Genomic DNA, 144179 nt, shown 5'->3' with positions numbered 1-144179 from the left:
AGAATTAAGCTATATAGAAAGAAAAAAAGATACCTTTAAGTGGGTTGATGTCTAACCCTAACCCTAGCGTATGTATTTATAAGGCTTAGTAGGAGGATATACAAAGGAGCCATCAGCAATCTTATGTTACCATTATTTTATTGTCCTTTGGTTTAGTAAGAAAGAAAAGATCACTTGCCAAAAAAAATAGGAAAGAAAAGATCCACCGCGGGCTATTCATTCTGTCAACCAATCACAACAAGCCACGTCAGTATCAGATTATACAGACACAGAAATATACATATGAGATTATAAGTCAATAGATCGATCAGACATTAATTAATTTTTTTGGTTATTTTAATTAATATTTGGGGAGTATATTTAAAGCAATGTCATTCACACTGTACTGTGATCAATAACATGACAAGATTACAATGGAGCTATATAGAGAAAATCTTTGTCCTTGCATAAAACCACAAAAACCCTAGCTAGAATATGATCTTTAGAATTGATATTTCAACTGCCATTAAAGATATTATAGGTAAATGTTTGCAAAATTTGGTTTAATCGATAATACTTTTATGGCCCAGAACACAGAGATTAATTATAAAGGGAAGAAAGAGTAATGGAAACTGGTTTGTTATTATTTATTTCCGTGGGTCCAAAGTGACACTTAAAAGGAAGGTGGCCATGGCCCTGTAGAACTGTGACAACAACTCCTGTCTAATTACCTCAGATTCTAATAATTTGGAGCATTAATGCCCACCATGTATGAATATGAACCAACTTCTTCTCCTTGCATCTAATCAAATCAACGACAATAATAAATTTATAAAATTTCAACGTCAATTAGATGCTATTTAAATCCTTCAGCTTAGTGTTAGGAAATTAGTCTCACTCAAAGGAAAAAAACAGATAAAGGAACGACTCATCACTAAATTATTTTGATTTTGCCCACAGTTTTGATTAATTTCCCAGAATTATATTATCAGAAAACATCAGTGCAGAAACTATGCTGGAAAGAAGCGAAGTATTAAATTTGTTGAGCTCTTCAGCTGAGTAGTGATGCTAATGAACAGTGATAATCAGAAATTTTACCATATCAATTAAGTGAGAAGAAAGGCGAAGGGACAATGGGGTGGTCAATCAAAATCATTTGCATAGTTTGGCCAAATTAAAAAGTGACTGAGGGACAAAGACACGTGTAATTATCAATCAAGAACGTGCACATAAATTTGATTAACTAATTAATATATATATATATGGGGTTAATGTTAATCTTTGAAAAGGTCCTTATTGGTTCATAACATGGCAGAAACTCATTCAATAATCAGTTTATGCACTTGAAGACATCTCGGACCCTGTTCCAGTTGCCAATGCAAATAGTATTTCAGAATGTTGGCTAGAGTCAACCGCAGCTTATATTCAGTTAGCCGCAAGAAGTAATTGTGATTACTATTACCGCATATTCGAACACAGGAAATAGTCATTATCATATACATATTGGTCATCTGGATTCACAGAGATTTATGATAATGACCATAGTGGAGATGGAATGTTGTGATTCTTCAATTAGTTTGTTTAAACATATTGGGGTTGCTATTAGGATATTGAATCACAAAAAGTAAGTCTTATCAACATTATTTGGCTTATAGCTTTACATAATTCTATAATCAATAATGACAATGCCCATTATCATGATGCTTAATTAGTTTGGTCAAGATATTATTTTAATTTACTCATGGAATATTAATGGGATGGTCAAACCTATGAATTACTCTCATAAAGTCTGAGATTTGAGTTATCTGTGTGACCAACAAAACCATATAGTGATGACAGGTTAGTTGGGACTCCAGTTTTGAACTCGAACTTCGTGCCGAACCTTATATACACAAAAATTAGTGTTCTTTCAATTCTTGTCCGCCTCAAAAACTGGCTCATTGATCCTGAGTTTCGTACAAGTAGATGATTGATAAACCCCCTTCAATATTTTTACAAGTTCAATTAATATCTTCAATGTACTAATCTCATAAAAAAAAAAAAAAATTAATGCATTTAAGATCACTAGAAAGCACAGTGGTTAGAGAAAGACCATAGCTAATAATGGGAAGTTGAATATGATGTGAATGATTTATATTGGGGAAGGGATTATGATGAGACCGTTTGTTTCTCAACAACCGTACCCAACTTGTGAAGCAAACAGTAGTCGAACCTATGGGAGATCCTATGCTTCCAAGCCATCTTGACTCGGGAGATAATAAAAGTCCAACCTGAAAAGATAGACTTGATTGATGCAACTTAATTAATTAGTGGCCATATCAAAATGTACAATAGACACTCACCCAATCAAATTTTTACAATAGACACAGACCTACTAATTAATTTTCCATGTGTGGTCAACTTTAACATCATCTCACCATCTCAATTATCTCTCATTAGCTAACTCACTCTTCTCCAAGTCTCTGGCTAGTTTGAGTTGGAGATCTAAAGCAAAAGTTTGGTTTTTTGCTTGCACAATTTGATCAAAGCATTAAATATGAGCTACAACATTTTCATTTGGTTAAGATAGAAGTGGGGTCTTCGTCAATCATTCTGTGTTTTACTGGAAAAACATTTTGGCGTGAGGATATGTGAATTGAAGCTATATCTCTTACTAATGTTTTTGTAACGTATTAAGCTTTATCTTATGGTTTGGGTCATCTATTTAATCATAGGACCCCGGCCCCAATCCTGATGCATTTTGTAGCAAATTCCTGTAAAGCATATGACCCCTTCACGTCAATAGTATTAATTTAGCTTGTTCATTTCTTACAATTCAGAGATCGGAAAACTAATTTCCGAAGGAGACTCTAAAAGAGATTAGAAGTTTGTAACATTTTTGCTAAATTAGGTGATCCAAGTATGGAGTATAAATGTATATGCTGAAGCATTACATTTCCCCTTAATTTTAACTATTATTAGGTGAACTATAGAAAAACCCACCTTTGAGGAAGAAAGCCTAGTTATATGACATTACATGAATCTTATTCTAACTTAAGAGTATGTATGTCCAGATCTTACCAAATTATGAATATTTGGGATTCATATCTTCACAATAATTACAAAGAAAAAGATCAAATCGATAGAAAGAGAGGGGGCCATCAGGAGTTAACGGAAGCTGAACAACAACAACAACAATAATAATAATAATAATAATGTCATTTACAACTGTATGATAAAGCCATATATATGTTTACAACAAAAAGAATATTCCATCAAGATTTAACACTACAAAAACGAAATAATAAATAAATTAAGTAGCTAGCAGCAGGGTCCAACACCAAAGTAAACTAAAATTGAAACGTGTGGAGAGCAAACTGCAAAGCATGCAAAGTTGGCCATGCTTTTGTCGTCTTCATTCTTTGAGATACATGTAGAATTATATGGAGGGATAATAATAAAGTGAAGAGTACACTGGTTTTTGCTTTATTCTGTAAGCTACTACTTTCTCCTTCCACAATTTTTAATTTGATGAAAAGCACTTTGTGCAGCGAGGGAAGTGTAGACATAAAGCATCTCTCCCTTAAATGAATTGGGTGGTGGCAGGCCCGAATGCCCATCAATCAATCCAAAATGCCCACCACTTCAACTCTGTCTTTTAGCTCTATATAATTTATATTATGTGACAGTTGGGATTTTTCTGATGCCTTCAGCTTTTCGACTGTGGGTCCTAGTTGCAGATTTGCCTAAAATTTCTTTTTTTTCCCTTCTTTTTTTCTTTTTATTTTTTCCCATATTAGCACGACCATATTCACTTACCCCACCAATCATAACCTTTTTTTTTTTCTTTTTCTTTTGCTTTTGTTTGTGTGGCCTCTTAAGAGTGAGCTTCAGGCTTTTGTGTATTTGGATTTTTCTTTCATTATCAAGCAGTTGGCTAGCCCAATTTTAATCTATCTTTTTTGTTTAAGGATTCCAGCTGGAGGAACGAAAGAGAAGAACATACATTCAATACTGTTTATGTATGAATATGATCGAATTATCATCTTCTTTTAGGCTCTTGACAAATCATATTTATCTTACCAAAAGTTACTAATAGTATTACATGTTTCGAAATTCTTATATAAAAAGTGAACCATATAATTCATATACTTTAATAATATGGTTTCAAACAGTAACATTTAAGCTAAATCTATTAAAAAATGCTTTTCTTTTTTATTTTATCAGCCAACTATATTTAAGCACATTTTTTTTTTTTATGAACTTTGATTCATATTGAGGGAGGAACGGGAACCCCACCCAGCCTCCCATGAGCTGGGAAAAATAATGGGTTCACCACCATAGGTGGGGGTCGGGTGGTGGGTTTGGGATCTGAGACCCATTGTGGGTTCATTTATATTAGGTTAACTAAGCTGGCTGGAATTTGGTTTTACTTCCATGATGGATCCACTTTGCCAAACCCAACCCATTTTATCTTTGAATAGACTTCGGCCTTTTGTCCCCTTCACTTTTTATATTTCCCACCTTTTCATTCTCCAAACCCATCATAATTCTTTCAATTAGGAGAAACAATCAATTTTATCAACAAATTCTGTCCATTTCTGTAAGCTTACAAATTGGTGTGCGCATACATATCTAAACCCAAAAAACCTAATCGAACTTAGTGGTGTGGTTTCATTTTGAAAATTCTAACCAATCCATATGATATAATGTGTAATTTATAAAGCCAATGAACTATACAATTAGGATTTGTAATAACAGTTACACTAAAAAATTTGAATGAGCATAACACTAGAATAAGAGAGGCTATTTTGATGGAAAGTTTTGAAGGGATCAATTGCATGGAAGAAAGAAAAAAATTATAAAGGTAGGATGTGAAGGGCAGAAAAGGGTCTGGAGGCTAATTGTTTAGTACTGTAATGATGAAGAAGATGAGGGAATTTGATGTGGACCTAGCCCAGGTGATTTAGCACATGGAAGCATGTGATGCCTGCCTTCGCTACTAGCTATGGAGAAGACCCCCAGCCTATACATTTTGATGTTGATGTTTTCAAGAAAAATATAGCGACTTATCTTTTGATTTTGTTGAGATTGTGACAAGGGTGGCTCCTGATTAACCCAATTTTGTCAGGGATAACAATGGCCTAAATAGGCAATCCTTCTTCACCTATAAATGGGCCAATCAAGAACTCATTAGACGTCTACAATTCATACAAACAAACCCAATTAGTTTAACAGTATGCTTCCATGTGGGTGTTCTCATGATTTTCTGTCTTTCCCTTCGATATGTAAAAAGGGATACTTTCAAGAAATCTTAAGTGTTTCAACTATTGCGTCGGTTTTGAAAATACCAGTAGTTTTGACAGTCCATCTGTTTAACATGTCACTATTATAGATGTAAAAATCTACCTGTACGGAAGGAGAGACAGATCCCATGAGGTTGAGGCCACTAGCGATCTGTTGTACCTGCACACGTAGAGAAAAAAACGTGAAGCAACGGAAAACACCGGGGTGATGTTTGTCGTAGGCACTCCGACGCTCAAGTCAGCAAGGCTGAAAGAGGCTGATTTAGTGAGGGCTAGGGAGTAGAGAGGTTACCAGAAGTCTAGTCGGGGACTGTGACTACGGCTGTAATGTGAAGTTCTCAAGCGAGAACTCCAGGGTCTGAAGGTGTAATGTCATCCCCTTGTGAGAGGGCTAGCCTTTGCTTAAATAGTGACTGTTTGGTCTCCCAATCCTGGTGGGATTGGGAGTTCTCATAGTAATCTGTTTCCTCTGGGGATATATCCTTTGGCCCCATTATCCTGGCATGAAAGGGAGTCCAAGTATGACTCTGACACGGACCTTGGAGGAATTGGGATGGTAGTGGACTACCTTATCAGTGTTCGAGTAGGAATGTGATCTGTAAGTGACTGTGGGCTCTGAATTCGACCATAGACCCAGGAAGTGTATTGGGATTAGGAGGCCTAGGTCCAGATGGTGTGGACCGATTGTACTTCGTACTGGATGGGCCTTATCCGGGGAGTTCTGGCTCAGGTTGCATCGGGACTGGGCCTAAGCTTTCCTCTTTGTCAGAAGTGTTATCCTATTTGGGCCGAGGACATTTTTTGGCCCTAATAGTTTGTCCCCCACTCTCTGAGTTAAGGAGTGCTTAACTTAGAGAGTAGGCGTCACCTAAGGTGTATCCGGTCGGCCATCATGGTCAACCGAATAGCCGCGTGACTGTGCCAGTAGTTGGTCAGTTCTTTGGTACGACTGGTCGATCGGATGTAGATGATGTGTGGTCGAGAGTCATTCGGTGTCCTTCGCCGAGTCGAATGGTGCAACCAGCTCAAGAGGGTGTAGCCGATCGGTGTGCGGGGCCGAGCGGACTGTGTGCAAGGCAAAAAATCTAGTGTACGTGTATCCGCTCAGTGTGTCCGGCCGAGTATGGACAAGCTACCTATCACAGGTGTCTTCGATCGGTATGCCGGGTCGAGTGAGTAAACAAGTCACCAACCGAAGGTGCGTTCGCTCGATGTGTAAGGCCAAATGAGGGGATGACATCGACTCGACCGACTTGCTTGACTGAATGGAGGATACTCGGGTGATCTCTCAAGGCCGTCCTTACTAGGCCCTTGGGCCGAATGGGTTACACTGGGCCCAACGTTCGCATAGAAGCTCGGGCTAAGCAGTCTGATCTAAGCCATGGGTTGTGCGAATGCTAACAAACCCTTAATAAACCTTCTCGCCTGATATGGAGGACCGAATAGCCGAGACCTCTCTTTTCTCGCTCATCTCGAGGCAGAAAGTAGGGTAGACCTTTCCAAACTAGTCGCCCCGATTGGGAGGATCTCCTGGACATGTGAAGCATGGAAGTGTGTCGGCTTCGTTGTGAGAGCCGGTGTATTGCAATGTGCTGGCTCGGTCGGGTAGGAAGGATGGTTCAACGTAGCTCGTACGGTTTTGAAATTTCTAGGTGGCGCAGATCTCTTCCACGTATACGGTGATGATTTGGTTTTTACTTTGGGCGGGAAAATGAAAACTCACTCTGTCCCCTACCCAATGGAGGGTCACCACGTGTCCTACCCTGTCAGGATTCGTCCTTAAAAAGGAAAGCGCGATTGTTCATCTTCATTTTGGGTTTGTCTCTGGTCTAGTTTGTTTTCTTCTTCGTTTCGAGTTTTCTTCAGTGATGGTGGGTTTTTTCTGTAGATTTCGGCCTTTTTCACGGTAAACACGCTATTTTCGCTCGGTCTTTTTGTTTCTTTTGTGCTTGTATACGTTTATGTAGAGTTTTTGGGAGATTTGGAGTAGGATTTGGTTTGGTTTGGTTTGGCAAGGGTTAAAGCAGAAAGATTTGGAAAAGTGTGTTTTGTTTTTAAAAGGGTTCAATTCCACATTTGGCAAGGGTTAAAACAAAAGATTTGGGAGTTGTGTGTTTTGTTTTTTAAAAGGGTTCGATTCCACAGTTGAAGAAGAACGTAACAATGTCTATTGCAAACGATAGAGTTCTCTGGGAGGTTTGGGTTGGGTGGAGGATGAGTCCAGGTTACATACCCTTTCCACTCGGCTCATCTCGGTCAACCTAACCGAGTCGAACAAGGTTTAGCTGGGGAGTAAATTTGGTATTACAAGGTCAGTCAGGTATCTTGATTGGGTGCTCGAAATTTAAGTCGGTGCCTTGTTACCGCTAACTGAGTCGACCGTAGAAGTTGGGGTAAGTATTCTAAGGCAGGCGGTCGGTTGGTCAGTGTGAACGATGATCTTGGATCAGCAGGTAGGTTGTAGACTATAATAGCTCAATCGGTGGCTGAGGGTGAGTAGTGATTAGAGTGTTGGGTTGGTCGGTGGGGAAGGTCGAGCAGTGATTAGAGTGTTTACTTCAGGTAATTGGGTCGATCGGTGGCAAGGGTCGAGTAGTGATCTCAGATTTAGAAATTAAGCTTGTGGGCTCGAACAGGTCAGTCAGTTAGAAAGAGCGGATAAGCTATAATGTCTGGATCTGAGTCGAGTGGTTCGAGTGGGCCTAGAGCAGATGTTGGGAATGAGTACGAATGTGCCCCGACCATGGTGATAATGCCCGAAGGGGCCGTTCCAACGGGCATACCGATCGGTCTAAACGTGGCTGCCCCAGGGACAAGTGTTGCTAATCCGAGTGGTTCGGGCAGGCAAGGGGGAAGTGGGGAAGACTCCGAAGGAGTTGGTAGTCCATCCTCGTCCAGTAGTGGCTCTGAGGACGAGCCGAGTCAACAGGGCAGTGAGATTCTGAACAGGGATTATCCGCCCGTGCTAAAAGATGATGACGTGTGGCGGCTTCGGACAATGTATCACATTCCAAATTCGATTGAGATCAAGGCAACACGGTTGTACGAACGGGTCGACCGGGAAGCAAAAGGCTAGGTGAGGTTTCCCATTCCTCACCTCGTTTGGGAGGTGCTGAACCACTTCATGATTGCCCCATCTCAGATCATGTTGAACGGTTGGAGGTTGCTGATGGCATTGGGGGAGCTTTGTGTGCGGAACCAAGTGATGTTTGAGCTGCATGAGCTGTTGTACTCGTATTTCCTGAAGGAAAACGACAAGGAGAAGGGTCGATATCTTATCAATGTCAGGCATGATCGGTCTTACCTGGTAACCGACCTTCGGTCAAGTGATAAGAACTGGAGCGATCGGTACTTCTTTATGAGAGGTGAGACGGTCTTTAGGGAGAGAGGCCGAGGTGATATTCCGAGCACTTGGTGAGCCACTAGTGAGAAAGCTTGTCTTTTTTTTGTATTTTGATTACTAAATTATTGTGTTTCTTCTTTGCAGAGCTTGAGTTCAATCGGGTCGGGCAGAGCGGAGACGGCTTGGACGTGTAGACCCAGAAGGTTCTAGCCATTCCCAAGGTGTAGAGGGATTGGCTAATGGTGTTGGAGGAGGCCAACCTCAGGACCAGCTATCTCTGGGCTAGAATAGAAGCGATTCAGCGAGGTATCCCTTTCCCTCATTGAAGCAGACTTGGGATGTGCTTCTGACTCGCTACTGTAATCATACCACTTATGGTAAGTCCAGGCTGAACCCACTAACCGTTGGAGAGTTTGCGCTTGCAGAAAGATTGATGAAGAAGCTGACTGTCCCTAGTACGAGCGAGTCTATTGCCAGGCGTCGGGAAAAGAGGAAGAGGGAATCCTCGACTAGATAGGATAGAAGAGCGGAAGATGTGGTAGCGACTCCCTCGAGCCGTCAACCTGCAACCAAAGCCGAGTCATCCCAGACAGCAGTCTTGGATGGAGAGACTGAGATAATCACCTTCAAGATTCTGGCTTCCGCGTCGACATATTCTAACATGGCTTCCATGAGCAAATTGGCTAACTCTTTCCTATTCCTGGTAGACAAGGCCTGTTTGAACCAGATAGGCGCGATCGCGGCCGCCAACTAGGGGGTATCCCGTGCTTTCCAAGTAGGGTAGGAGTTTTTGTTTATTGTGTTCATGGTGGTTGTATACTGATGAAATCGTTTTGTTGTGCAGACATTCACGAGCAGTCTTCATCTAAGGAAGTCTGTAGTGGCGCAGGAGAAGAGGATACAAGATATGTTCAAGGCGAATACCAGTTTGCGCCAAAGAGAGGCGGCAGCCTAGAAGGCTAAGTAGGAGAGCCAACAGCGTCTGAAGGAAGTCGAGGGTGAGTTGGAGAGGCTGAGGGAAGAGTTGGCCAAGAAGACTGTAGAGGTTGAGTCCTTCAAGGAGCAGTGCCTCACCATTGTTGATGATGCCATTATTAGGTCCTGGGGAGAGCTCATGCTTGAGTACACCTCTCATTGGAACCCGGATGAGGACATCCAACTCATGTAGGAGATGCTAGAGGAGGGAGCTGGTCATACAGAGGAGCAGATTGATAAGCAGGTGCTCGATTTTGCTAGCCAGCCGAGGCTATCTGTTATTGAGGATATCAGCGACCAAGTTGCAAGGGCGGGCGCTGGTGCTAGCGACAGGGTGATTTGGTGGAAGATGGGTGAGACAACTCACAGCGATGCGACTTAGCTTTATTTTTCTTTTGCACATGTATTTTGGGGCCTGCAATGCCCTTTCCTGGCATATGTGCCTTTCATTGTACTTTGAACTTAGCCGTTTAAGGCTTCTTCTATATGGTATTTGCGATTCTGTTTTTGATGCTTTTCTTTATGGGTGAATGATTTGTTGATTGCTTCTTTGGTCGTAGATGCGCTAGAGGTTGAACCGTATCCTTGTGTTATGACTTTGGTGCAGCCCAGTGGCTGAGTCATGTAGACTCTCTATTGAGTTGGGTCGATGACTTGTTGATTTTGAAGTGTAAGAAACCTTCAATCAGTCTGGCCGACTGAATGTGTAGCTCCATGGACCGGGCAAGGTGATCGAAGGAGTAGATCCGTGAATCGGGCAGGGCCAATCCCAAGGTGTAAATCCGTGGATCGAGCAGGGTTGATTCAAAGGTGTAAATTCGTGAATCGAGTAGGGTCGATCTAAAGGTATAAATCCGTGGATCGGGCAGGGCCTATCTGAAGGTGTAAATATGTGGATCAAGCAGGGTCGGTCCAAAGGTGCAAATCCGTGAATCGAGCAAGGTCAATCCTAAGGTGTAAATTCGTGGATCGGGCAGAGCCGATCGGAAGGTGTAAATCCATGGATTAAGCAGGGTCAATCTAAAGGTGTAAATCCGTGAATCGAGCAGGGTCGATCCGAAGGTGTAAATCCGTGGATCAAGTAGGGTCGATCCGAAGGTGTAAAAATCATTTGATGGAGCAGGGTCGATCCGAATATAGAAATTTCTGAATAATACTTCATTAAATTCGGGCCATAAGGCCGGCTGTTTATGGGGAGGTGGATAGGCCCACTCACCCCTTTTAAATAAAACAAAAAGAAAAAACGAACATGTAGATGAATGAGTTCACCTAAAAGTAGTAGCGTTTGAGGTGGATTGCATTTCAACTGTTGCTGATGTCTTTGCCTTTGGAAGTCTGGAGTCAGTAGGCACCCTTCCCCACTTCTTTAGTGATCTTGTAGAGACCTTCCCAGGTGGGGCCGAGTTTGCCAGAGTTGATCTCCTTAGTGTTTTGAAAGACCTTACGGAGGACCCAATCGCCTGTTTTGAAAGTTATGATCCTGATATTGTGGTGTTAGTGTCGGGTGGCCTGTTGCTGATAGACTGCGTTGCGGATGCTCGCCCGCTCGCGTATCTCATCGACCGTGTCTAAGGTCTGGCAGAGGTTCTGGTTGTTGGTTTTCTCGTCCGCCCATTGGAGTCTGGTGGACGAAACTGATACTTCGACCGAGATGACTGCTTCAGAACCATATGTGAGGGAGAAGGGAGTCTCGCTCGTTGATGAGCGAGCTTTAGTTTGGTAGGACCAAAAGACTCCGGGTAGCTCATCTGCCCATGCATCATTCGCTTTCTACAATCGCTTTTTTAAGGTCTGCATAATGGTTTTATTCGATGACTCGATTGGGCCATTGGGCCGGGGATTGCAGGAGGTAGAGAAGCTCAGCTTGATTCCTCACATGTCATAGAAATCCCTGAAGCCTGAACTGATAAATTGGGATCTGCTTTTGGTGACGATTTCCTTCAGTATCTCGAACCTACAAATGACATGTTTCCAGATAAAAGCTTTTACCTCTTGGTCTCTGACTTGTGCGAAAGCTTCGGCTTCGATCCACTTAATGAAGTAATCTGTCACAGCCAATAGGAAGACTCATTGCCTGAGCGCGGTCGGTAGCTTTCCCACTATGTCCATTCCCCACTTCATGAAGGGTCAAGGTGTGAGGATGGAATAGAGTCGCTCAGGTGGGAGGTGTGAGACATGAGCAAACCTTTGACAACTGTCGCACTTCTTAACATAAGTAGCTGAATCAGTGCATATGGTTGGCCAATAGTATCCAGCGGTGATCACCTGGTGTGCAAGGCTACGTCCCCCTACATGGTTTCCACATTCGCCTTCACGGAGTTTTGCGAGAATGCGTTTGGCTTCTTCTGGGCATGTGCACTTTAGGTAGGGACCAGAGAATAATTTCCTAAGAAGTTGGCCCTCACATATGGTGAACCTGGCAACTCTTGCTCTCAGGTGACGCGCTTCGTTTTTATCAATCGGGAGCTCGTTGTGTTCCAAGTACTTCACAATCGGGGTCATCCAGCAGTTGGCCAGTTCGATGTCCATTGCTTCCTCTGGCGACTTGTTTGTTGGTTGTTCCTTCCAGTTGGCTAGTCATTGCAGGAATAATAAAGGGATGAATGACTAGGAAGAATATTGAAGCGCTGAGCCGAGGTTAGTAAGGGCATCAACATAAGAGTTCTCCGCTCTTGGTACTTGAGCGATGGAGAATTCTTCTAATTGGGTCTGCAATTCTTTGACCAGGTTCAAGTAGGCCGTCATCTTCGAGTCACGTGCTTGGTAAGTGCCTTGCAGTTGGTTGACCACGAGCTGGGAGTCGGACTTCACCTCTAGTCTCCTTGCTCCGATTTCTTTGGCTAGGGAAAGTCCAGCGATGAGAGCCTCATATTCAGCTTCGTTGTTCTGCACTTGAAACCACATCGAATGGCCCACTGGATGACATCTCCCTCTAGTGTAGTTAGTACTAGCCCGAGCCTGTTTCCGTTCACATTGCTTGAGCCATCTACTGAGAGAGTCCACTTAGATGGCGACCCACTGTTCATACATAACAACTCTCTTTCTGCTTGGATGGTGGTGCTCAAGGTGAAATCAACGATGAAGTCTGCCAGTGCTTGAGACTTGACGGCAGTACGTGGCTGGAAAAATATGTCGTACTCATTAAGCTCTACCGTCCATTGCGTGAGTCGGCTTGATAGCTCTGGTTTGTACAGTATCTTCTTGAGTGAAAAAGAGGTGAGTACAACTATGGAGTGGCACTAAAAGTATGGTCTGAGCTTCCTGGATGCATGGATGATGGTGAGGGCCAGTTTCTCCAGCTGACTGTATCGTGTTTCCACATCAATGAGTGACTTGCTTACATAGTAAATCGGTAGTTGCTTCGTATCATCTTCCCGAACTAATACTACTGAGATTGTTGTCTCTAAGACCGCTACATAGGTGTAAAGCTTCTCCCCATCTACAAGTTTGGAAAGGAGCGGAAGGGAGGTCAAGTATCTCTTCAATTATTGCAAGGCTTCCTCGCAGGAAGGGGTCTACTCAAACTTCTTGGATTTCTTAAGTGCGTGGAAAAAGAGGTTACACTTGTTAGCGGATCTAGAGATGAAGCGGCTCAAGGCGGCTACTCGTCCTACGAGGCACTGGATGTCTTTGATGCAAATTGGAGATGGTATATTGAAGATCGCTTTGATCTGGTCGAGGTTGGCTTCTATCCCTCGCTGAGTCACCATGTATCCCAAGAATTTACCTGACGAGACACCGAACGAGCATTTGGCTGGATTCAGCTTCATGTTATACTTCCTTAGGATGGCAAACGTCTGGCTAAGGTGGTCAAGGTGCTGCTCGGCTATCAAGGACTTGACAAGCATGTCGTCGATGTAAACCTCCATGGTATCCCCTTGGTGTTCGACAAACATTCTGTTAACTAGCCGCTGATAGGTAGCCCCGACGTTCTTGAGACCGAATGGCATCACCTTGTAGTAGTATGTTCCCCCTTCTGTGATGAAGGCTGTCTTCTTTTAGTCATCGGGGTGCATCAAGATTTGGTTGTACCCTGAGAAAGGATCCATGAAGCTTAGGAGCTCGTGGCCTATGGTCGCATCGACCATCATGTCGATATGTCGGAGCGAGAAGGAGTCCTTAGGGCATGCTTTGTTTAAGTCCGTGAAGTCAATGCAGACCCTCCACTTGCCATTCTTTTTCTTTACGACCATGACGTTTGCTAGCCATTCGGGGTAGTGGACTTCTCTGATCATACCATTACTCAATAACTTTTCAACCTCTTCATTGATGATCCAGTTGCACTTTCGTGCGAATTTCCTTCTCTTTTGCTTCACTGGCGAGTGATTCGGATTTACTTTGAGGTGGTGGACCATTGCCTCTGGGTTGATTCCTGTCATGTCAGCGTGGGACCAGGCAAAGCAGTCTTGGTTTTGTCTAAGGAATTCTATCAGTTTCTGTCTTGTCTCAGGCCTGAGGCGAGAATCTATCTGGGTCTTTCTTTCGGGGTCTTTCGGGTGTATCTGTACTTCATCCAACTCTTCCATAGATTATTGATCTGGCTCGGTCGGAGGGATTGGATGAGACTATAATTGCTATGAAGCATTACCTTTGCTCTTGAAGGCGTTCTTGTAGCAATCTCTAGAAGCCTTAGGGTCGCCCTTGATTTCCCATACTCCCCATTTGGTAGGAAACCTGATCGTTTGGTAGAAACTGGATGGAACCGCGTGCATGTCGTGGATCCAAGGTCAGCCTAAGATGACGTTGTATGGTGAGGGACGGTCGATCACTAGAAAAATGGTCTACTTGTTTACTCCACTAGCGTAAATAGGAAGGACGATTTCTCCGATAGTGTATTTCTGCTCGGAACTGAACCCGACCAGTAGGGTCGGCCGTTTGTTGATGTTTGTTTCTTCCAGACCCATAGCCTTCACTACTTCAAGTAAAAGGATGTTTGTTGAGGATCCCCCGTCTATGAATACCCTCTTGACCAGGTGTTGGCGATCTGGAGGGAGATAACCAGAGCATCGTGATAGGGGGCAGCCAAGGTGACCGGCTCGTCATCTTCGAACTGAATTACCTAGTGGGAGTGTGACCGAGAAAGCGGATTGATGGATTGGATTTCATGATAGCTGTTGGCTCTGGCGTAGCGTTTGGCTGAGGAGTAACTGACCCTACTGATCTCTGACCCTCCGAAGATGAGCGAGCAGAATCCTTTCGGCGTAGGTTCCCGTAAAGGTGGAGATGTTTCTTTAGTGCTCTTCTGGCTGATGGTGTTCTTCCCTTTATCTGTCAATAGGTCTCAGAGATGTCCCCTCTTCAATAGTGCGACGACCTCCAACTGTAGGGCAATGTAGTCCCCGGTGTTATGTCCATGGTCATCATGGAACTCGTACCACTTGGTTGTATCTCTCCTTGCTTCGGCATTAAACTTTCCTGGCCACTTAACGCTAGACCTCATTCCTTTCATGATTGCCACGACCTGGGCTGGTTCGACGTTGAGGTTGTATTCTAGGATTTTTTATCGGATCGGGCCGGTTGGTCTGTTGTCGGTTCTAGGTGGTTGGCGGTCATGTGGTTTCCTGACTTTGTTTTGGTTAAGTGGAGGGGGTTGGTAACGGGGTTCCATCGATCTAAGCTCTGGCCTCCTATCATTCTGCCTTGGGTCGTACCTGGCGTGAACTGCCCGATTCATCTCATCTTCTTCCCACCTTATCTGAATCACTGCTCTAGCCAAGGCGTCCTCCATCGTGGTACAGCCAAGCTTCGTCAGTTCTTTGTATAATTCTCCATCTGGGAGGAGACCTTTCATGAAGGAGTTTACGGTTGTCTCAGGGTTGCAGGAAGGAATGGAAATTTTTTCTTTGTTGAATCTGCTGACGTACTCTCTCAGCGGCTCCCTCCTTCTCTGGTATACTCTATACAGGTCGGCCGATAGTTTCTTGAGTTTTTTGCTACTGGTGCAGTGCTCCACGAAGGTGTCGGTGAGCTGTGCGAATGAGTCAATGGAACCGTTCAGGAGATTGGTGTACCATTGAAGAGCTGCACCAGATAAGCTTGAACCAAAACTCTTACACACGCAGGCCTCCCTCAGTGCTCGGGGTATCGAGACAATGAACATTTGTTGCTTGTACGAGGCTATGTGATCGTCTAGGTTGGTTGTTCCGTCATAGGGCTTCATGCCAAGAATAGTGAATTTGTGGGGCATGTCGGCTAACGCAATCGCATCCACGAAGGGCGAATCGGCGTAGTAGTGAGGCTTGCTCTTTTTGGTAAGGATCGACATTCCTGGTATGCGCCTCATCACTACCTCTACGTCGGCCAGTCTCTTGGCCAATATCTGTTCTATGGGAGAGGGGGATACCAGTAGGTCATCCCGCTTGACTTGGTCGGCCATAGGATTCGCACTCGGCACGTTTTCTTGGGTCATTCCGCGTGGTGTAGCCTGGTGGATCATTCCTTCATGTATCGCTTGGTAGTTTGGATCACCGTTCATTCCCTTCGGTTGGGTGACTCCCATTGTAACTGATTGTAACGCCCCACTTGAGGTACGTAGTTAAGATTTGATGAATGGCTTGAATGTTTGTTGATTTATCCTCATTTGGGTCTGTATGTTGTTAATATGGTTTGGTTGACCCTTGGTTGAAAGGGTGTATTGGTTTGGTTGAGTGGTTGCCTTGAAAATTTGTAAGACTTGGCAAAATCTTGATGTTACAGTCTTCACCGGGGCGAAGAAGAAGCTTCGCCGCGGCGATGAAGTGGTACATCCCCGTGTAGCTGCTGTGAGTTTTCGCCGGGGCGAAGAAATAACTTCGCCGCGGCAAAGACTCGGCTGAATTTTTCCCTTAAGTTTTAGAGAATTCTTCCTTTTGAGACTCAATGACCATTCTACCCCTAATTAGCAAGAAAAGTGGGGAGTGAAATGCAAGGAAATTGCACAAAGAATAGTTTGAATGGGGATGTTTTTGCAAAGAATGAAAGGTCATAGGTGGAATTTCAAAGAAGGAGCAAGGGTATATTGGGAAAGAGTGGAGAAAATATAAGATATTAAGGGTTTAGCTTTAGAAACCCTTTGATGAGAGTGTTTACTTCAGGTAATTGGGTCGATCGGTGGCAAGGGTCGAGTAGTGATCTCAGATTTAGAAATTAAGCTTGTGGGCTCGAACAGGTCAGTCAGTTAGAAAGAGGGATAAGCTATAATGTTGGATCTGAGTCGAGTGGTTCGAGTGGGCCTAGAGCAATGTTGGGAATGAGTACGAATGTGCCCCGACCATGGGTGATAATGCCCGAAGGGGCGTTCCAACGGGCATACCGATCGGTTAACGTGGGCGCCCAGGACAAGTGTTGCTAATCCGAGTGGTTCGGGCAGGCAAGGGGGAAGTGGGGAAGACTCCGAAGGAGTTGGTAGTCCATCTCTTCCAGTGTGGCTCTGAGGACGAGCGAGTCAACAGGGCAGTGAGATTCTGAACAGGGATATTCCGCCCGTGCTAAAAGATGATGAGGTGGCGGCTTCGGACAATGATCACATTCCAAATTCGATTGAGATCAAGGCAACACGGTTGTACGAACGGGTCGACGGGGAAGCAAAAGGCTAGGTGAGGTTTCCCATTTCACCTCGTTGGGAGGTGCTGAACCACTTCATGATTGCCCCATTCAGATCATGTTGAACGGTTGGAGGTTGCTGATGGCATGGGGAGCTTTGTGTGCGGAACAAGTGATGTTTGAGCTGCATGAGCTGTTGTACTCGTATTTCCTGAAGGAAAACGACAGGAGAAGGGTCGATATCTTATCAATGTCAGGCATGATCGGTCTACCTGGTACCGACCTTCGTCAAGTGATAAGAACTGGAGCGATCGGTACTTCTTTATGAGGGTGAGCGGTCTTTGGGAGAGAGGCCGAGGTGATATTCGAGCACTTGGGAGCCACTAGTGAGAAAGCTTGTCTTTTTTTTGTATTTTGTTACTAAATTATTGTGTTTCTTCTTTGCAGAGCTTGAGTTCAATCGGGTCGGGCAGAGCGGAGACGGCTTGACGTGTAGACCAGAAGGTTCTAGCCATTCCCAAGGTGTAGAGGATGGCTAGGTGTTGAGGAGGCCAACCTCAGGACCAGCTATCTCTGGGCTAGAATAGAAGCGATTCAGCGAGGTATCCCTTTCCCTCATTGAAGCAGACTTGGGATGTGCTTCTGACTCGCTAGTAATCCTACCACTTATGGTAAGTCCAGGCTGAACCACTAACCGTTGGAGAGTTTGCGCTTGCAGAAAGATTGATGAAGAAGCTGAGTCTTAGTACGAGCGAGTCTTTGCCAGGCGTCGGGAAAAGAGGAAGAGGGAATCCTCGACTAGATAGGATAGAAGAGCGGAAGATGTGGTGAGCGAATCCCTCGAGCCGTAACCTGAACAAAGCCGGTCATCCACGACAGCAGTCTTGGATGAGAGAACTGAGATATCACCTTCAAGATTCTGGCTTCCGCGTCGACACTAACATGGCTTCCATGAGCAAATTGGCTAACTCTTTCCTATTCCTGGTAGACAAGGCCTGTTTGAACCAGATAGGCGCCGAGTCGCGGGCCAACTAGGGGTATCCCGTGCTTTCCAAGTAGGGTAGGAGTTTTTGTTTTGTTTCAGGTGGTGATAATGTGAAATCGTTTTGTTGTGCAGACATTCACGAGCAGTTCATCTAAGGAAGTCGTAGTGGCGCAGGAGAAGAGGATACAAGATTGTCAAGGCGAATACCAGTTTGCGCCAAAGAAGGCGGCAGCCTAGAAGGCTAAGTAGGGAGCCAACAGCGTCGAAGGAAGTCGAGGTGAGTTGGAGAGGCTGAGGGAAGAGTTGGCCAGAAGACTGTAGAGGTTGAGTCCTTCAAGGAGCATGCCTCACCTTGTTGATGATGCCATTATTAGGTCCTGGGGAGAGCTCATGCTTGAGTACACCTCTCATTGGAAACCGGATGAGGACATCCAACTATGTAGGAGATGCTAGAGGAGGGAGCTGGTCATACAGAGGAGCAGATTGATAGCAGGTGCTCGATTTTGCTAGCCAGCCGAGGCTATCCTGTTATTGGGATATCAGCGACAAGTTGCAAGGGGGGCGCTGGTGTAGCGACAGGGTGATTTGGTGGAAGATGGGTGAGACAACTCACGCGATGACTTAGCTTTATTTTCTTTTGCACATGTATTTGGGGCCTGCAATGCCCTTTCCTGGCATAGTGCCTTTCATTGTACTTTGAACTTAGCCGTTTTAAGCGTCTTCTATATGGTATTTGCGATTCTGTTTTTGATGCTTTTCTTATGGGTGAATGATTGTTGATTGCTTCTGGTCGTAGGTGCGCTAGAGGTTGAACGTATCTTGTGTTATGACTTTGGTGCAGCCCAGTGGCTGAGTCATGTAGACTCTATTGGTTGGGTCGATGACTTGTGATTTTGAAGTGTAAGAAACCTTCAATCAGTCTGGCCGACTGAATGTGTAGCTCCATGGACCGGGCAAGGTGATCGAAGGAGTAGATCCGTGAATCGGGCAGGGCATCCCAAGGTGTAATAGGGATCGAGCAGGGTTGATTCAAGGTGTAAATTCGTGAATCGAGTAGGGTCGATCTAAAGGTATAATCCGTGGATGGGCCGGGCCTATCTGAAGGTGTAAATATGTGGATCAAGCAGGTCGGTCCAAGGTGCAAATCCGTGATCGAGCAAGGTCATCTAGGTGTAAATTCGTGGATCGGCAGAGCGATCGGAAGAGTGTAAATCCATGGATTAAGCAGGGTCAATCTAAAGGTGTAAATCCGTGAATCGAGCAGGGCGATCCGAAGGTGTAATCCGTGGATCAAGTAGGGTCGATCCGAAGGTGTAAAAATCATTTGTGGAGCAGGGTCGCGAAATAGAAATTTCTGAATAATACTTCATTAAATTCGGGCCATAAGGCCGGCTGTTTATGGGAGGTGGAAGGCCACTCACCCCTTTTAAATAACAAAAAGAAAAAACGAACATGTAGATGAATGAGTTCACTAAAAGTAGTAGCGTTTGAGGTGGATTGCATTTCAACTGTTGCTGATGTCTTTGCCTTTGGAAGTTGAGTCAGTAGGCACCCTTCCCACTTCTTTAGTGATCTTGTAGAGGATCTCCCAGTGGGCCGAGTTTGCCAGAGTTGATCTCCTTGTGTTTTGAAAGACCTTACGGAGGACCCATGTTTTGAAAGTTATGATCCTGATATTGTGGTGTTAGTGGGGGTGGTGTGCTGATAGACTGCGTGTGGTGCTCGCCCGCTCGCGTATCTCATCGACCGTGTTAAGGTCTGCAGAGGTTCTGGTTGGTGGTTTCCTCCCGCCCATTGGAGTCTGGTGGACGAAACTGATACTTCGACGATGATGGCTTCAGAACCATATGTGAGGGAGAAGGGAGTCTGCTCGTTAGAGCGAGCTTTAGTTTGGTAGGACAAAGACTCCGGGTAGCTCATTGCCCATGCATCATTCGCTTTCTACAATGCTTTTTTAAGGTCTGCATAATGGTTTTATTCGATGACGATTGGGCCATTGGGCCGGGGATTGCAGGAGGAGTAGAGAGCTCAGCTTGATTCCTCACATGTCATAGAAATCCCTGAAGCCTGAACTGATAATTGGGATCTGCTTTGGTGACGATTTCCTTCAGTATCTCGAACCTACAAATGACATGTTAGATAAAAGCTTTTACTTGTCTCTGACTTGTGCGAAAGCTTCGGCTTCGATCACTTAATGAAGTAATCTGTCACAGCCAATAGGAAGACTCATTGCCTGAGCGCGGTCGGTAGCTTTCCACTATGTCCATTCCCCACTTCATGAAGGTCAAGGTGTGAGGATGGAATAGAGTCGCTCAGGTGGGAGGTGTGGACATGAGCAAACCTTTGACAACTGTCGCACTTCTTAACATAAGTAGCTGAATCAGTGCATATGGTTGGCCAATAGTATCCAGCGGGTATCACCTGGTGTGCAAGGCTGTCCCCTACATGGTTTCCACATTCGCCTTCACGGAGTTTTGCGAGAATGGTTTGGCTTCTTCTGGGCATGTGACTCATTTGGTAGGGACCAGAGATAATTCCTAAGAAGTTGGCCCTCACATATGGTGAACTGGCAACTCTTGCTCTCAGGTGCGGCTTCGTTTTATCAATCGGGAGGCTCGTTGTGTTCCAAGTACTTCACAATCGGGGTCATCCAGCAGTTGGAGTTCGATGTCCATTGCTTCCCTGGCGACTTGTTTGTTGGTTGTTCCTTCCAGTGGCTAGTCATTGCAGGAATAATAAAGGGATGATGACTAGGAAGAATATTGAAGCGCTGAGCCGAGGTTAGTAAGGGCATAACATAAGAGTTCTCCGCTCTTGGTACTTGAGCGATGGAGAATTCTTCTAATTGGGTCGCAATTCTTGACCCGTTCAAGTAGGCCGTCATCTTCGAGTCACGTGCTTGGTAAGTGCCTTGCAGTTGGTTGACCACGAGCTGGGAGTCGGACTTCACCTCTAGTCTCTTGCTCCGATTTCTTGGCTAGGGAAAGTCCAGCGATGAGAGCCTCATATTCAGCTTCGTTGTCTGCACTTGAAACCAGAATGGCCCACTGGATGACATCTCCCTCTAGTGTAGTTAGTACTAGCCCGAGCCTGTTTCCGTCACATTGTTGAGCCATCTACTGAGAGAGTCCACTTAGATGGCGACCCATGTTTCATAACAACACTCCTTTCTGCTTGGATGGTGGTGCTCAAGGTGAAATCAACGATGAAGTCTGCCAGTGCTTGAGACTTGACGGCACATGTGGCTGGAAAAATATGTCGTACTCATTAAGCTCTACCGTCCATTGCGTGAGTCGGCTTGATAGCTCTGGTTTGTACGTATCTTCTGAGTGAAAAGAGGTGAGTACAACTAGGAGTGGCACTAAAAGTATGGTCTGAGCTTCCGGATGCATGGATGAGGTGAGGGCCAGTTCTCCAGCTGACTGTATCGTGTTTCCACATCAATGAGTGACTTGCTACATAGTAAATCGGAGTTGCTTCGTATCATCTTCCCGAACTAATACTACTGAGATGTTGTCTCAAGACCGCTACATAGGTGTAAAGCTTCTCCCCATCTACAAGTTTGGAAGGAGCGGAAGGGGGTCAAGTATCTCTTCAAATTGCAGGTTCCTCGCAGGAAGGGGTCTACTCAAACTTCTTGGATTTCTTAAGTGCGTGGAAAAAGAGGTTACACTTGTTAGGATCTAGAGATGAAGCGGCTCAAGGCGGCTACTGTTCGACGGACTGGATGTCTTTGATGCAAATGGAGATGGATATTGAGATCGCTTTGATTGGTCGAGGTTGGCTTCTATCCCTCGCTGAGTCACCATGTATCCCAAGAATTTACCTGACGAGACACCAACGAGCATGGCTGGATTCAGCTTCAGTTATACTTCTAGGATGGCAAACGTCTGAAGGTGGTCAAGGTGCTGCTGGCTATCAAGGACTTGACAAGCATGTCGTCGATTGAAACCTCCATGGTATTCCTTGGTGTTCGACAACATTCTGTTAACTAGCCGCTGATAGGTAGCCCGACGTTCTTGAGACCGAATGGCATCACCTTGTAGTAGTATGTTCCCCTTCTGTGATGAAGGTCTTCTTTTAGTCATCGGGGTGCATCAAGATTTGGTTGTCCCTGAGAAAGGATCCATGAAGCTTAGGAGCTCGGGCCTATGGTGCACGACCATCATGCGGATATGTCGGAGCGGAAGGAGTCCTTAGGGCATGCTTTGTTTAAGTCCGTGAAGTCAATGCGACCCTCCACTTGCCATCTTTTTTCTTACGACCATACGTTTGCTAGCCATTCGGGAGGGTGGACTTCTTGATCATACCATTAACAATAACTTTTCAACCTTCATTGATGATCCAGTTGCACTTTCGTGCGAATTTCTTCTCTTTTGCTTCACTGGCGAGTGATTCGGATTTACTTTGAGGTGGTGGACCATTGCCTCTGGGTTGATTCCTGTCAGTAGCGTGGGACCAGGCAAAGCAGTCTTGGTTTGTCTAAGGAATTCTATCAGTTTTCTTTTGTCTCAGGCCTGAGGCGAGAATCTATTGGGTCTTTCTTTCGGGGTCTTTCGGGTGTATTCGTACTTCATCCAACTCTTCCATAGATATTGATCTGGCTCGGTCGGAGGGATTTAGTTTTGACAGTCCATCTGTTTAACATGTCACTATTGTAGATGTAAAAATCTACCTGTACAGAAGGAGAGACAGATCTCATGAGGTTGAGGCCACTAGCGATCTGCTGTACCTGCACACGTAGAGAAAAAAAAGTGAAGCGATGGAAAACACCGGGGTGGTGTTTGCCGTAGGCACTCCGATGCTCAAGTCAGCAAGGCTGAAAGAGGCTGATTTAGTGAGGGCTAGGGAGTAGAGAGGTTACCAGAAGTCTAGTCGGGGACAGTGACTACGGTTGTAATGTGAAGTTCTCAAACGAGAACTCCAGGGTCTGAAGGTGTAATGTCATCCCCTTGTAAGAGGGCTAGCCTCTGCTTAAATAGTGACTGTCTGGTCTCCCAATCCTGGTGGGATTGGGAGTTCTCATAGTAATCTGTTTCCTCTAGGGATATATCCTTTGGCCCCATTATCCTGGCATGAAAGGGAGTCCAAGTACGACTCTGACACGGACCTTGGAGGAATTGGGATGGTAGTGGACTACCTTATCAGTGTTCGAGTAGGAATGTGATCTGTAATGATTGTGGGCTTTGAATTCGACCATAGGCCCAGGAAGTGTATTGGGATTAGGAGGCCTGGGTCCAGATGGTGTGGACCGATTGTAATTCGTACCAGATGGGCCTTATCCGGGGAGATCTAGCTCGGGCCGCATCGGGGCTGGGCCTAAGCTTTCCTCTTTGTCAGAAGTGTTATCCTATTTGGGTCGAGGACATTTTTTGGCCCTAACAGTTTGTCCCCCACTCTCTGAGTTAAGGAGTGCTTAACTTAGAGAGTAGGCGTCGCTTGAGGTGTATCCGGTTGGCCGTCGTGGTTGACCGAATAGCAGCGTGACCGTGCCAGTAGTTGGTCAGTTCTTTGGTACGACTGGTCGATCGGATGTAGATGACGTGTGGTCGAGAGTCATTCGGTGTCCTTCGCCGAGTCGGATGGTGCAACCAGCTCAAGAGGGTATAGCCGATCGGTGTGCGGGGCCGAGCGGACTGAGTTCAAGGTGAAAAATCTAGTGTACGTGTATCCGCTCAGTGTGTCCGGCCGAGTGAAGAAATGGACAAGCTACCTATCACAGGTGTCTTAGATCGGTATGTCGGGTCGAGTGAGTAAACAAGTCACCAACCAAAGGTGCGTTCGCTTGATGTGTAAGGCTAAATGAGGGGATGACATCGACTCGACCGACTTGCTTGACTGAATGGAGGATACTCGGGTGATCCCTCGGGGCTATCCTTACTAGGTGCCCTTGGGCCGAATGGGTTACATTGGGCCCAACGTTCGCGTAGAAGCTCGGGTTGAGCAATCTGATCCAAGCCATGGGTTGTGCGAATGCTAACAAACCCTTAAAAAACCCGCTCGCCCGATACGGAGGACCGAATAGCCTGGACCTCTCTTTTCTCACTCATCTCGAGGCAGAAAGTAGGGTAGACTGTTCCAGACTAGTCGCCCCGGCTGGGAGGATCTCCTGGACATGTGAAGCATGGAAGTGTGTCAGCTTCGTTGCAAGAGCCGCCGTGTTGCAATGTGCTGGCTCGGTCAGGTAGGAAGGATGGTTCAACGTAGCTCGTACGGTTTTGAAATTTCTAGGTGGCACGGATCTCTTCCACATGTACGGTGGTGATTTCGTTTTCGCTTTGGGCAGGAAAATGAAAAGTCGCTCTGTCCCCTACCCAATGGAGGGCCGCCATGTGTCCTACCCTGTCAGGATTCGTCCTTAAAAAGGAAAGCGCGACTGTTCATCTTCATTTTGGGTTTGTCTCCGGTCCAGTTTGTTTTCTTCTTCGTTTCGAGTTTTCTTCAGCGATGGTGGGTTTTCTCTGCAGATTTCGGTCTTTTTCACGGTGAACACGCTATTTTCGCGCGGTCTTTTTGTTTCTTTTGTGCTTGTATACGTTTATGTAGAGTTTTTGGGAGATTTGGAGTAGGATTTGATTTGGTTTGGCAAGGGTTAAAGCAGAAAGATTTGGAAAAGTGTGTTTTGTTTTTAAAAGGGGCTCAATTCCACGTTTGGCAAGAGTTAAAACAAAAGATTTGGGAGTTGTGTGTTTTGTTTTTGAAAAGGGTTCGATTCCACGGTTGATGGAGAACGTAACAGCGTCTTTTGCCGACAATCGAGTTCTCTAGGAGGTTTGGGTAGGGTGGAGGATGAGTCCAGGTTACATACCTTTTCCACTCGGCTCGTCTTGGTCAACCTGACCGAGTCGAGTGCAAGGTTTAGCTGGGGAGTAGATTTCGTATTACAAGGTCGGTCGGGTATCCAGATTGGGTGGTCGGAATTTAAGTTGGTGTCTGGTTACCGCTAACTGAGTCGACCGTAGAAGTTGGGGTAAGTATTCTAGGGCAGGCGGTCGGTTGGTCAATGCGAACGGTGATCTTGGATCAACAGGTAGGTTGTAGACTATAATAGGTCAATTGGTGGCTGAGTGTGAGTAATGATTAGAGTGTTGGGTCGGTCGGTGGGGAAGGTCGAGCAGTGATTAGAGTGTTTACTTCAGGTAATTGGGTCGGTCGGTGGCAAGGGTCGAGTAGTGATCTCAGTTTTAGAAACTAAGCTTGTGGGCTCGAACAGGTCAGTCGGTTGAGAGGAGTGGATAAGCTGTAATGTATGGATCTAAGTCGAGTGGTTCGAGTGGGGCTAGAGCAAATGTTGGGAATGAGTACGAACGTGCCCCGACCATGGTGATGATGCCCGAAGGGGGCGTTCTGACGGGTATATCAACCGGTGTGAACGTGGCTGCCCCAAGGACGAGTGCTACTAATCCGAGTGGTTCGGGTAGGCAAGGGGGGAGTGGGGAAGACTCCGAAGGAGTTGGTAGTCAATCCTCTTCCAGTAGTGGCTCTGAGGACGAGCCGAGTCAACAGGGCAGTGGGATTCTAAACAGGGATTATCCGCCCGTGCTAAAAGATAATGACGTGTGGCGGCTCCGGACAATGTATCACATTCTGAATTTGATCGAGATCAGGGCAGCACGCTCGTACGAACGGGTCGATTGGGAAGCAAAAGGCTGGGTGAGTGTTTACGAGAAGTGGTTTCACAACGGGCTGAGGTTTCCCATTCCTCGCCTCGTCTGGGAGGTGCTGAACCACTTCATGATTGCCCCGTCTCAGATCATGCCGAACGGTTGGAGGTTACTGATGGCACTGGATGAGCTTTGTGTGCGGAACCAAATGATGTTTGAGCTGCATGAGCTGCTGTACTCGTATTTCCTGAAGGAAAATGACAAGGAGAAGGGTCGATATCTTATCAACCTCAGGCATGATCGGTCTCACCTGGTGACCGACCTTCAGTCAAGTGATAAGAACTGGAATGATCGGTACTTCTTTGTGAGGGGTGAGGCGGTCTTTGGGGAGAGAGGCCAAGGTGATATTTCGAGCACTTGGTGAGAAACCTTGTCTTTTTTTGTATTTTGATTACTAAATCTTATTGTGTTTCTTCTTTGCAGAGCTTGAGTTCAATCGGGCCGGGCAGAGCGGAGACGGCTTGGACGTGTAGACTTAGAAGGTTCTAGCTATTCCCAAGGCGCAAAGAGATTGGCGAGTGGTGTTGAAGGAGGCCAACCTCAAGACCAGCCATCTCTGGGCCGGAGTAGAAGCGATTCAGCGAGGTATCCCCTTCCCTTCATTGAAGCAGACTTGGGATGTGCTTCTGACTCGTTACTGCAATCATACCACTTATGGTAAGTCCAGGCTGAACCCACTAACCGTTGGAGAGTTTGCGCTTGTAGAAAGATTGATGAAGAAGTTGATTGTCCCTAGTGCGAGCGAGTCTATCGCCAGGCGTAGGGAAAAGAGGAAGAGGGAATCCTCAACCAGAGAGGATAGAAGAGCGAAAGATGTGGTGGCGACTCCCCCGAGCCGTCAACCTGTAGCCAGAGCCGGGTAATCCCAGACAGCAGTCTTGGATAGAGAGACTGAGATGATCACCTTCAAGATTCCGGCTTCCGCATCGACATATTCTGACATGGCTTCCATGAGCAAATTGGCTGACTCTTTCCTGTTCCCGGCAGACGAGACCTGTTTGAACCAGATAGGCCGGTCGCGGCCGTCGACTATGGGGTATCCCATGCTTTCCAGGTAGGGTAGGAGTTTTTGTTTATTGTGTTCATGGTGGTTGTATACTGATGAAATCGTTTTGTTGTGCAGGCATTCACGAGCAATCTTCATCTAAGGAAGTCCGTAGTGGCGCAGGAGAAGAGGATACAGGATGTGTCCAAGGTGAATACCAGTTTGTGCCAAAGAAAGGCGGCAGTCTAGAAGGTTATGCAGGAAAGCCAACAGCGTCTGAAGGAAGTCTAGGGTGAGTTGGAGAGGCTGAGGGGAGAGTTGGCCGAGAAGACTATAGAGGTTGAGTCCCTCAAGGAGCAGTGCCTCACCATTGCTGATGATGCCATTATTAAGGCCTGGGGAGAGCTCATGCTTGAGTACACCTCTCACTAGAACCCGGATGAGGACATCCAGTTCATGCAGGAGATGCTAGAGGAGGGAGTTGGTCATACGGAGGAGCAGATTGATGAGCAGGTGCTTGATTTTGCTAGCCAGCCGGGGCTATCCGTTACTGAGGATGTGAGCGACCAAGTTGCAAGGGTGGGCGCTGGTGCTGGCGATAGGGTGATCAGGTCGGAGATGGGTGAGACAGCTCGCAGCGATGAGACTTAGCTTTATTTTTCTTTTGCTCATGTATTTTGGGGCCTGCGATGCCCTTTCCTGGCATGTGTGCGTTTCATTGTACTTTGAACTTAGCCGTTTAAGGCTTCTTCTATATGGTATTTGTGATTCTGTTTTTGATGCTTTTCCTTATGGGTGAATGATTTGTTGATTGCTTCTTTGTTCGTAGATGCGTTAGAGGTTGGACCGTATGCTTGTGTTATGACTTTAGTGCAGCCCAGTGGCTGAGTCGTGTAGACTTTCTATTGAGTTGGGTCGATGACTTGTCGATTTTGAGGTGTAAGAAACCTTCAATCAATCTGGCCGACTGAATTGTAGCTTCATGGACCGGGTAGGGCCGATCGAAGGAGTAGATCCATGAATCGGGCAAGGCCGATCCGAAGGTGTAAATCCGTAGATCAAGCAGGGTTGATCTGAAGGTGTAAATCCGTGAATCGAGTAGGGTCGATCCGAAGGTGTAAATCCATGGATTGGGCAGGGCCTATCCAAAGGTGTAAATACATGGATCGAGCAGGGTCGATCCGAAGGTATAAATCCGTGAATTGAGTAGGGTCGATCCGAAGGTGTAAATCCGTGGATCAGGCAGGGCCGATCTAAAGGTGTAAATCCATGGATCGAGCAGGGTCAATCCGAAGGTGTAAATCCGTGGATCGAGCAGGGTCGATCCGAAGGTGTAAATCCGTGAATCGGCCAAGCCGATCCGAATGTGTATATCTGTGGATCGAGTAGGGTCGATCCAAAGGTGTAAAAATCATTTGATCGAGCAGGGTCGATCCGAAGATGTAAATTTCTGAATAATACTTCATTAAATTCGGGCCATAAGGCCGGCTGTCTATGGGGAGGTGGATAGGCCTACTCATCCCCTTTTAAATAAAAACAAAAAGAAAAAACGAACATGTAGATGAATGAGTTCACCTAAAAGTAATAGCGTTTGAGGTGGACTACATTCCAATTGTTGCTGATGTCTTTGCCTTCAGGAGTCTAGAGTCGGTAGGCACCCTTCCCCGCTTCTTTAGTGATCTTGTAGGGACCTTCCCAAGTGGGACCGAGTTTGCCAGAGTTGATCTCCTTAGTGTTTTGAAAGACCTTGCAGAGAACCCAGTCGCCTGTTTTGAAAGTTATGATCCTGATATTGTGGTTGTAGTGTCGGGCGGCCTATTGCTGATAGACTGCGTTATGGATGCTCGCCCGCTCGCGTATCTCATCGATGGTGTCCAAGGTCTGGCAGAGGTTTTGGTTGTTGGTTTCCTCATCCGCCCATTGGAGTCTGGTGGACGAAATTGATACTTCGGCTAGGATGACTGCTTCAGAACCGTATGTGAGGGAGAAGGGAGTCTCACTCGTTGATGAGCGAGCTATAGTTTGGTAGGACCAAAGGACTCCGGGTAGCTCATCTGCCCATGTACCATTCGCTTTCTACAATCATTTTTTTAAGGTCTGCATAATGGTTTTATTCGATGACTCGGCTTGGCCGTTAGACTGGGGGTTGCAGGGAGTAGAGAAGCTCAGCTTGATTTCCCACATGTCGCAGAAATCCCTAAAGCCTGAACTGATAAATTGGGATCCGTTGTCGGTGACGATTTCCTTCGGTATCCCAAACCTGCAGATGACATGTTTCCAGATAAAAGCTTTTACCTCTTGGTCTCTGACTTGTGCGAAAGCTTCGGCTTCGATCCATTTAGTGAAGTAATCTGTCATAGCCAATAGGAAGACTCGTTGCTCGGGCGCGGTTGGTAGCTTTCCTACTATGTCCATTCCCTACTTCATGAAGGGCCAAGGTGTGAGGATGGAATAGAGTCGCTCGAGTGGGAGGTGTGAGACATGAGTGAACCTTTGACAACTGTCGCACTTCTTAACATAAGCAGCTGAATCAGTGCATATGGTTGGCCAATAGTATCCAGCGGTGATCACCCGGTGTGTAAGGCTGCGTCCCCTTGCATGGTTTCCACATTCACCTTCATGGAGTTCTGCGAGAATGCGTTTAGCTTCTTCTGGGCATGTGCACTTTAGGTAGGGACCAAAGAATGATTTCCTAAGAAGTTAGCCCTCATATATGGTGAACCTGGCAGCTCTTGCTCTCAGGCGGCGCGCTTTGTTTTTGTCAGCCGGGAGCTCGTTGTTAGCTCGTTGTGTTCCAAGTACTTCACTATCGGGGTCATCCAGCAGTCAGCTAGTTCGATGTCCATTGCTTCTCAGGCGACTTGTTTGCTGGTTGTTCCTTCCAGTTGGCTAGCCATTGCAGGAATAACAGAGGGATGGATGACTGGGAAGAACATTGAAGCGCTGAGCCGAGGTTAGTAAGGGTGTCAGCATGAGAGTTCTCCACTCTTGGTACTTGAGCGATGGAGAATTCTTCTAATTGGTTCTGTAATTCTTTGACCAGGTTCAAGTAGGCCGTCATCTTCGAGTCGCGTGCTTGGTAAGTGCCTTGCAGTTGGTTGACCACGAGCTGGGAGTCGGACTTTACCTCCAGTCTCTTTGCTCCAATTTCCTTGGCTAGGGAAAGTCCAGCGATGAGAACCTCATATTCAGCTTCGTTGTTCGTGCACTTGAAACCACATCGGATGGCCCGCTGGATGACATCTCCCTCTGGTGTAGTTAGTACTAGCCCAAGCCTGTTTCCATTCACATTGCTTGAGCCATCTACTGAGAGAGTCCACTTAGAAGGTGACCCACTGTTAATACATAACAACTCTCTTTCTACTTGGATGGTGGTGCTCAGGGTGAAATCAACGATGAAGTCTGCCAGTGCTTGGGACTTGACGGCAGTACGTGGCTGGAAAAATATGTTGTACTCATTAAGCTCTACCGTCCATTACGTGAGTCGGCCTGATAGCTCTGGTTTGTACAGTATATTCTTGAGTGGAAAAGAGGTGAGTACGACTATGGAGTGGCACTGAAAGTATGGTGTGAGCTTCCTGGATGAATGGATGAGGGTAAGGGCCAGTTTCTCCAGCTGACTGTATCGTGTTTCCGCGTCGATGGGTGACTTGCTTACATAGTAAACCAATAGCTACTTCGTATCATCTTCCCAAACTAATACTGCTGAGATTGTTGTCTCTAAGACTGTTAGATAGGTGTAAAGCTTCTCCCCATCTACAGGTTTGGAAATGAGTGGAATGGAGGTCCGGTATCTCTTCAATTGTTGCAAGGCTTCCTCGCAGGAAGGGGTCCACTCAAACTTCTTGGATTTCTTAAGTGCGTGGAAAAAGAGGTTGCACTTGTCAGCGGATCTAGAAATGAAGCTGCTCAAGGCGGCTACTCGTCCTGCGAGGCACTGGATGTCTTTGATGCAAGTTGGAGATGGTATATTGAGGATCGCTTTGATCTGGTCGGGGTTGGCTTCTATCCCTCGCTGAGTCACCATGTATCCCAAGAATTTACCTGACAAGACACCAAACGAGCATTTGGCTGGATTCAGCTTCATGTTATACTTCTTTAGGATGGCGAACGCCTGGCTGAGATGGTCAAGGTGCTGCTCGGCTATCAGGGACTTGACGAGCATGTCGTTGATGTAAACCTCCATGGTATCCCCGAGGTGTTCGACAAACATTCTATTAACTAGCCACTGATAGGTAGCCCCGGCGTTCTTGAGAACGAATGGCACACCTTGTAGCAGTATGTTCCCCTTTCTGTGATGAATGTCATCTTCTCTTGGTCGTCGGGGTGCATCAAGATTTGGTTGTACCTTGAGAAAGCATCCATGAAGCTTAGGAGCTCGTGGCCTGCGGTCGCATCGACTATCATGTCGATATATGGGAGCGAGAAGGAGTCCTTAGGGCATGCTTTGTTTAAGTCTGTGAAGTCAATGCAGACCCTCCACTTGCCGTTCTTTTTCTTTACGACCACGATGTTTGCCAGCCATTCGGGGTAGTGGACTTCTCTGATCATACCATTACTCAGTAACTTTTCAACCTCTTCATTGACGATCCGGTTGCACTCTAGTGTGAATTTCCTTCTCTTCTGCTTCACTAGCGGGTGATTCGGATTTACTTTGAGGTGGTGGACCATTGCCTCTGGGTTGATTCCTGTCATGTCAGCGTGGGACCAAGCGAAGCAGTCCTGGTTTTGTCTGAGGAATTCTATCAGTTTCTCCCTTGTCTCGGGTCTAAGGCGAGAATTTATCTAGGTCTTTCTTTCGAGGTCTTCCGGGTGTATCTGTACTTCATCCAACTCTTCCATAGATAGTTGATCTGGCTCGGTCGGAGGGGTTGGATGAGACTGTAATTGCTATAAAGCATTACCTTTGCTCTTAAAGGCGTTCTTGTAGCAATCTCTGGAAGCCTTAGGGTCACCCTTGATTTCCCATACTCCCCATTTGGTAGGAAACCTGATCGTTTGGTGGAAGCTGGATAGAACCGCGTGCATATCGTGGATCCAAGGTCGGCCCAAGATGACGTTGTATGGTGAGGGACGGTCGATCACTAGAAAAATGGTCTACTTGTTTACTCCGTTGGTGTAAATAGGAAGGACGATCTCTCCAATGGTGTATTTCTGCTTAGAACTGAACCCTACCAGTAGGGTCGACGTCTGTTGATGTTTGTTTCTTCCAGACCCATAGCCTTCACTACTCTAAGTAAAAGGATGTTTGCTGAGGATCCCTCGTCTATGAATACCCTCTTGACCAAGTGTTGCCGATCTGGAGGGAGATGACTAGAGCATCGTGATGGGGGGCGGCCAGGGTGACCAGCTCGTCATCTTCGAACTGAATTACCTAATGGGAGTGTGACCAAGAAGGCGGATGGATGGATTGGATTTCATGATAGCTGTTGGCTCTGGCATAGCATTTGGCTGAGGAGTAACTGACCCCACTGATCTCTGACCCTCTGGAGATGAGCGACCAGAATCCTTTCGGTGTAAGTTCCCGTGGAGGTGGAGATATTCCTTTAGTGCTCTTCTGGCTGATAGTGTTCTTCCATTTATCTGTTAATAGGTCTCAGAGATGTCCCCTCTTCAATAGTGCGGCGACCTCCAACCCTAGGGCAATGCAGTCCCCGGTGTTATGTCCATGGTCGTCGTGGAACTCACACCACTTGGTCGTATCTCTCCTTGCTTCGGCATTGAACTTGCCTGGCCACTTAACGCTAGACCCCATTCCTTTCATGATCGCCACGACTTGGGCTGGTTCGACGTTAAGGTTGTATTCTGGGATTTTGTATCGGATCGGGCCGGTTGGTCTGTTGTCAGTTTTAGGTGATTGGCAGTCATATGGTTTCCTGACTTTGTTCTGGTTAAGTGGAGGGGGTTGGTAACGAGGTTCCATCGATCTAAGCTATAGCCTCTTATCATTCCGCCTTGGGTCATACCTAGCGTGAACTGCCCGATTCATCTCATCTTCTTCCCACCTTATCTGAATCACAGCTCTGGCCAAGGCGTCCTCCATCGTGGTGTAGCCAAGCTTCGTCACTTCTTTGTAAAATTCTCCATCCGAGAGGAGAACCTTCCTGAAGGCGTCTACGGTTGTCTCGGGGTTGTAGAAAGGAATGGAAATTTTTTCTTTGTTGAATCTGCTGACGTACTCTCTCAGCAGCTCCCCCCTTCTCTGGTATACTTTGTACAGGTCGACCGATAGTTTCTTGAGTTTTTTGCTGCTGGCAAATTGCTCCACGAAGGTGTTGGTGAGCTGTTCGAATGAGTCGATGGAACCGTTCGGGAGATTGGTGTACCACTAAAGAGCTGGACCAGATAAGCTTGAACCAAAACTCTTACACATGCAGGCTTCCCTCAATGCTCGGGGTATCGAGACAGTGAACATTCGTTGCTTGTACGAGGCTATGTGATCGTCTGGGTCGGTTGTTCCGTCATAGAGCTTCATGCCGAGAATAGTAAATTTGTGGGGCATGTCAGCTAACGCGATCGCATCCACGAAGGGCAAATTGGCGTAGCAGTGAGGCTTGCTCTTTTTGGTGGGGATCGGCATTCTTGGTATGCACCTCATCACTGCCTCTACGTCGGCCAGTCTCTTGGCCAATATCTATTCCATGGGAAAGGGGGATACCATAGGCCATCCCGCTCGACTTGGTCGGCCATAGGATTCGCACTCGGCATGTTTTGTTGGGTCATTCCGTGTGGTGTAGCCTGGTGGATCATTCCTTCATGTATCGCTTGGTAGCTTGGATCACCGTTCATTCCCTTCGGTTGGGTGACTCCCATTGTAACTGATCGGGGGTTTCGCTCGACATGAATGGTTAGGGGGGTTGTTTGGTACTCGCTCGGTCTGTTAGGATGGATGGACTTCAGCGGGATGTTTTGGTATGGGTGACCACTCGACCCGCGAGGGTGAACCGAGCCGAATGGAGTTTGTGTAGGGATGGTTGATTGACGGTGAGGTGGGATGGCGAGAATGGATGGTTCTTGTTGTAGTGGGCTTTCTGTCACTTGGACGCCTTGATCCTGTGCCTGAGGTGGATCGACCGAGTAGGGTTCCATTGGCAAATTCCTTTCTCCAGGAGTCAAGACAGAATCGTCGACCACCGACGAACATAATTGACGCGACCTTTTATCTGAGGCCACGGGTCTGTGCTCTGGGGTGTGGAGAGGTTGCATAGATGGAACCGAGGCGCGGAACCGATTGGGTGGTACTTGACAAGGCAGAAGCTCAAGATCATAAAACTGACTTACCTTCTCTTTCAGAGACTGGTTTTCGGCCCTGATGGAGGCATTTTCGGTCCGGATAGCAGTGTTCTCAGCTTCCAGTGCGGCCACTTTATTTGAGTTCTGTTGCATGAGGGTGATCAGAGCTTCCAATTTGGCCTCAAGGCCGGGGTTAGCATTGTCAGAATTGTTAGCTATGGAAAGTTTCTTCACGTAGCAGGGTTCGTTGAGCCAAATGATTGCTAGAGGCCCCACGGTGGGCGCCAAACTGTAGATGTAAAAATCTACCAGTACGGAAGGAGGGACTAATCCCATGAGGTTGAGGCCACTAGCGATCTATTGTACCTGCACACGTAGAGAAACAAACGTGAAGCGACGGAAAACACTGGGGTGGTGTTTGCCATAGGCACTCTGACGTTCAAGTCAGCAAGGCTGAAAGAGGCTGATTTAGTGAGGGCTAGGGAGTAGAGAGGTTACCAGAAGTCTAGTCGCGGACTGTGACTACGGCTGTAATGTGAAGTTCTTAAGCGGGAACTCCGGGGTCTGAAGGTGTAATGTCATCCCCTTGTGAGAGGGCTAGCCTCTGCTTAAATAGTGACTATCTGGTCTCCCAATCCTGGTGGGATTGGGAGTTCTCATAGTAATCTGTTTCCTTCAGGGATATATCCTTTGGCCCCATTATCCTGGCGTGAAAGGGAGTCCAAGTACAACTCTGACACGGACCTAGGAGGAATTGGGATGGTAGTGGACTACCTTATCAGCGTCCGAGTAGGAATGTGATCCGTAAGTGACCGTGGGCTCTGAATTCGACCATAGGCCCAGGAAGTGTACTGGGATTAGGAGGCCTGGGTCCAGATGGTGTGGACCGATTGTACTTCGTACCGGATGGGCCTTATCTAGGGAGTTCTGGCTCGGGCCGCATCGGGACTGGGCCTAGGCTTTCCTCTTTGTCAGAAGTGTTATCCTATTTGGGCCGAGGACATTTTTTGGCCCTAACAACTATCAAGGACAAATTAGTGATTGAGCTGGGTATACAAATAATAATAATCTTGATTGCCAGTAGTTTTAACAGTCCATCGGTTTTGGAATGAATCACTAACTGGTTTATGCATGGATGTATTATGTGCTTCCTTCCATATATATATCTTCAAAAAAGACCATTTTATTTGTTTTGTTGACCCTTGTGCACTTACTATCACAAGCTAAGTTGTTGACCACGAATGCTCCTAGTTCCCTTCCATTTGTGGTTGCATATTTTCAAAAAAGACCTTTTCATTTGGTTTTGTTAGCCTGTGCACTTGTTAAACGCAAATGCATGCTCTTATCATCGTGATAAGAAGAAGTTAAAGATGTGGGTATATTTATTATGTTCTGATCACTGATATCACTTAAGTCCAATGAGGGCTTCACTTATGCATCGCATATGCGATCAACCTAAGGTTTTTCTTTTTTTTTTTTTTTTTTTTTTTTCCATGTTCAGCTGAGTTGGTAATCCTCTAGTCCCTCACAATCACCCTCACTACATCTTCCATGGATTAATGTATCTGGACCAATGAGCATGAACATTTTATGTTTTCCTCATTTAATTTTTATTATTGTTTTTAAGTTTTCCCATATCTATAAAATGCCATAATTTATCATGTTATTATCTCTTGCTATTTATACATTTTATATCTCCCCTCCTAAATTGTCAATATATATATCTATAATAATATATATATATATATATATATATATATATATGGTTAATTAAATCAAACTAATGCCATTTATAAGGTAATCAATTATGTATCAATTATCATACACTTAATAATTTTAATTGTTTGAAATGCATCGATCTAATGACTAATTAAAGTTTTTGTTATAATCTATGTAAAAGAAAATAGTGCAATAGATCTTTCCCTATTCATATAAAAAAGGTACATATTTTGTTACTTAATTACTATAATATTATATATAAAATTTATAATAAATGGCTCGTAAAACATTTTATATGCTAACATGTATAGAAGACAATATTATATGGTAAAAACACAAAAAATATGGGGCTGAAATTGAGTGCGAGGGCAAGATTTAATTTAGAGAGAATGGGGAGTAACTCTGAAAGGCTTCCATTTTCATTTTTTGTTAGCAGGTTATGGGACTTTATTTATCTATTATTCTATTATTTTTTCTGTTTATAGATTTTTGCTCATATTGATAGTTTTTTATTTGAAAATGTTGTTTGTGTTGGTGATGGTATGTGGTGGATTGACTGAAAGTTGCTTACGAATTTTCAGTTTTGTTGGAAAGATCGGTCAAATTGATTGCGTGGCATGGTTAGATTTGCAGAGAATACATTATATTTTCTATAAATTCATTTGTAGAGGTATTTTAGGCTTTACCTTAATAAATCTGTATTAAAGAACAATTTAGAATCTGATTCCAATCGAAAATTACTAAACACAATTTTATTATAAAAAGTAAAATATTAATAGAATTTGTGTAAAAATATATTTTTTTAATGATTTTAAGCAAATAAAAGTCAAACTAAATAATCGCACTGGAATTCTCATGAAAATAAGAAAATGAACATTATTTTAAAACCCAATCCGTTGTGAGACTTGGTAAGGTGATCGAGTCACCGGTCAACCGGTTTAATCGGTTGGACCAGTGACGTCAACAATAATTTTATTTTAAAAAAAATATAAATTAATCCCTTAAATTTTTATATATTACAAAAATACCTCCAAAAATTTTCCAATTAGTCCCTAAAATTTTTATTTATTTAAAAATAACCCAAATATTACCAATTAATTCCTAAACTTTTGCATAGATCCAAAACACCCCTAGAAAATTACAAGTTAGTCCTCATAAATTTAAAATATTACAATACCCCCTGAAGCCTGAACTAGATAGGAAAAGTTGTCAAGTCCTAGTCCGGTCCGGGTTTTAAAACAGAGAAAATGAATGAATTAAAAAGAATTTTAATGAAAACAAAAGGTTGTACATGTAGATGTAGCTTGAAAAGAATTTTGGCCTTGTTTGGATTGAGGGATTTTAAAATCCATGGATTTTGTACAATCCATGGATTCAAAATTCATGCATTTGATAAATTCCATTGTTTGGTTTAAATATAAAATCCATAGATTGTTTATTCAAATTTCCATAGGATCTTCTAACACTCTCCCTCAACTTAGAGCATGGACATCACATATGCCTAACTTGTCTAAAGCATTATCAAACGTGTTGTTGGCTACAACTTTGGTAAGAATGTCGGCTAGTTGGTCTTTAGACTTTACAAAAGGAAATATAAAATGAGTAGAATAGAAGAGAGGAAAAGCAAATATAAGTCCTTTGTAAAGAAAAATATATTAAAAACTTATACGAAAGTCATCTTTAAATATCGTTAATATTAAGATTTCATTTATTGGACTAATTTCCTTTATTAGGTTATTCTAGAAAGAGAAAGTAAGATCTAGTGTTTGTGGGGGTTTAATTGCACCTTGTAAAGCAATTGTGTGCAAATGTTTAATGACACGTGGAGGAAAGCTATTTGTATCGGATTTACTTTTTAGGTGATCAACCAAGATAGATATTGGAATACTTGAAGGAGGATGACTAGGAGTGGACGTAGGCCTCGTTGGGACAAACCACTATTGATGCAAAGTACTATGCTTATTTGGATTACATTGATGAGTTGGCTTTTAACTATTTAGATAAATTTAATTTTGTTTATGATTTTTTTATTTTAGGATTAAGATTTTATTTTATGCCAAATTATTGTTATCTAGTTTAAGTAGGTTTAGTTCTTACATGTTTACTCTTATTAGTACTCTAGGTTTACTTATGTGAAGAAATGGATTTTGGAATGTAAAAATGAAATCGTTACATTGACAGTGAGAAAAATACAGCTTATATACAGGAGCTTCATGAGTTTGTTTTGTAACTAACTGCAACTAATTCCTAACTAATTAACAAACTAATAACTGACTAATCAAGCTTAATATAACAGTAAAGCAACTAACTCCTAACTGATTAAACAAACTAATAACTGACTTAACAAATTAATTATCAAGTATTAGGATCAGCTGAGAGCCCCCCGCAAGTTGGAGAATGGATAGACAACATTCCCAGCTTGAGAATTAATGCTTGAAATGGAGCACGAGTGAGAGACTTTGTAAAGAGATTAGCTAATTGGTTTGAAAAAGAACAAGGCATGAGATGTATCAGACCTGCTTTAACCTTCTCACACACAATATAGCAGTCTATTTCTATGTGTTTGGTGCATTCATGGAAGGTTGGATTGGCAGCAATTTGAAGTGTAGATCGATTGTCACAAAAAATCAGTGCAGGATGAGGATGAGACACATGAAGATCTAGGAGCAAATAAGAAAGCCACCGAAGTTCACAAGTGATAGAAGCTAAAGCACGATACTCTGCTTTTGACAAAGAGCGGGACACCGTGGGCTGCTTCTTAGCACGCTAACTAATTGAAGATGAACCAAGAAAGACGCAGAAACTCGTGACTGACCTCCTGGTATTTGAACAACCAGCCCAATCGAAATCACTAAAAGCTTTCAGTGTTAATGAAAAGGAGGCAGGAAAAAATATACCAGAAGCAGGGTAGTTCTTGAGGTAACGCAGGACGCGATGCGTAGCTTGAAGATGCAAAGAAGTGGGCTTGTCCATAAACTGACTAAGCTATTGTACAGCAAAAGATAAGTCAGGGCGTGAAAAGGTGAGATACAACGAACGACCAACTAACCTCCTATACATGGAATTGTCTTCCAGAGGAACACTAGCATCCTTTAGTAGCTTTAAAGAAGTGTAAAGGGGTGTCGTAGCAGGTTTGGATTCTAGAAAACCAGTATCAGCTAAGATATCAAGGGCATATTTACGCTGACATAACATAATTCCCTTAGTTGTGCGAGCCACCTCGAGGCCAAGAAAATACTTAAGATCACCAAGATCATTTTGAACCTGGCATTTAAATAAGTCTTAAAATCATCAATTTCATGCAAATCATCACCAGCCAAAATAACATCATCAACATAAACAAGCAAGACAGTAATGGTAGTGGAACAATGCTTGACAAACAAGGAGTGATCAGAAGGAGATGGAGAACAACCTAATGCAAGCAAAGCAGAAGTAAGCTTTGCAAACCACTAACAACTAGTTTGTTTGAGGCCATAGAGCGATTTTTGGAGTTTGCAGACTTGAGTGGGATTAGCTGATTTAAAGCCTAGAGTAAGAACATATAAACATATTCATGAAGATCACCATGAAAGAAGGCGTTATTGACGTCAAGTTGCTTAAGATGCCAGTTTGGAGAAGCCGCCAATGCAAGAAGTAAACAGACAGTAGTTAACTTGGCAACATGCGAAAATGTATCTAAATAGTCCACTCCTTCAGTTTGTGTGTAGCCTTTGGCTACCAAACGCACCTTATAGTGCTCAATCGTACCATCAGCTCTATGTTTGATGCGATAAACCCATTTGCAACCTATTTGAGACTTATTCGAGGATAGATCAGTGAGTACCCAGGTGTTATTATGCTCAAGAGCTTGAATTTCAGCCTGCATGACGTCTTGCCAACACTTGTGTTTGATAGCTTGACTGTAGGATTTTGGTTCGGAGACAGCAGGAAGTGCAAGAGTTAAATTCAGGTGTGAAAAAGAAAGTTTAGAATAAGAGAGAACAGCAGATAAGGGATAATGAGAGGTACCTCATGGAGCGATACTGGTAGTAGATGCAGCAACCATGTTACAATGATAATCCTGCAGGTATGATGATGGTTTTCTATGTCTTTCAAAGTGACGCAAAAGAGGTTGGGAAGAGGCATCAGCATGTGGCAAAGAAGGAACATCAGTAAAAAGAGGTTGGAGGTGTAAGATCAGAAGATGGCACAGAATTAGCCTGAAGTAAAGGAGCAGATTTCTCTGCATGTGCAAAAGGAAAAATGTGTTCATGAAAAGACACATTTCGAGAGACAAACATTTACTTAGAATGAATATCTAAAAGGATAAAACCTTTAGTGTTACTTTTGTAACCAAGAAAGACACATTTGCGAGCCCTTGGATCAAATTTGGTGCGATTAGCAAGCAAAGTTGAAGCAAAACAAAGACAACCAAACACACATAAGGATTCATAATCTGGAATGGTGTTGTATAGTAAGTGAAAGGGAGACTACTTTTGCAAAAAAGGAGAAAGGACTTAATTCATTAAGTACACGGCATGAAGGACAACATAACTCCAATAGAGTTTTGGCAAAGAAGACTGAAAAAGTAATGAGCGAGCAATGTTAATATATGTTGGTGTCTGTGCGCTACCAAACCATTCTGCTGAGGAGTTTCTACGCATGAAGTCTGGTGAATGACTCCCTGATGCATAGAATTGGGACAAATTAAATTCACCACCATTGTCTGTGCAAATGCATTTTATTTTAACACCAAACTGAGTTTCAATCAGATTAAAAAAAGGAAGGAATTAAATGTTTGACTAAGGATTTATTTTACAACAAATACACCCAAATATAACGTGTACAATCATCAACAATTGTGAGAAAGTAATGATAGCCATGAATAGAATAAGTAGAAAAGGGTCCCCATATATCAGCATGAATGAGATCAAAGTTTTTATTGGTTTTTGAATGACTTACAGGAAAAGGTAAACGCTTATGTTTTGCAAAATGACACACGCTACAAGTTGAGTTATCATTCAATTTATGACTTGGAATAAGAGAAGATAAATGCTTAATCCTAGAATTTGATAAGTGACCAAGTCGGTAGTGCCAGAGATCATGAAACTTAGTTGTAGATGCCAGAGAAACAAGAGAAAATGAAGTAAACAAATTTTCAGGTTTATGCATTGCATACAGGCCGTCAACCACCTTAGCTGAACCAATTGTCTTTCACGAGTTCACATCCTAAATTAGACAACAAGAGCTTTGAAAAATCAAGCAACAAGGAGTGGAAGATGTAAGCTTAGTAACAGATATCAAATTAAATAAGAATTCAGGAACATAAAAGACATCAATAAGAATCAATTTGTCAGAAAAACAAACTGTGCCTAAGGTATTTGGTGGTGATTTTAGCACCATTTGGTAAAGTTATGGTGATGGGTTTGATATGTTTGTAAAAGGCAAAAGATGACAAGGAATGGGTAATGTGGTCAGTGGCACCAATGTCCACTATCCATAGATGAGTATTCGAGGAACAAGACAGTAGAAAATGATTACCTTGTGAAGCAGAGAAATTAGCAGGAAGATGATGTTGGGATGAGATAATACTTGGTTTGTAGTGTGAGAAGATATTTCAAGATTGGTAGATTAGAGTAAGGCAACTAGCTGATGATATTGTTCTTGAGTGAGAGTAACACCTGAATGCTTAAGAGTACCCTTCGACATGTCGGTTTGTAAATCAGCACCTTCAATGCCTTCGGCATCATCACCAATTACCACATTATGAGTAGTAGAATTAGCATTTTGAAGCTTGTATCCTGGAGGTTGTCCATGTTTCTTGTAACAAGTCTCAATTGTATGGCGTGGCTTGCCATAGAAAGTGCAAAATATGTTATCACTATTACCAAATTGCTGTGACTTGAAATTTTGTTAATTATTAGTCTTGTGGACGAACACCTTTGATGCCCCTAGATTCATCTGTCTTTCAAGTTGAATGGCCAAAGAAAAAACTTTATTAATTGAAGGCAGTGGATCCATAAGCATGATTTGGGATCTTACTATTGCAAATTGATCATCAAGTCCCTTGAGGAACTGAGTTACATAATCATTGTGTTGGTAAATTTTGACCTTGCTCAAAGCGCCACATAAACATGGACTAGTACAAGTACATGAAGGTAATGGCCTTAGATTTAACAGCTCAACCCAAAGAATTTTTAATTCAGTAAAATATTCTGTCACTTTTTTTTTTTTTTTTTCCTTGCTTAAAGGCTAGATTTCCTCTTATAATTCAGAAATTCTGAAAACATCCCGTTGAGAAAATCTTTCCCGCAAATCATCCCACGCATTACATGCTTTATCAATCCACAAAATAGACTTTGCTATTGAGGGAGAAAGAGAATAAGTTAACCAGGACAATACCATGGTGTTACATCTTTCCCAAGCAGAGTATAAAGGATCATTACTTGAAGGAATTTTAATGGTGCCATCTACAAACTTCAATTTTTTCTTTGAGAGTAAAGTCATCTTCATTTATCTGCCCAACCATGGTAGTTGATCCCATGAAGAACTGGAGACACTAAAACTATAGCGGGGTTTTCATTGGGATTAAGATAATATGGACTAGTTGGATCTTGAAAAGGAACTGTTGATGAAGAGGCAGCCATTGATGCAGCGAAGACAAGAGGTTTGAGCTCAAGAAAAATAGAGAGAACACTGCTCTGATACCATGTGAAGAAATGGATTTTGGAATGTAAAAATGAATTCGTTACATTGAAAGTGAGAAAAATACAGCTTATATACATGAGCTTCATGAGTTTGTTTTGTAACTAACTGCAACTAATTCTAACCAACTGCAACTAATTCCTAACTAATTAACAAACTAATAACTGACTAATCAAGCTTAATATAACAGTAAAGCAACTAACTCCTAACTGATTAAACAAACTAATAACTGACTTAACAAATTAATTATCAAGTATTAGGATCAGCTGAGAACTTATTATAAATAAGTGGCTTCTTGGCTCGTGTGTGAGATTTCGCAATCCTAGATATTCTTTTGAGAATCAACTTGTTTTATCTTTTCATTTTACTGTGTATTCAAAGAATCAACAAGTATTGAATCTATCCTTTATTTTATGCTAGATCAGTTCATATCAAAGTTGAAACCAAGCTTGTAATTGTTTCTTTCACTCCTATACTTTTCTCAAAATTTAGCTTCCTTACTCGTTCAGTTTTCCTAAGGAAGAAAAAACATTAAAAAAATTCAGGATAAAAAATTGCTTGAAACGTGAGCATATTGAGTTTCAGTTTGGTCTTACCTAAACAAATATTAGTTTAGTATATCAAGTTTAATTATTTTCAGTTCAGTCCCAATTTGGTCCTCATATGCACTTGGGTCCTTTAGTTCTTTAGCTTTTTAGTTTCATCCTTATTTGTGTTTTTTGGGAAACCTAGAGAAGAAAAAATGTTGTGTGAAAGAAAATCATATAAAAAGCTGGTATTTCCTCGAAGACAATCACGCAACCAACCATAAAGTCGAGATGAGACTACAACTAGGTTGACTCAACAAGTGGAGACGTTAAGTCAACAAATGACCGTTCTAGGGGATAGACAACGGTCTCAATCACCTTCTAACCAACAATTGGAAGAGGAAGACTAAGAGGACTTTGAAGATATTGTTGATGATAAAATTGAGCATAGCGACAATGATCACTATGATTAGTTTGATGATGATGAGCTGCCACAATTTGATGATGAATTCCTTGAAAACGAATCAATGCCTAAAGGAGATTGTCCTGAAGAACAAATCGATGCCTTCAAAAAAAGTTCCTTTGTTATAAATTATTCCAAGGACGTGCATGACTCTTATGACACAATAAAGTTGAAGGAATTTTCGCTTCATGACTTTGTTTCAAATAATTGGACAAATTGGATGGATGTTATCACTTCTCACAAATATTGGGAAATTTAAAGTTCTTCAAGCATATCAGTTTGAGATGAATCTGAAAGAATTTCAGTTGAAGCAAGTTGACAATGGAGTTGTTCGTGACAAAAATTTGAGGGCGAATTTCCTCCATCCTGGGGGGATGATGTAAAGCTTATAGTTTTAGAATTCTTTAATGAAAAGGGATTTTATTACTGTATTTCCTTATATTTAGGTTTTCATGTTTAAATTTTGTTATCTTTGTTTTAATAGTCCTACTTAAATTAGATTTATGTTTTAGGAGTTCAATTTAATTAGAATTCTTGTTTTAGTTATTTTCCATATTAGAATAAGATTTGTTTCAATTAATAGGTTTATTGATTTCCTAGTTAGTTAAGGATAATTCTAGTATAAATATAGGTCTTTGTAACCTTAAAATATAGTTTTTGGTTGAATAATAATGAGGTGGGAATTGGGGACTAGAGCCAAACAAACCCATCCAAAAACTCGGGTTTAGGACCGGTCCCATAACCGGACCAACACCATGGAGGAGGGCATGGGCCCAAACCCTTATTCCCTTTTCTAAATTGACCCTTGAAAAATATAAAAAAAAAACCCCTTATTTTTTGGGAGTTTTTTTATTTTTCACTTTCCCCCCAAAGCCTGAACTATAAAAACTCCCTAAACCTCCATTTTCTTCACAACTCAACTCTCAATCTATTCTCTCAATCTCACAATCTCTCTATTCCAATTCTCAAATTCTCTTCAATTCAATTTATATTTACATTTATCCATATTATTATTTATATTATTCAATTTTTTCCATTTTTCAGTTTCATTTATTATTCAATTTCTTTCATTTTAATTATTTATTATTTTATTATAAATTCATAATGGATTCTCGAAACTATGCATTCAAAGGATAATCCCCAATTGCGTTTTACGTTCCATCCACTGAAGAAATGGAAGGGTTCAATCCATTTTCACCCTTTCAAGAGGCAACAACTCCAATTTCATATCCACAAATGGTCGGCATTGGGTCTGACCAAACACAAGCGAGCTGTGACTCCACAGCCCGACCGTCAAAGATGGTCGTGTTCGGGGTATGGCAATTTTTCACCCAATCAAAACGGCAAAAGCCAAATGGGTTGGGGGAAAAGATGTACGGGGAATGTAATTTTTGTCCAACCGTTATCGATGCTGAGAACAGGACTTCGACGATGGGGCGGCACTTGGAGAAGAAGCACCCCTAGTATATGCAACTGTCCCGCCAGTTCAATTCAAGTTCAACCGCACCAGGTAAGCAAATTCAAACTCAACTTAATTTTAATCCACAATCCCCAACTCTCTCAACATGGAAATATAATGCACTCAGAGCATGAGAGTGCATAGCAAAATTCATATGCGCTACGGACTCTCCTATTTCTTTATCTGAAAATCCTTATTTTATTGAAATAATTAACAATGCTTTTTTTCCAGCATTTACCCTTTTTAGTAGAGGTACAATTAGAAGGGACATAATAAAACTTTATGATAAAATAAAATATCAACTTAAAAAAGAATTTCAAAATTTTAGGAATATATCTATTGCACTTACTTCAGCTATATGGGATGCTAAATCAAAAACAGATTTTTGAGTGTCACAATACATTATCTAGATCATGGTTGACATTTACAACAAAAATTGATAGGTTTTAAAGCATTATATGAAAAATATAATACTGTTGACACTATTTATTTTACAATTATTGAAGTTTTGCAAGAATATTTATTATCTGAGAGAGTTGTGCACCTCTGCAATTTCTTTATTTGAAAAGAGATTATATCTGCATAGTGAAAGCAAATTTTTTCACCAGAGATGTGCTTGCCACATCATCAATTTGATTGTTAAAGCAATTTTAAAAGCTATATATTTGAGGATTGAAAGGGTTCATCACCGATAGCAATTCAAGATGGGNCTAAATGTGAACGCAGTAGTGGACACAGCCCAATAGAAGGATTCTTCATTCATGACCTGATCTTTTATATGCCCCATCTTGATCTTTAGGAGGATTTTACCTCTTCATCTACTGTTACTTCTTTGTGGGACAGCCACCAACCTTTTTTAATTTATTGAGGATTGAGAAGGAACTGTATATCAACCATTTCTCCCCCGCTAAACATTTCATATTCACCTAAAAATAAAATAAAAAATGGTCCCTTAAGGAAAAGCAACAGACATGGCAACCTGGCTTCTTTGATTCATCTATTTGTGGTTGATGGACCACCTTTAAAAATTTTTCATTTTTCTTCTAGATAAATGATAAATCAGTGGTGAGGTTTGTTTCCTTTACAATATTCTTTAAAGAGCTAAAGAGGCTAAAATCCTCGCCTTCTTCTCTACGTATTCCAATACTGTTGCTCCCCAGGTGCTCATTATTGTTTGATAAAAACAGTTCTTTAATTTTCCAAATGCAAATACATCAGCATCGCCCAATAAGAAGTTTTGCTTCAATTAAATATATATCATCTTAACTTATTATAACTGTATATAGTTAAGGCTCGATAAATTAATATTTTATAAATTAATAATCTTGACTAAATAATATTTTTGACTGATCCCAACGTGGGATCAATCGCTAAATTTATAATATAATACATTTAAAAAAAAACTCATAGGTACTGCTTGATATATAAATTAATAATCTCCTTATACTTCAAAATTATAAATATAAATGACTCAATTAGAAGGCGTTTGTAAAGTATGACTTTAATATTATTTGTTTTCTCTTAAAATTGATGCTTTCTTGGACCTCATCCTTAACTTTTCTTAGTGCATTAAGAAACTCTGATGTATTATTCTCGTATTATAAGAGAAAATTATGCAATGTGATTATTGCGTTGAGTGCATGTTTGCGTGAGACAGACTCCAACACAGGACTATCGTCTTCAACTTCATCTTCTTTGTCATGTCCCAAGACATTCTCAATAATTTGCTCCTGGGTAGTTCAAAAAGTAGTCAACATCCATTGTATCACGATACTTCAACTCTTTGATTAGCACCTACAATTGTTGAACGCCTCCACCCTCTGAGTGTTGATCCAAATTTCATAACCCTCCAAAAGATTTCGATAAAATCGACGACGATAATGCATCTTGAAAGCTCGTACGATCCCGCATCACAAGGCTGGATCTTTGATGTTGTGTTGAGTGCCAAGAAAAACAATTCAATATTTTTCAAACCTTCAATAGTTGTTGGATTAGCGAGACAATTATCAACAAGCAAGAGAACTTTTCTACCATCCATTTTTCTGTCAAGTGCTCGAACATATTCTTGGAATAAAATCCCAGTCATCCATGCTCATCTGTTGGCATGATACTCACAGTTCGTACTGCTCAAGTTCACATTTTCTAAACACCATGGTTTAGCATACTTGCCAATGAAACATAAAGGAATTTTCTCAGAACCATCCTCATTACAGCAAACAACAATTATAAGTCTTTCCTTATCTTGTTTCTTACCTTCAAGTTGCTTTGTTGCAAGATAATGATCCGGTTGTTGCCTGTAAAACAATCTTGTTTCATCCATATTGAAAACATCTTTCATGAGAAATTGATTTATTTTCTCTCTTATGGACTGCAAATTATTCTTCACAAGTTCTATATCAACTGATGCACTTTCTCTAAAACGACAATGTGTCTTGATGCCATGTCTTGATTTAAAGCGCTCAAGCCAACCTCAATAAATTAGTAATTTATTAATTTATACGATTAAATAATATATCAATTAATTAATAATCCCAAAGATATTAATTTATTAAGATTAATTATATATATATAACATAAAATTGGAACGTATGGATATCTATATTTTCTTTAATCTATACCCATTTATTACCACTGATTATCGTTAAAAGATGCAAATTTTGGCCTATCATAATGATTATAAATTTTTTGTAAAATAATATAAATCGAATTTAAAGACGAAATATATAGGTATATATTTATATATTGATAAGACTTCGGAAACTTGATAGCAGTAATTGATTAGATGTGAGTTGATAGTGGTTTAAAAGCTTTATGATATATAACATATTAACCACTAACTCTTAAAAATCAATGAAAAGTTCTAGGTCCCGCTGTTATTATAAGAACAGCATCTCTGTTCACTCCTGAATTTCAGTGAAATGTGCCACCCCACCCACTTCATTGTGGCCATGGTTGCAGAATGATGCATGCTTCAGTTCCAACATCTCTTGTAATTTTATGGGGACAATCAAGACCCAATTTCAATGCATGTTCCCATCCCGCAAGTAACTCCGTTTTTAGAAATATAATCCATCTTTTGTGTTAATATATATATATATATNGGTTTACCTTTCATGGGTATGAGAATTGATTTTCTACTAGCTTATGTTATTGAAAGTTGCTGCCTTTGAAGGGTTCTTAACTTAATCTTATGAGTTGCTAAAATTAGGAGATGATTGGAATATGTGACACGCTGTGTTACTTTTGAAATCCAATTAAAAACAAACGTGAGCTCATATATTAACCTGTTATGCAACAGATGGTAAAGATTTGTTCTTTCTTCTTTAACGGCATTATTGTTAAGTTTGGAGATTGTTTGTGGACTGCATCTGATATTTTAATTTTGGCTTGGAGTGGCAGATTTCTCCTTATGAAGCATTAGTATCCAAGAATTCATGACCCCTCACCAGCAGAGGTAGGGCTTGATTTGAGCCGAGTCGAGCTGTGTATCTAGTTACCCAAGCTTGATCGAGTATGACATTCCTTGTTCGAGCTCAAACTCAAGTATAGGAAGGCATGCTCGGAATCGAGCTGTAGCTTGTGTTATCGAGCTTGAGCTAATCGAGTTCGAGTATTGTTCGATTAGCTTCAAAATCCCGGTTCTAAATTATACTCAACTCTCATTCTCTCCATCCATTTCTCACTCACAAAATCCAAACCTGCATTACAAAAAGCCGTTAAAACAGCCAAAAAACTATATTCATCTAGGACAAACCTTCTCTCATCCAATAAACGAAAAAGCTCAAGTACTGAATTTTTATCTCCTTGTTGTGCATAACCAGCTATCATAGCATTCGACACAACAATATTTAATTCACTCAAATTCTCATAAAAAAACCCTTCTTGCATCAAACACAAGCCCAGCTTTTCCGTATCCATCAATCAAAGTAGTTCCCACAATCAGATTCTTGTCTAAACCCACAACAACGGCATGCCCATGAACCACCCTGCACTGCTTCATCACCAGTAGCTCGGCCGTTGTGCAAAGCTCTAGACACGCTATACATCGTGGACCCTACATCACAGCTTCTCATTCCAGCAAACACTAATAAGGAATCCAACAACGAGAGTTCTGCGTGAAACACACGATCATTGCCGTGTAATAGACCTCGTCTCTTTTTTTAATTTTGTCGAACACCTACTGGCATTGTCCGAGGAGCGAAAGCGAGAGTAGAAGTTAACGACAACAGAGAAGCAAAAGGGCTTGTTTTGGAGGGAGAGTTTGAGAGAGAGAGAGTGGAGGGAAAGGAGAAAGCGTAAGAGAGAGGCGCAAGTTTTGAACAACGAGGCTAAGGTGCGCTGGTTGGGGAGAGTGGAGGAGCTTTTAGATGTTAGGGTTTTTTCAATTTGATTTTTACAGTTTTCTAGTTGGGGTGGATTTGTGAATTTCAATACGTAAAATTTTGAACCCCCACTTTACTTTCCAAAATATCGCAGAGACCACCAAGCTCTTTAAAGTTCGCGAGATTCATGAGCCGCCCAATGGCATGTTCAAACTCGGCTCGCTCCAATGTCGAGGCGGGCTCGAGCTCGGCTCGGCTTGACAAAAAGCGAGCCGAGCCCAAGCCACTTGGCTCACCTGCCAACCCTAAGCAAAGGTCCTTTCAGCATAGTGGAGATGAGTTACCTCAAAGCATTCTAATTGTCAATTAGGAGGTCAAGTTCAATGGTTTGGTGAAGCTACTCAAAATCAAAAGTCAAAAAAGAGTGTAAGTGTGCATACTGTTTGCTTCTAACTTTATAAAAAGGTGGAGAAAGATTAGACATTGAAATAGTGATGTTAACAGTCCTAATTTGTATTATTAGTATGATGTTATAGGTAGCATTGGATATCCAGATTGCACTGTCTGGATTTGGATTTTGGATTTATTGTATTTGTTATAGTGTTCTTTGGATTTCAGATTTTATTTTGTTATAGGGTTTATAATTTCCAATTTTTTCAGGTCTGATCAGCATGATGTCATCATGCTGAGGTCAACATGATGATCTCACCGGTCTGACCCACCAGTCGGATGGTTCAACCGCTCGACCTGGGACTCGGCCCGCTGGCTGGGTTACACCCAGGGTCGGGTTTTAGAACATTGATAAAGTGTTACAATTGTATCAATTATAAAGAATATTAAAAATGAATATAAATATTTTAGTGCATGTTATAACTAATATACTGTTGTGATAATTATATTGTCCTTTATAACTTGAACCCCTGTATTAAATTCCTGGATTTGTTCCTTTATTTAGGGCTTGACAGAATGAAAAAAAAAATTGACTGAACCATGGCTATGTCCCTAAATTTAGTCCACATACTTTGTAAAAACTTTATATTTTTGGAAGCTTCTAACTTATGATTTTGCATTCCTGTGCAGGTGATGTTATTGAATCACTTGGTTTGAAATTACTAAGTGATGTATGCAAGAAATGTGGAGGTTTGCCCATTGCCATTGCTACTGTAGCAAAAGCATTGAAGAACAAGGCAAATCAGTTTGAATGAGAAGATGCTTTGCAAGAATTGAGAATGCCTTCCCCAACAAAGTTCATACATGGCTGGAAAATGGATATTCAAATATTTAGTTGAGTTACAATTATTTAACAGGTGATGAACTCAAGAAAACTTTTTAAATTTCTAGTCTAATGGAAAATGATAGTTCCATGTTGCACTTGGTCAAACATATCGTGGGCCTGGATATACTTGAATGAGTTAACCTTACAATGGAATAAAGCATAAAATAGAGTAGATAATATGGTTGGTGGACTTAAAGACTCTTGTTTGTTACTTGACAAAATAGACTAGATAAAGTGGTTGGTGAACTCAAAGACTCTTGTTTGTTACTTGACGAAATAGATAGATTAAGTGGTTCATGGACTTGAAGCTTCTTGTTTGTTACTTGACAAAATAAACTAGATGAAGTGAGATAAAGTGGTTCGTGAGCTAAGACTCTTGTTTGTTACTTTATGGTTCTACCAGTAAATGATTGTGATGTTGCCTCAACGATTAGCTTTTGGCCTAATGGGTTAGACTGTTTGGACCTTGAATTTTTCTGAGTGTGGAGGTTCTTTAAAAATCCCGGATAATTTTTTCAAGGTGTGGCTACCATTGTTGCAGTCCTCGATTGGTCTCTTGATAAACCTTCAAACATTGTGTTAATGTTTGGATTGTAGCAGATTTAAAATGTTTCTATTATCGGAGAACTGAAGATACTCAAAGTCCTTGTCCTTAGCCAGCGAGATTCTTGTTATATAAGGAGTTGAGTATTAGGCCAATTGATTCCACTAATCTTGTTAGATTCAAGCAATTGGGAGCAACTAGAAGTAATTGCAGAGAATGTAATATCAAGCTTATTTCGAGTTCAGTGTATAAGGGGATCCTCTGTTGAATGGAAATGTAGTATCAAATGTTGAATGCGTTGTTAGATTTACATTTTTGTTTATGCACATTCTCAATTTTTAACATGTAGAAGTGTTATTGATTTTGTTCCTCTTTTTGCATCTATTGTTTTCTTGACTTCTATCTGTTTGATTGAAAGAGGGATTGGATTTGATTAGGTCTGTGTTAAATCAGTTTGACAAAATGAATTGAAAGAAGTGCAACTAAGAATAGTTTCTTCAAAGTTTCATTCAATTGATTAGTAAAAGAGAGTAGTAAAATTGATTTAAGTGTTATTCATCTGTTTGTGTTTTATTTGTATGTGGAGTTTTATACCATGTTAAGTTACCATAACTTTTAGGTGGGACGACAACTTAACATATTATCAAAGTCAACGGTCTCAAGATCGAATCCTTGAATAAAGAAAATGAAAAAAAATAAAAAAAAAATCTAAAGTTTCATGTGAGAGGTCTATTGGTCTAATATATGTGGAGTTCTCACATATCACTTAAACCTTTTAAGTGGGAGTGACAACATAACACTTATTATCTTTGAAAGGTTTCACTAGAGGGTTCAAACCCTAAACTTTCTCTAGGAGTAAATCATAGATTTAACCATTCATATATGCCCTCATGAGTTCAACCAAAACATCATATCGTTGTGTGCCTTCCCTAACTTTCATGGAAAATTTTCGAATCTGAAAAGTTGCGTGATGGTCTAAGATGAGTTCTTATATTTACAAATTTGATGTTATGAGTCTACAAATTTTACGATGATATAATGATACCGCGCTAAATTATAAGTAAATCATGTGATAGCGACGGTAAGATAAAATCACATGTAGGGTTAAAGTGTAACGTTTAACTAATGAGGGATTAATAATACATTAGCGAATAAGAGGTTGAAGCATAAAAGATGAAGTTTTAAGGGATGAAATATATTTATGCATAAATTTAAAAGACGTAAAAAGTATCTTGGTCATCTTAAAGAAACAAGGGAAAATCAAACTACGGCCCTTCGATCATTGATCTGAGGGCTCCCATTCTTTTAATAGAAAAAAACTATAAAGAAAACCAAGGCTAAAAGAGAGCCCCGGTTTTACAGCACTCTTGCCTGAAAAATCAAAGGAGTAAGATAATGGTAGACTAGAGTAATCATAAAGTTTATGTAATAGTATATGACAATTTGGGGATATTAATTAAATTCATAATGTTTTGGGGTGAAAATAACCACATTTTGAAGCACTAAGCAAAAATAACACCGTAGCTATATTTCCTTTTACCCTAATATTTTTTCATTGCTCTCTTCCAAACACAAGTGATCTTAACTCAAATCTGAAATCTAAGAATCCATTATGTAGGAGAAACGCCGATTCAATGTTCGCGACGACGTTAAAATCTATGTTAATCTTCATGATTTATACTTGTTTAGACTAAGATTTGAAATCTAATAATCTATTCTATAGAATTAGATTATTTTTTTTTGATAAAATTTGTGATGATGATATTAGATTATAATGAGCATTAAGAAAAAGGCAGGATAAAATTGAGTTGTAGAGTAATTGTTGTTTCAATATTTCTCATATAAATTAATAATAGTTATGGATTTATTTATGAAACACAATTACTTAATCAAATTTGTCTTAATATTTCTAGTATTTTATGTAATACTTGTTACAATTACTCCAAAGTTCAATGGCATTGAGATGCATTATTCAAATAAACCCAATGTCTTTGTTTTTTTAACTTTGGTCCCTCTACCATCCGTAAGAGCTTACTTATGCATAACGTCACATGTACACTCTCAACGGCTATTATAAAACCCCAATGTCTTTGTAGTTTACTTTGGTCCCTCTACTATCCGTAAGAGCTTACTTAAGCATATCATCACCCTGCATGTACACTCAACCACTGTTAAAAAAACCCAATGTCTTTGTTGTTTTCACTTTTTGGTCCCTCTTCTATCTATAAGAGATTACTTAAGCATAACATCACCCTGCATGTAGACTCAACCACTATATAAAGTGATAAACATACGAAGAGTTGAAGACAAAGCAATTAGTGATGGCAATGGGCCAGGCCGGGACTAAGTACCCCTTGGCCCAAGCCCAAGCTCGACCTCATGACAAAGGCTTAAGCCCAGCCCAGGCCCATCACAGGTATGACAGGTAACGCCCAAACCCGGTCCGACAAGCTTTTTGTAACCTCAGACCCAGCCCAAGCCCACCCATTTTTATAATGTGAATTTTTAAATATTAATAAATTTTAATTTTTAATTTTTTTAATTCTAAAAACAATTTTTAAATATTAATTTATTTTTGAATACTCACCAAATATATAAATAACTTTTCACAAATTGCATCCATCCATATATGTAGAGTTTGGGAAAAATAAGTATATATATGTAAGATAATCTTGTAATTAAATATATTGTATAAGGGTAATTTAGTATAATTAATATTAAAATTGTCGGGTCGGGCCTAAAAAACACACCCAAGCCCGACCGGTATCCGGAGGTCAGATCTTAAAATCAGGCCCAAGCCCGTGAACATCGGATAAAGCCCAACCTTTTTCAAAACGGGACAGGCCGGGTACTCAGAAATATCAGGCCCATTGCCATCTCTAAAAGCAGTCCACAACACCGCTAATCAACACAACTCTCAAGCTCACAATCACTTTAATTACCATCAAAATCCAATCCAGAAACCCGAAAAAAATAATGGCAACAGTGAAGAGAATCAAGCTTGGCTCACAAGGGCTGGAGATTCCAGCTCAAGGCTTAGGCTGCATGGGCATGTCGGCCTTCTATGGCCATCCAAAACCTCAACCTGAAATGATCTCTTATGTGAGGGCTGCCTGTGAGGGGAGCTTGAAGCGACTAGATGTTGATTGTATTGATCTATACTATATACATCACATTGACATTCAAGTTCCTATTGAAATCACGGTATGCCCTTTCTTATGTATAAACTTTCAATTATTCTGCTTGTTGATTAGTATTGAATGTCTAAAATCATGTTTACAATAACAACCTGATGTGGTAATGCATTATGAGGCACCTTTAGAATACTGGCTTACTCCGACAATACAAATCGGCACCAAAAAAGATTAATTTTGTATCCTAACCAGCCTTCTTGCTCTGACGTGCACTTTGCCATCCATGTCCGCATCTGAGCAGGCCAATATTCTGGTGATAAGGGGAGGATTAATAAACTACTCATTAATCCCAAAATAAATGTTGGATCCTAAAATTCTTGCATTCCAATTGTTTATTCGTTCTTTGTATGGATCACTTGTTCTGAAAAAGCTTGTTGTCAAACATACATCTAATTTTTGTTCTTTTCTTGTGTGTCTTGAAATATGGGAGAACTGAAAAAACTAGTTAAAGAGGGCAAAATAAAGCATATAGTTTTATCCAAGGCATGTGCTTCAACAATTAAACGAGCTCATGTTGTTCATCCGATTACAGCTATGTAGTTGGAATGGTCTTTATGGGCAAGAGATGTGGAGGAAGAGATTGTTCCTACTAATTGCAGGTAAGGCATATGCATATATTAATGGGGCTAATTGAATTGATAATAGACAAATAGAGAAGACAGATTATAGAAAATAACCAAATTGATAAACTCTAATGCAATTCGGCTGAATAACTTCTTAGGGAACTTGGCATTGGTTTTGTTGCATACAATCCTCTAGGACGAGGATTCCTTTCAGCAGGGCCTAAGTTGCTTGAAAACATTTCAAAGGATGATTTCAGACAGGTTTGTAAACAACAATTCGATTCGTAGTCTTTGTAATGTATTACATATCACTATAGGAAATACAGTCTTCCTCGCCATGGAAAACTTGTTAGAATAGACTCTAATTGTGTTGGAATAATACATGTAGTCCAACACAAATGGCATTAGGAAAACGTTGCAAGGGCACCTTGGGTTACATGTTTCCCAGTGTTGCGTCGTTTAACTTTATTTTTTATTTCAATATGGTACATAATAACGTCCGAATGAGCGTTTTACACTGACACTTGTGATCAGGAACAGACTCACATTGGACTGAGTGGGAGCTGATGCCCTCACTAAGCCCAATTTAGCCATAAATTTTTTATTTATTATAAAATATTTTTAAATGTGTTATCTATGTTTGACCCCTTCAATTATTTAATTAGTAAATGTCAATTAATCAATATTTATATTCCAAATTTTGCAGAAGTTACCCAGGTTGCAATCTGAAAATCTTGATCATAACAAGAAGTTGTTTGAGCGTGTTAATGAAATATCAGAAAAGAAAGGATGCACCACATCATAGCTTGCCTTGGCCTGGGTTCATCACCGAAGAGATGATATATGTCCAATTCCTGGAACCACGAAGATGGAGAACTTCAATCAAAATATTAAAGCGTTGTCTGTGAAACTGACTCCAGAAGAAATGGCTGAACTTGAATCCATTGCTTCGGTGGATGCCAAAAAGTGTGATAGAGATATGTATAGCTACGCTAGTTATAAGAACTCTGAAATTCCATCGCTGTCTTCATGCAAAGCTGCTTAAAGCCATGTATATTTAGACATGAAGAAAGAAGAATTTATTTTGCTGTTAGGATAAGTATATATTTTACGTTAAATTACTATGTTTTATATGGAAAAGAAGAAGAGTGTAATGTTTTGTTTCAAACTAAATAAAGTAAGATGCAAGTTATAATAATTGTTTTGGTCATCTCTCAATGATGTTTTCGTTGAGTTCTCAATGGTTAACACCTTTGATTTTATCTAAAGAGGCCAAGTTTTTTATTTAGGAGAGAGTTTCTTGAATCCATAAAAAAACACATCGAATCCATAATAAAAACTTCTCTACTATTATATTACTAGAAAAAGAATAAGAATTAGAAAAATTCGAAAGATTTTTGGGTATTTTAAAAGAGTTAATCAATCTTGAATTTTTTATAAGACTTTTGCTCGTTGATTAAAATTTAAAAATGAACCAAATGATAGCTAGTATAGCAAACATTAACCAAACGCCTTTATGATAAACTTTGTAGTAATCTACTAAAACGAAGAAATAACCAAGTTAATTTAAAATTCAATGGAATCTAAATCAAAATCTAAATAAAGGTTGGACCGGTGGGTCACTATATATAGTGGCGTCAATCAAACCGTAAGTCATACCAGGTTAACTGCAATTATTGGTTTTCACCCCTGATCGACCCGGCTTAGTCCTTGGTTCCCGATTCGATCGATTGAATCAGTTGGGCTGGACTTGTTTCCAAAACATTGGTTGGGATATTATTATAATTTCCATAATTGATCAAATAGTTATATTCCATGAATCTAGCCACCAAGCACACCCTTCCTTTCACTTCTGTTTTTTTTTTTTTTTTTTTTCCCCCTTAAATTCTTTTTATATTTTTAAGGCACCATCACCAAAACCACTCCACTCACAAAAAAGCAACACATGCATAGGACTGTTTTGGAAGCTATTTAGAATAATGATATGTTTAGTGAATTTTTAATTTATTTAATTTTCTTATTTGTTTAAGGTTATTATAAATACGGTTATTATATTTAAATTATTTGAACTTTTGATTAATAAAATCTATAAAATATCTCTTTTGAGAATTTCTTATTGTGGATTCAAACTACAACACCAAAGCGTATCTAGTGCTTGTCTAAATTCCATTACGTTATTGTGGATCCTCTTTAATTTGAGACGATAGCTTAAGTAAGCACTTACTAGTAGTAAAGGGAGTTGCATAAATGAACAAACAATTTGTGGGTTTTAAGAGATAAACTCATCATGCTTCTTCTATTATCTAGTCAACTTTGAGTTATGGTAAGAATAGTTTATATATAAAACCCATTCTTGTAGATTGACCCTTGGAAAAAGAACATATAAAAAATAAGAATAAAAATAGGTTGACAAACACTTCTTACAACTTTCTTTCACAAACGTTGACGTAACAGCTCGCAATTGGTCAATTCGTATTTGGTCAAACAAGACTTATTGTGAACTGACCAATTATGAGTTGACTAATTATGAGCTGACACGTCGCGTTTATAAGAGAAAGTTAATAAAAAGGGTTTGTGAGTATAGTATTAGTGAATAAATAAATGATGGTTGAATTTGTTTGGAGAATGATGCTATGCTCAAGTAAGCTCTTACCACATCCATACTAACAAATAATAATAATAATAATTTGATATTTTAGAAAAAAAAATCTCATTTATATTTTTTATATGTGTGGTTTGAATATGTGTTCTAGAAATCATGTTAATTTCATTGAAAAAAAATTATAATATATCGTGGACTCTATCTATGAGACAAAAAAGTACATGCCTTTTGATGTGCTAATACCATTACTATTTCATAAATTTGTAATCTCCCAATTTTGAGCGTGTTAATGAAATATCAGAAAAGAAAGGATGCACCACATCATAGCTTGCCTTGGCCTGGGTTCATCACCTAAGAGATAATATATGTCCAATTCCTGGAACCACGAAGATGGAGAACTTCAATCAAAATATTAAAGCGTTGTCTGTGAAACTGACTCCGGAAGAAATGGCTGAACTTGAATCCATTGCTTCGGTGGATGCCAAAAAGGGTGATAGAGATATGTATAGCTACGCTAGTTATAAGAACTCTGAAACTCCATCGCTGTCTTCATGGAAAGCTGCTTAAAGCCATGTATTTAGACATGAAAAAAGAAGAATTTATTTTGCTGTTAGGATAAGTATATATTTTACGTTAAATTACTATGTTTTATATGGATAAGAAGAAGAGTGTAATGTTTTGTTTCAAACTGTCAAGTTTCAAGTAGAAAGCAGAGAAAGAAACGAAAAACAGAGAAAGAGACGAAGAAGAAACTGATTCTGGGAACTGCGTTTTTTTGCTTATTTTCTTAAAAGAGAATACACTGTAGAAGCACTTTTAGTGCTTGGTTTAACCAGAGTTGTAACTGACTAACCATACATCTTAACTCCAGTAACAAACTAACTTTAAGTACTAGCAACTTAATTATACGGATTTTATTTAACACTTGGTCTCAACCGAGACTGCAACTTGCTGGAGTCTGCACACTTTCTGCACTTTACCAACTTGCTGAAGTCTGCACACTTTCTGCACTTTACCAACATCTTCCCTCAAACAAGACTGCAAACAAGACTGCAGCTTGTTTGACATTCTGGATTGTTTGACATTCTGCATTTTACCAACATCTTCCCTCAAACAAGACTGCTCCTTGCTAAGGTTGGAATTCTGCTATTTACCAACATCTTCCCTCAAACGAGACTGCACTTTTCTTGCTGAAGTCTGGACCACTTTTCTTACTGAAGTCTGGACTGCATTTTTTTTTTTTTTTTTTTTTTTTGCTGAAACTAGAATCCTGAAAAAAAAAAACTGGACTTGCTGGACTGCATTTTTCTTACTGAAAACTGGACTACATTTTCCCTGCTGGACTACATGTTTCTTGCTGAAAACTGAACTACATTTTCCTTGCTGAAAACTGAACTGCATTTTCCTTGCTGAAAACTGAACTGCACTAAAGTCTGACTTTTATCAATAAACTGGACTACATTTTCCTTGCTGGACTACATTTTTCTTGCTAAAAACTGAACTGCACTAAAGTCTAACTTTTATCAATATCTGTCCTCAAACGAGACTGCAGCTACTTTTAGACTGAAGCAGGCTGAGAGGAACCAGAAGCAGAACTAGTAAGAGCAGTGAGTGCAGTAACAACTGAAGCATTCTGAGAGGAACCAGAAGCAGAATCAGTGAGAGCAGTGGGTGTAGTAACATTGAGTTTATTTCTGAGCAGCTCAAATCTTGAAGTGGAGAGGGATTTGGTGAAGATGTCAGCTGTTTGACGCTCAGTGGGAATATATTGAACTTTTACAAAGTTGGAGGCAACTTGCTCTCTAATATAATGTGCATCTAGTTCAATGTGCTTAGTACGAGCATGGAAAACAGGGTTGGATTCAAGAGAGCCTGCACTCTAATTATCACACTAGATTACTGGAATTTCAGAGAGAGTGATACCCATTTCAGAGAACAAGCTTCGAAACCATGATAGCTCAGTTGCACCTTGGGCAAGTGCCCTGTATTCTGCCTCGGTAGAGGACAGTGAAACAACCCTTTGTTTGCATGAACTCCATTGCAACAAATTGGAGCCAAGGAACACACAACACCCACTTGTGGATCTGCAATCTTGAATGTCTCCTGCCCAATCAGCATCAGTAAAACATTCTAAATGAAATCTGGATATTTTGCTGAACTAAATGCCAAAGTTGATAATGCCTTTAAGGTATCGTAGTAGTCTCTTGCAAACTTGCCAATGTAGCTGAGTTGGGGCTTTAAGAAATTGGCTGAGTTTGTTGATTGAGTAGGCTATTTCAGGTCTTGATAATGTGAGGTATTGGAGAGATCCAATGGTACTCCGATAAAGGGCTGGTTTTTCAAACAAGGCACTATCCTCAAAGGTGAGTTTGCTACCTACGGCCATTGGTGTTGAACATGGATTTGAATCCATCATCCCAGTCTTGACAAGAAGATCATGAACATACTTAGCCTGACTCATATGCAAACCTGATGCATTTCGATGAACCTCAAAACCTAGGAAGTATTTGAGAGATCCCAAGTTTTTCAAAGCAAAATCAACATTCAGCTTGTGAACAATCTCATGAACAAAAGTAGCATCAAGACCTGTCAAAAGTATATCATCTACGTAGACAATAACATACATGACTTGACCATTTTTCCTGTATATAAAGAGACTCGAATCTGCCACAGAAGTCACAAAACCCCATTTCAGAAAGGCATGTTTAAGCTTATCAAACCAGGCCCGGGGAGCCTGTTTGAGGCCATAAAGAGCTTTGACCAGTTTTCATACATGAAGAGGAGCTTTAGGATCAACAAAACCTTGAGGCTGAGACATATAGACTGTTTCACTAAGTTCCCCATTCAAGAATGCATTATTGACGTCCACTTATTGTATATCCCATCCATAAGAGACAACCAAGCTTAAAACAACTCTGATGGTTGATGATTTAATAACCGGACTGAAGCTTTCAATGTAGTCAATACCAGGAGTTTGTTGGAAGCCCTTAGCAACTAACCTCGCTTTGTATCTCTGAATAGACCCATCTGAGTTATGTTTAATCCTGAACACCCACTTGCAGCCAACAATATTCATGTCAGGCTCAGCTGATACAAGTTCCCAGGTGTTGTTGGATAAGAGAGCAGTGAACTCATCTTCCATGGTAGCCTTCCAAGAAGGATGGGAGAGAGCTTCAGTGGTACTGGTGGGTTCTGTGGTGTCAAGGTGGGAGATTGTTGAGGTAGAGGTTACTAACATAGAATAGGGAGACTTGGTTTTAGATCTTGTAAGCATATGATGAATGTTAGGAGGGTGAGATAGAGTTTTAAGTGGAAGATCAACATAAAGATTGATACCTTTAGAGGATGAGTTTGAGCATGTAGCAGGCTGGTTATCAAAGGGCAGGTCGATAGTAAGGTGAATAGGACCAGGAGACTGATCTATGAGAGTAGGTGAGTAAGTGGTGGTGTTTGTGGAGGTTGAAGGATTTGAATCTGCAGTATTTGTGGAGTTTGTAAGCTGGTGATTTGGATTGGGATTTAAATCAAGTTGGGAGGCAAATGACTGATCTATAAGAGTAGGTGAGTAGGTTATGGTGTTTGTGGAGGTTGAAGGATTTAGATCTGCAGTATTTGTGGAGTTTGTAAGCTGGTGATTTTGATTAGAATGTGAATCAGGCTGGGGTGCAGAAGACACACGAAGTTCATGGGGCAAATCAAATGAAGTTGAACTTGTTGGTAAAGTGGACTGGGGTAATGTAGCTATAGTTGAATTATGTTGTTGACCTGTTGGTAAGGGTATCACAGAACCATGAGACTGACCATCACAGTGAACATGAGATTGACCATGTGACTTACTTTGTGGTTGAGTGGTTGAGTGAGGCAAAGAAGAAAAAGTAGGCAGATGTGAGGATGATAAAGGAAATGGAAACTGATCAGCAACCAAAGTAGACATGTCATTAGAAACTTGAGAAAAGGAATTATCATTGTAAGAAGGACAAGGATTTTGAGCAAAAGGAAAACAATTTTCATCAAATTTGACACTAGAACAAATATAAATCTTGCCATTTGAATCCAAACATTTGTATCCTTTGTGATGAAGACTATATCCAACAAAAGTGCACTTAATAGTATGAAAATCAAACTTGTGAGCATTATAGGGTATAGTAAAGGGAAAGGCTACACAACCAAAGACTCTAATTACTGAATAATCTGGAATTTTGTTAAACAACACTTGGAATGGTGACTGATTGGCCAGAATTGGTGTAGGTAATATATTAGTGAGAAAGGATGCTGTTTGAAAAGCCAACCACTAGTGTTTTAAGGGCATACTAGCTTGGGCTAACAATGTGAGACCTTGTTCAACTATTTGACGATGTTTCCTTACCAATCATCCATTTTGTTGGTGAGTGTAAGGACATGGATGACGAAAAAGAATACCATGAGCAAGGAAGTAAGGGACTAGGCTCCGGTACTCACCACCCCAATCAGTTTGGACACACTTTAGAGGAGTACTGAACTGTCTTTCAGCCAACTTATGGAACTGTTTAAAGATACTTTGGGTTTCAAATTTAACTTTCAAAGGAAAAACCCAAGTGAACCTACTATAATCATCTAAATATTGGATTTAATACTTGAATCCTTCAGGGGATGGAACAGGGGAGGGAGCCCAAAGGTCTTAATGGACTAATTCCAAAGGTTTGGTAGCTCTAGAGCTAGATCTGGGAAAGGTGGACTGATGCAGTTTGCCGAATTGGCATGTTGTGCAAAAATCAAGATTAGTCTTAACTTTGGGATTTATTTGCAGAGAAAGTAAAATTTTTGCAAGAATTGTGGCATTGGGGTGACCTAATCTTCTGTGCCATAATAGTCCACTAGTTTTTTTAGCAGGTAAAGCTTGAAACAATGCACTTTTATTATCAATAGTAGGCTCATTACATGTGGATACAAAAGTAGGAACAGTATGAGCAACATTGTGATTATCAAAAGCTTTAAGACAACCAGCTACATTATTGTCAGAATTGAAACAATACATTGAATGAGAGGATGATAAGGGTTGTTCAAAGACAGTAATAGAAGAGTGCAAAGCTGAGCTTGAAGACTTTGAAGAAGCAACAGGCAGATTTGATGTTGAATAAGAGGAGACATCTAGAATTTGAAGTTGGTATAGGCCAGCTTTAAGCTATCCTTGGAGTAGAACAGTTTTGGATTATTTGTCCTTTACCATACAATAGTCAGCAAAAAATTCAACTATAACATTATTATCCCTAGTAAATTTAGATATGCTTAACAAATTCTTAGTAATATGTGGCACACACAACACATTTTTGAGATAAAGTGATCTGGAAAATTTAGGATGGCAAGGTAATAAAGCAAGACCAATATGAGATATAGGAAAAGTTCACCATTTCCAACCTTGAGCTGCTCATTGCCGGTATAACTGGAGTTCAGAGTTAGCTGAGACAGGTTTGGTGTAACAGGGTCTGTGGCACCATAATCCATGTATCAAGAGGAGTCTTGAATTGTGGATGGTGTGGGAATATAGTTGGCTCCATGATCTTGATAATTTTGAGGCTGTGTTTGAGATAGAAACACCTGATTATTAGTACCAGGTGTACCACCTTGAGTTCCTGGATGTGATTGAGGCAGTCCTGAAGTGGAAGCAGATGCTGTGAAGAAAATGTTCTGAGAAGAATGCTGCGGTCCAGTATTAGAATAGGACGAAGTTGGGAAACCAGGTGCATTATTTGGAGCATTCATATGTCCAGCAGCAGTCTGTGGGAAATATTGAAACGGGAAATTTGTTCCTTGAAACGATGCTTAAGGCTGAAACAATGCTGGAGGTCTAGGATAATTCTGCACAAAGTTGGTTCTGCCCAAAGAAGCACTTCCTCCAATAAAATTAACATCGAATCTGTGATAGCAGTTCAGTGCCAAGTGTCCAGTCTTACCATAGACTTGACAAATAAACTTTGCTATACCTACTCCTCTGCCTCTGCCTCTGCCACCAGTAAATTGAGTTGGATAAAAATGATTTTGTGGAGCAAATTGAGGTGGTTCATGAACATACTGTGGAGAAGGATACATTGATACTGAAAATGTAAGGGATTGAACAGCAAATGAAGAGTGTCCAGTGGGAGTCTGTCCAGATTTGAGTTGAGTTATGTCATGCTGATGACTTTTGTTGTTCAGATCAAGTGATACATTTGCAAGATAAACTGAACTTCCATGAAACTCATTGTTGATGACTGAGTTCATCATGAGATTTGCTTTCTCTAACCTAAGCTCAAACTTCTGTAAGATTATTTGAGTTTCTTGTACTGTTAGTGGATCAAGCTTAGACTCTAGACGTGTGGTAATATTGACAACTATTTCGAATTGAGACCATCCATAATGCAGTTTATCAACTCTTCATCAGTAATTGTTATCCCATTTGTTGTCAAATTCTCAGCAAAGCTTTTCATTTTGACAAAATATTCATGGATACTGCGGTTGTCTTTTTTAGTGTTTTCTAGTAAAGTTTTAACATGCAACATTCTTGTTCTTGATTCTATGATAAACTCTTTTTCCAGAGTCAACCAAATATCCGCAAAAAACTGACATTTTGAGATTACACTGAACATAGACTCTGAAATTGAGCTCAAAAGCCAGCTTACCAAAAGCTTGTCGGTCTTCTTCCACTAACTGTATTCTGGATTAGGTTTCTTTTCCGTTGAACCATCAGCTCCTTCAGCTTGAACTTTGACAAAAAGAGCTGGACATGCAATCAATCCGGTGAGTTGTTCCTCTAAATCGTGAGATCCAATCGCAAAGAGGATTTGAGATTTCCAAAACCTATAGTTATCCCTAGTTAATTTGGGGGAAATAGCAGGGAGGGATGAAGATGACATTGAATGTGGATTTAAGAAATTGATTGACTCGGTAATCACTTTGGTGTTTGAGTTGTTTTGTGATGAAGAAAATTGTGTCAGATCAACCATACTAGACGCTAGTCAATGGCTCTGATACCATGCGAAGTTTCAAGTAGAAAGCAGAGAAAGAAACGAAAAACAGAGAAAGAGACGAAGAAGAAGCTAATTCTGGGAACTGCGTTTTTTTGCTTATTTTCTTAAAAGAGAATACACTGTAGAAGCACTTTTATAGTGCTTGGTTTAACCAGAGTTGTAACTGACTAACCATACATCTTAACTCTAGTAACAAACTAACTTTAAGTACTAGCAACTTAGTTATACGGATTTTATTTAACACTTGGTCTCAACCGAGACTGCAACTTGCTGGACTCTGCACACTTTCTGCACTTTACCAACTTGCTGAAGTCTGCACACTTTCTGCACTTTACCAACACAAACTAAATATAGTAAGATGCAAGTTATAATAATTGTTTTGATCATCTCTCAATGATGTTTTCGTTGAGTTCTCAATGGTTAACACCTTTGATTTTATTTAAAGAGGCCAAGTTTTTTTATTTAGGAGAGAGTTTCTTGAATCCATAAAAAAAACACATAGAATCCATAATAAAAACTTTTCTAGAAAAATTCGAAAGATTTTTGGGTATTTTAAAAGAGTTAATCGATCTTGAATTTTTCATAAGACTTTTGCTCATTGAATAAAAATGAACCAAATGATAGCTAGTATAGCAAACATTAAACTTGCCTTTATGATAAACTTTGTAGCAATCTACTAAAATGAAGAAATAACCAAGTTAATTTAAAATTCGATGGAATCCAAATGAAAATCGAAATAAAGGTTGGATCGGTGGATTGCTATATATAGTGACGTCGGTCCAACCGTAGGTCATACCAGGGTAATTGCAATTATCGGTTTTCACCCCTGATTGACCCAGCCCAACCCCTGGTTCCCGATTCGACCGATTGAATCAGTCGGGCCGGACTTGGTTTCAAAACATTGGTTGGGATATTATTATAATTTCCATAATTGATCAAATAGTTATATTCCATGAATCTAGCCACCAAGTACACCCTTCCTTTCACTTCTTTTTTTGTTTTTAAGGCACCATCACCAAAACCACTCCACTCACAAAAAAACAACATATGCATAGGACTGTTTTGGAAGTTATATAGAATAATGATATGTTTAGTGAATTTTTAATTTATTTAATTTTCTTATTTGTTTAAGGTTATTATAAATACGGTTATTATATTTAAATTATTCGAACTTTTGATTAATAAAATCTATAAAATATTTCTTTTGAGAATTTCTTATTGTGGATTCAAACTACTACACCAACACCAAAGCGTATCTAATGCTTGTCTAAATTCCATTACGTTATTGTGGATCCTCTTTAATTTGAGACGATAGCTTAAGTAAGCACTTACTAGTAGTAAAAGGGAGGTAAGTAACGAGCAAACAATTTGTGGGTTTTAAGAGATAAACTCATCATGCTTCTTCCATTATCTAGTCAGCTTTGAGTTATGGTAAGAATAGTTTATACGTAAAACCCATTCTTGTAAATTGACCTTTGGAAAATGAACATATAAAAAATAAGAATAAAAATAGGTTAATAAACACTTCTCACAATTTTTTCTCACAAACGCTGACGTAATAGTTCGTAATTAGTCAATTCGTATTTGGTCAGGCAAGACCTATTATAAGTTGTCAAATTATAAATTGACACGTCGCGTTTGTAAGAGAAAGTTTGTGAAAAGGGTTTATGAGTCTAGTATTTCTGAATAAATAAATGATGGTTGAATTTGATTGGAGAATGATGCTATGCTCAAGTAAGCTCTTACCACATCCATACTAACAAATAAAAATAATAAACCCTCTTTTAGTCAATCCTATTTTTCCATAATTAACTTGTTACATGAGTCCAAAATTGGACGGACAATACTAGAAATATTGACACCAAAAAACCCCAAACTCTTTTGTTTCTCTTACTTTCGTCCCTTTACTATCCGTAAGAGCTTACCTAAGCATGTCGTCACCCAGCTCACTCACTCAAACACTATAAAAAGTGGCCGGCCATACAAAGGCAAAGCAATCCACACAACACAACCCCACTTCACAGTCTCGAACTCATTTACTTTACCATCAAAATTCAACCAGAAATACAGAGAAATTAATGGCGACAGTGAAGAGAATAAAGCTTGGCTCACAAGGCCTGGAAGTTTCAGCTCAAGGCTTAGGCTGCATGGGCATGTCAGCCTTCTATGGCCCTCCAAAACCTGAGCCTGAAATGATCGCCTTGATCCACCATGCCATCAACAGTGGTGTCAGTTTTCTTGACACTTCTGATGTGTATGGACCTCACACCAATGAAATTCTTCTCGGCAAGGTTCACTCTTTTTCTCTCTTTCTTTACTTTCTTGTGTGTTTTGTTGAGTTTCTTCAGGCCTGACTTGATCATACACCGACTGGGTTTGGATAATGAACAGAGAATTTTTTTAAAAGATTGTGTATTTTATTTTGCTCTAATTGCATATGTGTCATGCATCCATATGGTTGGGAAATGAAGGAGAAAAGATGGATGAGATGATGATTTCATAATTTAGACGAGGTTTTTGATGATTTTTTGAAGCCAATATGTTACATTTTTTGGGAAGTTAGTAAAACTTTGTCATGTTGTTTTAGGCTATGTTTTTGGCTTATTTTTTAGCTGTGGATTTGTATAGGGTTTTAAACTTGATTGTAGGTTTTTTTTTTAACGTGAATTTGGGCAGGCTTTGAAGGGAGGGATGAGAGAAAGAGTTGAATTGGCCTCTAAATTTGGTATCAGCTTTGCGGACGGCAAAAGGGAAATACGTGGGGATCCGGCCTATGTGAGGGCTGCCTGTGAGGCGAGCTTGAAGCGGCTAGATGTTGATTGTATTGATCTTTACTACCAACATCGGATTGACACTCGAGTTCCCATTGAAGTCACGGTTTGCCCCTTGTTAAAATTTTACTCTGCTTGTTAATTAGTACTATTAATCAAAATCACATTTAGATTGTTATTTGTGCACATTATTATGCGGCTAAATCAGTTTAACCAATTGAACGGCCTGCAGCTAACAAGGTTTCTTTTAAGTTTCTTTCAAATTGAATGAATGAGAGTAGTTACATTGATCAGAGGTTCTTCCTGTTTCTCTTGTTCTTTATTGAAAATGTGTGGCATTATCCATGCCTTATTGATGTGTACTGGAGACTACAAGCACTCTGTTTAGGGGAGTGTCAATACGGTAGAGATCTGGCCTGCATGGAGAATGCATTTATGTCTGTTTGCTGGTAAGACAAGGGAGATGTTTATATCATTTAGTTCAGTTTGAGGTATATTACTGATGCTATAATTGAAAGGCAGTCTCACATGTGGGTTATAGTTCATTGAAGGGAGATGAAATATAGTTATAAATGAGGCAGTCGTTAGGAGTATCTCTCTTAACTCAGACCCTCTCCTAATCTAAGCTTACTGAAACATGTCCATTCTTCTGATACTTTAATTCGCAGTCGAGATACTTTTAATTGACATTTTTTTCTATTGACTACCGATCACAGGTATTGTTTATAAAATAAAAGCTCATATCAAGAAATTATCCTTGTTTGTTTTCTATTGTCCTCTAGGGAAATATTTGTGGGGAAATTCAAATCATCATTGGATCATTATTGATAGCATCTGAACTCAAACAGTGTAATATTTGTTGGGTTGTGAGCATCAATCCTTGTTGACTTCAGCCATATTTTTACACTTAACAATCTGAACTCACAGAGTTCAACACTTTGCCTTTTTTGTACATTTGGCTTTGTTCCTTATGTTGATCATATCTTCTGAACAAGCTTCCTATGAGGCATACACTAATTTTTGTTTCTTTTCTTTTGTGTTTTGAAAGATTGGGGAACTCAAAAAACTAGTTGAAGAAGGCAAAATAAAGTATATTGGTCTATCTGAAGCATCTTCTTCAACAATTAGACGAGCTCATGCTGTTCATCCAATAACAGCTGTGCAATTGGAATGGTCCTTATGGTCACGGGATGTAGAGGAAGATATTGTTCCTACTTGCAGGTAAGGCATTAATGGGACTAACTAATTGCGTTGGGTCGAATAAAAAAGAGATTACGAAAAATAAAACACTAACACAATCTTGTTGATTTCTCAGGGAACTTGGCATTGGGATTGTTGCATACAGTCCTCTAGGACGAGGATTCTTTTCATCGGGGCCTAAGTTGCTTGAAAATATGTCAAAAGATGATTTTAGACAGGTCTGTAAACCACAATTTAATTGTTAGTATTTGTAATGTATTACATTTACATTCAACACATGTTTTCTAGCACAACGCTTTGTGCAGTGCGGGGCAAGCAGGCTAAGTCTTGTGGGGAAAGGGGTGGTAATACTGTTGTTGTTCTCATGTGACCTCTCCTCTAACGTAACAAACTTTATATTCCAAATTTTGCAGTCTTTACCCAGGTTGCAACCTGAAAATCTGGAGCATAACAAGAAGTTATTTGAGCATGTTAATGAGATAGCAGCAAAGAAAGGATGCACCACATCACAGCTTGCACTAGCCTGGGTTCATCACCAAGGAGATGATGTTTGTCCAATTCCTGGAACCACCAAAATCGAAAACTTCAACCAAAATATTAAAGCGTTGTCTGTGAAACTAACTCCAGAAGAAATGGCTGAACTTGAATCCATTGCTGCAGCAGATGCTGTAAAGGGTGAAAGATATATGAGTGACTTTGCTACTTACAAGGACTCCGAAACTCCACCACTGTCTTCATGGAAAGCTTCTTAAAGGCATGCAGACATGGATATCACGCCTTCTCCACACTTTTATCTACTTTATGCAAGCCTATAAGTGCGCTGCATCTCTTCATTTTGTTGTGAGATAAGTATTTTGTGTGAACTTACTATGTTTGATATGGATAAGAGCAGAACTGTGCAATGTTTTCGTTAGAAACTAAATAAAGATGCAAGGGCAACTATTATATAGCACTGTAGTGCATATTATAAGTTTTACATTATAAGGTTGCATATTTTACTGTCGATGTATTGATACTTTATTATACTCCCAGATGCAAGTTATAATAATTAGTTTGGGTTTATTTCATTTACCTCATGTAAGATCGCTTTATACAAATACATCCGATGTTATTGAAAAGTATTATATACTTTGGTTGAGTCTGCAATGGTTAACACCTTTGGTTTTAGCTAAGAGGCTTAAGTGTTCAACTCCATTAGGTTAGCATATTGAATATTTGAATCTCACAGATTTCTTGACTACTAAGACTGTAGAGTTTCTGAGTATTTTTACAAAATGTATCCTTTGAAAGAATTCTTGATGTGAATTCTTGATAGCAGTCCTTCCATGGATCAAGGAAAACATTCCATTTTATGACTCATTTTTCTTATAGAAATTTGAATATTAAGGTAATATACCTTGAGCTCATTTTTGTTTGCTTTCACGGCACCTCATTTGTTAGCATATTTGTGCTTAGAAGTTGCTCATGAATAGCAATATTATCCTGTATGTTATGGAGAATTTGTGTTTGTTCTGTCACACCCTTTCAAAGTTTGGATTTATAATCAGGTCAGAAAAGATCTACCAATTATGAATTTATCAGTCTGATTAAAAGCTAATAAGATTGTTCTTTGTTATTCAATCAATCCATTGAAGAAACAGTTACACATTCTATGATAAGATAACTTCCCAAAACATCTCTACTAAATACATGTTAACATATTTACTGTTCTGGAAATATTCTACTAAACATGTTTTTACTGCTTTCATTTTCAAAATATAGTTTTCAAAAGGCGTTATCGAATGCGTTCACATCATACAGTTTTGGGAAAATGCTAACGAATGCATTCTAACATTGTGAACACCAACAAAATCCACTTTCCTGCAACTATTTTTCGACATTCAGAAAAGAGTTCGAAAAATAGTTAATACTATTCTTCCCCAATGAAAACCTGAATTTCCTACCCAAGTGATCAGTCGTTTGATGTGGCATTGACATATCATTTACCACATCAAATTATTCATTTACAGATCAACACCACATAAGACGGACATATCACTTTGGATGGAAAATGGGGGATTTCACTTGGAAAGTTTAGTATTACTCGTTGAAAAAATTATACCCCGAGAAAAAAAATTTGCTGAGACAAAATGATAAGTGGGATTAAATATGCAACAATAACTATATTTGGACTGAAACCGGAATCATAAACATATCAGGTTTCTGTTATTTAGACCTCATGGCATTCAAGATACTAAGAATCTGTCTCACAATGTTAAGTCGCTAGTACATACAAACAAAGCAGAAAGTCATTTCATAAGCTCCTTTATCTTTAAATTAATCGAGAAAAAAAAAAGTTTGAAATATAAATAGGCTTTTTATGGGAAACTAAAATATACAATCATCTATATGGTTTCAGAACTATCTAATTTTAACCACTATAGTTTCTAATTACTCTGTTTCTGCCTAATTAAAGCTGCTTTTCTTCTCCCATCCAACAAATGTTGCTACAAACAATAAAAGTCTAAACAGCGTCATCATCCAACATATTCAGTATATAGTAGTTTCTTCCACATTACCTGCTTTATCTGATTATTCATGACGGCGGAATCTACACACCGTGTTGCCGACAATGTATACAGCGATGCTTTTGTCAGAAAGAGGAAATCAGCAAGAAATGCTGTGTTGGATGTATTAGTGTGTTCCCATATAACAATGTACATGTAATCTATGATGGATTCCTCTCTGCACCGCTACTTGACTGAACCACTTTACTAGATACTCTTGAAGGCGGCCTATTGATCTTCTCGAGTAACCTACTGAATACTAATTTCACCGGTATGCAAGCTACTGTTGTTGGCCCAGATGACGCTGGTTTGATCAACCCATTCATTTGACTACTTTTGGTATCATATAAGGTCCTAGAACTGAGACTATGGTCAATGGCAATTGATGACAGGGTTCTTGTTTTTTGGCTAGTGGATAAGCTTACTTTCTTTGGCTGCTTTTTTGGAAACTTTTTATCCATGGCAGACCGGGGACCATGTGACTGGTTTTTCTTAACCACACTTTCCTTGTGATTGAAATTTCCCATATTTTGTTTCTTGAACAGTCTTCTGTCATCATCTAAAAAAGAATGACTTTCAGCAGCCATGTCACCATTCGGTGATGATGATAAATGAGATCGTGGAACCCGAAGATTAGTCCTCCTTGCAGTCCTCCAAGCTGGAGAAAGCGTTCTATCATGATCAATTGCTTCATTGCCAAAATATTCATTTGCAGGTATAAGACAATCAGATGAACCATCTTCTACTTTTTCAATTTGGAGTGGGTGCCCTATTATTGCCTTCCCATTTAACTTGCTCATCAGAGAAACTATGGGAACACGCTCTTTTGGATAGCTTGCTTGGACCTTCAGGTCTACATCCACCATCATAGTTCGTGGCCTGCCACCAAAACTATAGTGGCCGAAAAATCTTGGACTAAAACGCTCCAATTGGTGGCCCCAGTGCCCTCTGGAGCTTGGCTGATTTTCCCATGCCATGTCGTCCCAATCAAGGATATTACGGTTGAAACTATTATGACCTCTTGATGGAGCCCTAGGCATATATGGATATCCTCCATCCAACCCAACCATAGGGGAAAAGAAATCCTTATCATCAAAATCCACCTCATCAAGGGCGTCATTGAAATAATCCTTTCTCCGGGAATTCATACTTCTCCCTGATGCTCTGGGGGTGAAAGCAGCTCCCTTTTCTTCCCGATAAGTTCTGTGAATGGATCCATTAAAATCTCTTCTGTCAGATGCCTCTGCAGAACTTTTAGTAATATTGCGAATATTTCTTTTGCCTTTCAATTGCCATTTAGAAACTGCTTCATTAGCAGAAAAAGGATCATGAGGATGGACATGAGATATATCACCAGATAGTGCCGAGTGATCATGCTCTTCACTGCTCATACTTCCATGTTCTCCTAGAGTTTGCGATCTATATTCTGCTTCTCGAGGTTCAGCAGCACCTGAAAAGAAATTGGAGCAAATGAGCAGAAATTGGTCAAGCAACCCAGTACACAACAGCAAAAAGTAGATTGAATTGATCAAATTCTGAGATCTTTGTTAAAGTACCTAAAGTAAAATACAATCTAAAGTAAAACACTTCATTTAAGAAGACCAAGGCAAACAAAAAACATCAAAAGGATTAATTAGGAGAAAAAAAATATTGTTAACAAAAAATTTTATTTTTAAACAATTGATACATTCCAAAATGTCAACAACTTGTAACCCATTTTCCATCTAAAATACTAACCGTTTCAAAAACCATACAAAAATTTTGATCATATTACATGAAGCATAAAACCTATATCTACTAATACACACCTCAAGCATAATTTATGGAACCAAAAAAGGTGCAGAGAACCTTAAAGTGGTTTATCACTAATCGATTCCTCCCCACAATTCATGTGCTATGACTGGAGGAAAAAGAGATGAGAGGGGAAAGAGAATGCCAAAGTTCTTGCAAAAAGAAAGAGAAGGGTGATAGAGATAAGATTACTTTTCTATTAGAAGAAAATGGAGAACACCAAAACCTACCGTTCTGGATTAACTGGTCACCAACTTAAAAATAATAGTGCATGTTGCATGTATTATATATGAAAATGACACTAGCAGAACATGACAAACCAAGGGAACACAGCCAAGTGGAACATTTCTCAAAGCAACTATAAGCATACCTAGATCTCATATAAGCTCCAAAAAAATACATTAATCTCAATGGTTGAACAGAAAACACCAAGTAGTATATGAGCAACTAATCTTTGATTGTGACTCTAAACTACAAAAAATAATCAACTTCTTTCTCAATGGAGAAAAACATATATTGACAGGGGATAGAATTAGTAAAACTCAACCTGAAAGTATAGTCATCTGTTGATCAATATCTGGTTCAGTCTCAGATGAATCAGCCTCCGACTCAGACTCAGACTCGGACTCGGACTCAGAAGAATCAGATTCATCATCTTCCATAAACCCTGACGAGTTTTCTTCAACGTGAATACGAGGACCACAGTAACTATCTTCAACTGGCAAAGCTGACATGTCAGTCTGGCTAGGAGTAATTTCTTTACAATCCAAATTCTCATTAGATTCAGCTGGTAAGTAAATATATCTACTCCTCTTTGCCCGGAAAGTACCTCCCATTTGCTCCCCTCCTGAAAAATAAGTACCAACAGTATCAGAGTCATGTGTAAGAAATGAAAGATAACTCTGAACCAGTCTTCAATAATTAAACAAGAGAGTCACTCCTATCATGTGCATTGAACAAAATTTTCATCAGTCAACCCCTCATATGATGCCTTTTTTTTTTTCTCTAAAGAATTTTACCATTTGCAAGGCTAGTTCTTCCCATGCCAGGATCACCACTGGAAGGAGTCTGCAAATTGTTGTCAACAGTAGGTTTCTCAGGACCATCTGAAGCACTAGGAGAAGAAAGCTTCCGCTTTGGAGTGGCAGTTCTAAGCCCTAAGTCCTGCAAGCCTCTCATCCTAGGTATGACTTCAGAATGCCCATCTTCAAAGCCCGGTTGACTTTCATCTTTGGCTTTTTGCAAATTTAAAGAAGCATCAGTAACCTCATCCTTGGGAGATGTTTCAATTATCTTGGAACTTTGATTTGATTTGGAATTCCCAGATTTTCCACCATTACTATCTGAAGCTCCTGAAGGTGTAACTATATCCTTTTTCACAGAAACCAATGATTTACTTCTTGCATCCGAGGTTGAATCTAATTTTCCTTGTTTCCTCAGCAACTCCTTCTCCAGTTCAAGTGCATGAAGAATAGCATCTTCTCGACGTGCATATTTTTCTCTTTTCCGGGCAGGCATGCCTTGGGAGGCTTCAGCCCTTTCAATACAATCATCAAACTCACCACATCGAAATGCCTTCACACGTTTAGATTTTTCCAAATTGTACCAATCCCTGAGAAGAAATGACAAAAACTATGTCTTACAAGTGAAAACAAATAGAAAATGTAACAGCTTGTAGATAGAGAAAATATAATAAAAAAATTTTGCTCCACACTGCACCTAAGGAAAACAAACCAATACAACAGTGTGTAAGATGAACGATTATATTTCCATCAAACACTTGCTTAGATTCTTGTAATGGTACAGTTTTGCAAATTTTGGGAATGGAAAGGGGATTATTGCATTGGTATGGCAATATTGACCTGGGAAAAAAGATTATAAATTTAGAGAGGTAGCAAAAAGTAACAGATGAAATAGGTGAGATTGCTTAGTCCTAGTTTGATTTGCAATCTGTATAAATTTCTTCATTTTTAAAACAACGGACACAAAAGCTCTGAAGAAAATGCATTTGGCTTTCGATTATTTTCATAAATCAGTTCAAAATCTAAAAAGATTCTAAGTTGTTTCTGTTAGATGTATCGAAATTGTATCCAAAAATCCCATATATGTTATCCTAAATTTTGAACTTTGTTCTCCAATCACACTCAATTAATCTGTTCTTGCTCAGTCTCATAGAATGCCATATTTGGCCAGAAACCATAAAGGACACAAGCAAATTACAGCTAGAAAGAGTTTGTAGAGCTGCCCAATAATAAGAACTTGGAACCAAGAACCAACAAACCAGCACAGCTAGAGGCTAGCAATGCTTTCAAAATGCCACCATCCCACAGCTCTGATTCTAATAGCAGTATGCTTTTCTAAATATTTATAAAAACATGAGACTTATCTTGACCAGTAAGGACTGTTACTTATGAGCCCTTCACATAAAAAAAATGGTGATCAATTTAGCACCACTAGAACAGACCTTCTTGAGTTGGCTAGAAGGTAAGAGTTGAAGTAATCCCACAAACCCAAACTAATTATATTTTACATAGAGATCAGAAAGAGGTCCAGATCATGAGATTAAGAATGATTTAATAGACCCCAGATTGCTTCCCTAATTTTAGTGCTGAAACTGATGTCTGCTTCTAAGCTTTGAGTGGTCCACAGACCATATTTATTGAACTGCTCCTAAATGAAAAGTTTGGCATAAGGTGATAGGCACCATAGAGAAAGTTCGACATCAACTCCCTTTTCTCATTCAAGCACATGAAAAGTTAGAAAGAAACTGATGATCATCAATTGTTCTATGCTATCCAAAACTGTATTGAAATTATCCCTATTTTTAAAGCAATTGATCAATTATAACATATACACTTCTTGATTCAATACAACCAATAAGCACAGCAAGCCCAATAGGTTGATATGCTAGCTAGGTGCATAACCAATTAATAACTAGAATCATTAGTGTATTAACCTTTACTTACTACCATTCCGTATTAATCAGATCAAGCAACCAATATCATGTATGCAATATCAACTTGGAATTAACATAGTACCAGCCTTTAAAAACTTTATGCCACTAACATCAACTATTAAGATTATAAGTCGTTAACCTCCCAAACTTAGAGAAAATTTTCTCATTCCAGCTTCAATCAATATCCGCTACAAATTAACAATAACATACAATCCAGGGGAAAAAAACAATTATTTTCTTTCCCCCAACTAACCAAGACATCCTCAAACCCACCTAGCAAATTCAAACTTCAAACTGGGAGCCCTAAAATATCAAATCCCAAACCTTCATGAAGCAAACCACATTGACCCTTCAAATTTTACAACCAAACAACTCTATACACAATGCAACAGGTAACAAGTATACCAAAACTAAACTCTCAACAGAAAACAAAATATCATTCTAAACTAAAATTTAATTCCAAAATAAATACACAAACACAATCATATACTGAACTACAAATTCAGAAAAACCACACTTACACACTAGCATCATCTCGTCCAAGCAGCTTAACCGGGGTGCCCGATCGCGGTGAAGTGAGATGAGTGGTGTTGAGCTCTTCGGGTCCGAGAATCTTCCCCGGCCACCAAGACCCGTTTCTCCGTCGGACCCACACAATTGACCCGACTCCACACTCCCCTCCGCCTCCTCCTTCACCTCCCGATCCCCCCGAACTCCCCATCTTTACAAACACGCACGCTCTCTGGCCCTAAAAACGCTACTTTCTCTAAACGAAAACTACCAACCAAAAAAAAAAAACACAGAAACGAGAAGGGCTGGCTCGATTCGGGTCGGGTTCCGGTTCAGATTCAGCCGCCGGCGAAGAAAAGGGAGAAACAGAAGATCCGGTAACGGAAACGAATGGAGGATCCGAAGGGGAGGAATCGGGTTAGGGATAGAGATTCCATTCAGATTTGGGGATTTTTCATTTCTAGGGTTTGTGAAATTTTTTTCGGATTTTGATTTTGATTTTGGGATTGTTTTTATTTATTTTCTCTAGAAGGTTCGGTTTTTTTTTTATTTTTTAATTTTTTCTTTGGTCATCAATTCCCCCGAGGTATCATACAATTACAACCATTTCCCTAAGGTCTTGAAAATAATAGGAATTCCCTTAGCGTTAAGTTTTAAGGGTTAAAATAAACGATATAAAGATAATTTGGTAACTATATGAAACTTTTAACAGTATAAAAGTTTAACGGTTCACTGACAGATCTCTAACAGTAGGGAGGTTTTTGTTATTCAAGAATATTACTGAAATTTTGTATTTGTTTATGCCTCAGGGGGGAGGTCTATTATTTAAACTTTTTTTCTATTAATGGTGTGTTTCTTACACGACGCGTTTTTTTGATGTTGTGGCTATGATAAGCATTTGTTCAAGTTCTACGTGGTGGGCCGAGTCAACCCACGGGTTGTTGGATTTTAGGCCCAACCAAATATATTTTTTGTTTTATTTGTTTTTTTGAGTACCTCATACTATATCGTGGTAACGTTACCCAATTCACGTGGAATCTTGAATCGTGATCTAGATTCTGGCAGCAACGATGATGGCCAACATGTTGTAAGACAAAAGATTTGAATATTGATTTCATCATATCTCTAATCTCATTAATATTATACCAAATCTTATCAATGAATAGTGATACGAGACGTCTGGGCTGTACGAGTAAATAGATTCATAAATAATAAAAGAGAAAAAAAAAAAAATGGTGAACAAAGAAAGATAAAATAGAGTCAAGTCATGAATAGTAATTGAATTGACAACAAAGAAAGATAATTTTTTGTTTTAGTTATCTTCAATGACCGAAAAAATGATTTTCTAAAGAACGATTTTGGTTATCAAATGACAAAACATAATCATGGTATTTAAAATGGAAAAATGTATCATTATCATACTTTGAGATTTTCAATGTAACTGGATCAATTTAATGTCATTTGATGATTTAAGATAAGCAAATATGTATACTATATACTATAGGGTAATATTATGTAGAATATATTATGTTAGATCATCCAATATATGTACATTCGACTAATTAATTAACCAATGACATTTTTTTTTTTTTTTTCATTTCATAGAAGAATATGTAACAGTTAAAATTAGGGATGGCAACTACCTCCATCGATTATGTAGGTTTCTGAAACCACCCCTATTGTAATAGAGATTGGGTTGTAAATTTGGGGAATAAGGTGGGTTTGAAGGGTAAATTAAATCCCCTATATTGAAATGATATAAATTACGATGAACTCATTCTCTCATAGGGAAATCTCTTTTTTTTTTTTTTTTTTTAAATTGAAATCAGCATTTCCGATGGGTGAAATTTACTTAAATGAAAAATATTTAGGATCTTGATACGAGAAAATTGATTGAAATTATGCTTTTCAAAATCAACTAATAGATAAATTTGCAAAATTAAAGCCTAAATTGAATATCCTTGTATTCTTAATATGGGAAATTTTAAATCATCATGCAACTCATTCTTAATTCAGAAATTGCCTCCAATTTCAAGCAATGAAAATGAAGGATAAGCTAAAGAGGTTTATCAAAATTTAATAAGATTAAGACAATTCACCATTTTTATCCAAAGTTGCTTTGTCCTTATTTAATGATAGACTTGGATTTGGTCCCCTCTTACCTAATCTTGGATTGGCTTAAAGCAAAATTTAATTAATGAAGCTTTTTCATGCCAAATCTAATAATGGTAAAGTAGTTGTGGTGGTTTAAGACCTTAAAAATTAGGTGTCAATTGCAAGTTAAATTGGTTGCCAGCTCAAATAGTTGTCAATCTAATTGCGAATCCAATTTTTATCATATTCTTTTTTTTTTTTTCTGATAACTGGGGTGTTTGGTTCAACTTATACGCACCTTAGCAAATCACCCAAGTCCATTGAACACCCTACAAGTCTAATGGACTAGGTAAGTCACAAATATGGTAAATGACCACTTTATAGGACTCGAACATAAGACCTTTAGGTAATCCACCCAAATTTGTTACCTATTTATAATATTAAAATTAGATTCGAAATGGCATTAAGATATAGCAATTGTCTTAATGTCGTGGAGGTGGACTTACCGGGTCACTCCCCCTAAAGTCTAACACCATCTTAAATCTCGATCCTATAGTGTCTATTCGCAATCCTAAGACTATATTTTTTTCCCCTAAGTTTCAACATATCAAAATAACACTGATGAGTATCGAATTGAGGTTGAAGTAACAAAATAATTATAAACTTTTTTCTTACTAATAAACTTACTCACCCAATAATAATTCTCCATTAATTCATTTTAATATCATGTTTACTTAATGATATCTTCGTCTTAATATTAGCATCCCTAAAAAATTGATTTATCTCTTTGAAATATTCTGTAAAAGGATACAACGAAATCTTTACTTTAGTTTTAAATAAATAAATGCATTTATTTTAAAAGAAATTTAAAAAAAATTTCCAAATTAATTTTTTTAATAAATAAAAATAAAGTAAATAATCATTTATATTTTCGATACAAACAAATATTTATATCAAAATTATAAAAGAATTTTGAAATAAGAAAAATGAATTAATATTGCCCAAGTGAAAAAAAAAAAATTACAAAAGAAAAAGAGACAAAATTAGATTAAAAAAAATTAATGAAAATATTTGAGTGTGCTATGGTATTTATAAAATTTCAAATAATAAATCTCATATTAATATATAAAGGGAAAAAAAATATTTTTATAATTAAATTTATATTTTCGAAAATTAATTTTCCAAATTATTTATATTTTATATTATTATTTCTTTTCAAATAAAATAAAATAAAATAAATTCACCAAAAATTACCATAACAAATCCGAAAATATCTCACACTCTAAAATTATAGGTTTAAAAAAAAAAACAGTGGGACCCACATTTCAAATTTGAAATCGCGCCCCAACGGTTCTATTTTTCTAGGTTTTTCTTCGACGAAAGCTGTATATAAACCCCAAGCTCTTGATCTTCTCCGCAGCTAAAACTAGAACCAAAACCTAACGGAAAACAATCTTTTTTCAAAACCCAAAACCCTTTTTGTGTTTTTTGTTTTCAAAATTCATCAATGGATTTCCATAGCCTTGCAAGGAAAGAGCTCCAGACTCTATGCAAGAAGAACAAGATCCCAGCCAACATGACCAACGTCGCCATGGCTGATGCTCTCGCCGATCTTGAATTCGTAAGCTTTGTATTCGTTTGGTCAATACACAGTTCTTGTTTCTGGTTGTTATCTTGAAATCTTATGAAAAAAATGTTTTTTTTTAATTGGTGGAAATGAAAATGGATTTTCAATGCCCACTTCTTGTTAAATTTTGAAAATGATTTTTTTTTTTCTGGGTTTAATCTTAAAATTAGTAGGAGAATGGAATAAATTTTTCTGTTTGGCATCTTGAAATCTTGTGGAAAGAATATATTTATAATTTTTTATTAAACTGGTGGGCATGAAAATGGAGTGTTATTGCCACGACTTCTTAAATCTTGAAATTAGTTGGAGAATGGAAGAAATCTTTGGTAATCTTTAAATGAATCCCGGTAAAAATAGTAATGTCTCAATTTGTGGCAACCAAGAAGTTCAGATTTAAGTTTATTTTAATCTTGAAGGGTTTAAATATTGGGATGAGATACCCAGTTCTTGTGTTTGGTTGAGAAGAAATTGTGAGAAAATAGAAGATGTTTTGGGGCATGATAGTTTATTGATCTTGTGACAATCTAAGAGTTCCGATTTAAGTTTAATATCCTGATTGTTTGCAAATTTTCTTTAAGATTCTGATTGATTGCCGAGAAACTGTTTGTGGAAAGTGCTTTTTTTTTCTTGGATATTTAAGAGACATTTACTTATTGTATGATTCCCTAGTTAGGACTTTGAAGTGTTATTGTAAAAAGCCCTTTTGAAAAAAAAGCTGTCTTGATTGTAACTTTATTCTCATGAATCAAACAGAAGTCTTTATTTTCATTTTCATCAATTTAATTGACATTCTTGCTTAACTATGTCTTCTCAGGTTGAAGGACTAGATGAGTTAATGAACCAATCCCAGTCACCAGAGAAAACAACCGTGACTGAATCACCACTGATTCCTCGGACTGCCAACAGAACCTCAACTCAACGAAAAGCCATCAAGGAGGATCCTGAAACCGTGCAACCAATGACCAGAACTCGCCGCACAACAAGAAAAACATTAGACAAAGATTTGGAGCAGGAAAACCAGAATGTGAACGTGGGCGAGACTCCTGCAGTGCCAGCAAGCAGGGGGAGGAAACCAGCAGCCTCAGCTAGCAAGAAAACGGGCACTCAAGTGAAGGACAACGTGGTGCAGGAAATGAGTTGTGGGGTTGAGACTGAGACCCCTATGGTGCAGACTGGTAGGAGGAGAGCGGTTCAAGTGGGTTCAACTAGCAGAAAGTTGGAGGAGGAACCGGTACAGCGCGTGTACAGCACAAGGCGGTCTGTGAGATTGGTTGAGAAGTCCTTGGCTGATTTGAGTTTGAAGGATGAAGAGAAGGAAGAGTCCGTGAAAATGGATGTCTTGGATGAAACTGAAGAGAAGGATGTCTCTGGTAAGTTTCCAATTTGTGTTAGTTTTTTTTTTCAGTTTAAGCCAATTATTAAAGTTTGTTATGTCGTGCTAAATTGTCAAGAGATTTTGAACATTGTAAATGGTGTGTGATGCAGAAGTGAGTTTGGAAAAGAACAATGATTCAGAAGTTTCTTCGGGTGTAAGTTTTCTCCAGTCATTGGAGAATGAACGGGAATCGGAAGATGAAGTTCACGAGGACAAGAGTAATGAGCATGGAGAGGAAGATTGCAATGTGGGCACTCAGAATTATGTCAATTCAGATAATGTTTCAGTTTTAGATGCAAAGGATGACAACCATGATGAGACTCGTGATGCATCAGATGAGCTTTTGCTCAAACACTCAAATGAAATCGGTATGTGATATTCAGTATTTCTGTTTTATTTTATGCTGTTTTAAGTCTACTATTTATGTGAATTTCTCCAAAAATATGTCGATTGCCTTGCAGGACCTGTTGATATTTCAGAAACTCAGTCCTTATCCGAAACTGAGAATGCATCTATTAAGGTGATGGAACCTGAACAGCAGCCCCTTGCTGCTGAGGAGTCTGATGAAATTTCTGCTCAGGTGGTGGAAGATATTGTTCCTAAAGACCAGATTATAACCTCTGGAAAGAATTCAGAGGCTGATTCCGATCAATTTGTTGCCAATTCCATTGCTTCTCCATTGAACAAGCAGGTTGCAGTAGAATGTCTTGAAGAGGAGAGTGTTCATCTGGACAAAGTTGTTGCAACCTACAGTTCTGATGGTCCAAATGTTGAGACAGACGATGAGTTTGAGTCAGACATTGTTGTGGCAACCAACAGTTCTGATCAATATATTACCAATTCCAATGCTACTCCATTGAACATGCAGGTTGCAGTTGAATGTGTAATGAACATGCAGGTTGCAGTTGAGACACATGATGAGTTCGAGTCTGACAATGCAACCGACAGTTCTGATGATCCAAATGTTGAGACAGACGACGAATTTGATTCAGATAATGGTCAGACAGATGACGAGTTTGATTCAGATAATGGTGAGGCAACCTACAGTTCTGATGATCCAAATGCTGCTGAGACAGACGATGAGTTTGATTCAGATGATGAACTTGTTGATGTTCAATTGACTGAAGCAGAAGCTCCCATATCTTCTTCAGAAGGATCAGTTGATGTTAATTTGATTGAAGCAGAAGTCCCTACTTCTGATGGTATCAAGGAAGAATTTGATACAGAAGAGATTAAAGAAGCAGAAGTTTCTTATGAGAACAAGACTCCAAAATCTGTGAAGCAAATTGATTCAATCTCTGTTGACAAGACTCCAGATTATCGTCCAATGTCACCGTTGAGAGCTGATTCAATTTCAGGCCAGTTTCCGCGACCAACTCAGTCGACCCAAAAGCATTCTTCCAGCAAGAAACAGGACACAGCTCAGAAACTAACACTGCCTGCATACAATAAGGAGAACATTGACAGCAGTGGGATGCAATTGGAGTCTAAAAAGGAAAAAACAAAGGACAAGAACACAACTGATGAGGACATGTCGCAATCATTGAATGAGAAAAGTTTAAGGGAGCTAACCAAGATGTTGAAAAACCAGCTCCAAATAACCAACAAGAAGAAGAACAATGAAGGACAAAATGGTGTTAAAACGAGACCAGCCTTGCAGGCTCTTCCAGAGAATGTTATGGCTGGTGAGCCAAATAAGGAAAACTGAACATAAAACTGAGTAGGGAGACCACTTTTTGATTGTGGTCATTTCACATTTTGCTCATCACAGAGGAGGGGGTTTAAACTTTAAACCTGGGTTTGCCTCCACTCTTTTTGCTTCTTTACAAGTTATTAGAATCTTGATGTTCTTTTGCAATAATGTTGGCTCACTGAAAACTGTCGCTGCCACAGAGTTTGGTTTCAAAAAGAAGTTTATATTTGCTTACATGGATATACAGTTTTTGTGTGTGTGTGTGTTCAACAATTAATTAATCTCTTCATATCTTTAATCTCTGTCACTTGCAATGACAGAACTTTTGGTGTTATATATTTCATAAAACGATTTAAACTCTATCCAATTGGACTTTGATCACTTTGGTGCTAGAGGTGTTGTCTCATTTGTTAGAAATTTCTTTTCCAATGTTTCTGGCAATTGCTGGTGAAAAGATTTAAATTTATCAAGTTAAAATTAAATTATTAAATTTAAAATAGAAATTAGTTTTAAAATCTAGTTAAAAAAAGTAACTATAAATTAGTGTAGGTAATAATGCCTCAAAGATCATATACTGTAATATTATTATAATACGAGCTTATATAATATTATGACTTTTTATTAGAAATACTTTTTAAAACTAACTTTGGTAATTAAATTTCAGATTTTTTATTTAAATTTGATTTATATAATCAAGCATGTATGTTAGAAAATTTGGTAGTGTAATTGCAAGAAAATAAAATAAGAAGGATTGAACGGCAGAAGATGGAATAAAGAGGGTTGAAATGAGAGAGATGAATGAATTCTATAATACTGTATACTATATTATTAATGAAAGATGAATTCTATATTATTAAGGAAAAAAGAAAGAAATGTATATAAAATTTTTTAAAGGTGGAGACTGACAAAGGACTAGCCCTAGTCCCCACCTTCAAAAAAATATCTTTCTCCTTCATCTTCTACTTCTAGCTTTTGCCATTAGTTTTCCAGATCTTCTCTTCCACACTCTTAGGAAACGGGTCTGTGTTTATTTAGCTCAAAGACTTCTCATGGAGGTTGATTTAGATCACCCTAAACACGATCCGGGGACTTTCACTTTGAATGATGATACCACTACTGAGTCGCCCTTAGCTTTTCCAAAGTATTGTTATGGCTGTTCCTTGGAGCTCTCTGGCCTCTCGCTAAATGTAAGCATTTCTTTTCTTGTTGTTGAAGTTGCATAATGTTTCTGCCTATAGATTTAGTGAGTTTTTTTATTTTATTTTAGGTAGGGTAATTGGCCACCAAGGAGACCTGGAGGTGCTTTCAACCATGCGCCCATCTATCCATCCGGCCACAAGTGGGTGGTTCTAGTGAGTTTCATCTTAGGGAGGGACTAATTTTGCAATGTTATATATGTTTGAGAAGAATCGTAATATCTTTATAAGGTAAACTTATAAGAATATTTGATTTTTATGGTGTCAATTTTCCCTTGTTTAACAGTAAATAATTTGAGTCTGGGTGCTTTTACCATTAAATTTTATTAGATATGACAAAAATTTTGATTGACAATGAAGAGAGAGTACAACTAGGTCTGTCCAATTCTCTCTTTTTACCATCAATTTATTAAAGGTTCAAATGGGTGGTAGTTTAGCAAATCCATTTTTTCATATTGAAGATTTTACTCGTAATCGAACAGGGAATTGGTATAGTGATTTTACTGGTACAATGCTTGGTACCTACAACGAATGATGAATATTGTGTTAATAAAATATTATTTCTTGTTATTGGAACATCTTTACTTGTTACTAGAATATTGTGTTGGTACTAATACCATAGTACAGGACGAGGAAACTTGGTATCAAAGAATTTGCAATCATCATTCATCCATATGTATCTCGATATTGGTTTCTATTTTGTTAGCTAAACTGAAGACTCTTTTAAAAGATTCTGTGCGCATCAGATATGCTGATGCGAAATCATGGTATCAAAGAATTTGCAGGGCTCCTATATGTAGATTTTTCAACATCCCAATGCAAATACAGATGTTATTTTTATTGCTTATTCTAAGTTAGTATAGATTAACTTTTCTCTGTTCCTTCTTGTCTCTCTGTGCTGAATAATTTCTTAATGTGCTCGGTTTTTCACAATCAAACTTTAGCTATTTGTGCTTAATAATCTTCTTGGATTTGGTTCATTTAGTTTGTCTTGGATAGTGAATGTACTCTTTGTAGGATACTTGAGCGTGAGGTTCAAGAGTTATGATTAGTTGAATGATTCAAGTAGTTTCTCTATTTAGTGTAGTTTCATATTGTAAACTTTTCCTGAACAAAATTTATTGTAAATTTTAGGGAATCGTTTCAAACTTCATGCTCTAGCTTCTATCAGTCATGATTTTGGCTCTCTAGTGTTGGGCTGGGACGGTCTCTTAACACCTTTTTTCTTCTCATCAGAGAAACTACTGTTAATAGTGATTTTCATCTTAAATAGAGCTTGGTTTTACTTCGCTAACGTATACTTTTTTTGTAATATTATAGTTGTTTTATAAGAACTTGAATATCAATTATTTTGAATATCTCTCACTCGCAATAATATGTTTTGTTTTGCTGCAAATCAATGGTAAACTTAATAAATATTTTCTGTATTCTCATTTTCCCCCTGTCTGATAGTAAAGCAATTTTAGATGTTTTTAATAGAAACCTGAAGTAGCTCTTCATTTTGAAGGGTGCAAAATATTCCAGAAAAAGAAAAGAAAGAAAAGCCGGGCCCTGTCGGATTTTCTCTTCTAAGTTTACTAATCAATCTAGGCTGGCTCGTAGCCATTTGTGGTAGCAAAGACTGTTTTCAAATAAAATTTTTCTTTGTAGCCAAACTAAGAATTGGTACATTAATGCTACTGGCATGATGTTTTATTGGCAAAGACAAGACTTTGTTAAACAAAAGTAATGTTTTAGTAACCTTAGACACTTGTTGTAAAAGCTATTTTTCATTACTACAACATTGTTACATGTTACTAGAATCTTATTAGTATCAATATTATGGTGGGAGCTTACTAAATTTGCGAGGCATGTAATGAAAGATCTCATAAACCTCTATCTTCTTTATGGTTTTATATCCAGAGTTTTAACTTCTTTGTCAATTATAATCATGGACAGGGCTCGAACTGAATGCTTGTCATGATCACAGAACATCTCTCTTCACCAAATGACATCCTTCTTAATTGGGGTTTGATAAATCAATGAATGAAGGTGGAAGCAGTTCTACGGACTACGGAGTAGGAGTTAAGTGAATCGATGAATGAGGAAGTTTTCAACTTGAGCGAGTAAGATTTGAGTGAATTAATGAATGGAGAAGTTGAACCTGAGTGAATCAATGAAGCAGAGGTTGAGCATGCTTGGTACAAAGAGTTACCTTCTTTTATATCTAACCAGTCACTTTCTGAAAAAGTTCTCTATTTATTTACAGCGGGTAGATTATGATTTCCTCGAAAGGGATATCATTTACCTTAAATGGCGATACTATTAAGTCAGTTCTTAACTTTTCCTGTGGTTTTCACCACTTTATTAAGCTATTACCTAAATGTAATTGATATGTATTCCTCTTGTGCTATTGCAGTTGTATATTACACTTGTGGCTTATCATAAATATTATTTTGCTACAACAAATTCTGAAACCTGATATAATTATAATGATAAACAAAAGAAACATAGATCCTTCACAGGAAATCAAAGTTTGTCTTTTGAACCTGAAAATCTGATCACAGGAAACAGAGTCGAGACTGGCCTTGCGGGCATGGCAGGAAAAGTGATACAAGATAAGATAACTGAATGTGAGAATTTTCCTTTGCTTTTAATGAAAAACCTGAAAAATCCAATGCGAGGAAGGTGGGGCAGATACACATAATCATTTTTGGGGAGTTTTACATGGACATCATTAAGGTATGGTGAAAGTAAATATGAGACGACACTGGTAGTGAAATCTGATGGTTGAAAGGGTAGAAATGACTATTTCAAACAATGATCATATTTCAAAATGGATTATTTCTATCACAGCACAAAGTCTCTTTTGGAATGGATACTGAAACCTGAGGCGTGTTAATGATCTGATTAGAGATTTAGATTAAAGAAATTCTCAATCTCATGAGGTGTTGAATACATAACTGCGCAATGACATCATTACCCACTTGGTAATCTTTCTCTAATCACAAATCAAAGAATACAATGAACAGGAAGAATTTTGAGACAAAAAATAATAACAAAAACGAAAAATCAAAACATAGAACATAGAGCATTTGCAAACAATAAATAAATTTAATAACTAGTTGGAGCCGACCTACGACCAAAGTCAGTATTTGTTGGCTTAGAGTCATAACCTTTAGGGGCCATTTGGTTGAAGGTAATTTAAAATTACTGGAGTTATGTCATCTTATATTACTTTATTACCATATTTAGTTGTCAAATAATATAAGATTACGATAATCTTGTATTACTAATAGCTGTTACTGTTGGTAATAGTGGAGGTAATCTGATTACCTCCATTTTCTTAAGTATTGTAAGATTACTAAGGTAATCTTATTTTTGTTACAATTCTATCCTTTATTAATAAAAATTTTGGACAATAATGCCTCTGTTTTAAAATCAATTTACATTAATATATCATTTCAATTTTACCCTTGTTTAATTAAGTTTTTGGACAATAATGCCCTTATATTTAAAACAAATTACAGACCACCACTACCACCGAGCCACCACCGTCAACAGCAGGCCAACCACCACGGACCGCCACCGATAAGTCGTCGGAGTCCCTAAAAATGACCGAGAGTCGCTGGGAGGCTCCAAGAGGCTTCGATATGGTCGTTTCTAGCCATATTAATGGTCGAAAACAGCCATTTCAGGCCAGATCCTTGGCCATTAGCAGTCAAATCTGGGCGAGATCTACCTGTTAACAGCCAACGACCAGGTTTATGGCTATTAACAAGTAGATCTCGCCCAGATCTGGTCGATAATGGCCAAGGATCTAACCGTTAACGACCAGATCTATCGATCTGGCTTGAAATGGCCAAAATAGATTTGGCCATTTCTGGCCATATCGGAGCCTCGCGGTCACGGTGAGCTACTCACGGGGACTTTCGGCAACTTCCGACGGTGGTTTACGGTGGCAGCAAGTGGTGGCAGGGGGTGATTTTGTCATAAATTAAAGTTTTATATAAGCGGAGGTGTTTTAGCTAAATCTGAAATATTGGGGGTTAAAAAAATTATTCAACAATTAATAATAAAAATAATATTATATTAATATTTAAAAAGAGGGTAATTTAGTAATTTAAATAACATACACACCAATTTATTCCCTTAACCAAACATATTAATATAAAATACCCACCAACTAACTAAACATATTTTTCTAAAGATTTCCAATAATCTCCAAGATAATATAAGATTCTGATAATCTAACATAACCAGTAATCCAATATTCCTCGAACAAAACGCACCTTTATTGTGATTCGGTTTTGAGTCTTCACTGTGATATTATGCGGATTTTGATTTTTGAAAATCCATCTTAGGGCCATAGCTATTACCACTTGGCTTTGAATTATAACTATTATCTTTTGGCTTAGATCTATAGCCATTACCTTCTGACTTTGAAGTTTGAACCGTAACTCTTATCTTCAGGCTTTGACTTCTCAACCTATGGTTTAGAGCCATAACCATTTTCTTCTGGCCTAGAAATTAGAATAACTCTTATACTCATACTTCTTTTCAACGTATGGTTTAAAGCCATAACCATTACCTTCTGGCTTGGAACCATAACTATTAATTACCATTAGGCTTTGACTTTTCGACATATGGTTTGGCACCATAACCATTACCCTTAGGCTTTGACTTTTCAACATATGGTTTGGCACCATAACCATCACCTTTTGGCTTGGAACCATAATCACTACCCTCAAGCTTTGACTTTTTAATATATAACTTGGAGCCATAACCATTATGTTTTGGCTTAGAACCATAACCCTTTTCCTTAGGCTTTGCATTCTCAACCTATAGTAAGGAGCCATAACCATTATCATGTGATCACTTGGAACCATAGCCATTGCCCTCGGGCTTTGACTTTTCACCGTATGACTTGGAGCCATAACCACTGCCTTCTGGCTTGGAATTGTAACCCTTTTCCTCGGGCTTTGACTTCTCAACATATGGTTTGGGGCTATAACCATTAGCTTCTGGCTTGGAATCGTAACCCTTTACTAGAGGCTTTGACTTCTTAACATATGGTTTGTAGCCATAATTATTGCCCTTTGGCTTAGATCCATAACCATTATCCTGAGGCTTTAACTTCTCCACATATGGTTTAGAGTCATAACCATTGCTTTCTGGCTTGGAATTGTAACCCTGAGACTTTGGTTTGTCACCCTCCGGGTTGGTGCTATAACCATAATCACCTGCAGAAGCAAGGATAAGCAACGAGAAGAGAAGCAAAGAGCTTGTGAAGAAGATACGACTAAGAGCCATCGAAATATTGTATGAAAAAAGAAATGATGTATTGGTTAATTGCTCAAGGAAGTGGCCTTTTATAGATCAGAGGATGGTCCATTTCTCTTATAAATTATCAACTGAATTAAATATACAAGTAAAACTACACTGCTGCACGATTTGAGAAGAAACTTATCTCTTTGCCAATCAATTAAACGAACGTGATTGCCTGAAAAAGCAAGAGGTTTAATTTAGTCGCCGCCCATGAATAAATATGTAGTTGCCATGGTGTCGTGAAACATTGATTTCAAAACGTGTTGAAATTTTGTATGATAAATAGGATGTCGATAGTTTAGGAACCAATTATATAGTTGGTCAAAAGTCACAGATATATACAATTTCATCATATATATTATCATCAGTAATAATAACTTGGCCCCTAATTGGTTAATGAAATGAAATGTTAAAAAGATGTATGGTTTTTATGTAAAAAACTTATTTAGCTTAGAATACCATTATTTATTAATGTTTTGTAGTCTTGATTGTCAGTTGTACATTCAAATTTTCATGCGCACTTCTCACACAGATTCAAATGAACAGACGTTACTAGGCATATTTAGGGAAGACAGAGATATCGATGCATGATCCCCCTGCTCGGGTGACATTGTGGATTAGAGAAATCCCAGTTAAAAACAGAAAATAATGTGAGTTCTTTAGAGGTAAGACGTGAATTACTAAGTGTGGATCGGTATTAATTATTGACAAAATTCATAAATGTTGTACACTAGATCTAGAGTTTTTTTTTTTTTTTTTTTTTTAAGCATGAAAATTGATTTCAAGTTCGATCCTGGCTCGGATGAATGCTGGGGCATGCTTAACACATGCAAGTCAGATGGAAAGTGGTGTTTCCAGAGACGGAGGAGAGTAATGCGTAAGAACCTGCCATTGGGAGGGGAACAACAGCTAGAAACGGTTGCTAATGCCGTGCTGATGAGTAAAAGAAGGAATACGTCCGAGGAGGGGCTCGCATTTGATTAGCTAGTTGGTGAGGCAATATATATAACCTATTGTTACTAGTTTTATTGTTTAACATTATATGTGATATATGGTTTATTAAGTTTACATTTTATCACTTGCCAGTAGCATTTAGAGACCTTTAGACCTTTGTGTAGTTTACAAGGATTATTAATTAAAAGAAGAAGAAAATTGTCTTCAAATCAGGTTTCATGAAAAACTTGATTAGAGAATTTTTCGGATGTACCATTAATTAAAAAAGAAAAAAGAAAACCATAAACACAGAAGATATTATTGAAATAAGAGAATTCAGATTTAATAATTAATTTGGTGGGATGATTGAATAAATTGTTGACCAAAGAAAGAAGAAAGGGCAAAAAGGTCAAGACAATAGTTTTGTTTACTAACTCATGCGGTGTCGTTTTTCATTATCATTGTCATCTCTCTCATTTAATATAAAAGAGAGGTCAACTGCAGTTTGTAATATTCTGAAATAAGAAATCAGATCTACGAATTTCAGTTCTCAATTTTCTTTCAATTTTGTTCCAAATCTCATATGGTATCAGAGCCTGTGACTAGCGTCCATGGCTAAGGTTTCTGGTTTTCAGTCCGATTGTAACATGGAGAAAACAACTCTCGGTTCAACTCAGTCTTCACTGTTCAACTCTTCTCAATCTTCAATCTTCTCATCTAGCTTACAAGTAGTGAATCCGAAGCTTACAAGGGATAATTACAAAGACAATTACCGCTTCTGGAGGTTGCAAGTCTTATCAGCCGTAGGAGCGCACGAATTGGAGGAACATTTGACAGGTTTTGTTCCTTGTCCTGAACCCTTGATTGCTTCAGAAATTGACTGTTCTACTGAATCAATTGAAAATAACCTAACTAAAGGGAAGATTAATCCAGCTTATATAGCTTGGAAAAAGACTGATAAGCTTCTTGTAACTTGGCTTTTGGCTTCTATTTCAGAATGTATGTTTAGTCATATATCCAAATGTCAGTTTGCCTCTGAAATTTGGTATAGTCTTGAAAATGAATTTCTTAGCGATTCCAAAGCAAGAACACTTCACTTGAAAAATTTACTTCAAAACACTCAAAAAGGAAGTATGAGTGTAAATGAATTCATTAAGAAAATGAAAGGGATTGCAGAGAGTTTGTCCGCCAGTGGTCAGGTGATAAATGATGAAGATCTTCTTCAGTATGTATTAGATGGACTAGGGCCAGAGTTTGATGCTGCTGTGGTTAATTTGACATCTCGAATTGAATCTAAGTTTGATTCAGTAACATTACAGGAAGCTCAATTCCTGCTTCAAAAGTATGAGATGAGACTNAAATTTGGTATAGTCTTGAAAATGAATTTCTTACCGATTCCAAAGCAAGAGCACTTCACTTGAAGAATTTACTTCAAAACACTCAAAAAGGAAGTATGAGTGTAAATGAATTCATTAAGAAAATGAAAGGGATTGCAGAGAGTTTGTTCGCCAGTGGTCAGGTGATAACTGATGAAGATCTTCTTCAGTATGTATTGGATGGACTAGGGCCAGAGTTTGATGCTGCTGTGGTTAATTTGACATCTCGAATTGAATATAAGTTTGATTCAGTAACATTGCAGGAAGCTCAACTCCTGCTTCAAAAGTATGAGATGAGACTTGAGAAGTTTAATACTGGTGATTTTTATAATAGCTTAGTCAATTTAGCTTCTCTCAATAATTCTGGTAGCAAATCTGTACACTCTGCTGATGCGAAAGGATCTACCAATACAAGTGGTGATGCAACTGGAACTCCAAACGCACTCAACAATATGATGACCTTGAGTCATAATCCGCCTCTTGCACCAATGTATCAGGCTTATGCACCGTCTATTCATGGTGATCCATATTTCCCTACTGGACATCAAAATCAGTTTGGTGGATCTTTTAGTGCTTCTTTTCCATCCTTTAGAGCACCTGGTTACAACACTTTTGGAAGAGGAAAAGGCCGAGGTAATGGTTGAGGTAAACGAATCTACCAAGTCTGCAGTAAAATTGTCATACAGCAATCCAGTGCTACCATAGATACAATTCGAACTATAATGGAGCTCCTCCACAGTTCAATGTTGGTTCTTCACAGTTCAATGCTAGTTCTCTGTCTCAGTATGGTGTGAATTCTGCTGCTCAGTTTGGGGTTTCATCAACACAGTTTGGTTCTAGTATTCGGCCAAATTCTAGTTCTGTTGGTGGCTCTTCACAAGCATCTTATCCTGGCATTTCTCATTTAGGAACCAATTTGCAACAAGAAGACACCAATGCTTCTTTCTCTACTCAGCAGCAAGGCTCACAGCAACATAGCTTTCTAGTTCCCAGTCAACAAATGCAGTCACCCAGCCAAGCCTACTTTGTGTCTCATCAAACTCCCTTACACCATCCACACTCCATAGCACCTATGATTATTCCTCCATATCAATCACCAAATCAGAACTATTTTGTAACTCATCAAAATCCATCTCACCCTCCTAATACCATAATACCTATAACTATCCCTACTGTCAACACACCTGATCCAGCCTGGTACATGGATTCAGGTGCTACTGACCATGTCACTTCTGATCCTAACCAACTAGCAACCAGCAGGAATTATGAGGGGGTCGATCAACTACAAGTAGGCAATGGTGAGTCTGTCAACATTTCACATATTGGCTTTACCTTGTTACCTAGTTCTCTACAGTCTAAGTGTTTATATTTGAAAAATGTTTTGTGTGTGCCAAAAATAACTAAGAATCTTCTTAGTATTTCAAAATTTACACAAGATAATAATGTAGTTGTGGAATTTAATTCTGATTGCTGCCTTGTTAAGGACAAGGATACCAGAACAGTGCTATTGCAGGGAGGAATTAAAGCTGGCTTGTATCAGTTGCACATTCCCTCTAGTCTGCCATCACCTTCCCTGACTGTTAACACTTCATCTAGTTTTCCTGTGAAGAGTATTCCTATCAGTTTGAACTCAAAAGCTTTTGTTTCTTCAGTTGGTCATAATTCGTTAGGTAGTAATAAAACATTTCAGAATGAGCTAAATAACTCTACTGACAAATATACAGCTAGCAATGCTGCTTTGAATTTCAATAAATGTACTCTGCATACTGATCATAATTGTAATATTTGTTTTGGTAATACAAATTCTTGCTCAGTGAATGAAACTTCTTCCAATTCTAGTTATACTCCTGTGTCCTCTTTGATGACTGATCATTTAAGTACAGATAATGGACATAATCCTGTAATTTTGTTGAATTCTGCAAATACTGATAATAATAAAATTGTGAATTCTGCTAATTTATTGCATTCTGAAAATACTGATATTGGACAGTTTAAGAAGTCTGAAAATTTAAGTTCTGATTGTACTTCTGCAACTTTTCTGGTTAATGCTAATTTAAGTACAGATATAATTCCCAGTTCTGAAACTGGTTTGAACACTGCAAATGCTGATCATAAACACTCCATGTTGACTACTACATCATCAGCATTTCATGTCAGTCACACTAATGCTAATACATTCCTCTGGCACAATAGGTTAGGACATCCCCATTCTGATGTGCTTACTAAAATTTTGTCTCATCTTCATCCTAATCATACACAGTCTGTTTCCTCTTCTTTCTTTTGTGATGCCTGCAAACTAGGAAAGCTCCATAGGAACAGTTTTCTAGTTTCTCATTCTAGAGCTTCTCAACCTCTTGAACTTGTTCATAGTGATGTTTGGGGGCCAGCTCCAATATCATCTTTTGATGGATTTAAGTACTATATTCATTTCATTGATGATTTCAGTAGATTCACCTGGATTTTTCCATTAAGAACTAAAGCTGAGGTTAATTCCGTGTTCATTAAATTTCATCACTTAGTTGAGAGACAATTTAATTACAAACTCAAGTGCTTACAATCTGACCAAGGAGGTGAATATAAAGGGTTAGTTTCTTACCTTACTAATGCTGGAATTCAGTTTAGACATTCCTGTGCGTATGTCCATCAACAAAATGGACGAAGTGAGAGAAAACATAGACATATTGCTGAAACTGGTTTGACCTTACTTGCACAAGCATCCATGCCTTTGCATTTTTGGTGGTTGGCTTTTGAAACTGCTGTTTTTCTAATAAATAGGATGCCTAGCTCAGTTTTGAATTTTATATCACCTTATCAAGTTTTATTTGGTAGACCACCTCTTTACTCATCCTTAAAGGTTTTTGGTTGTGCTTGTTTTCTTTACTTGAGAGATTTTAGTAAACATAAACTCAACTTTTCTTCTAAATGTGTCTTTGTTGGTTATAGTCTCATCCATAAGGGATATAAATGTATCACTGCTGAAGGAAAACTCTTTGTCACACCTAGTGTTCAATTTAATGAAACACAATTTCCCTTTGCTACTGGTTTTCAGTCCTCAAAATCTAAACCTGTTTCTTCATCATCTGTTCCCATTACATTCAGTTTTCCTTTTGTCTCGGTACCCATTGCAACTGATTCAACCAGCAATGATTCTCTAGCAATGATTCTCCAGCAGTGCCTTGGTTCTCAACTTGTCACACGACAACAACTGGTAAGCAAATTCCACTCTCCATTAGTTCTGGTTGTCCTAATCCTTCTTCTTCATGTCATCCTGTGTTTTTACCTCAATCACCAAGTCCTTCATCTCCTCAATCCTCTTCATCAATTACAGTAACAGATTCTAAATTAGTGTCTACTGCACCTTTTACTACCAAGACAAATTCAGCCACTCACACACCAACATCCTCTACCTTCACACCAGTTTTACCAGATAATTCTTGTCTAGTTATGTCTTCACAGCCTACATTACCCATAGAAACAGCCACCACTTCCTTTTTAGCATCACCGAAGACTACTTCTTGTCCACTTGTAGTTGATCTGTCCTCATATAAGTTTTCTGATACATTTTCTCATCCTTACTCACATTCATCCAAACCTGAATCATCTATCAACACACATCCTATGCTTACTTTAGCCAAACTTGCTGATTAGTCTAGAACAGTCTTTGTAGTGTCAAAGCCATTAACTGTCCAACCTGAACCTGCTTCAGTAAGTGAAGCCCTTGCTAGTGCTGAGTGGAGAACAGCTATGCATGATGAGTTTACAGCCTTACTAAAGAATGAGACATGGACCCTTGTACCAAAAACACATGATATGAATATTGTTGGAAATAAATGGGTGTTTAGAGTCAAGTTTCATGCTGATGGGTCATTACAAAAATATAAAGCCAGGTTGGTTGCAAAGGATTTTCAGCAAACCCCTGGTTTGGACTATTTTGAAACATTTAGTCCAGTTATCAAACCTGCCACTATTATAATTATATTTACCCTTGCTATCTCAAAAGGCTGGGACATCCAACAAGTTGATGTTAATAATGCCTTTCTCAATGGCACCCTAAGTGAAACTGTTTACATGCGTCAACCTGAAGGTTTTGAACATCCTCAGCTTTCATCCCATGTGTGCAAACTCAATAAGGCATTATATGGTCTTAAACAAGCTCCGAGGGCTTGGTTTGAAAAGCTGAAGCAAGCCCTAATGAATAGAGGATTCAAAAATTATGTATCAGATTCAAGCCTGTTTATTTTTCAGAATGCAACTCAGGTTCTATACATTCTCATCTATGTTGATGACATCCTGGTTACTAGATCAGACAAATCTGCTATTTTACAGCTTGTGACAGAATTAAACAGTGAATTTGCTCTGAAAACTCTTGGCTATGTCACCTACTTTCTTGGTTTAGAAGCTCATCGAAATGCTGAAGGTCTTCATTTATGACAAACTAAGTACATTGTTGATCTATTGGCTAAAACAAAGATGCAAGATGCTCATGCTTGTCCTACTCCTATGGCTGCTGGAACAAAACTTTTTAGTTCTGACAGTGAGCTATTCAAGGATCCTAGTTTATATAAAAGCACCATAGGAGCCTTGCAATATCTAACTTTGACCAGGCCTAATATAAGCTTCACTGTTAACAAGCTCAGTCAATTTCTTCAAGCCCCAACTGAACTTCAATGGCAAGCCTGCAAGAGAGTCTTAAGGTATATCAAAGGCACTCAGTTTCATGGGCTGCAATTTAGGCCAGCAACTATTTTTGGTGTTGAGTGTTATACAGATGCAGATTGGGGAAGTAATCTTGATGACCGAAGGTCTACAAGTGGTTATTGTATTTACTTGGGGCCTAATCTTATTCAATGGAGCTCTCGTAAGCAAAAGGTTGTTGCATTATCTTCCACAGAGGCTGAATACAAGGCACTTGCACATACAGCCACTGAATTGGCTTGGTTAGATAGTGTATTTTTTGAATTGGGTATAAGCTTGAGTGCCACTCATGTAATATGGTGTGATAACCTTAGTGCAGGAGCTTTGGCATCTAATCCTATTTATCATGCAAGAACCAAACACATTGAGATTGACACACATTATATAAGAGATCAAGTTCTTGCTAAGAAGGTGATAGTCCAATATGTTCCTTCGAAGTTGCAAATTGCTGATGTTCTGACTAAGTCCTTATCAGTAGCTCAATTTCAAGAGCTGAAACAAAAACTCAATGTAGTTGCAGTTAATATTTCCAGTGAACAAGAAGTTGGTGTGCCAACTTCAAGAAACTGAAGGAGTGTGTATGGAGTGTGTCATTTTTGATTTGAGAAGATGTTTTTTTTTTTTTTTGCAAATTGGTACAAATGGAGTAAGAAGTTCTGCAGATTATTGAGTATGTTGAGTCTCTCTGCAGTGTATTGACATTTTTTGGTTTTGTTTCGATGGTACAAATGGAGTAAGGAGTACTGCATATTATTGACATTTTTGTTTATCTACAGTGCATTGACATTTTTTGGTTCTGTTTCGATGGTACAAATGGAGTAAGGAGTACTGTAGATTATTGATTTTTTGTTTCTGTTTTGATGGTACAAATGGAGTAAGGAGTTCTACAGATTATTGATTTTTTTGTTTCTGTTTCGATGGTACAAATGGAGTAAGGAGTTCTGCAGATTATGGACATTTTTGTTTCTGTTTTGATGATACAAATGGAGTAAGGAGTTCTGCAGATTATTGACAGTTCCTGTGTCAAAATGTTTCTATTTGCTGGAGTTCTCTTGTTTCCTAGCTGTTATATTGCTTGGGGAACTTGGCAGTTGCTGAAGTTGGAGCTGTCATATTGCTTGGGGAACTTGGCAGCTGCTGAAGTTGGAGCTGTTGTATTGCTTACTTGGGGAACTTGGCAGTTGTTGAAGTTGGAACAACTTGGAGCTGCTCAAGTTAAAAGACCAGGCATAATCCCGGTTTAATTCTGAAGGGAAGTGTTGAATAGAATAACCCCTGTTGAGTTTGAGGGGAGATGCTGACCAAAGAAAGAAAAAGGGTAAAAAGGTCAAGACTGTAGTTTTGTTTACTAACTCATGCGGTGTCGTTTTTTTTTATTATCATTGTCATCTCTCTCATTTCATATAAAAGAGAGGTCAACTGCAGTTTGTAATGTACTGTAAAATAAAAAACAGATCTACGAATTTCAGCTCTCAGTTTTCTTTCAATTTTGTTCCAAATCCCATAGGAGGTAAGTTGAGTTTGGTACATCTTTTGTTCTTGAGCAAAAACAGTAGGAAAAAGAAAATAGAGAGAAATAAGTGATTGTAGGAAGTGGCTTGCCAGAATTGCTCGCACAAGGATTGCAGATGCATTTTCTTTTGTTCTTAAAATTCACTCATTTTCCTTCACTCTTATAGCACATTATCTACTGTGCAGATTTTACCTAATTTGTTTTGTAATTTGGACTTGCACATGGTTTAAGAAACAGTAAATTGGAGCAATAATGCATGGTGGGATCACATGAAAAGCTTCTAAACATCAATGCAATTGGTTACATTTCCCTTGTCACCGATTTTGTTGAAGATTTAATCTGGATCCATTTGTACGTCTCCAAAAATACCGACTATAGCATACTAACAAGCAGGTTACACGACTGAATTTTAAACTGCATTCTATTGCGGATAGAATTTATGCTATGAAAGTGAAGTGAGAACACTTTGACTATGCTTTTTAATGTCTGAACCAATGTATACTATACAAGCAGATTACACGATTGAATATATATATATATATATATGTGTGTGTGTGTGTGTGTGTGTGTGTGTGTGTGTGTGAAGTGAGAACACTTTGACTATGCTTTTTAATGTCTGAACCAATGTATACTATACAAGCAGATTACACAATTGAATATTATATATATATATATATATATATATGTGTGTGTGTGTGTGTGTGTGTGTGTGTGTGTGTGTGTTCCATCTTTGATAGTCTTAAAACCATCAAGGAATTTTTTTGTATAAATATTTTTATTTTGTAATTTATTTATTTTCCTAATTATTACCAATTAAATAATGAAATAATACAATAAAATTCTTCATAATATTCCTCAACCAACAACAATGATCACAATTCATAAATAAATTTTAACATTCAACGATCTTTCAATTAATTTAGTAAACGAAATTCAATAATAGTAGCATATCATTCACCAAAAGTTTGATACATATTTTTTCCCTCATTGACACTTTGACATCAATAAAAAATCAATAACTAAAAAAAGTTTGATACGCACATCGTCCATTCTCCTCTAACTTCATCGATCTTTGCATCTGTGTATATTTTTTTTTCCCATGAACTATAAAAGATTAAAAGTAGATAAATTCAATATATATACAACTACAGAACATATATGATTAAAACACATAGTAGAAGATTAACATGACGCAGCCAGCTTCATCAAAAAAACAAAATATTAGTACTTTTAGGTAGGGAAAACTTTTCTACGCATAGTTACAAATAATGAAGAGTAAAAGGATAAAAACCAGAAACTATTGGAACCTTACAAAGAACTTACTCACCCATGGTAGATAAGCTGCGGTAAATGCAAACAAACCCAAAAAACTCATATGGATGAAAGGATTTTGTTAGCTCCACACATACACCTGTATGGTTTAAGAAAATTAGATGGCCTCCAGGTGATTATCAACAACAACAGCACCAATAAAACAATGTTGCAAATTGGAAAAATGAAAACCAACCATCATGAGTGTCAATGAATTGCTAAGGAATATGAAGTTTGCAAATGATTCTGACAAATAAGGTATCATTCCCCCAATAAGAACAGTGCCTGTTAAACATGTTGCTCCAACAAAAGCATGTAAAAGAAATCTGTAGTCCTTCCCCTGAAAGAGTTCTCCTCAAGAAGCTTGCAGTATCGAGCAAGAAAGAACATATGGAACAAATAGTCCAAATCTGGCATTACAAAGAAACAAACATGTCAATAAATGCTCTGCTCTTTTGAATGCTAAATTTAAACATCTTCCACTGTACATACAACATACGTTTTTACTTGTTCCTTCATTGTCATAGTTGAAAACAACAATCATTTGTAGGCGGCTTCTCTATTGCTCTTGACTGAATAATTTCATCAGCGTAAATTTGTGAATGAGGCAAAAAATACAGGGCCAAGTAAATATAGTCAATTATCCAGGAGCCCAGGGCTAAAGAATATTCACATAATCGTATTAAGTTTGGGCTCTGTGAGAAACTTTGATTTTGGGTCAAGGCTCATCCGGAACTAAATCTTTATTTTTAATACATAATAAGCCCACTAGTTTAGTTTACAGTGTTTACGTGATTGTGGAAGAATGAACGTGAAACCCGTCCTTGAAAGTATTTGTATTTGAAACAAAACACTGCCTCCGGAACAAATAAGCTCGTAATTTATAAGTTTTTCCAGTTCCCACACCACACCCCCTTAATTACACTCATACGGCTATCAGAAAATGAGGACCAAGTAATTCACAAAAATCAGTATGAACTTATTACGATTCTATCTGAAACATAAACAAATAATTAATATTACTTTTGCATATTAAACGTCGGAAGTAAATACATTTTGATCCTAGGCTCAAAATTTTCCAAAATAAAACTTAGTTGTCTGAGCTCGAAAAAATTAAAAATAGATGGAACCATTCATTGCAAAAGCAAGATGTCAGATGTCACTAAGCATTGAATTTATCAAAATTAAAATCATTGTCACCACATTGTAACCAAATATACCATATATCTCAGTACGAACCTCTTCTGCTCCCATCTCTCTCTACATTATAATATTATATTGAAGCATGAACTGTCGAAATAGGGGGTATGTGAGAAGAAAGAAATTAAGCAAAAATTATTCTCACTTCGATGTCAATAAGTACACTTCATACTGCAGCATGAAAGTCATGTCAAGTTATTGAATATAAATAGTTTTTTTTTGTTGGGAGGGGGATGAGAGTGACAAATATAGACTTCAGACTCCCCATAGTTATTTGAATTAATAAGATCTAACCTCGGGACTATGTTAAAAATGTCAGGCAGGACAAGAAGGTTAATTAATAGTGAAAAAGCTATAGGTCAGCACGTCTTAACCACAAACTTGACTATCTACACTTTTATAGATAAACAAAACCTACATTACCATCATGTATTAACCATAAACTTGCGAAATTGGTAATGTAGCTATTTGTGAACGCAAAAATTTTATGCAGAGATGCTCATAAAAATTAATGCAGAGATGCTCATATAGTCATACTCAGACATCACAGGTATGAAGAAAATCCGCAAATCATTTCCAAGCCTAGTAACTTCATTTGATCAACAATTCACATGTTTTGACAAACAAGAACATTGCTGTTACTGTGGAGCATTTGTATAAATGTAGAGGTATACTTGATGTGCCTTCCTCTACATGCTAAAGAACCCATGTTTCGATAGTAAATCTCAAGCAATATAATTGAGATACAAAAGGGACACTAGAAGGTGTGAAGCTGAAAAATAGAGACTGAAAGAGTTCTGGAAACATTCAGAACTCATGAACTTTTCTTATTGATTTCAGTTGATACAAGCTGAAAGTACACTTTCGTTTATATACAAAGAGAAAGATAGTGCTAAAGAGTAAACCCAGCTTAGTGATAAAGAGGAAAGTGTCTCTTTACAAAACGACACCGTTAGCTCATTTGTGAAGCTACAGTTTTACAAAACTGCCCTCCTTACAGTCTGGCTAACATTCCCCCTCAGACTGGACTACAATTGCTGAATTTTCTTCAAGACTTTAGCAGGATTTTCTTCTAGACTTTAGCTTGTTGTCTTTAGCCATTTCCTTCATATGCATACTCTGCACTTTCTCAAAAAGCAGCTAATTTCTACTAACATAAATGGAATGCTTCTGCACTTTCTTAACTAATTCCTACTCAAAGCTAGCTGATCTCAACAATACACTTTCTCAACATAACTACAGTTCTGCCATGCCATGCTTTTGCACTTTCTTAACTAATTCCTACTCAAAGCTAGCTGATCTCAACAATGCTTATACTCAGCATTCTTATCATGGCACAAATAGTAGCACTCACACCATCATATCATTGATAGGAACCCACTCCAATAACTCAACAATTTGGGCTGGGTCATGGGTCTTTCATGAGCTTGGACAAAACTCTCCTTAGAAAATCGGCTTGCCACGGGAGGGTGCCCAAGCCTTTATAACCCACATGCCCACCCTTTTCCCTTTCAATGCGGGATCCTAACATTCCACCACGCTTCCGCAATCGACATCCACGTCGGCCTCTTTACCCCCGTCGGCCTCTTTACCCCTTGGGTGACTACGCAGATCCTCTTTCCCTCGGGCCTCCATGCCTTTTCTCAAGGTAGCAGCTCAGGCCCAAGGTCAGTCTGCCACGGGGCAGCCTGCCATGCATGCGCTGCCACATAGGCGCAAGATCATTCTCTGATACCAATTGATAGGAACCCACTCCAATAACTCAACAATTTGGGCTGGGCCATGTGTCTTTCATGGACTTGGATAGAACTCTCCTTAGAAAACCGGCTTGCCAAGGGAGGGTGCCCAAGCTTTTATAACCCACATGCCCACCCTTTTCCCTTTCAATGCGGGATCCTAACAACCACAAACAGCATAACTACAGTTCTGCCATGCCATGCTTCTGCACTTTCTTAACTAATTCCTACTCAAAGCTAGATGATCTCAACAATGCTTATACTCAGCATTCTTCTCATGCCACAAACAGCAACACACACACCATTATACCATTACACCATTACACATACTGGAATCTTTTCCACTCAGCATTCAAACCATATCACAAACGCATTACCTTTCATTATTATGTTTATAAACAGCAACACAATACCTCAACATAATGCAAATTTTTACACTGCTTTAGAGATTAAGATGACTCTTGGCTATTGTCAACTTTAGCATCTGTATGTGGTACCTCAACAACACAGAGTTTGTGTTTCAATTCCTGGAACTGACTAATGGAAAGTGCTTTTGTTAGAACATCAGCAATTTGAAGTTTAGTGGGAACATATTGCACAATAACCTTTTTTGCAAGAACTTGGTCTCAAATATAGTGAGTGTCAATCTCAATATGTTTTGTTCTTGCGTGAAAAACTAGATTTGATGCCAATGCTCCAGCACTCACATTGTCACAACAAATGACAGGACAAGAGTTTAGAGACACACTTATTTCAGTAAACAAACTGTCCAACCAGGCCAATTCAGTTGTTGTTTGGGCTAGTGCTTTGTACTTAGCCTCTATAGATGATAAAGCAACCACTTTTTGTTTGCGAGAACTCCATTGAACTAGATTAGGACCTAGGTACACACAATATCCACTAGTAGACCATCGATCATCTAAATTACCTCCATAATCTGCATCTATATAACATTCAACATTGAGAGAGGCTGTTGGTCTAAAAAGCAAGCCATGGAATTGAGTACCTTTAAGGTACCTTAAAACTCTCTTACAAGCCTGCCATTGTAACTCAGTAGGAGCCTGAAAATATTGGCTAAGCTTGTTCACTGTAAAACTAATATCAGGCCTGGTTAAGGTGACATATTGAAGAGCTCCAATAGTGCTTCTATAGAGGCTAAGGTCTTTAAACAACTTCATATCTGTTGCAAAAAGTTTTATGCCTGTTGCCATAGGAGTGGGACAACCATGTGCCTCTTGCATCTTAGTTTTAACAAGTAAATCATGGACATATTTGGTTTGTTTTAGGTGCAGACCCGCAGCTGATCTGGTTGCCTCTAAGCCCAAAAAATATGTGATAACCCCAAGAGTTTTCAAGGAAAATTGGCTATTTAAATCATGAACAAGCTGCTGAATACTAGAGGAACTGGAACCAGTTATTAAGCTATCATCCACATATATAAGAACATATAAAACTTGAGAGTTGTCCTTGAGAATGAACAAACTTGAATCAGATATTGAATTCTGAAATCCTTTGCGCACCAAGGCTTGTTTAAGTTTGTCAAACCAAGCTCGTGAGGCTTGTTTAAGACCATAGAGAGCCTTGTTAAGTTTACAAACATGTGAGGATAAATGAGAAACCTCAAACCCCTCCAGTTGTCGCATGTAAACTATTTCATTCAAATGACCATTAAGGAATGCATTGTTCACATCCACTTGTTGAATATCCCAACCATAAGTGACAGCCAATGTGAAAATAATTCTAATAGTTGTTGGTTTAACAATAGGGCTGAAAGTTTCAAAATAATCTAGGCTAGGAGTTTGTTGAAATCTTTTAGCAACTAATCTGGCCTTGTATTTCTGGAGAGACCCATCAACATGAAATTTGGTTCGAAACACCCATTTATTACCAACTAATTTCATATCAGAAGTTCAAGGAACAAGACTCCAAGTTTCATTCCTAATAAGAGCATCAAACTCATCTTGCATGGCCTTTTTCCACTCATCACAAGCAAGAGCTTCAGTCACTGTAATAGGTTCTAGTTGAACAGGTAAGGAATTGGTCAAAGTAAGTGTAGTTGAGGTTAGGTTGCTGGTTTTAGACCTGGTCAGTGTGGTGTGTGTATTAGTTGTCAGGAGTTGGTTTTTAGGTTGGTTATAAGTAACAAAAGAAAGGAATTCAGGTGCTTTATTCACTGTAACAGATTTTGGTTGAATAGGTAAAAACTTGGTCAGGGTAAGTGCAGTTGTAGTTGGGTTGCTGGTTTTGGACCTGGTGAGCATGGGGTGAGTGTTAGTGGTTAGGGACTGGTTTGTAGGTTGGTTATGAGTAATCGAAGGAAAGAATTCAGGTGCATGGTTAAGGTTTTTAGGTTAAAGACGTTGTGATGGAGTTAAGTCAACTACAAGAGAGCAATCAGTGTGTTTTTGGGCTGATTGTGGACAATCTGAAGATATAGAAGACTTTTGGACCTTTGAATTGTGAAGAGAAGGATGATAACAACAGAGATCTACTTCTAAGGGAAAAGTGTGTGGAATAGAAGTAGGATTCGGTAATGAAGAAGTATAGTTATTGAGGTTGTTAGATGGAGTAATTGAAATTGAGTTGTTGATGTTAGAGGATGGATTAGGAATGGATGGATTAGAGATGTATGTATTCATATCCTGAAATGAGGAACTAGGAACTGAGTTGTTAGTAGTGAAGGAAGCATTAGGAACAGAGCAGTCCACTACAGGGGAGACTTTACTGGTTGTACCATTTGAGAATGGAATAGAAACAAAAGGAAAAATAGTAGGGGAACTATTAGGGACTGCTGCTTTGAGTAAAGGAGAACATGAACTGGACAAGGTGTGACCAAAACCAGTAGCAAAAGGGAACTCAAGTTCATTGAATTGAACAGTAGGAGTAATGAAATTTTTTCCCTCTAAACTAAGACGTTTATAACCTTTATGAACAAAACTATAACCCAGAAAAACACATTTAGAAGAGTGGAAGTGCAATTTGTGTTTATTGAAATCTCTCAAGAATGGAAAACAAGCACAACCAAAATTTTTTAACTTAGAATATACAGGAAACCTACTGTAAAGAACCTGATATGGGGACAGAAAACTCAAATCTGAGGTAGGCATTCTATTAATAAGAAAAACAGCAGTATCAAATGCACACCACCAAAAATGTAAGGCATGGATGCATGGGCTAGTAAGGTAAGGCCAATTTCTGCTATATGTCTATGTTTCCTTTCACTTCTCCCATTTTGTTGGTGCACATGAGTGCAGGAATGCCTAAGCTGGATTCCAATAGTGGTAAGGTAAGGTATTAGACCTCTATACTCTCCTCCTTAGTCAGACTATAAGATTTTAAGTTTATGTCCAAGCTGTCTCTCAACAAGATGGTGAAATTTGATGAAAGTGGATTGAACTTCAGCTTTGGTTCTTAAGGGAAACATCCAGGTGAACCTACTATAGTCATCAATGAAATGAATGTAGTATTTAAAACCTTCTAATGAAGCTACTAGTACTGGTCCCCAAATGTCACTGTGAACAATTTCAAGGGGTTGTGTAGCTCTAGAGGTTAAACTAGGAAAATGATTTCTATGTAATTTTCCTAGTCTACATGTATCACAAAAACTCAAGGATGAAATGGGTTCTGAAGGTCGTGGGTGAATGTGAGGTAAAATTTTACTTAACACATCAGTATGAGGGTGTCTTAGGCGATTATGCCAAAGGGACAGTGTATTGTTCCTAGTGTTGCTAGCATGGAAAACTATAAGGTTAGTGTTAGAGTCATGAAAGTGACTCTATTTTGGTGATAAAAATACCCCAAGTGTGATTAAATTGAAGTATATTGAGACAATTAAAGAATTTATGAATTTATTCACGAAAATCGCTTCCTAATATTTTCTCATGAATTTAACCTGTTTGGAATGATTTTGGAAAGGATATGAGTTGATATTAGGTTGTGGTTTATGGATTAGGGGTGATTTTGTCTCATTTATGCTGTTTAGGGGGTAAACTGTCATATTTACAAGGGTTGATTTTGTCACTTTTTCAATCGTGCAGGGACCAAAGTGATATTTTGTAGTTTCTCTATAAAAAGAAAACGAAAGGTCGCGTTACAGGGGGGAGCGCCGACACCCATCCATAGTTTTTTCGGTGACTCTTCCTCTCCCATTTTCGGCGACCTCCGGCGACCTTTCATCTTCCATTTGCACCGACGAACACCACCACAAATCACGCACCACCGCCGCCACGTTTCGCATTCCGCCGATGCGACTCTTCATCTTCCAGCCATGATTTCTCTAGTTTTCGGTGACGTTTCAGCTTCCTGGTGGTTGATCTTCCTTCCCCACGGTCGGATCTAGCACTTCCAAGCTTCAGTTGCCGCCAAAACCGTCGGAATCCGCCATCTAGTCGCCGCGCCTCTTCATCTTCCAGCTGTGATCTCGCTCATTTCCAGCAACCTTTCATCTCCCTAGGACCTGATCTGAACTCCCCATCACTAGAGCTTTCCATCGGTACCTTCGGATCCCATTTCCGCCACCATATTCAGGAAGACCCTCTAGAAAATTAACGTTTTCCAGCGAGTGTGACTGTTCGTATTCTGGGCTATTCGTTGGTCGTTTTCGCCCCTTCTTCGTATTATATCGCTATCGGTTACTTCCTCTCCGCCATGATCAACTTCGTTTCCACCGTTTTAGCCTCCGTCATCACCACCATGAGCGACTGAGTCCTGATTGTCTGGTACGGCATAGGCGAGATCGAGATTGACTCCATGACTCTGCTCATCAGCTCTCGACTAGTTGGATGAGCCCGATTGTAGGACATTTGGTAGTATTGTGTGTTGAATTATATTTGTTTTCGTTTCATGTTTGATTTCGATACTTTAATATGATTTGAGCATAATTTGTGATGAATATTGTTGTCCATTGTGATTTACTGTTTTCATAGAACTTGCTGAATGAGAAACGTTGGTTTGAAATAATTGAATGATGAATATTGCTTTTCATTACTTCGCATCGATTGTAATTGAATTGTGTTCGGATTTAATTTCATTTCTACTGTTGTTGCGTTTATTGTGAAGTTGGTTGATTGGAAGATACGTGTTGACAAATTGTCTTTGTTAATCGCATACCAACCAGTGGTATTGTCGTGTAGCGTTTATTGGCGTTCAATGATAGTCTTTAACCAATCGAACTTGAGTGATCGGGTGAGATAGGATAGATTATACCTAGAGTGTTGGGAAGTCATTTCATTGATTTACCTTGCCTTGTAGGTTTAAGGGATCGTAGAGGGTGGAGGAGAATTGTGTGAGTCGGTCTCGTGTCGAACCAAAACCGTAACGGCAACATTTTTATTATAAAGTCTTCATTTGTTTTAATTTCACGCTTTTATTATTTGCATTTAGTTTGTTTACTTTAATTAATCACATTGCCAATTTCATTTCCGCTACTGAAAATACATTAGGTTGTTAGTCTTGCTCTCTGTGGATTCGACCCTGCTTACCGCTAACTACAGTATTTAGGTTTAATTTTGTGACTGTGATGACCAGTTCGACAAAATTTTGACGCCGTTGCTGGGAAGCAACGTGCTTTTGACCTTGTGTGTTTGGGTAGTCATTAGTTTTTATTCTAGGTTTATTTTAGTTGTTGTTTTTGTTTGTGTTATTTTCTTTGTAGTGATTATTTGTTTGGGTGAATTGTTTAATTTTTGTGTTCCGTTTGGTTTGTCTCTTTGCATTTTGGTTAATTATTTTCTTTTTAGGTTGTTGGCTTAATTTCATTTTTACTTCGTTTTATTTCATTTTCATTTTATTTTCGTTGGAATAGTTCCATTTGTGTTTGTTTTTGTTTTGAAGGAAAATTGCAATTGGGAAAAAGCTGCAACGTGTCATGAGCATTGAAGATCTAGCACGACCCAATTGTGAAATTCTCTTAACTTCGTTTTTTTTAGTCATTTTGATTAATTAGGAATAGCTTTTGCCTTATTTTGCATAATTTGTTTTTATTCCTAGGATTTAATTTTTGTTCTTAGTATTAATTTCTTTTAGGTTGCATTGATAACTTTAGTTTTGATTAAGAGTATTTGTTGTGTGAAATTTTGTTGGGTATAGTTTTATTAGATTTTAGATTTGTTTTAATTTTGTTTCGTGTGCTTATTAAAATTTGTTTCTTAGGATTTGCATTTAGCTAATTTTCTTTGAGATTGTTGTTGCGTTGCTTGTTGAGCGTTTTGTGTGTTTAGTTGATGAATGCAAACTAGAAGGTCTTGTAACGAAGAGTTATTACCTTTGAATCTTGAAATTGAACGCACTTGTAAGAGGAATAGAAAACAAGCACGTAGGATGGCTGACCAGAATGAACCCGCACATGTGCCCCTTAGCCAACATTTCGCACCCACCACCTACACTTCAGCCTCATATATCCGTATCCCCAATGTCCAGACACAACACTATGAGATCAAAACTAGTGTCATCCAATTACTGCAAATTTATTATGGGAATTAAATGAGGAGCCATACAAACACTTAGATGAATTTTTAGAGGTTTGCTTCACAGTTAGACTTCAACATGTGAATGAAGATGTCGTGCGCTTAATTTTATTCCCATTCTCACTTAAGGATCGAGCCAAACAGTGGCTCAATTCTTTGGCAGCAGGGTCCATTATCCCTTGGGCCCAAATGCAACACGGATTCCTAAAAAAGTATTATCCCATTGGTAAAACCAACAGTATAAGACGAGCCATCACTAGTTTCACTCAACTAGATGGCGAGGAATTTTATGAGAATTGGGAGCGTTTGAAGGAAATGTTTAGGAAGTGTCCCCATCACGCAGTCCCTAGGTGGCAATTAGTTCATAGTTTTTATGATGGACTGACCAAGAGGCATAGGAATGTGGTAGATGCCTCTTGTGGAGGAACATTTATGCACAAGGACAAGAATGAGTTATGGCAACTCTTTGAGACCTTAAAGTGAAAATTCAAGGCACCACATTTCTGCGTCTAGAATGCCTATCTCAGGGTAGCCATCTAAGAGGGGTGATGTGTATGAGGTGTCACAATTAGATGACATTAGTTCCAAGTTAGAGGTGTTGGCCCACCGGTTTGACAAGTTTGTATCTATACAAGGGCAACCCTCTACACGATCATCTCAGAATAGGGCGAACCAGGATGTTTTTTCCATGCACTCCACTCTTGACCATCCAATTGAGGAGCCCGCCCCTGACCCTTTTGAGGAGCAAGTGCAGGTTGCACAAGGCTTCCAGAGATGAAGCTATCTGTACTCGAACACGTATAATCCTAGGTGGCGTAACCACCCTAATTTTTCATGGAAGCCACAACCACCTCAGAATGTCCCCAATAATATGCCATATAGGAACTATCCTTCCAATCAGCAAGGCAGTTATAGGGAGCAACCTTCAATCCAACCACCCATCCAACCTAGGATCCCACCTCTTGTTCAGCAACCCACTCCAGTGCCTAGTTCACTAGAATCAATGATGGCTCAAATGCTCCAAACCATGCAGGAACAAAAAGCCGACATGAATGCTAGGTTCCAAGATTTAAAGCAGAATACCCAACTTCTACATTCTCATTCCCAATCCATTAGTAAGCTAGAGACCCAAATTGGTCAAATAGTCGAAGCAGTCAATAGGAGGGAACAAAGCCAATTGCCTAGTCAAGTCATAGGTAACCCTAGTGGTTCTTCTCAACAGAGAGGGTTTTTCGAACAAGCTAAGGCCGTGATGACTCTTCGGAGCGGTCGAGAGCTAATTAAGCCTGAGAGGGAAGTAAAAGTCCAGGGTAGAGAAGAGGAAAGTCTAGGTAGGGACCAAGCCAAAGAGAGTGAGAGTGAGCCACTTGTAGAGTCAAGTGTTCAGAGACTGGGTAAGGAGAAAGTTGGGGAGAATGAACCATCCCCTGCATCGTACATACCGTGAGCACTCTTTCCTCGGTGCTTAGAGCCCCTCAATGTTCCCACTATGAGGAAAAGCGCTAGGATAGAGGAAATGATTGAGTTGTATAAGCAGGTGCAGATTAACATTCCACTCTTAGATGCTATTAAGCAAGTACCTGCTTATGCCAAATTCCTCAAAGACTTGTGCACGTAAAAGAGGCGAATGAAATCTCACACATCCAAGACTATACATTTACCAGAAAATGTAAGTGCGGTTGTCTCAAACCGCCTTCCCCCGAAGTTAAAGGATCATGGAGCTCCTATTATTTCTTGTGTGATAGTTAATGTCACGATTGATAGAGCACTCTTAGACTTAGGGGCGAGCGTGAACTTATTATCCACTTCTGTGTATGAACAGTTTAACTTAGGTGAGCTCAAGTCTACTAAAGTCATCCTGCAATTAGCTGACCGATCGATCAAAATACCTAGTGGCCTAATTGAGGACGTGTTAGTTAAGGTTGAGAAACTATATTTTCTGGTGGATTTTCTTGTCTTAGACATGGAGTATACGAACAGTAGAAGTATGCCACCGATTATTTTAGGGAGACCTTTTCTAGCTACGGCAAATGCGTGCATTAACTGTAGATCAGGAGAGATGGAAGTGTCTTTTAGGAATAGGAAACTGAGACTTAATGTGTTTAATGCTGGTTTAGGACCAATGCGTGAGGGCGATAATGATTGTTTCATGGTTGATGCTATTGATAGTCTAGTGGAGGCTCACGCCCCACAGATGTTATGTGATGATGCAATTTACACTCTTATGAATCCATTTGTTGGGGAGATATCTAGCTTGAGTGGCGTGTCTGAGATTCAGGAGGTTAGTGCGTATATGGCTAGGTCGCCCACTCTAGAGCGTCGACCTTGGAACATCAAGTATGAAACCTTACCACCTTTGTCTAAGACGACACAACCGAGGTCAATTGAGTCTCTACCAGTCTTAGAGTTGAAAGCCTTGCCTGATACTCTAAAGTATATTTTCTTAGGACCCAACAAGACCTTACGCGTGATCATTGCTGCCAACTTAGATAGTGAGCAAGATGAGAGATTAGTGGCGGTCTTGACAGCACATAAGGAAGAAATCGGTTGGTCGGTAGTCGATTTGCGAGGGATTAGCCCTTCTTTGTGTATGCATCGCATATTTTTTGAAGAGAATGCTAAACCGGTGCATGAAGCTCAAAGAAGGTTAAACCCGAACATGAAGGAGGTGGTGAAGAAAGAGGTGATCAAATGGCTTGATGCGGGTATAATCTACCCAATATCCGACAGCCAATGGGCGAGTGCTACCCATGTTGTACCTAAGAAGAGTGGCCTCACCGTTGTTGAAAATGAAAAAGGTGAGCGAATTCCTATCCGTACTCCCATAGAATTGAGAGTTTGCATTGACTAGAGGAAGCTCAACCTAGCCACTAGGAAGGATCATTTCCCGCTCCCATTTATTGACCAAATCCTAGAAAAACTTGCAGGATAGACTTTCTATTGTTTTCTGGATGGCTATTCCGGATATAACCAAGTACCAGTTGCCCCCGAAGACCAAGAACACGTTCACATGTCTTTTTGGTACGTTTGCCTTTCGTCGCATGCCCTTCGGGTTGTGCAATGCGCTGGCAACGTTTCAAAGGTGCATGTTATCGATATTTTCTGACATGGTGGGTTAATTCCTTGAAGTCTTCATGGATGATTTTTCTGTGTTTGGTGCATCTTTTGATGATTGTCTCGAAAAACTTGAGTTGGTGTTGAAATGTTGTAGAGAGACAAATCTTGTTCTTAGTTAGGAAAAGAGCCATTTCATGGTTCAAGAGGGAATTGTCTTAGGTTATGTAGTTTCCAAGGAGGGGATAACAGTGAATAAGGTAAAGGTAGAGTTGATTTCTCAATTACCACCGCCTTTATCGGTCAAACAAATTAGATCTTTCCTAGGCCATGTAGGATTTTATAGGCGTTTCATCCAGAATTTTAGCAAGATCTCTAAGCCCTTGTGTGATTTGCTTGATAAAGATGTGGCATTTATTTTTTATGACTCTTGTATGATTGCCTTTACCATTTTGAAGGAAGCGTTGACCACAGCACTCATCATACAACCTCCTGATTGGAACCTACCTTTTGAAGTGATGTGTGACGCGTCGGACTGTGCCATTGGTGCAGTCCTTGGCCAACGGGGGAATAAAAAACCCGTTGTGATCTACTACGCAAGCAAGACCTTCTTCGATGCTCAATGTAATTACACCACTACCGAGAAAGAGTTGCTTGCAGTAGTGTTTTCCCTTGATAAGTTCTAGTCTTATCTTCTTGGGTCTAGGATAGTTGTCTTTATAGACCACGTTGCGGTTAGGTATTTGTTAGACAAGAAAGAGCTAAGCCTAGACTAATTCGATGGATTTTGTTGTTGCAAGAGTTTGATCTAGAAATCAAAGATAACAAAGGTAGTGATAATGTGGTCGCCGATCACTTGTCTAGACTCTTTATAGAATATATCCCTTGTCAATGTTTGAATGACTCTTTCCCGGATGAGCAATTATTTGCAATATCCCAATCCAAAGCACATTGGAATGCCCATATAGTCAATTACCTGGCCGTAGGACAATTACCATTAAGGTGGACCAAAACTCAGAAAGATCATTTCTTTGTAACCATCAAGCATTATTTTTAGGAAGACCTAGACCTTTTCAGGGTGTGTGCAGACCAGATAATTAGGAGATGTGTTCCCAACCACGAGTTTAGTAGTGTGCTTGCATTTTGTCATTCTTATGCTTGTGGTGGTCATTATAGTGGCAAGAGGACCGCTTTAAAGGTCCTCCAGTGTGGTTTTTATTGGCCCACTCTTTTTAGTGATGCATTCTTTTATTGTCATGCTTGTACTTCATGTCAAAAAGTAGGAAATATTGGTAGACGAGATATGATGCCCTTGAATCCTATTTTGATTATGGAGGTATTTGATATGTGGGGTATTGATTTTATGGGTCCATTTCCCTCATCTTTTGGCTTTGAATATATCTTGCTTACAGTGAATTATGTGTCTAAATGGATAGAAGCCATTGCCATTAGGACCAATGATCACAGGGTGGTCGTCAACTTTGTTCAATCGCACATCTTTAGCCGTTTCGGTCATCCGCGTGCCATCATCAGTGATGGTGGCTCGCATTTCACCAATAGGCACTTTGGCTCACTATTGAAAAAGTACTCAATCACCCATCGAGTTGCCACACCTTATCACCATCAAACTAGTGGACAAGTGGAACGTGCTAATAGGGAAATTAAGACTATCTTAGAGAAAATGGTATGGCCCGATCGTAAGGATTGGTCGGTACGTCTGGATGATGCACTTTGGGCCTATCAAACCACATATCGTACCCCTATTGGGATGTCCCCTTATCGGTTAATTTTTGGAAAAACATGTCATTTACCTGTAGAACTTGAACATAGAGCATATTGGGCCACAAGGAAATTCAATTTTGATATGACCACGGCCGGTGACCATAGGAAACTCTAACTTTTGGAGTTAGATGAGCTAAGACATGAAGTTTATGAGAATTCTCGCATCTCTATAGAGAAGACTAAAGCTTTTCACGATAAACACATTGTTAGGAAGTCTTTCTCTCCTAATCAAAAAGTGTGGCTCTTTAACTCTAAGCTTCGCCTCTTTCCGGGGAAGCTTCGGTCACGATGGGATGACCCTTTTATTGTTCTTAATGTTTTCCCTCACGGAGCTGTTGAAATCCGAAACCCAAAAAGGGGACAAGTTTTTAAGGTGAATGGCCAAAGACTTAAACCTTATGTCGATGGCATTAATGATGGAGAGGTGATGATTGAGGATTGTTCTTTATTAGAACCACATTAGCCATGTCAGTGCACTGAGTCTGGCTGAAGACTTTAAACTTAGCGCTTGTGGGAGGCAACCCACCTTTATAAATATGTTTTTACTGCTTTTATGTTTTTATTGTTTTTGTCTTCGCAAGAATGTCATGTTTGGAAACTCATTAACTAGTCCAAGGCTACGCTTATGCATGCTCCACAAACTCTGTTGATGACAGCCCCACCATCGTTCCTCAGGTTGTATCTCTCCACCTTATATGTTGTTAATGTTAGATTTCTTGTTTCTCAAATATGTTGGAAGATTTTAATGTTATTGATCATATTGCCATTTGAGATCATTTGATGCTAAGTTGGGGAGGATGTTTGTAGTTGTGGGTCATTGAGGACAATGACATTTTAAGTTGGGGAGTGTTGATTGATTTCTAGTTTTGTGAAGTGTTGTTGATGATGCTTTTGTGGAGATTGTGATATTTGTGTGAAGTGTTGTTGATGATGCTTTTGTGGAGATTGTGTGTTGAATGGATTGTGCTTAAATTTTTGTGGCATGATGATGTTGTTTTTTGTCGGAAATATGTTAAATCTTACTCTTGTAAGTCCAAAAGTGGCTAAAGTGAACTAAAGTGAGTTATTTTTAAAATTTTTCATGAATTCATGAATAATCACCATTTTAGAAGCAATTGAGATGCTAGTTGAAAGGTTTTGTGAGGTTTTTGAAAATTGTTTGTTGCAGCATAGTTTTAAACATTGAACTATTGGTTATGTTTTGTGCTAGGTTTGTCCATAATTGTGGTTAGACACTGTTTTGTGTAAATGTCATGTGTTTTAGTGTCTATGCAAGTCTCCCACATACTTTACATGCCCATGGAGCAAAGTTTCATTTATTATCTTGTGTGTGTTAAAAGTGCTTAAATGTTGCTTGATGATTTCGTTTTGATTTGTAGCCTAGTTGACTCGAGTGAGTACACCCGAGGGGTGTTCTTCACCTAATCCCCTAAAGCTATCTAGCTTGGGAGTGGTTGGCCTAAAGCTCGTTACATGGGTCCTCTAGAAAGCTTAAGAAGTCATAACATAGATCATAAGCTTTATAAAAAAGAAATAAAGAAATAAAGTCTTGACTTATAGCCTAGTTGGTTTGGGTGAGTAAGTTCGAGGAGTGTTCTACACTTAGTGCCCTATAACCATCTGGTTTGGAGTCATTGACCTAAAGCCCGTTACACGAACCTTCTAGAAAGCTTAAGAAGTTAAGACAAGAAGAAGAAAAAAAAAAAAAATCAAACTAGTGATGAATGAAAAGAAATAATATGTCAAAATCTTGTGTGGAAAATGAGCATTATGTTGCATGTACATAAGTTAGGGAGTTTTGCATGACATCTTAACATTGTGATATGAATATGAAATGTGTGTTTGAGAAGCTTGAATGGAGATAGACAAATCTTGACAGAAACTTTAGTTCTTTATTTAGGATTATGTTGTTTGCATGTTAGGTTCAAATTCTTCACTTTACCTTTTGATGAATGTCTTGGTTGTTGATGAATATGATTGTGTATGGTTTTGTGAGAATGTTGAAAGAGTTCTTTTAACTTTACTCGAGGACGAGCAAAGAGTAAGTTGGGGAGTGTGTTAGAGTCATGAAAGTGACTCTATTTTGGTGATAAAAATACCCCAAGTGTAATTAAATTGAAGTATATTGAGACAATTAAAGAATTTATGAATTTATTCACGAAAATCGCTTCTTAATATTTTTCTTATGAATTTAACATGTTTGGAATTATTTTGGAAAGGATATGAGTTGATATTAGGTTGTGGTTTATGGATTAGGGGTGATTTTGTCTCATTTATGCTGTTTAGAGGGTAAAGTGTCATATTTACAAGGGTTGATTTTGCCACTTTTCAATCATGCAGGGACCAAAGTGATATTTTATAATTTCTCTATAAAAAGAAAACGAAAGGTCGCGTTACAGGGGGGAGCGCCGACACCCATCCATAGTTTTTTCGATGACTCTTCCTCTCTCATTTCTGGCGACCTCCGACAACCTTTCATCTTCCATTTGCACCGACGAACACCACCGCAAATCACGCACCACCACCGCGACATTTCGCATTCCGCCGTCGCGACTCTTCATCTTCCAGCCGTGATTTCTCCAATTTTCGATGACGTTTCAGCTTCCTGGTGGTTGATCTTCCTCCCCCACGGCCGGATCTAGCACTTCCAAGCTTCAACTGCAGCCAAAATCGTCGGAATCCGCCATCTAGTCGTCGCGCCTCTTTATCTTCCAGCCGCGATCTCGCTCATGTCTGGCGACCTTTCATCTCCCTAGGACTTGATCTGAACTCCCCATCACTAAAGCTTTCCATCGGTACCTTCTGATCCCATTTTTGCCACCATATTCTGGAAGACCCGCCAGAAAATTAACGTTTTCCGGTGAGTGCGATTGTTCGTATTCAGGGTTGTTCGTTGCTCGTTTTCGTCCCTTCTTCGCATCATATCGCTGTCGGTTACTTTCTCTCCACCATGATCAGCTTCATTTCCATCGTTTCAGCCTCCGTCATCACCACCATGACCGGCTGAGTTCCCGATTGTCTGTTACGGCGTAGGTGAGATCAAGATTGACTCCACGACTCTGCTCATCAGCTCTCGACTAGTTGGATGAGCCCGATTGTAGGACATTTGGTAGTATTGTGTTTTGAATTATATTTGTTTTCGTTTCATGTTTGATTTCGATACTTTAATATGATTTGAGCATAATTTGTGATAAATATTATTGTCCATTGTGATTTAATGTTTTCATAGAACTTGCTGAATGATAAACGTTGGTTTGAAATAATTGAATGATGAATATTGCTTTTCATTACTTCGCATCAATTGTAATTGAGTTGTGTTCGGATTTAATTTCATTTCTACTGTTGTTGCGTTTATTGTGAAGTTGGTTGATTAGAAGATACGTGTTGACAAATTGTATTTGTTAATCACGTACCAACTAGTGGTATTGTCATGTAGCGTTTATCGGCGTTCAATGATAGTCTTTAACCAATCGAACTTGAGTGATCGGGTGAGATATGATAGATTATACCTAGAGTGTCGGGAAGCCATTTCATTGATTTACCTTGCCTTATAGGTTTAAGGGATCGTAGAGGGTGGAGGAGAATTGTGTGAGTCAGTTTCGTGTCGAACCAAAACCGTAACGGCAACATTTTTATTATAAAGTCTTCATTTGTTTTAATTTCACGCTTTTATTATTTGCATTTAGTTTGTTTAGTTTAATTAATCACGTTGCCAATTTCATTTCCGCTACTCAAAATACATTAGGTTGTTAGTCTTGCTCTATATGGATTCGACACTGCTTACCGCTAACTATGGTATTTAGGTTTAATTTTGTGACTGTGACGACCGGTTCAACAAAATTTTGCTATCAAAGACTTAGACTACTTATCATGAACAAGAGAGTCAACAAAATTGAAAGAATCAATAGAATTGGAAGTGTTTGTGTCAGATTTTTCAATGGCAGAATTGTGAACAAGAGTTTTAGTAATTTCAAAGTTTACAGCAACATCAAACACAGAAGCATCAAACACAGATGTATCAAACATAGATGTATCAAGAGGTTCAGTAATTTCAGAGTTTGCAGCAACATCAAACACAGAAACAGTATGCAAAACATAGCCAAGATTAGGTCTGTCTATATCAAAATTACCAATAATATCAGGAGTACTATCAGAAATTATGTCAGAATTATCAGCTATATTAGAAATGTCATTGAAAACATTAACATTTGCAAAATTAGTGAAACTAGAACTGTCAGTTTTAGTAACAGTAATATCAGGGACAGCAGTAGTAGAGACAGATATACTAGAATCAGAATTTACACAATTTGAATCAGAATCTTGCAAACATTGTGTCTTATTAACGGAATCAGGATCACTAATATTTTCATATGAGGTAGAATTTTGATTACTACAATGTAATTGAGGAACTTGCAACCTATGATCATGATTAACTAAAACATTCAGTGGACTGCTAGTCAGTTTATTACAGTTGGCATTAGCAGCTTAGAAACTATTCGTAGGACTAATAGACTGAGGTGAGCTATGAATATACTGACTATCAGTTACTGACTTATTTGAAAACAAGGTATTACAAAACCTAGGACTCAAAGCAGCTGACTTTTCTAGACCACCAGAAGTGTAACCAGAAGAAAAGCAAGAAGGTATGTGCAATTGGTATAGACCAACCTTAAGTCCTCCCTGCAGTAACACTGCCTTGGTAGCCTTGTCCTTGACAACACAATAATCAGAGTCAAATTCTACAATTACTTGATTATCTTCAGTGAACCTAGAAATACTAAGAAGATTTTTAGTTATTCTAGGAACACATAACACATTGCACAAATGTAAACACGTGGAATCAAATGAACTAGGAAATAAAGTCGAACCTATATGAGATATATGTAAAGACTCACCGCTGCCAACTTGTAGTTGTTCAAACCCATCATAATTTCTGCTAGAAGTCAGTTGAGTAGGATCAAGGGTAACATGGTCAGCAGCTCATGAATCCATGTACCAAGCTGGATCAACTAAGGCAGTTGCTAGGATATTCATATGTGTTTGAGGGTAATGATTCGAAGGAGGTGTATGATTAGACACAAGGAAGGCTTGGTTGGGAGTTGAATTTTGGTATGGGCCTTGCTGACTAGGGACATGAAACCCTTGCTGTTAATGAAGGAAATGAGGCCTTTCTTGTAGATTAGTGTGCTATTGTTGATATTGCAAGTTAGAACTTGTAGCTAACTGAGATGATGAATCATAGGATCCATTTGAAGGAACAATAACATGCTGACTTCCAGATTGAGAACCATAAGAACTGCCAGTATTGAAACTTTGCTGATTTCTAGATTGAGGTCCATAAGATCCACTGTGGAATCCTAGATTTGGACGATGTATATAGTTGAAGGAACCAGGGCCAACTTGTCTTGACATGCTACCTTGAGGAGGTACACCATTGTAAGTAGTTATAACGGTGATAACAGTGGGCTACTGTGTGGCCAATTTTACTGCAAACTTGACAAATAGGCTTGCCTCTCCTAGAGCCAACTTGTCCTGACATGCTACCTTGAGGAGGTACACCGTTGTAAGTAGAGTTATAACGATGATAATAGTGGGCTACTGCGTGGCCAATTTTACTGCAAACTTGACAAATAGGCTTACCTCTACCATTGCTTCTTCCTCTGCCTCTCCCAAAAATAGGTCTATATGAAGAGTAATAGTGGCCTGAAGTTCCACCAAATTGTCCAAATTGCAATCTAGGATCAATAGAACTAAACTAAATTCCTTGAGAAGCAGAACAACTAGAGGATAACGGATAATTCTGAGATCATATGGGAGGATTAGGTAGGCTTTGCAGTTGGGACTGATCATGTGTAACCAGACCAGAGGTGCCATTAGGTGCAGAAGAAATCTTAGTGTTAACTGGCAACAAATTTTGACCACTTGAATTCCCACTTGAATTCCAAGGGAAGCAACAGTAACAAAACCTCCATGAAAATCTATAGAATTAAACCTATCAAGCCGCAACTCATATTTTTGTAACAAAAACTAAGCCTCCTGCAAAGTAATTGGATCAATCTTAGATTCTACCCTGGAGGTTAGATTGACAAAAACAACGTCAAATTTTGGACCTACACCATCTAAAATGTGTTGAAGAAGATCTTCATCTGAGATTACTTGACCATTCGCAGACAAGCTTTCAGCAATGCCTTTCATCTTCTTTACATACTCATGAATACTTAGATTACCTTTCTGAGTTATTTGAAGCAAATTCTTCAAGTGTAAGGCCTTGGCCTTTGACTCAATTACAAACTCAGCTTCAAGTTTAAACCATACTTTAGAAGCAAACTGAAATTTTGAGACAAGAATGAACATGCGCTCACAAATTGAGGATAGAAGCCAAGTAATAAAGAACTTGTCAATTCGTTTCCAGGTTACATAAGCTGGATTCAGCTTTTCTTTGGCTAGGGTTTCAAATGAATTACTATCACTCAACTCAGTTGAACAAGAAACAGAAGTAATAAAAGGAGCTGGACAGGGAATTAAACCTGTCAGATGTTTTTCGAGTTCGTGTGCTCCCACAGCAAAAAGAACTTGTGATCGCCAGAATCGGTAATTGTCAGTGTAACTATCTCTAATGAGTTTGGGAGTGACAACCTGGAGACTTGACGAAAAAATCGAGAGTTAAGGACTAGCTGGATTGTTCTGCATTTTCTCCATTGAAGCTGAGGAAGAAATCAATTGTTAAGATCGTTGCCGCCGCCGCTTGTAACTAGCTTTGATACCATGTGAAGCTAAAAAATAGAGACTGAAAGAGTTCTGGAAACATTCAAAACTCATGAACTTTTCTCATTGATTTCAGTTGATACAAGCTGAAAGTACACTTTCGTTTATATATAAAGAGAAAGATATTGCTAAAGAGTAAACCCAGCTTAGTGATAAAGAGTAAAGTGTCTCTTTACAAAACGACATCGTTAGCTCATTTGTGAAGCTGCAGTTTTACAAAACTGCCCTCCTTACAGACTGGCTAACAAAAGGCAACAACAAATTTTTACCGATATCAATTAGAAACTTAACCATTTTTCGGAAGAAAAGAAAATTAGTGATTGGGCGCCAGAACTGATACTGCTTAACCACAAGTGTTGGATGCAAGCACAGATTAAAGGGCGATATTATCTATAACATTGTAACACAAAGCAGCAAATACATGAGAATAGTAAACAATAGCTCCTCAAAATTACAACCCAAAAAAAAATCAAAACCAATCACTTTCATGCTAAATACAAAACTAAAACTTAGGATCTATCATTCAATGAAAGCAACAAAATTCTCAAATATGAACCAAACCTAGTTAAAATCCTCTCAAAACAAAGAAACCCATTTACCCAGAAACAAAATCACCATGCATTACACCATCAAACCCCCAAAACCCTTAAAAACCACACCAAAAAAATAAAAAATTCACGCCTTTCTATTGAAAAGAAAATAAAAAACACATAAAGAAAGGAATGAGAGAGAGATAAATACATCGAGAGAGCAACTGATGGTGGTGACGATAGTTGTTGTGAGATAGCTGCAGGTGATGATTGGCATCTATTTGTACCATTCCTCTGCAGCTTGGGCCATTATTCTTCTACAAATTTCTCAACAATTTGGTTTATGAAAGAATTTCGAAAGCCTTCAAAATAAGACGAATTTCAATCTTTGGGAAAAAAGGATTTTTGATTCAGAAAAATTAGCAATGGTGACCAACGACAAGGTACAGGATATAGCTATTAAAGTATAAGTCTTCATCGAAATTTGAAGAAGACTGAAATATCTTTTAGGACAGAAGACAGACAAAGAGTGATTGTTGGCTATTGTAAGTAGGACTGTAAACGAGCTGAGTCGAGCCGAGCTGAGCTTTTGGCTTATCGATCTCGGCTCGTTTACAACAGTGTCAAGCTCGAGCTTGGCGAGCCTCAGAATTGAAACTCGAACTCGAGCTCGGTCGAGTTTGAGTTGAGCTCAAGCTGGCTAGAACTTGAGCTCGTGAGCCCGATATCGAGCTCGAGCTCAAGCTCGTTAAGGCTTGCGGCGTGATCAAACCACCATTTCTCTAGGTTTGATAGAGCCAATTTCCCCTTTTTTACAGCAATCTTCCTGCGTACAACATTTCATATTTACATCCAATGTTGAATTAACCATGACAGTTTCGAACTTTACAAAATGCTTATTACTTTACAAAATCAAAAAACAGTTCTGAATATATACAAATAACATTCCAAGGTATGAAAATACAGTCCATCAATCAAAATCACTATCCACCAGTAGTCTGCAGTAGGCTTGTCTTCGACGAAAACCACAATTTCCCCCTGCCTATAAAAAATGTTCAATTTAGTAAGTATTTTTTAAGGTAACTATGACAAGAGAAAAATATGTATAATCATGAAACAAAAGCAAAAGGAATAAAAGTTTTACCTATGCATGCCTCATACCACAACCAAACCATGCATTGAATCCCAGGAACTTACGGGATAGGAAGGTTGATCTCCAACGGTTGCCGTTCTTCCTGAAAATGACAAAGGAGGAGTAATTGAAGTTTAGTTAGTATAAATATAAAGTAATAATTAAATTTAATAAAAACAATATTCAATATAAGTATATGACCTACTTTACATCCTTTCTTCACCCCATTCAATGTCCTGCTCTAATCACAGCCACATAAGAGCATCTCCACCATGTTGGGAGTCAACGACGATCGGTACGTGTCAATAACCCTACTACCGACGCTGAAAGCAGACTCAGAAGCAACCATAGTAATAAGGATGGCTAATATGTCACAAGTCATGGTAGACAAGATAGGGAACTTTGTTGAACTAGCCTTCCACCAGGTCAAAGCATCAAACGCCGTAGGGTCCCCAACACATTCATGGCATCCCTCTCCCAGGTAACAGCCTAACTCTAATTTCGTTGGCTCAACCGTCTCAACCATATCCAGAAACTGACTAAAATCATCCAAATCATTTGCCCTCTCTACCACTGCCGCTGCCCCCGACCCCTCACCAACAACCTGAACTCCACCCCCTGTAGATGCAGAAGTGCGGGCAGCTGTGAATGCTTGACTGGCATAAACATACTCCCTATATACCTCATACAAGGCATCTCGAACAACATCCATAGTTGCCCGCACTTCAGGCTTAGGATACATCTTAGGGAACGCCCATTGAATTACCCTCATCTTCAGTCTAGGGTCTAAAATAGCAGCCACACCCATCAATAGATTACATTCTCCCCAATATTTGTCAAACTTTTCTTTCATTTTCCAAATCATGGTCTGTATAAACTCATCTCCATCCTGACTCTTACTATCCAACATAATTTTTATTGTACAAACTTGTTTTAGAAACAAGTTTGATGTCGGACACTCCTCGATATCAGATTCGACGCACCACTAAACACCTTCAAAATTGAACAAATTTTCTCAACTTTGTCCCAATCCTCCTCCTTGGGACAATAATGATAACTCAAATCCCTCTTTTTCAAACAAGTGAAAACACGCCTAAATTTCATTGTCGTTGTCAACATGTCATATGTTGAATTCCATTGCGTTTTTGCAATCAAGAACAAGCTTGCGAAATGGCGATTGGCGCTGTTGAACAATCTCTGCAAACACCTTTAGTCCACTCTCCGATGAATTGATATACGCCACGGTATCACGGATGTCCTCAATAATGTGTCTAATCTGATAAAGACCATCTTGAACAACCAGGTTCAAGATGTGTGCACAACACCTCACATGAAACATCTTGCCCCTACATATGAGCTTCCCCATAGCTTGGAAATTATCTTTCAACACTTTTACTGCAACATCATTGCTTGAAGCATTATCCACCGATATCGTGTGGACTTTAGCTTCAATTACCCAATCCATCAAACACTTGAAAATTGCATCAACAATGGCAACACCAGAACGGGGATGTTAGAAATGAAAAACGTTCAACACCCGTCTATTAAACTTCCAATTATCATCAATCCAATGCCCAATCAAGACCATGTATTTCATCCTCTGGTTGCCTGAATGCCATATATGTGTGGTCAGACTTATCTTCCTAACACCTTTCAATAGAGTCAGCAACTTCTGCCTCTCATTTTCAAACACTCTCATACAATCATTCTTACAAGTATTACAGGATATCGGAGTCCATTCAGGAATCCTGTACTTCATCATGGTATTCAACCCCTCTTCCTCCACAATAGAAAATGGATGCTCATGCATCAGCACCCAATGTGCAATAAGCTCCCTCATCTTTAGCATATTGAATTGGCCCCGTAGAGCAGGCAAGATAATAGAGCCACCCTGAGAACTGGAAGGGGGGAAATTTATTTGTTGTTGCCTCAAGCGAGTTGTTCTCTTCACACACCTTTTCAAATATCTATTGAATTGTGTTGCGCTTCCACTGGCAGTCATTTTCAACTTTGTTTTACAATGAACGCACTCTCCCTTCCTTGTACCACCAGGGAGAACCACCTCCCTAAATTCTGACCACACAGCTGATGTCTTCGCTCTCTTCTTCCTCTCTAGTGGACTGTCATTGTCCTCAACATTTTTGGGGCTACTCACACTTTGCTCGGTACCACCTGTGCTTCCATAAATGTTACGCTGATCGATTGCTCTTACCGTAACACAATCGTTGACGTCATCCAATGTAGGGGTGCTTGAGAAATTATCTCCCGATGCCATACCTATAATTGAAAAATGAATTAACCACTATCGTTAGACAATATCATAAAGTTAAAATAATATATAATTGATAATTCTGGTTCATTTTTTACATGCTTAATAAAATAAATTAATCATTTCCATTTCCATTTCCAGTAACAAGTGAAGCAGTTCCAAGCTAAACAAGCAGTTCCAAGACAGACAAATATGACAATACAAGTCATTAAATTGCTATGAAGAAGTAAAAGTTAACCATTTAATTAGATAAAACCCACCTCCCTAAGAAGGATGGGAGGCATTACAATTAAAATGTTTCATGGTCCTTAACAGTGATCCAATTCTTTTGTGGTCATCTTATGAATTGGTAGATAAGTGAAGATGAAATCACATTCTTAACTGGAGGTGATGATCATAATGACGATAATGTAGTGTTAGAGAAGTTGTTTTGTCCTAATCTCAAGCTTTTGGTTGTAATTGAAGGATCAAAAGGTTGTAGATATTATACCAAGGTAAGAAGGAACTATCTTTTTTGTTTAATATATGTTCCATCTAAAACCTATTCTGCAACTCCTTATTCTCTTATCATATCTAGACTGTTTTTCACCAGCATTGAGTATTGACTGTAGATTTGCATTTAGTTTGGCCAGACCAAAATTTTTTGCTAGAATTTAGAGGTTGTGTTCCTGGTGTTAAAGCTAAATCTGTGGACACAACTGGTGCAGGTGATGCATTTGTCAGTAGGATACTTAGCTGCCTAGCTTCTGATCTAAGCCTATTCAAGGTACTTGTAATTTGTTTCTTGAATTAAGAGAAATCAATAAGTATTTAATATTTTTTGCTATTGTTCAAACAAAGTATTGCCTATAATATGTCAGTTTGGTTTCCACTAGAGTTGTATAGACATAATATCATTTTTATGTTTCATTATTCACTGTGAGTGCCATGCTCAGATGTGTATCTAGTTCATTCAACAAACTATTTCATTGATGTTGCCAATTACCTAAGCTTGAAAAAAAGATCATACTGTTTTTCTGTTGCCTTTGGAAGATGTAGAAAACTATTGTGATTTCTCTCTTGTCCCTTGTGTCCTCACCAATGGCCCTATAAGGTGAGGACACAAGGGACAAGAGAGAAATCCTACATTAAGAGCATCAATCTAAAACAATTAGTTTTATCTTATGAATAGTTCTTTCTTGGATCATTAATTGAAGTCGGTTCAAAAATTGTTCTTAATTACCGCGACTTTATGATCAAATCAAAGGATTAATATGAGAAGAAATGTGTGCTCTAAGTTGCTGATGGTAACAGGAGAGTTGAGGCTCATTTGCGAAAATTTCAAACAAATAGGCAGAGAGACATTTAAGAAAGCAAATAGTTGTCAGATCCTACCAACAATTTTCAACCAAGCCTACCTCATCTCTGCTAACATTCTAGCATCTACAACTGCTCCCATTTCAAACAAATAGGCAGAGAGACATTTAAGAAAGAAAATGTACCAACTCACCCAAAAAACATAAAAAAAAAAAAAAGCGCCAGCAAGCTACACTCCACACACAGCAAACTAACCTGGCAGTTTCAGAGATTTTCAGAGTGTCTGCGATTTTGGGCCTCTTTTTCCGATTGCTGAGATCGGAGATGGTGACGGAGATTACTGATTTCACGATGAGGAATCGTGTCTGGTTCGTGATTTGGGGGTTCTTTGTTTGCAATTTGGGATTTAGGGCAAGTGGGAATTGAAATTGATTTGGTGTATTGACTGTATTCGTGTTATACGAATTTGTGCTTTGGGGGGGAAACTATCATTTTTTAAAATTTTTTCACTGGAAAATATCAGTTTAATACCTCATGGTTTAAAAAATCACCAAAGCACCCTGTGTAAGTGTACAATGTCTACGCGAGCTGGACTCGGCTCGTGAACCCACGAGCCGAGCTTCACTGTGTTCAAACTCGACTCGGTTAACAAACCGAGTTCGAGCCGAGTCGACTCGATAATAACCAAGTCGAGCCGAGCGGCTCGCGACTGACAGTCCTAATTGTAAGAGCGTTTGGCGTTAGAATTTTACCGTGAAAAGATTGAGAACAGACGAGGTTTGACGGACGACAGTCAAACTAACAAGGACAACTAGAAAAGAACAGATTTCAGGGAAACAATGGAAAGTGGGGAGAAATTTGCATCGCCTTAGGGTAAAAATAGTTTGTGGATTTTGTATAACAGATGAGTGACGACGGAGTGGAGAAGTTAGAGTATATGCTTTTTTTTTTCTTTTTTTTTTTTTTCTTTTTTTTTTTTTAAAATAAATTTTAAGGGTTCAAACAATTATGGGCAAAATTGTTTAATTTTTTTTTTTTTTAAATAAAATGGGGTTTGGGGTTTTGTGTTTCTTTAATTTTAAGGATTTAGGGACTTTTTAATTTAAATAGTTTACTTTTTATTTTTTTAATAAAATCGAAAATTCGGTTTTCTTTATTTCTATGGACCAAAACTGAACCGATTTTCTGGATCATCAGAAAACCAATTCGGTTCTCGATTCAGTTTGATTTCTACATTTTTCTGAACACCCCTATATTTGGGTGTTGAGGATATGCCTCGCCTAGAACTCACCGAAGTTAACAATCTCTATCGGAATAGGCACAGAGTAATCACTAGAGTCAGTGAGCAAGTCGTCATCTACTGAATGAGAGTGGTAGAAACAAGAAATTTTTCTCTAGTGCCGGAAGTAGGTCGACTATGAGGGTTTGCACAAATGAGTGAAATAGCGGGTAAGTAAAAGTTTTAGGGAAAAAAATGGTGGGAATAGTTAATGAAAAATGAGCGGCAAAAAATGGGTGGGAAAAGTTTAAGGCAATTTTTTTTTCTTACTGTCAAGGATTGAGACTATAACAGTCAAGAAAAAAGTTTGCAAAATTTATTTTTATCCAAATCCTTGACAGTTAAAAACTATCAAGAATCATCCCATTATTATAACCATGTCCACAAATAAAGGTTTTCTTAAGGCAATATAGAAAACTTCAACACATGATAAAGTAAATTAATTGCGTATAAGACTTAAAATGACCTGTTAACCGACATGGTAAAACTAAGTCATTAAGTACAAAATATCCAATTAATCTCTTTACCGTCATAAGAGCATCGATCCCACCAAGCGATGATCAACCCACAGGGTAGAAACACCACTCGTATGGATCTTGGTAAAGAGTTGTAATTCACCATAAATAGTTACCATAATAAGGAAAACAATTTTATGAAACCCCAAAAATTATCATGATTGGTCCCATGACAGGTGAGTATACAACCATTCTAAATTATTGGTTTTATTCAAAATTAATTTTCACACATTTATTTCTAAATTGAGTTTAATAAAAATTATTAGTGTTATGTAACAAAATATAACACTAACCATTTATAAAATTATTCATAAAATTTTACAAATCAAAAGTCAAGAATTTGTGTGAAAATATTTACTGGTAACTTTCAACAATAATGGTGAATTACGAGTTTACAAGAAGGTTTTAGGTCAAAATATAAATACTAAAAATTTGGGCCAAACCATAAATGTTGGAAAATTGTTGGTCAAAAGAGGAATATTGAAAATTGTTGGGCTAAATAAGAAATATTGTAAGAATATAGGCTATAAAAATAAAAAACATATAGTAATTGTTAGTCCAAAATGTAAGTAATAAAAGATATTAGGCCTAAACAGAGTTATTTACGATTGAGTCCTCAAAAAAATCGTAAGAAGATTTTATGGGAGTAAGAAGAATTTTACTAATAAGTGATCTGTACCCTTATATCATAGAAGGGAGAAAGAACTTCAAAGAAGGGAGATAACAGGTGGCCATTGGTGATGAGGGTTTTTTTTGGTCAGGGTTAGGTATCACGTGTCTCATTGGGAAAATCATAGTTCTCTATTTTAATGGATATTTATTACATGCAGATTTATTAGTTTAATATCCGCTCAGCTGGGAGTTGTCTTTTTCCTAGGTTACACATTTAATTTATAATCTCTCAAGTGTGTATGATTTCTGTTGAAGCTTGATTTTGGATACCATCAACTTGCATGTGTAAAGTATTAAAAGAGTCTTAGAAATTACATGTGATGGATCCATAAGATTTGAATATGGTACTGAGATTATATATGTTACAGAAACATAAATAAAAAATTGGTAAGAGAGGGTTTTAAAGTGGTTCGGATGCTTATTAAAGCGAATCTTCCATTCACTGTTATTTTGCTATTCTCTGGTTATTTCTATGATATTACCCGTAAGACATACAAAGATAGAGAAATACTTTGTTTATAGAGAGAAATAATAAAATTTAAATCTATGTCTAGCTCTCATCTGCCCAGCCCCCTCTTTCGTGAAGAGAAATACCAATTTATACACCTCTGAGGTCAATGTAATGAGTGTTTTGCAAGTTTCCTTGACACATGGAAAGCTCTCATCCGTTCTTCTCTTAAAATGAGATAGGGTTAATATAAGATATCTTTGAGACGGTATGAGCGTGACAGGAAATACACTTTGTCTTTAAGCATCTATTGAGCTGACATCAGCGTGACTTTTTAGGCATAACAATTTCGAAATATATCTTTTTCTTGTTGTTGTCATGAGCTGGAACCTGGAGTCTGATTCATCTGTAATTACATGATCCTGATCTTAATTATCATATAAGAAGATACTTCAACTCGTCTTATTACACCTCGACATATTTTAATTGTTATATAAAACTTTAAGCATTTGTTTACTATATATTCCAAGTTGAATCTAGGAAACTACTTGCAGAGGACTTGATTAGTTACCTGTCCTCTTGGGATCTTATACCAGTTCCTAGGGTTTGCACTAAAATAAATAAATAAATGATTCCTGGTGAATCTCTTCTTATTTGTTATTGATCATGTGATTTAAATAATGCACTGATTAGTATTTGAAATAGGCTTTCTCCAACTTGTTTTGCCAGCCAAACCTTTTGATGGATTTAATTTATTTATAAAACTATTATCACTACAGGAAAACTATTCTGTACCGATGAGATTTAACCACTAATATCGAAAATATTATTTGTATACACAATGATGCATTAAATTAATCATCTGATCTTTTCCATAAGAGAAATACAAAGAGGGGCATACAAAGACAAATCTTACCCTTAAAAGAAGGGAAAAAAAGAGAGAGAGAGAGTAGGGGTGGGATAATCCGGTTAACCGAACCAGTTTATCCAAACCGAAAACTAGATCGGTTTCGGTTAAAAACCGAATGTAAACCAAACCAAATTTTTGGTTCGGTTACCGGTTAACCGGTTTTCAAATTATCCTTTAATCCTTAAAATTCTTCAATGTTTTATTTAAGTCCCTAAATTCAAATATTTATTATTTTATATATAATAATTTTTTTGCTTTTATATTTAGGGTAAAAACGGTTTGAAATTTTTTTCAAATCGAAAGCCGAACCGGTTTTCCCCTTTTTTGAATTTCACAAACTGAAAACCGAACCGGTTTGTAAAAAAACCTAATTTTTGGTTCGGTTATCGATTCGGTTTGGTTTTTGGATTATTTATCTCACCCCTAAGAGAGAGAGACAATCATGAAGATTAAGGGCAAGATTTGTCTTTGTATGCCCCTCTTTGTATTTCTCTTTGTAAGACTAGCATTTCTCTTTCCATAATGAAGCTAGCGCTGGGAGTGGGAACATGCCTACAATGACATGGAAAACGGTGTTGCAGAGGGTTGGGCTACTGTTCCAAACAGCGACATTAAATTGAATTATCATACGCTTGCCGGGCCGGCACCGATGTCCCACCTGCATCAAGGTTGTAATAATACCAATGCGTTAAATATTGGCACCGAAAATTAATAATTATTAGTGTATTGACATAAACTATATTTTAACTTTGAATAGAAAAATTCTATAGTAGAGTAACCTATGAGTGAAAATAACCCTTACTCATAGAGTAGAGTATGATCCTGGCAACATAGTATGACTAGCTAAATAGAGTATAACTATGGAAGTTTGAGTAAAGTTACACGGTATTCTAATGTCTGCTTGGGATTTTCATGGTAGCGATTATGAGGGTAAACCACCGTAGCAGTTTTGAACGTAAACCACCATAGTAGTTTTGATGAGTTTTTAGTAGCGGTTTTTAAAACACCTAACATGTGCTTAGGAGTTTATTTTCCAGCGGTTCTGACAATTTTTTAAAATGATAAATTTACATATATACCCATAAAAATACCCGAACTTCAACCAATACTTGGGAGTTTTGTTTTTTTTAATTACAAGGTAAGGATTCTTTATTTATTTTCTACTTATTAGTATTTTATAACTTCAAATGTGATAGAGTCTCCTTATTCTTCTTCACCAGTCTTTGCAGCATCTGGAATTATTGAAAATTTGTAGCTCAACTTCTTCAAGAAAGCATTTAGAAATGAGATTTTAATATTTTTTTTCATGATTGCTTAAAATTATTTTATACTTAATATGGTTGGAGATGCGCATAATATGATCAATTTTTCTTTTTTGATATAATTGGGATAGTTTTGTAGTAGATATGGTATTTGTGGAATAAAATTTTAAAACCAATCAAAACATCCCAATTTGGGGTGTTTTATAAACCCCTCAAAAATACACCACACTGGTTCTAGGGTTTTTTTGAGCCAGTCAAAACCAGTGCATAAAAAATCTGGTAAGTAATGGTTTTAGTATACCTCGAAACCCCTCAAAACCAATGGAAACAAAACTCCCAAGCAAACAGACTCCGCTTAGGAGTTTCATGGTAACAGTTATGAGGGTAAACTATTATAGCGGTTTTAAGAGGTTTTTACTAGCGGTTTTTAAAACACCCACTTGTGCTTAAGAGTTTATTTTCCAGCGGTTCTGATAGTTTTTTAAAATGATAAATTTACATATATGCCCATAAAAATACCCAACTTCAACCAATTCTTGGGAGTTTTGTTTTTACAATTACAAGGTAAGGGTATTTTATTTGTTTTCTACTAATTAGTATTTTATAACTTCAAATGTGATAAAATCTCCTTATCCTTCTTCACCATTCTTTGCAGCATCTAGAATAATTGAAAAATTGTAGCTCCACTTCTCCAAGAAAGCATTTAGAAATGAGATTTTAATAATTTTTTTTGATGATTGCTTAAAATATTTTATATTTAATATGATTGGTTGGAGACGCGCATAATATGGTTAAATTTTTTTTTGAATATAATTGGGATAGTTTTGTAGTGGATTGGGTATTTGTGGAATAAAATTTTAAAACCAACCAAAACATCCCGATTTGGGGTGTTATATAAACCCCTCAAAAATACACTACACTGGTTCTAGGGGGTTTTTGAGTCAGTCAAAACCAGTGCATAAAAATTTTGGTAAGTAATGGTTTTAGAACACTTCAAAACCAGTGGAAAAAAATCTCCCAAGCAGACCCTAAGGGAAGGTCATGGGTGGACAAAAAACAAGTGCGTTCTCAACAAGTAAAATCTAGCTCATGAAAGAGAAAATCCTTATCACACATCATGAATAAGATTTTCAAACGATGGATTTTCTAAAAGACAAGCAAAAGATTTTGAGTACCCTACATGTTGGAGTTGTCGACCACTTCAACAATAAGAGCATATCCAATAGTGCTCTTTATTTTAAAGAGTATCTTTATTAATTTCTAAATATAAAGAATAAATTTTTTATTCAAATTTAAAAGATTCTTAAAATTTTAAGAGAGGGAATATTTTTTTTTAAGAAAGAGACTTAATAGGAGTGATAATTAATAAATAAAATGCATAAAAACTTACAATTTATTAATTAAAATTAGGATAAAAAGTGAAATTTGACTCTCTAGATGTGGAGAGTCAAAGTCACTCTTTAATTTATATTTAAAGAATAAAGAGTCTATTGAACTCTTGTTTTTATGGATAAACTCTTTATAATAAAGAGTTTGGGTCATATAAAGAATCATTTGGAGATGTTCTAAGGGGCCAAACAGACGTATTCGGAGCAAATTACACCTAGTATATAAACATATTTTCTTTTGTATGAGTGTGATAGCAAATCATAGGATAAATTACATTTATTGTAAACGAGACAGGTGAAAAAATATTGCAATAATGTTGACTTTACTGGATGTAATCTGTTAGAGCATCGCCAATAGTGCTCTTTATTTTAAAGAACATATTTCACATAAATAAACAGTATTTTCATTAATTTCTAAATATAAATAATAAAATTTGTGTTTAAATCCAATGGACTCTTTAAATTAGACTTAATAAACAGGAGAGAAAATTAATAATAAAATGCATAGAAACTTCTAATTTATTAAATAAAATTGGGATAGAGAGTGAAATTTGACTCTCTAGACGTAGAAAATCAAACTCACTCTTTAATTTATATTTAAAGAGTAAAGAGTCTATTGGACTCTTGTTTTTATGAACAAACTCTTTATTATAAAGAGTTTGTGTCATATAAAAGTTAACCATATAGATTCTTTTCCGAGTTAGATAACTGAAGAGGAAGATTGCATCTCATTTGAATCAGCTAAGAGATAGCATTTTTGAATTATTTGAAATTGTTATCTTTCTGTTACATATAATCTTATCATTCTGTTATGCAAGGTTGTTATACTGTATATTTGAAATTCATTCAAACATGTAAAGCTCTATATATATTCAATAAGGTCTTCTTATCTGGTATCAATTGAACCAGACTTTCAATATCTTAAACTTGGTATCAGAGCCTCATTTGGCTAACAACATTCTTGATCCTAATGGCTTCTGCTACCTTCCCTTTTCCCAATATCACTCCCCTAGTTTCTGTCAAATAGATGGATCCAATTATCTTAATTGGACCACTCAATTCACTCCACTCCTAAGAAGCCATGATTTACTTGGCATTGTGGATGGCTCTGAGCCGTGTCCTCCAAAGTTTGCCACTGATTCTGAAGGCCAAACTACCTCTGACGTCACCACTGATTATATGGTATGGCAGAAAAATGACCAATTTATTTTGGCATGGATCAATGCCACTCTCACCGAGAAGGTCTTGTCTACTGTCTATGGGCAAAATACCTCTCGACAGGTCTATACCACTCTAGCAAACAGGTTTGTACCTAATTCTAGATCTCGAATCTCGAATCTTAAGAGACAATTGTAGACACTTAATCAAGGAGCTAAGTCGTGTACTGACTATCTCCGTAGTGACAAAAATTGGTATGACCGACTTGTAGCTGTGGGAAAAACTGTTGATGATGAGGACCTGATATCTTATGTTGTTGGTGGTCTTAATCCTGCTTATCACCCATTCATTACCTCCTTTAATTTTGCAACCCGAGACTCATCAATCACCTTTGATGATTTTCAAACTGAGTTGCTGAATTATGAACAACTACTTAAGTCCCAACATAAATCTATCCCACTAGATACCCACAATGTTGCCTTTTTCAGTCATAAACCTAAGCCACCGTATAACAATTGCAAACCAAAGCCCTTTTCTGCCAACAAACCCACTGGACCACACTCCTCAAACATCTCAAACTTCTCTACTCATCCACCTAATAACCCTAACTTCTCTATTCCACCAACAGGAAAAGGACCAAACACCTCAAACAACACCTTCTTCTCTTACTCCAAACCTCCTTGTCAGATTTGTGGGAAAACAAATCATCAAGCTTTGGACTATTACCACCAGATGGACTTTTCTTACCAATGAAGACATCCACCTGCATAACTGGTTGTGATGGCTGCTCATACACATGTTACTCAAGAGGAATATCAGCCTTGGTTCCTTGACAATGGTGCCAACACTCATGTCACCTTAGCCCTCAACAATCTCACCTTGAATCAGCAACCATATCAAGGTACAACCCAGGTCACAGTTGGCAATGGGGGAGGTTGCTTATCAATCACACCAGTTCTTCCATTCTGAAAACTAAAAATAGTTCTCTACTTTTGTCAAATGTTTTACACTGTCCTCGAGCTTCATCTAATCTCTTATCCATTCAACAGCTTTGTCAAGATAACAAGTGCTATTTTATACTCACTGCTACCTCTTTTGTTGTGAAGGAACTGCAGACCAACAAGATACTCCTCCAAGGTCCGAGTAGAGCAGGACTCTACCCAGTTTATTTTCAGCCTTTCAATTCCAATAAAAGGCAGCACAACTTAGCCTCAAATTCTTCCTTTACAGCTTTCCTAGGTGTCACAGCCCCTGCTACCACTTGGCATGCCCGATTGGGTCATCCATCAGAATCAATTCTTAAACACCTGACTCATGATGCTCTCATCTCTATATCAGGCTCACAAAAACTGAAGCACATTTGTGAATTTTGTCAAATGGCTAAAAGCCATAAACTTCCATTTCCCCTCTCTGATCATCACTCTAGTCACCCTTTAGAATTGATTCATTCTGATGTATGGACTTCTCCTGTATTGTCACTTAGTGGCTGTAAATACTATGTGGTTTTTATTGATGATTATTCTCAGTTCTCTTGGTTGTTTCCTCTTAAACAAAAATCAGATGTGGTTGTGTGTTTCCTTAAGTTTAAATGTCTAGTTGAAATTCTATTCTCCTCTAGAATCAAGCAACTTCAAACCGATAATGGAGGAGAATATCTATCCAATTCATTCAAAAAATTCTTACAAGAACAAGGAATCCTACACAGACTAACATGCCTCTATACATCTGAACAAAATGGCATCTCATAGAGGAAACATCGCCATTTAACTGAAACAGCTCTAGCTCTCTTAGCACAATCTCACTTACCATTCACACATTGGGTTGATGCCTTCCTGACAGCCACTTACCTTATAAACTGAATGCCCACACCTGTCTTTGGCCATCAATCCCCTTACTCACTTTTGTTTCAGACCAAACCAGATTACACTTTACTAAAAACTTTTGGATGTGCCTGTTTTCCCTTACTTCGACCATACTCTGCACACAAGCTCTCCTACAGAAGCAAAAAATGCATTTTCATTGGTTATGCAACTAACCAAAAAGGCTACAGATATTTGGATATTCAAACTAGTCATATTTATATCTCTCGACATGTAGTCTTTGATGAAAATACATTTCTTGCTGCTCAACCCTCTTCCAACTCCAAATTAGATGGTACTCCACCAGAAAATACCATTCCTCGTCTCTCCATTCCAAACTTCACTGCTACTGCTCGACCTTTGGAAGATATCTCATTGGACTTTGCTGCTGCCATCACAACAGGTATGCCCTCCTGTCCCTCTAGTTCAATTAATTCTCCTTTTCACTCACCCTCTGATGAAGCTTTTGCAGATTTCTCTCCTACTAATAACCCAGCTCCAGATTCCAGTTCACCTGCCTCTCATAACTCCCACCCGAGACAAATAATCACCAGATCTCACACCAACTCACTCAAGCCAAAAAAATTTCCTGATTACAAGCTTTACTGCTCCACCAGATACCTAATCCAAGCCCTATCTTCAGTTCTACTTCCTTCTGAACCAAAAACCTGCAAACAAGCTACCAAGGATCCCAATTGGCAGGCAGCCATGCAACTTGAGTTCAATGCTCTTATTGATAACAACACTTGGACCTTATGTCCTAGACCTCCAAATAAACACAACATTCAAAATAAATGGGTGTTTAAACTCAAACAAAAGGCTGATGGCACCATTGAAAGGTACAAAGCAAGGCTTGTAGCCAAAGGGTTTGATCAAGAGCATGGAGTGGACTTTCATGAGACTTTCAGTCCAGTTATAAAGCCTGCCACCATTTGATTGGTGCTTGCCTTGGCTGTTCATCATGGCTGGATCGTACAACAACTAGACATTTCCAATGCATTTTTGCATGGACACCTTGAGGAAGAAATCTATATGGAACAACCTAAAGGGTTTGAACACAGTGACTTCCCATCACATATTTGCAGACTCCACAAGTCTCTTTATGGCCTAAAACAGGCACCAAGGGCTTGGTTCATGCGCCTCTCTCAAAGTCTCCTAGAGCTTGGTTTTACAGGATCAAATGTTGACACCTCCTTATTTTATCTACATTGATCCTCTATTACTGTGCTCATTTTAATTTATGTTGATGATATTTTGGTGGTGAGTAACTCTTCTGATGCAATAGCTGATCTACTTCAGCACCTCAGCTGAGAATTTGCATTCAAAAATCTAGGAGCTTTCTCATTCTTTCTTGGCATTCAATTTAGCTGCACTACAGATCATATGCATCTCAATCAAGGCAAATACATCTTGGACCTCCTGCATGAAACAAAAATGATTGGTGCTAACCTTGCTTTTACACCTTGCACCTCAGGTGGGAAAATGTCCAAGAACGGTGGGGAATCACTATCTGATCCAGTTGCCTATAGACACATTGTGGGAGCACTTCAGTATTGCACCTTAACCCGACCAGACATTGCTTATAGTGTGAACCAATTATGTTAGTTTCTTCACTGTCCAACTTATGTTCACCTTACAGTAGCTAAGAGAGTCCTTCGATACTTAAAAGGCACTCTTGAACATGGTCTCTACTTCAGCAAAGGTTCTCTTGCTTTACATGGTTTTTGTGATTCTGATTGGGCTAGAAGCCCAGATGATCTCAAGTCCACTACTAGATATTGCATATTCCTTGGCTCTTGTTTAATTTCTTGGATGGCAAAAAAGCAACCAGTCATTGCCTGCTCAAGCACTGAGGCGGAATATAGGTCCATGGATCTCACAGTCATGAAACTCTACTGGATCCGCATGCTATTCTGAGAGCTTGGCTTTCCTTTACACTCTCCTCCATGCCTATGGGTTGATAATATTGGTGCACTCTCCCTGTCCTCTAATCCTGTCTTCCATGCTAGAATAAAACATATAGAGGTCGACTATCACTTTATACGGGAGAAAATATTCAACCGGGACATACTTGCAAGATACATCTTTACTGCATCACAGCCATCCGATATCTTCACCAAAGGTTTATCCACTACCAGGTTTTGCATGCTCCGAGATAAACTCATGGTTCGTCCACTCACCATCAACTTGCAGGGGGCAGTTAACCATATAGATTCTATTCCGAGTCAGATAACTGAAGAGGAAGATTGCATCTCATCTGAATCAGCTAAGAGATAGCAATTTTGAATTATTTGAAATTGTTATCTTTCTGTTACACGTAATCTTATCATTCTGTTATGCAAGGTTGTTATACTGTATATTTGAAATTCATTCAAACGTGTAAAACTCAGTATATATTCAGTAAGATCTTCTCATCTGGTATCAATTGAACCAGACTTTCAATATCTTAAACTATAAAGAGTCATTTGAAGATGTCTTAATTGGATGAACTAAGATAAATCGTGCGAATTTTTTATTTCTCTTTACTATTTGTGGTTTGTCTGTTTACTATTTTTGGTTTCACTCTAGATTGTTTCACTACAATGATTTTCTTAACAACCGTTATCGAGTCTAAGCAGGAGATTATGGTGGAAGCACATATTATCACCTTTCAATAAAAAACACAATCAGCAAGGAGTTTAGTCTGGCAAAAACAAGGCGAAGTATATTGAATTCATATATAGTGTTTTACATTTTTATTTTTTTTTAATGAAAAAGGTTGGTTAATTAAAAAAATAAAAATAAAAACTAATTAAGGAACACATAATGAACTTTATCTCTTAAAATGAAATAATTATTACCATTTAAAGAAAAAAAACCAAAAAAAAATACAAAAAATGTATATGAGAATGGACACGTGCAGGTTAATAGTAAGTTATCAGCATCAGGCAACAAATACTTTTCAATCTTGCATGCTACCACTATCGGTAGTTAACCATTGGTGATGAGGGTTTTTTTTTTTTTTTTCAGGGTTAGGTATCACGTGAATCATTGGGAAAATCATATTTCTCTATTTTAATGGATATATATTACGTACAGATTTATTTGTCTAATATCCGCTCAACTGGTAGTTGTCTTTTCCCTAGGTTACACATTTAATTTATAGTCTCCCAAGTGTGTATGATTTCGAAATATATCTTTTTCTTGTTGTCATGAGCTGGAACCTGGAGTCTAATTCTTCTGTAATTACATGATCCTGATCTTAATTATCATCTAAGAAGATACTTCAATTCGTCTTATTACACCTCGACATATTTCAATTGTTATATAAAACTTTAAGCATTTGTTTACTATATTCCTAGTTGAATCTAGGAAACTACTTGCAGTTGCAGAGGACTTGATTAATTACCTGTCCTCTTGGGATCTTATACCATTTCCTAGGGTTTGCACTAAAATAAATAAATAAATGATTCCTGGTGCATCTCTTCTTATTTGTTATTGATCATGTGATTTAAATAATGCACTGATTAGTATTCGAAATAGGCTTCCTCCAACTTGTTTTGCCACCCAAACCTTTTGATCGATTTAATTTATTTATAAAACTACTATCACTACAGAAAAACTATTCTGTACCGGTGAGATTTAACCACTAATGTCGAAAATATTATTTGTATACAATATCTCTATCGACACAATGGTGCATTACAGTAATCCTCTGATCTTTTCCATAATGAAGCTAGCGCTGAGAAACATGCATGCATGCCTACAAGACATGGAAAACGGTGTTGCAGAGGGTTGGGCTACTGTTCCAAACAGCGACATTAAATTGAATTATCATACGCTTGCCGGGCCGGCACTGATGTCCGTCCTGCATCAAGGTTGTAATACTGCCAATACGTTAAATATTGGCACCGAAAATTAACAATTATTAGTGTATTGAAATAAACTATATTTTAACTTTGACCAGAAAAACCCTCTAGTAGAGTAACCTATGACTGAAAAAAACCCTTACTCATGGAGTAGAGTATGATCCTGGCAGCATAGTATGACTAGCTAAGTAGAGTATAACTATGGAAGTTTGAGTAAAGTTACACAGTATTCTAATGTATGTTTGGGAGTTTCATGGTTGCGGTTATGAGGGCAAATCACTGTAGCGATTTTGAGGGTAAACCACTATAGCGATTTTGAGGGGTTTTTAGCAACGGTTTTTAAAATACTCAACCTAAGATAGGGTATTTGTGGAATAAAATTTTAAAACTAAACAAAACAACCCAATTTGGGGTGTTTTATAAACCCCTTGAAAATACACTACATTAGTTCTGTGGTTTTTTTGAGTCAGTCAAAACTAATGCATAAAAAATTTGGCAAGTAATGGTTTTAGAACACCTCAAAACTAGTCTAATTAAAAACTCTTCAAAACCAGTGGGAAAAAAAAAACTCTCAAGCAGACCCTAAGGAAAGGTCATGGGTGGACAAAAAACAAGTGCGTTCTCCACAAGTAAAATCTAGCTCATGAAAGAGAAAATCCTCATCACACATCATCAATAAGATTTTCAAATGATAGATTTTCTAAAAGACAGGTAAAAGATTTTGAGAACCCTACATGTTGGAATTGTCGATTACTTCAACAATAAAAGCATCTCTAATGGTACTCTTTATTTTAAAGAACATCTTTTATATAAATAAAGAGCATATTTATTAATTTCTAAATATAAAGAGCAAATTTTTTATTCAAATCTAATTGATTCTTTAAATTTTAGGAGAGAGATTTTTTTTTTTTTAAGAAAGAGACTTAATAGGAGAGATAATTAATAAATAAAATGTATAAAAACTTATAATTTATTAATTAAAATTAGGATAGATGGTGAAATTTGACTCTCTAGATGTGAAGAGTTAAACTCACTATTTAATTTATATTTAAAGAATAAAGAGTCTATTGGACTCTTGTTTTTATGGATGGACTCTTTATAATCAAGAATTTTGGTCATATAAAGAGTCATTTGGAGATGCTCTAAGAGGCCAAGCAAACATATTTTGAGCAAATTACATCTAGTATATAAACATATTTTTCTTTTGTATGAGTGTGATAGCAAATCATAAGACAAATTACATTTATTGTAAACGAGACAGATGAGACAATATTGCAATAATATTGATTTTGCTAGATGTAACCTACTAGAGCATCTCTAATGGTGCTCTTTATTTTAAAGAACATATTTCACATAAATAAAAAACATCTTCATTAATTTTTAAATATAAAGAATAAAATTTGTATTCAAATCCAATGGACTCTTTAAATTAGACTTAATAAATAGAGAGAGACTTAATAGAAGAGAAATTAATAATAAAATAAATAGAAACTTGTAATTTATTAAATAAAATTAGGATAGAGAGTGAAATTTGACTCTCTAAATATAGAGAGTCAAACTCACTCTTTAATTTATACAGTAAAACCTCTCTATAGTTATAATGATGAAATTAATTAATTTTATTACTATGAGGAGATTATAACTTAATAGAGGTGTGGTAACAAAAATTTCTTTATAATTCATGTTTTAGTAGTATAGTATTAGGATTTCAATTGATGTTTTAATAATATTAGGATTTCAATTCAATGCTTCAATTGCCTACTTTTGAAATAGATAGAAGATTGTGTCTTGAAATCAACAAAGATAAATGTCTTTGATGAAATTATAAATGCAGTTGTTGCATGGTCAAATTGATGTGAAGCTACAAACTATTGCCAATTGTTTTAATCATTACAAAATTATGTAACAAATTAATGTGAAGCCACATACTATTGTCAATTATTTTAATCATTATAAAATTAGGATCCCCGATATTGATGAATTGTAAGTTACAAATAAAGTGAATGAGTAGAATCAAAGAGTAATTGTAGAATTGAGTGATCGGATTCGACAACTTCATTGTACTAATCGAATAGATATTAATATCTTTTTCAATTATCTAAATGAGTAATAAGTCATGTATGCTTTAACTAGGGAAAAAATCATTGCTACAATCGGACAAGAAGATAAAGGAAATAATCATGAGGATGATAATACGGCAATACAAAAGTTTTGTGCCAAAAAGCTCTAAACATACTTGAGAAGCTAGAAATATTTGGCTTTAATAAGAAGATGTTCATGCTAGTGAGTAATCTACCCCTAAGTTAAAAGATGTGATAACAACTCTGAAGCATAAATCATTATTACTCCAACAACTTTAGATAAATATTTTATCATCTTAAACCTTTAATAGAGGGGGAACAAAGGGTCGGTTAGGCGGGTCAACCCTAACCCAACCAGCATCAAGTCGGGTTCACACCGACCTGCCACCCGCTGGCGGGCAAGGTTCATAAACCAACCCGGCGGTCGGTGGGTTGATATTTTTTTTTAAAAAAAACCATCCAACCCGCCGGTTGGGGGTTTTCAACTCTTGTGGGTTGGACAAAAAAAAATTAATATTTTTTTTTCAAATACCCTTTTTACCCTTGAAATAAAGCCGTTTTAAGCAGTGGAAGGGTCTTTCTGATCATGTTCTTTTCCCCTTTTTTTTTATAAATAAGGCCTAAACTCTTATATTTCTCACATCCCAAATTCTCTCATTTTCTCTATTGAAATCTCTCAATTATTATCTTTGTTGTCATTGCTCTCATTTTAATTTTATTAGTTTTTGCAATTTTCAATTCATATTTCCAAATTCCAATTCTCCTTCTTTAATTTTATTTCTTTATATCAATTTTTTTTTTAACTTAATGGATTATATTTCCATCCCATCGATTTCGATGATGAAGGAAATTATCATAGTCCCGCTTTCCCATTCTCGGAATCCAATACACCTCATAATATTCTCTCCCTTCTCCCCATAGCTACAGCTCCCGGTGATTCTAGAAGTCGTCTCGTAATCGTCGTCCTGTCCAACTCCATCCAAGCAGAAACGGGTTCATCAACTGCAGTCAAAATTGACGATAGGCACACATAAGACATTGGGTGCATTTCGATAAGTTTTACGAGACAAAAAATGGAGTTCACATGAAGAAGAAAGTAAGATGCAAGTATGTGGAATATTTATAAAGTTGATGCAAGTAATGGTACAGTACTTTAAAATGCATGCTAATAAACATGTACTCAACATGGAAATACAGAAACCAATCAAACTCAATAACTAATGTGGGTACTATTTGGCGTTATAGTTCTGATGTATATAGGGAACAATTAGCTTTATATATTGCTGCAATAGATCAACCTATTAATATGGCTCTAAGATAAATATTTTGAAAGATTTATTAAAAATCATTTTTTTCAGGATTTAAAAGTTATTCTAAAACTGTAATTAGAAATGATTAATAAAATTTTTTGGAAATGAAATTGTAATTAAAAAATAAAATACATAGTTGTTATGTTAGTGTGGCCTAACCACCGATATTTGGAGTGGTAGAGCTAAACAAGATTATATTGTGTGGCTAGTCATTATTTGATAACAAATGTAAATTAAATAACTTTATTAGGATTTAGATTAATGGATGTGGATCATAGTGGTCAACAAATTATAATAAAATTGTTGAAGTATTAGAAGATTATGACATTGTTCATAAAGTGATAAGCTTAATTTTAGATAATGCAATTTCAATAGTAGAGCGATAGATTTTTTAAAATAAAATTTCTTTTTATGATAATTTGAAGTTTTTTCACCAACGATGTGGCAGTACATATTAATTTAATTGTGAAAAGTGGTATAAAAAAAAATAGAAATAATATTGATAGAATTAGAGATTCTTTAGCTTGGATTACTAGTAGTAATAGAAGAAATGTTGAATTTCAAGATGCTGTATAAAATCAAATATGTCCCCTAGAACTTTTGCATTAGACATGCCTGTTAGATGGAATAATACTTATTAATGCTGGATCATGTTTACTTATGCAAATTTAATTGGTTATTTTGTAGCAAATAGTAGATGTTCTCATTATTTGGTAGAAAGACTGACATAAATATATTATAGTATCATATAATATTTTTGTAATTCTTTTTCTAAATTTTTTATTACTTTAAATTTTGGGTATACCTAGTAGTCCATTGGTAATACATACAATTATAAAATTTTAGATTATTTAAAAAAAAAAAAACAGAAAACATAAATTTTAGCGGGACCAATAGAAGCAATGGAATTAAAATTTAAAAATATTGAAAACCCATTCTTTTCTTTATTGTTTAGTTGTCATATTTGATCCTAGAATAAATAGCACGTTTAGAAAATGGTTTAGACACGTTAAGTGAAAATTTACGAGATATAGCATATGCCAATCAAAGGGGAGATATGAGAGTGTCTTGTAGAGGTATATTTGCAATATGAAAATAGGTATGAGAACTAGTGAAAGGGTGAAATACCCGAGAAAGTAGCATAAGAAGAAAACAATGAAGACTTCGACTCAGGAGTGCACTTAATAGGTCAAAGAGGACGAACCGAAACACAACATCATATTCAGAAGCATCAACAACGAATATATTGTCTTTATGCAACTACAAAGTAATAAGCTTCACCAATATTGGGAACCCCGACGTGCTACAGCATATCCACAACAAAGAGCCAACTTGATATCTTGGAATATTAGAAAACTAGAAAATATATTTTTCCAGTATTATCAAAACTTGCCTGAATGTTTTCTTTGTTCTGTCTCAACCATCTCATCCGAACAAACATTTAGTGCAAGTGGAAGAACATTTCAATACTCCTCAATGTCTTCGAGATGGGAACGGTCGCGGCATCGGATCAATACGAGGTTGTAGACAATACTTTAATAAAATCTCAATTTTGTAATATAGATGATACGAATGAGGAGGTTCTAGTCAACCCCAAATTAGTTGTTTTGTAAATTATAACTTTGTAACTTGTAAATAATTGTCAATTATTGCACTCTTTTTCCTTATCAAGTTTTTATCCCAATTGGGTTTTCTTGGTAAGGTTTTTAACGAAACAATAATTATTGTATTTTCTTATTTCTATTTTATTTTTTGTAAATGAAAAATTTATTTTTTCTATATTACAATTAATTTTATTAAAATTAAATTAATATTTGAAATGGTAACCAAAAAAAATTAGAGCTAGCCTAAAACCTGCCGAGTTAGGGTGACGGGTCGGGTTGGGTCAGCCTTTTGGCCAAGAGGAGGGCCGGGTTAGCATAACCCGCCGCTAGCTGGGTCGATGGGTTATTTTTCACCTTTACCTTTAATGTAACATAGTTATATATATAATATATAATATATATATTCTAGTGGAGGCA

The 144179-nt window shown here is 38.3% G+C and overlaps 6 protein-coding genes, 1 long non-coding RNA gene, 2 other non-coding genes and 2 pseudogenes across 9 annotated transcripts in view; 5 read left to right on the top strand and 6 right to left on the bottom strand.

Moving 5' to 3' along the window:
- LOC116124485 (mini zinc finger protein 3) overlaps window positions 1–140 on the bottom strand; it is a 544-nt gene extending 404 nt beyond the window's left edge. The window contains exon 1 of the mRNA XM_031410226.1: window positions 1–140. This exon is cut by the window's left edge and continues 404 nt beyond it. The gene's annotated coding sequence lies outside the window, so the exon portion shown is untranslated.
- A 32529-nt stretch (window positions 141–32669) lies between these two features.
- Window positions 32670–34123, bottom strand: LOC116124385. Its single transcript, XM_031410114.1, has 2 exons — window positions 34019–34123; window positions 32670–33065 (listed from the first exon to the last, which is right to left on the bottom strand). Exons 1-2 carry the CDS (start codon window positions 34121–34123, stop codon window positions 32670–32672), a joined length of 501 nt encoding a protein of 166 aa, XP_031265974.1.
- A 19817-nt stretch (window positions 34124–53940) lies between these two features.
- On the top strand, window positions 53941–57910 carry LOC116124434 (annotated as a pseudogene).
- An 8401-nt stretch (window positions 57911–66311) lies between these two features.
- LOC116124433 (probable aldo-keto reductase 2) lies at window positions 66312–69348 on the top strand. The gene is made up of 5 exons (XM_031410157.1): window positions 66312–66597; window positions 66983–67183; window positions 68126–68298; window positions 68393–68495; window positions 68691–69348. The coding sequence occupies exons 1-5, from the start codon at window positions 66385–66387 to the stop codon at window positions 69027–69029; spliced, it is 1029 nt and encodes a 342-aa protein (XP_031266017.1). The 5' UTR covers window positions 66312–66384; the 3' UTR covers window positions 69030–69348.
- Window positions 69349–70565: 1217 nt separating this feature from the next.
- On the bottom strand, window positions 70566–76578 carry LOC116124432 (uncharacterized protein At1g51745). The gene is made up of 4 exons (XM_031410156.1): window positions 76092–76578; window positions 73634–74226; window positions 73162–73461; window positions 70566–72273 (listed from the first exon to the last, which is right to left on the bottom strand). The coding sequence occupies exons 1-4, from the start codon at window positions 76289–76291 to the stop codon at window positions 70985–70987; spliced, it is 2382 nt and encodes a 793-aa protein (XP_031266016.1). The 5' UTR covers window positions 76292–76578; the 3' UTR covers window positions 70566–70984.
- Window positions 76579–79606: 3028 nt separating this feature from the next.
- LOC116124384 (protein PFC0760c-like) lies at window positions 79607–83200 on the top strand. Its single transcript, XM_031410113.1, has 4 exons — window positions 79607–79795; window positions 80616–81171; window positions 81287–81544; window positions 81638–83200. The coding sequence occupies exons 1-4, from the start codon at window positions 79682–79684 to the stop codon at window positions 82882–82884; spliced, it is 2175 nt and encodes a 724-aa protein (XP_031265973.1). The 5' UTR covers window positions 79607–79681; the 3' UTR covers window positions 82885–83200.
- Window positions 83201–83741: 541 nt separating this feature from the next.
- On the top strand, window positions 83742–86499 carry LOC116124478. The gene is made up of 3 exons (XR_004127216.1): window positions 83742–84056; window positions 84137–84296; window positions 86004–86499. It is a non-coding gene; the product is annotated as an uncharacterized LOC116124478 (long non-coding RNA).
- Window positions 86500–99130: 12631 nt separating this feature from the next.
- On the bottom strand, window positions 99131–121041 carry LOC116124498 (annotated as a pseudogene).
- On the bottom strand, window positions 108838–108944 carry LOC116124508. The gene has a single exon (XR_004127220.1). It is a non-coding gene; the product is annotated as a small nucleolar RNA R71 (small nucleolar RNA).
- Window positions 121042–122983: 1942 nt separating the features above from the next.
- LOC116124383 (zinc finger BED domain-containing protein RICESLEEPER 2-like) lies at window positions 122984–124138 on the bottom strand. The gene is made up of 2 exons (XM_031410112.1): window positions 123449–124138; window positions 122984–123334 (listed from the first exon to the last, which is right to left on the bottom strand). Exons 1-2 carry the CDS (start codon window positions 124136–124138, stop codon window positions 122984–122986), a joined length of 1041 nt encoding a protein of 346 aa, XP_031265972.1.
- A 9204-nt stretch (window positions 124139–133342) lies between these two features.
- LOC116124510 lies at window positions 133343–133467 on the top strand. The gene has a single exon (XR_004127222.1). It is a non-coding gene; the product is annotated as a small nucleolar RNA Z247 (small nucleolar RNA).
- Window positions 133468–144179: the final 10712 nt, after the last annotated feature.

Source organism: Pistacia vera, unplaced genomic scaffold (genome assembly GCF_008641045.1).
Source record: "Pistacia vera cultivar Batoury unplaced genomic scaffold, PisVer_v2 Contig152, whole genome shotgun sequence".
NCBI lineage: Eukaryota > Viridiplantae > Streptophyta > Magnoliopsida > Sapindales > Anacardiaceae > Pistacia > Pistacia vera.
Note: the sequence above shows the minus strand (reverse complement) of the source record. Positions and strands in the feature narration are given on the sequence as shown.

What these genes read in the sequence shown, in the direction of transcription:
- LOC116124383 (XM_031410112.1), bottom strand. Translation starts at nt 124,138, where the DNA reads ATGGCATCGGGAGATAATTTCTCAAGCACCCCTACATTGGATGACGTC. An exon ending in ACCAGAGGATGAAATACATG is followed by an intron (nt 123,335 to 123,448) that starts GTCTTGATTGGG and finishes GCAATTTTCAAG; the next exon opens with TGTTTGATGGATTGGGTAAT.
- LOC116124433 (XM_031410157.1), top strand. Translation starts at nt 66,385, where the DNA reads ATGGCGACAGTGAAGAGAATAAAGCTTGGCTCACAAGGCCTGGAAGTT. An exon ending in ATGAAATTCTTCTCGGCAAG is followed by an intron (nt 66,598 to 66,982) that starts GTTCACTCTTTT and finishes GAATTTGGGCAG; the next exon opens with GCTTTGAAGGGAGGGATGAG. An exon ending in GATATTGTTCCTACTTGCAG is followed by an intron (nt 68,299 to 68,392) that starts GTAAGGCATTAA and finishes TTGATTTCTCAG; the next exon opens with GGAACTTGGCATTGGGATTG.
- LOC116124385 (XM_031410114.1), bottom strand. Translation starts at nt 34,123, where the DNA reads ATGCAACAGAACTCAAATAAAGTGGCCGCACTGGAAGCTGAGAACACT. An exon ending in ACCAGTCTCTGAAAGAGAAG is followed by an intron (nt 33,066 to 34,018) that starts GTAAGTCAGTTT and finishes CCAGCTCTTTAG; the next exon opens with TGGTACACCAATCTCCCGAA.
- LOC116124432 (XM_031410156.1), bottom strand. Translation starts at nt 76,291, where the DNA reads ATGGGGAGTTCGGGGGGATCGGGAGGTGAAGGAGGAGGCGGAGGGGAG. An exon ending in GGACGAGATGATGCTAGTGT is followed by an intron (nt 74,227 to 76,091) that starts GTAAGTGTGGTT and finishes ATTTCTTCTCAG; the next exon opens with GGATTGGTACAATTTGGAAA. An exon ending in AAGAACTAGCCTTGCAAATG is followed by an intron (nt 73,462 to 73,633) that starts GTAAAATTCTTT and finishes CTTATTTTTCAG; the next exon opens with GAGGGGAGCAAATGGGAGGT.
- LOC116124384 (XM_031410113.1), top strand. Translation starts at nt 79,682, where the DNA reads ATGGATTTCCATAGCCTTGCAAGGAAAGAGCTCCAGACTCTATGCAAG. An exon ending in CTCTCGCCGATCTTGAATTC is followed by an intron (nt 79,796 to 80,615) that starts GTAAGCTTTGTA and finishes ATGTCTTCTCAG; the next exon opens with GTTGAAGGACTAGATGAGTT. An exon ending in CAAACACTCAAATGAAATCG is followed by an intron (nt 81,545 to 81,637) that starts GTATGTGATATT and finishes ATTGCCTTGCAG; the next exon opens with GACCTGTTGATATTTCAGAA.